General features: G+C 41.2%; 4 protein-coding genes across 12 annotated transcripts; 1 reads left to right on the forward strand and 3 right to left on the reverse strand.

Moving 5' to 3' along the window:
- Positions 1 to 422: 422 nt before the first annotated feature.
- mbpb (myelin basic protein b) lies at positions 423 to 15564 on the reverse strand. Of its 8 annotated transcripts, XM_084026999.1 has the most exons (7): positions 15421 to 15564; positions 6243 to 6347; positions 6067 to 6093; positions 5511 to 5540; positions 4009 to 4092; positions 3856 to 3874; positions 423 to 1826 (listed from the first exon to the last, which is right to left on the reverse strand). In XM_084026999.1, exons 1-6 carry the CDS (start codon positions 15538 to 15540, stop codon positions 3872 to 3874), a joined length of 369 nt encoding a protein of 122 aa, XP_083883125.1. In that variant the 5' UTR covers positions 15541 to 15564; the 3' UTR covers positions 423 to 1826; positions 3856 to 3871. The 8 variants fall into 8 exon arrangements, with proteins under 8 accessions (XP_083883125.1, XP_083883129.1, XP_083883123.1 ...); XM_084027003.1 differs by lacking the exon at positions 5511 to 5540 and having other exon boundaries at positions 4009 to 4083; XM_084026997.1 differs by lacking the exon at positions 3856 to 3874.
- On the reverse strand, positions 15443 to 46962 carry LOC311024548 (myelin basic protein-like). 2 transcript variants are annotated; one of them, XM_084026994.1, is made up of 4 exons: positions 46718 to 46962; positions 37181 to 37251; positions 30644 to 30737; positions 15443 to 15956 (listed from the first exon to the last, which is right to left on the reverse strand). In XM_084026994.1, the coding sequence occupies exons 2-4, from the start codon at positions 37235 to 37237 to the stop codon at positions 15664 to 15666; spliced, it is 444 nt and encodes a 147-aa protein (XP_083883120.1). In that variant the 5' UTR covers positions 37238 to 37251; positions 46718 to 46962; the 3' UTR covers positions 15443 to 15663. The 2 variants fall into 2 exon arrangements, with proteins under 2 accessions (XP_083883120.1, XP_083883119.1); XM_084026993.1 differs by lacking the exon at positions 46718 to 46962 and adding an exon at positions 41386 to 41413.
- Positions 46963 to 54502: 7540 nt separating this feature from the next.
- Positions 54503 to 60252, forward strand: LOC311025147 (galanin receptor type 1-like). Its single transcript, XM_084027895.1, has 3 exons — positions 54503 to 55252; positions 55345 to 55410; positions 59913 to 60252. Exons 1-3 carry the CDS (start codon positions 54587 to 54589, stop codon positions 60231 to 60233), a joined length of 1053 nt encoding a protein of 350 aa, XP_083884021.1. The 5' UTR covers positions 54503 to 54586; the 3' UTR covers positions 60234 to 60252.
- An 11477-nt stretch (positions 60253 to 71729) lies between these two features.
- LOC311024225 (DEP domain-containing protein 1B-like) lies at positions 71730 to 82864 on the reverse strand. The gene is made up of 11 exons (XM_084026537.1): positions 82724 to 82864; positions 81174 to 81439; positions 80919 to 81063; positions 78830 to 78957; positions 78457 to 78587; positions 78324 to 78371; positions 77992 to 78132; positions 77693 to 77859; positions 76944 to 77120; positions 73424 to 73606; positions 71730 to 73311 (listed from the first exon to the last, which is right to left on the reverse strand). The coding sequence occupies exons 1-11, from the start codon at positions 82769 to 82771 to the stop codon at positions 73147 to 73149; spliced, it is 1599 nt and encodes a 532-aa protein (XP_083882663.1). The 5' UTR covers positions 82772 to 82864; the 3' UTR covers positions 71730 to 73146.
- Positions 82865 to 144179: the final 61315 nt, after the last annotated feature.

A 144179-nucleotide genomic window follows, 5' to 3' on the forward strand; every position in this document is an offset into this window, starting at 1 on the left:
TCCTGGCTCACATAAAATCACACTGTCAGTTTGTGGCAACAAATCCAAATGCCAAAACTCTGTCTCATTCATCAATCCCCAAATTGAGTGGGAAAACATGCTTATTTTTTACAAAACATCAGGATTAATAATAGATAATTTCCTTTTTGTGTGTCGCAGCCGGCCATTATCATTTGACATGAAAATTCATATATTCTGTGATTGTACTTGAGCCTGAACGGTGCTCAGCCACTGCAGTCGAGTAGCTCAGAAAGCAGGACATGAATAATGTTTAACAAATGAGTCATGAATTCTTGCTGTCGTACATTTACCAGCTGTGGTGCTGTGACCCAGTAACATCACATCCATCGTCTTGTTCACAAAAAAATAAATAAAAATGAGTCATTTCCCAAAAGAACTCAAGCGCCACACGATGCAGAGAATAGAGTTTATCATTTTTATTTGGTTTTATTCTCAGTTAAGTGGCTTGTCATGTTTTATTACACACACAATAATGAAGAGGATCTTTACATTCACCCACTGGATCATTCAGAACAAAACACAACACTCAAAAAGGCTCGAGCACACAGACAGTGGGAGGGATGAACACCGTAGAACACTTTTTTAACACAAGATGAGGATGTTTTGAACAGCACAAGTGGTAGTGCTGAGCTGCTTTTTTTTTTCAAGAAAACTAAACATTCCCAAGAAACACCTTGTAACATGTCACTACAGAGTTAGTTACGGAGCACCTTTTTTCGAAATTGTGTTTGTGTTTTTTTAAGTTAACCACAAGAAGGCAGCACATTGTTTTTGGTAGTCGGGAGGGAAAGGCACTTAATTTACAGGATGTGTGCCGTGCGTGAGATGGAAACAGCGAAGACAAAGGAGAGATCTAGACTATACTAAAGCAAAGAGGAAAGGTCTGAATCTGGCATCATTAGTGTATTACATTATCTCATGAATGGAAAAGAAATTATATTTTAAAGAAACAAATTATTTATTGGTTTTTCCAGTGACTATTGCAGAAAATGTGATTTAAAAGGTTTAAGAAATTACTTTTTTTTAACCACAAAAACCACAGCCAGCCTTCGGCCCTAATGACAAACATAGATCGACAAACACATTCAAGACAGGACGCTTAACAACAGTGAAGACACAAAAGATTGAATGAAAACACACTGTGACCAAATGGCTCTCAAAATAGTCAAATCTGCTCATGTTAAGGTTCACAGAAAAGGTTCGGGATAATGACAAAGACAGTGCGACGAGACAGAAAACCACTCGTTTTTAAAAACAGAAACCACCTGGCCTTTCACACATTCAGCAAGGGGCAATGACGGTCAAGTCATTCGGACTCGCACCGGCCGTAATCCTTCAACTGCTCCAGGCGTGCCTCGATTTAGCCACCCTTTTGTTAGAGGAATCATTGAAGACGCCCACAGAAACTCAAGCACGAGTATAGAGAGCCATTGCTAGGGGGGTCAGCGGGTCATTCAGGCTGCACATGCGAGCGGCTTTTCAGCAAAAGTTCATGCTAATAATGATGACTGCACAGACTCAGCACAACACATGCAGGGGCGAGGGGGGGGGGCAACAGATTGTGTCGCTCTGCCAGCCAAAAAGGGGTGGGCGGGGTGATAGGGGAGATGAGGGGTTTAGCGTATGTTAGAGTGTTATCAGAGGTGGAGGGGAAGGTGAGTTTAAGGGGTGACAAGATTTTCTCCTTTTCTTCCTCTTCTTTTCCCCCACTTTAGTGCCGTGATCTTAAACATCCGCCCTCACGCTCATGGAAGGGGTTGTAGAGAGGGGCTTCAGCGCTTGCCTGGAGATGCACTCCTGCTTCCCTGTATAACAGACAAGACATGTGATGAATATGTGGAGGTGGCAGTTCGCCCAGGTCTGCTTCCCCCCCAGGTCTGCTTCAGCAACTCTGGCCACTCTTGGTCATGTCACTGTATCTAAAATTGACTCATGTCATAATACTTACCAAAGATTTCACAATTTTGACTTTGAAGGGTTTGTGTTAATTTAGTAGCCCGTATCACACTTTTTTATTAGAAACTTATAATTTGGATTTGACTTAAAAAAAAAATCATTCCTATCCATTGATTGGCTTTAATACGTTACTTAAAATGTACAACATGGTTTTTAAGGAGGAAGTTCTAACTGTATTTGTCCTTCAAGTAAAGTACATACAATGAGTTGGACAGTCGGAGAAGAATGTGTTTGTGACTTTCACAAAGCCTCTCTGAGACTCATTCAGATGGAAAAGTGTGGATTCTGAATGCAGAAAGATTATACAAATGAGACAAATCTTTATGGAAGGCATTCCACATTATAAGATTCTCCATATTTTTTTTTACCCCTCCTCATAAAACGAAGGCTGGGGACTGAGCGCTTCTCCTAAGCTATTTCTAGATCCATTTAAGATGTAATTCATTATCTGTGATAAAAGAGAAAAATTCAGTAGACAGACTAATCTGAAAATGAAAGCAAACATAATGAATAGAAACAAAGCCTGAAACGTTCATTAACATTCAACATGGCTTTAAACACATTTCCATGTGGACTATGAAGCCTGTTTAGGTGTGGGAGAAACGGATAGTGATAGTGTGATGGCACTGAGTCAACACTAATTAGTCACATCAGAAGGATTGGAAACGAGCGTCCCAGAGGTTCCTCATCTCCAGAGCTGTTTACTCTCCTGCAGCTTCGCGACAACAATTTAGCCACTGCAGATGAGGACGCAGCCCTGGGGAAATTTGTATTCCTCTCCAGCATCACCGATTCCTAAGTAATCTAACTAATTAAGCGGAGGTACAGTGAAAGGGGTTGGCTAATTAAAACATGACAGGTAAAAACTGGCAGAGCATGAAAACCTTCACTCCTTTTCATGACATTTGAAAGCAGATCAACAAGAAGAATTAATTGGAAAATCTAAGAAGCAGTCTAAAAGTAAATGCTGATGGATGTGCTCAAGCTATAAAAAGCTGCTACACAGCATCAGATTGAATATATAATAAGCTGTAGTAGCAGCTAGCGTTAGCAGTGCATGTGATGATAGCATGTAGCTAACTACAGGTAGCAGAACTCACGGTTTAATTCAAGGACAAGACTTTCAAGACCTAAACTTGGTTTTCTGAGTTGAAACTCCATATATAATATTTATGAGCAGTCTTTAAAAAGTTAATAAATTATCTGTAGCGCACTTTACACGTAAAAGAAAACCGAAACATTGAGCTGAAAGGTACTAAGATGCTGTAGAGTTGGGTGATAAATCTAATGCCTTGGTCGCTATGAGCAACAACTTTCACATTACACATACTGATTTGAGCCATTGTTATTATGAATGATTGCTTATAGTAGCTTTAAGTAATCAAATTTCTTTTATTATTTGTATTTCTATGCAATCACTTTGCTTTATCACACACTATAAAATTGTATGAAGCAATTACAACGATATCTTTTATTTTGATATTAATAAATTATATACAACTACGTTACTGGCCACTGAATGATTTGTGTGCAGTGAGTCCTCCACATAACACAGCCAGTTGCTCTTGGCAAGGGATTAATGAAATTGAGCAATAATGTGATATTATACTTTGTGCATAAGCAACCACTCCCTCCCTGTAAAGCAGTTACAGTATGTTAGCTGGACCCTTATCAGAGCTGGATCGACCATCTTCAGCAGGATTATATCAGCATGGGTTTGAAGCTTGTAGCATGCATGATGATCAATCTGGTCTCTAAAAGCCTCTGATTATTCCGCTGCTGCTGCTGCACTAGTAATGAGATTAGGATGTCTTCTCAGCATATCACAGTGGAGTGAGTTAAACTCAAGTACCCCTCCATCACGAATCAGTTACTCACTTTGCTGCTGATTTCATCACTGAGACAGAAAGAAGAAACAGGGGCAAGAAAGTGATCAGGAAAACTTTCCCTTTTCGGTGCAATTTAATTGCAGGAAAGAGATGTAGTGTGGAGAACTCGCTGGGAAACAATTCTGATTTTATTTTTTTTTACCATTTTGAAGATCCTAGTGAGGGTGCCTTTGCCGTCCCCTGCACTGGCCTTCTTGGCTTTAGCAGACTGTGACTTCTGGTCGCCCTGTCAGAGGGAGAGAAGAGAGAGAAAAGGAGTCAGTGGGATTCTGTGAGTCCTGGAGATGGGGATAAAGATTGGCTGACCTTTATCCACATTCCCCAGATTCAAATTTTACATCCTCAGGAGAGAAGAGTATATAAAACACAAGACCAACTTCTCTCAGCTGTGCTCCGGAGTGATAGATTAGTCTGCACGACAAAACCCCAAATGTCACTACACTAGGCATCGATTACAGACCAATTTCTCCTGACTTGTACGGAACAATTGTGGAGCATTTCTGGCAATGTTTTCTTGGAAGCGCTTTGTGTGAAATATGGAGGAGTTAGAAAAGCTGCAGTGAAGCAAAGTTTGAAAATGTTTTTTTTTGCGATTGCACGACTATTTCTTTTCATTACCTTTCTGAAAACATGCACCTTTTGACCGTATTGGCTGTGATTAAATCATCTGGAATCTGCAGAGTTCAGTATCGTGATCATGAGCTGACAGCAAATGCTAATCGACTCCTGGAGTTTGTGTTCTGTTTTTTTCTCAATGTCATTTAGTAAACTGATTGATTCACTCCCTCATACTGGATAAAATCAGCCAAAGGTATTTTATTTTGGAAACATTTCAAAACATTGCTGCTTGACTCTTAAACGAAACACCTTTTATGGTTATGAAGCTTCATCGTTCAAGTGGGGTGCTGAAATATGCATGGATCACACTCTATGAACTTATTTTAAGGGTTTTTTCCCTTGGAAAACTATGTATGATTAGTGGTGACGGGGCAGAACCTTATGTTTCCCTTAAAATACCAAAGGTTCCCCAGCATTATTGTCTTCAAATGCCTCCTTGACTTAAATACATATATAATCTAAATTGTTGTGAAATTGGTCTGTGTTTAATTAGGTACCCCAATGTGTGCAAGAGCATTAACAGAAACCCAAATACAGAGACAGAGTTTTTCTTTTGCATATGGCAAAGTGCCATCCTGTGAACCACGGCGTAAATGAAAGACATTCTTTTGTTGAAACTACTTTTTGACAAAAGAAGGCTAAAATAAAATAAAAAAGACTTTCCTTTGTCTGAGCTCACAAATGCATGAGGGCCTTAAATCAGGTGCTGATACCGTCGCCAAATAAGGCAGAAGGCAGCCTTACTGCACAGAGGAATTCTGAAATTAATTTAGGCTAATGAAAAGCAGAATAATGTTATCATGAATATATAAAATATGCACATGATATGCATTATAAATGGGTATTGTGTATGTGGACATGGACTTAATTTGGAAGGAAATGAGGGCGTTATTGCAGATGTATGGAAAGATTACAGCAGCTGAAGTGGTTGATGGAGACTAAATGGAAACAGAGCCACAGGCATCACACTTGAAGGCTGTTGGGGTGACCTTACTTGCCCCCTAGGTTTTTGTTTAAACCACCTACCAGGCCCATCTTGGCTGCTAGTCCTCTCCACTGGACGTGTAGAGAAACAAGAAACAAGGACGAGAGGTAAAAAGGAGAGGGGACGAATAGAAATGTGTGTCTTACGCAGCGCAAAGGCAGGATGGGAAGGAGAGGAGGCAGGTAGGAGGGTCCGTCCGGGGGAAAGTCACAGGGTCACAGGGGGGCAGATGAGGAACAGAGGGAGGGAGGGCAGATATGTGGGGGGGAGGAGTGAGGAGCAAGGCAGATGCTCACATCGGAAAGAGCACATATTTAGTGACATTCAGCAGAAACACAGACATACAGCATGTAGAAAAGTAAAGGTTCTAAATAAATTGTGTTCTAGTGTTCTGTTTAACTTATTGAGTTTGCATGTTTTATGGGCTTTCCTCAAACTTTATCCAAATGTTGTTATATTTGGTAATCGTATCTGTAGTGAAAGGGCTGCAAATTAAATGGCTCACAATTTAATATTTACTCAATTCTACTGTAATTTTGTGTTCAATGTGTGCGTACACATTCCAATTTAAATAGTAGCAACATGAAGCAGACTCACCCTAGACTTGGGAGGGGCAGGGGACACCTGAAGAGGAGTTAATCACAGAAAGTAAGGAGGTTTGACAGAGATTATGAGAGATCAGAGAACGTTAGAGAGAGGCAAACTTGGAGGAAAGCTGGAGAAAACAGGGATAGATTCCTAAATACTGTGACTATAGTATTGTTATTACTCACGATCGTGCGGAAGAAATGGACCACAGCGTTCTCTGCTCCACGCTTACGTGGGGAAGTGGCAGAAGCTTTCTGAGGGCCTGGAGAGAGAGCACCTCGAAAAGATCCCTGGGATGGAAAAGAGAAAAGGAATATTAGACGGCCATCCACAATAAATCTATGCTGATGCACAACATGTCTTGACCTTCAACTCTTCCAGTTTCACAGGGATTCTCTCAAATAAAAAAATAATAATAAATGGAAAATTAAAAAAAAACTTGATTATAAAAAGGTTCAAACAAGTTCAAGTAATCAACTATGAATACAAATACCCACCAAATCACATAATTAATTTTTTTTTTTTTTTTTTTCACAAAAACACTGCACACGGCTGATGGGCTCAAAATCGTAGTGTAATCAGGGTTACTTACCTGAAATATTATTAATAATAATAATAATAATAAGACAATGGATTAAGTGGATAGCAGTGAAGGAATGCAATAAGGTACAGCAAAGTCCTCCTCAGAATCTCTGTACCTTTAATTGTTTTTCAATTGGCCTTTACAGAAGCCAGTTCCTCAGCTCTACAAAGAGGGGAAACATTTTAACACACCGGTAAAAACTAAACTAGCAGGCAGAAGTGTCTGCTGAGATGAAGAAAACCCGAATATGAACCAACCAGCAGCCACACTCTGCAAATGACTCCCACCTCATTAACCCTTGCCCCAACACAAGTCACTAAAAACGCATTCACACTGAACAAATGAGTGGTTGAGCACGTCAGTATTTTCTTGTCCATGGCTTGATCTCCTCAAAGACAATGACCGAATCGATGCAGCCAAGTCCTTCAAAGTCAGACATTACAAAGAGTACCTCAAGGTGAGTCTCTAATAAGGCCGATATCCTCTGACTTCAAGGCCTCATGCTGCACTAAAAGAATCCTCTAATCAGTTACGCAAACAGCACAGACACATACAAGGTGAACAGTATAATTCCTCTAATACCGAACTCCATCACCAGCAGCCACGGGAGAAAAATCTCCCCTCCGCCCACTCAGCATATGCAGCCTTTTCAGATAATGTTAGCTCGTCCATCCCTTTCTCTGACCCCATTAAAGTAACAGGGAAATGTGCATGTGTTTATTTGCGTGTTGGAGCTGTTGATGATTCACATCCATTATCTCAGATCAAAGAACCTTAAGGTAACAGAAAAGGGGAAACTTTCACCGCCACCACCAACATTTACACAATATGACAGACGTGGTGGTAGATTGTACGTCACCGTCTTTTTATAGGTTTTTATGAAAATGGACTAACAAACAATGAGATCAATACAGTGGAGGAAACAGAAAAAAGAAGCATTTCTACCTGTTATATCCATCTAATGTGCATCTAATGTAGGAGTAAATCTAACACCTAAATCCTTTCTGTTGTTGCCCTCGTCATGTGTATCCCAGCTCTGCAGCTTCTCCTTTGCTTCAATGGTGACCCCTCAATCCATTCCTCTTGAATAAGTGTGTGTGTTCGTGCATGTCTTTGTCTGTCATGATATAAATGATGGGAAACGGAGGCAGAAATGAAAGGCAGGGCAGGAAATAGAGCAGCCATTGTTGCTCCTATCACGTCTTTGTTTGCGGGAAAGGACCCGAGGAAAGGAAGAGATGGGAGAGAAAATAGGTGATAAAATAGTGTTTGAATTCTGCTGGTTTGGTCTCAATTTCTGCCAGTCACCCCTTTGATGTGAATTCGTCTCTCCTCTGTCTTTGTTCTTTTTCTCGTCTCATCTGCTTGAAAATACTTTTTCTGTCTTTTTTTCCATTTGAAAAATAAAAAAAGATGCCATATAATAACTTGTGTAACTGCTCTCTGAGGATGCATCATTTCATGCAACCAAATGCAAGTTAGTTTCCATTATTTCTCGGAGAATCTTTAGGAGTGAGTTTTCTCTTACAAAATCAAAAGTTGTTTTGGTAAAGGTTGAGGATATTAAGCCTCCACTTTATGAACTTCCTCTCAAACTTTCTCACTTAAGTAGTTTTGAAAAGGGGAGGGAAGATCATTGATCCCTGTCTGATGTCTAAAGCATATGGGAGAGAGGTTGATTTTCTGTAGTTGGTGCATACTAACTATCCAGTTCCCTTTTATTTATTACCTTACCTTTATTTAAAAATTGTTTTATCTTTATAACAAGAAATATAAATTGCGTAAGAAATAAATGCAACGTTCCTGGCTTTCCTGAAGTAGCTATTGGTTGAATTATAGTTGGTTAAGTTTAGAATAAAGCCTATACAAAAGGACAAGAACATGCAATTAATGGAGTAGTTGGCCATTCTAGGCAATTAGCTTGGTTTTTGATACGATCACTCTCATAAATGTCCATTAAAGATGAAGCTATTGAACCAGGAGAACCAGTCTTTCCGAAGGCAAAACAAGACTAACTGTCTACAGCCATGCTGGCGTCTCTGTTAGGCTGTACTTAAGCACAGCGGTGCTTGGAGCTAAAAAAAAAAAAAAAATCATGCAGGTTCACCAGGAACTCCTTCAGCTCAGACCCCAGCGGACCCTCCAGCAGCGACCAAGACCACCATGGAAAGACCCAAATGTGGCTTCACTGCAGCCTTTAACCTTCAGTGATATGAAGAGCTCCGTGCCCATATGCAGTGGCTCCTCTACCGACCAGGAGCAGAGCATCACCTTGGAGCCAACACAGATTGATGGGCCCACTGGAAGGAAGGAAGGCACAGGAGAACCAGAACCATGACGGTGGTTGGCGGACTGCCAGACCCTGCTGCAGTAAAATGGGAGGTTTTCTTCAAGGATATCAAGGAATCAGGTATCTACTTAGCAGCACGGAAAGAGAAGAACTACTTTTTGGGACTGTATTTTTGCAGCTGCACTCTTTCAGATTCATGAACAGAGGGAGCACGGGGCCAATCAATCGGGTTGACAAATAGCAGTGTGTCTGGCGTACGAGACACACAAACATTGCAGCTACAGCTCGCCGTTTCCCTCCGAAGACTATCAGGTCTAATGCCTCGCAAGACTGAATACTGAATAAAAGGGAGGCTAATTAAGCTATTATCTGTGCTGTCACATAGAACTGATGAAGAAAAAAACAAATTTTCTTATGGGCGGTGTGAACATTAATAGGGGTGTTTTTAGCTGGAAGGAAGGTAGGTCAGTGGTCTGGCAATTGCTTATTACACTTCCATTTTTTAAAAACAAATTAAAGTTTACATAATTTCAATGATTTGTTCTCTTATCAGAGGAAAAAGTATTTGCATCAATGACATGTATTATCAAATCAAATCAAATCAAATCAAACTTTATTTATATGGCACCTTTCATACTTTGCAGTAACACAAAGTGCCCTACAGAAAATAAAAGCAAAACAAAACCAAAAACAAAACAAAATATGAACAACAAAGAAACACTATGAAACCCAAACCTCCCACCCCCACAAATATACACAGAGATACACAGAGACATACACACTCACGCACACACATAGCCAAATGCACCGACATACACACCCACACACACAAACACACACACACCCACACACATACACTATCTGTCACTGAGGAGACATGGCTGGGCACCAAGATCTGAGGTGAGGAAAAAGCTACCTTTGGGGGCCGACGCACACCGAGAGGAATCATGGTCCATGACTGTAGGGGGCGCCACCACAGGGACCACCCCAGCCCAGGCAGACAGGAGGCTCCACACCAAGGTGTAGAGCTGTCCAGCCACCCAGTCCAGGGCCGTCCACGGGACAGCACCCCCAACGGTGGACCAGAGACAGCTCCCGGTGCGGTAGGCCCCCAGGAGGAAACACTGGAAAACCGAGGGGCTAAAACAGTAAAATAAGATAAAAAGGTAGAAGTTAAAAACTGAGGGAATAAAAACAGTAAAATGCATCAAAATGTATAGAATAGACCCAATAAATAAAACAATAAAAATAAATAAATAAATATAATATATAAAACAGTAAAACAGGATAAACTAAAATAAATAATATAAAATAGAATCATAATAAAAAATGTAAGAAGCATAAAAGGAAGTAGAAAGAATGAAACAGGTCAGATAAAAGCCTGATTAAAAAGGTGGGTCTTGAGCCTCTTTTTAAAAACATCAACATTCTCTGCGGCCCTGAGGTTCTCCGGCAGGCTGTTCCACAGTCGGGGGCCATAGAAACTGAACGCCGCCTCCCCGTGTGTTTTAGTTCTGACTTGTGGTATGGTTAAAAGGCCAGCACCGGAGGACCTCAGGGTCCGTGAGGGTTGATAGGGTAAAAGTGTTGCAGATAAATAAGAAGGCCCAAGGCCATTAAGACATTTAAAAACTAGTAAAATAACCTTAAAATCGTATTATCGTATTATCTATTATCTACGTATTATCTACGTGGAGATGTTGTCGGGAGACTTGTCATTTTCTTAGTCAAGGGGAAGGTCCAAAAAATATACAATGATGCTTGAGAGGGTCTTGCTTTCTGAAAACTATTAAATATAATTTGTGAACTGTATTTGCTAAGTAGCACATAACCCTACAAATGAAATGCTGGGGCAACAGCTTATTTGGCTACAGAGACACTTTGTTCATGTGTCACTGATAAAGCATCCGTGCTGTTAATCCTGCAGGCATCTGCAGCATGTGTTTCAAAAGCTAACCTAAACTGCATGTCCATCCAATATCCTGCACAGTGTTTGTTTTTATTGTACGATCATTTCCTCTGTGAGGCTGTACTTGTTTTTTGGTCCATCCATTCCAGAAGGGAATACAAACACATATTTTGGATCTTAAGCAGGAATCTTAATGAGAGTGAATTTCTGAGCAGAGCTCTCCTCACGAACATGCTGCTGTTCGTATTAATGCAAAGTCTTATTCACTTCACGCACGTCTCAGGGGAAAAAAACAACAAACAGCTTACTGGGATCACAAAGCTCTGCCCTTTTAATAGACAAAGTTTGAGTGGAAGATGATTTATTCTCTCTTCTCGCCATTTCATCCTAAGGCTCACACAAACAAGTCATCCATAAGTCGGTACTATCAGAGGGAAGATAAAGAGTAGCACTGCTTTTTCCATTAAACCTTCTCTGAGATTTCCTGTTTTTGCAGCATGTTCATGTGATTGACTGATCTCCTAAACATTGTAAAGGCTGAGACAACCTCAAGATTGAGAGAGTGGCCGGATGTTACTAGTTGTTAAAACAGCAGTGAAAGCTAGGGTAGGAAGTTTATTTATGGCAAATTTACATAACAGCATTTTGTAAGTCATGTTGTACCCTAGGGTAGACAGTTTTCTGGAAAAGGCAAGTGCCTGAATTTATAAAAACAGACCAGCAGAGGCATATGGACACATCATAAGTAACCTCATCCAAGTACTTGTCATTAATTTCCCTCGCCCCCATGAAATTAAAAAGAGACACATTAAGCACATTCATGTGGTCATTGAGTTAATGTTGCAGCTGGAAAATGTTTAATACGTGTTTATATTTCAATATAACTAAGTATAACTAATATTTAATGTATTAATTTAAGATGTCAGATAAATGTAGTGGACTAAAAAGTACAATTTACCTCTGAGATAGTAGTGAATTATAAAGTAGCAGAACATACACATTTTCACTACCTTGACGTTGTACATACATGTACAATAGCGTTACTACTGCATTTAGAGAAACGCCATGAGATAATATAATGTTTAATGGTTAGCTTAGCTAACATTTAATATGAGGAAGGCGGTTTTTAAACAGTCTGTGACGTTATTTACATTGCGTTGTTTTGTAAGACCAGCCGTCGGTTAACGGCTAGTACGTTTACTTGCTAGCGGCTTGGTGAAATTAGCCTCTAAACACAAGACAATGAGATAATAACGTTAGCGTGTCACTTACAAAAATACAAACTCAACGTTACCTCAGGTTGTCATGGAAACATTGGCTCGTACGTGAATGACGTGGCCGACACAAACGACCCTCGCCCACTCTGACGGGACGAGCTAAAGTTAGCTTGTTAGCCTACTAGCATGATGGGTTCCTGACAACTTTAACGGTCAAGAGATTTACTGACGTAAACGGTACCTGTACTGTCGTGTAACTTACTCACGCGCAAACAAAATGACGTCACAACGAAATTAAATACTTTCAAGGCCTCATCATAACATTCAGCAGGCCTACTTTGCAAACACACTTTGCAGACCCTCAGGGGACCCTGCACGGTCTTAAAAATATGTCATATTTCTATACCTGGAGAACCAAAAGACAGGCAAGCATTAAAACAAAACAAGGAGAGTGCTGAGGATGTTGTTAAAGAGTTTTAATCAAGCAATAAAAAAAGAAGAAGTTAAGAACAGGATCAGGTTAGGAACAGGATCAGGTTAGGAACAGGTCACCGGTCACAACAGTTCACAACAGATACAAACAGTTACAAGCATCTACTGTGAAGTTGAAGGCGTTACAAAACAGGGATCAACAGCGATCCGCTGCTGGTTCAAACAAACTCTCCGACTGGGTCAAAGAAAGACACGTGAACCTGAGGTGAGCAGACTGATGTGGAGGGGGGGGGGGGCGCTGCCAAGACCCCCTCTTCATCCAAGACACTGGGGTTAGAGTTAACAGCATCATGTGAGTTTTGGTTTTTGGTTCCGCCGAAGCCTGATTCTTACACAGTAACCACTCCTGCGTTGCATTATATGTCTGTCTGCCATTCGACAAATTAATATGCAAATTAAATATATATTATCTGTTCTTTATGAGTCTACATTTCTGCTTGAATAGCTAATGTTCATGCAAAGTAAATTTCCCCTCCAATTAGCACATCATTATCCCTGTAATTTGAAAAGATCAAACAACCATTATCATTCAAATGCAGATTTCCTGCAGCTGTTTCATCTCCCGGAGACTGCAGTTTTGGGCGTCATCTCGCAATTTATGAAACGTCTTTAACATTTTCTCAAAAACCCCGACGAGGGCTTGGATTAAGAAATTACGTAAAATAAATCAGAACAAGAAAAACACAAAGGATCAGTTTGTAAATGTCTCCACACCCACCACACATTAAAACAGCTCAGCGTTACTCAAATAAGCATGCATATTGAAGATCTAACAGAAAACACTGACACAATCTTTCTCCCAAAATACTGCAGCCTTGAAGTAAAAGTATGCATTAAAAGAAGGTCTGTGGAGAGTCTGTGCACTCAGGCAGGGCGGATCAGAAATGTTGCTAAAAAACATCTGTCTTCAAGAGGAATTCTGCCCGGAAATACAAGCGTTCGCAGCAGAGAGTTAGTGCAGGTTGATCTTTTGCTTGAGGCAACGGAGGTGGGGCGAACCTGTCTGTCATTCACTTGACATGTGAACACTCATCATTTGAAGGCAACCCCTCGGTGAATACATAAATATATATACTCTGTTTTAGTAAATCTGCCATCAAAATAGGGGAGCAATGTACAATTTTATGGCACAAAGAATAAGAAAATCAAACAAACACTGCAGCACATTTGTCATGAGCCTAATGTTAATGAAAGCTTCACAATTTGTTCTGTTTACATTTTCCCTGAATATTTCATGAGTAACATTTAACGCAGAAAGCAAAACAATAACGGATCAGCAGAACAGGCTGACGCAAACGTTTTTGTTTAGCAGTATATATGAAATAATTTACTTACACTGGACACCTTTTTGTAGTTAACATAAGGCATTGGGGGAAATGCATATGTGCATGCTGAGTCTTTGCAATTGCCAAACCTGCTGACTAACGTGCTGCAGGGTTAGAAACGCGGGATAGAAAAAAAAGCTTATAATCAGAGAGGATATTTTTGTCCACAAGGATTTCGTTTGCTGCACCTTTCAAACCACCACCAGCATCGTCAATGCTTTAAGACAGCAGCGGTCAAACTGAGCAGTCTCGTGATGGGACAAACCGAGCAGCAGGACCATTTCCTCCGTACGAGAGGCTTTGGGATTTAGCTTCAGCATGTTGCCGTAGTGTTGTCAAGATAACTAAGCTGTAATGATGTTGCCACCTCCAGAGGGCATCACTGAGCACAGGCACCTAACAGGGACGGAGCCACCCGAGCCACAGTCTGGTTCTTAACGTCTGTGGCCATTGACAGTGCCCAGCAGCCCATCACATAATGAAGTGGATCCCAGTCTGTGTTCAAACTGGTGCCAGGAGTACGAATGGATCTTACCCGACCTCAGCAAACACAGCCACTAAACCGCCATAACATTTGACCAGTAAGGTTTTAAACGACTAATAGTCAAAATGATGGTATCTTGACAACACTAGAGTACAAAGAAATTATAAAGCAATATAGGCTCCAATTCCTCATAATATAACCACTTGCCTACAAGATAAGATACGCACATTCTTAATTTATAGAATGCAGACTAGATATAATATGGCCCTACTCTAATACATATCTTTAAATGTTAATATACATAATATATCTCTTTGATCGTTTTGCAGCATAATGTGACCATTGCTATCTTTGAAAGTGACTTTGTTGACTGCCGTACCGTACAAACAGTAGTGAAGTACCTCCCTGTGGCTTATCAGATGGTTAAAAATTACCCCAGAGGCATGGACATCAAAGAGACTAACTCTGCAGAGTAGCTAATGCCTCTGCAGAATCCGAAATAATGTACCGTGATTACATCCAAACGATGCAGACATGAATTTCCCCGTCTCTTACATCATCTTCACCATTAAGGAAAGTACCTCTGAAACACGTCTATTCTTAACTTCAGTTTGACGCTTTGATAAACAAACTGCACAACGGCAGCGAACAATTCCACCAAATCACATCCACAACAGATATATTAAATTTAACCGAAGAGGAAAATGCTACTAATGTCAACACTCAAACAAAACAAAAACAATATAGTCATGTATCTTTAAATGAATCAAAATCACAGCTCGTTGTAATAATAAAAAAAAAAGAGAGTAAAATAAAACGAATCCCACACAAAGTCGTTCAAATCCAGTGTCTCATAACCTAAAAGCCAGCTAATGTGAATCATAGGACAATGTCTGACTTTGGTTCACCATAAAAACAACAGTAAAACCAACATCTATATGACAAATATGTTGCAAATAAATTCTGTTTAAAAAGTACAAAGTGGTTCTGGGAGTGATTCAGCAGAAAGAACAGATATACAAGACGGGTCGAGTTTTCATATCGACTCGTCCCGCTTCCTCACCTTGCTCTTCCTCTTCTTCTCCCCTCCGAAGAACTTTCCAATCTGATCCAGGAGGCTGGGGTTCTTCTTCCTCCGGCCCAGCCCGAAGGCGGCCTGTGCAGAGCTGCTTGCGGATGCCATGGTCGTAGTAGTTGGTAGTATATTTGTCAATGTGGGGTTCTTGTCTCTCTTGAATTGGAGACCGAAAAACAGAGGAAGGAAAAGAGAAAAACAGAGGGAGGGAGGGAGAAAAAAAAAGCTAGCCTAGTCTAGGTCCTGTTCGGGGCTATCCGACCCGCACTCTGAAGCTCCGCTGTGTTCCTGGATGGTCTGTAGCTCGTCCGATTCGGAGGGTCGCTCTTTGAAGGTGTTGTCCTCTCGGCCCGGGGCATCTCGGGAGAAGAGGCGGGCCAGGTGGGGGCGTGGCGCAGCGTCGGGGTCAGCTGTGCTGGCGTCGGGCCCGGGGTGGCGGGGGCCCTCAGCGCCCGTGGAGTCAGTCACCGCCGGCTTCTCCGAGACGCAGCCATTGTTCTGGTTCGCATCTGCCTCACCCAGGCCTGCGCAGAAACAACAAGGGTTATCTATGGGCTCGGGCCTTCGTGGCACACAACAAACCACGGCAGCACAATGGGCTCTTTTGACCCGGACCGTGCCCTTCCTGCTGCAGCGGAGACCGGCAGAGCTAACGTTTGTCATTTTAACTCGGGTGAACCGTACCTGCAAATAGGAGAAGGGAAGAAATGTGAGATTAAAGACACAAGCAAAGTGTGTTCACTAAGTTTTGTCTCCGAGGTCACCTCCACCACCTTCTGTTCTTTCAGTGTTGTGGCAGGTGTGCTCATGATTCAGTTTGACTGAGGCACAATGCATTAGAGTGCTTGCTCAGGACATTTCTTGACTTATTACAGTAATCGAAATAATACTGCAATGGCTCAAAACATTTTACAAGAGAAGCTTCTTAAAATGACTGAAAAGATCAGCAATCTCCCTGAACAGCACCTTTGCAACAGATGCATCCCTGTGTCCTCTCCCGACACTGTCACGGCTCATTTTGTAAAAAAATAATGTTCCAGTGTATTAGCCCCAGTGATAAGGAATTATAGCCGCTCTCTAATGTCAATTTTGACAGCTATCCATTAAGCCAGCTCCCACAGCGGAGGACATCCAGTGCATTCCCCGTCTCCAAAACAATATAGACACTGTACTGGCAGGAATGGTGTAGCACTACACCAGAGAATCTGCATGCTAATATTGGCTGAAACAGAGGCCTGTTGTCAGGGCTGCATAGTTTTTACAGGGAAACAATGGACCCAGTGTCACTAAAATAACTCCTATAAGTATGGATTTTCAACCCAATGCACGTTGACACTTATCTGATTTGGGGCTCGAGAGCCACGATGCCAGTGTCTCTGGGTGCAGAGCTGCCACGTCCGAGTTAATATTATGATTTACAACAAACTTAGATGGAATTGCTCCTTGAATAAATGCATATGTCGCAGCGACACCAGCACTATAGTCTCTCATTATTTGGTCCATTGAGTTCTGCGACGTGATTTTCCTTTTGGCGGATTTGCAAGTCATGCACTAAACGTGAATACAAATAATGAGTAGATGCAAATGTGGCTTGGTTTGTAGAGAGCGAGGCCAACTTTTGCCTTTTGAGGATGGGAGACCCGAGGAGACAGTATTTGTCACTGCTCCGTATAAAAGGTGACTTTGCCTTTGTCAGAACAATGTCTATCGAAAACGTTCTCAGAAACCAGATTGAGGGACGATGATATGAAAATCTCTTTCCACCAAATGGATACCTGCAGCATTCTTCAAAAGTTTGATATGCATATCCATTCACCATCCATAAGTGGTATTGTGAGCAATGTCAGCAAAGTGAGACAGATCTGTCGATGTAATGAAATGTCTGTTCTGATGTTGTCATCAGTTTCTTCACGAGAGAATGAGAGCTCATTTGTCTTACTTTGTCTTCTTGCTATTCGACTCCAATAGGTAAGGAATGCAACCATCCTTAAAAATCTTATTTTTTAACACCATCTGTCCTAAGATTGTTGGTAAAAAGAATAAAATGTATGTAATAATACCATTCTCCTGTTATCAGTGTAGCCACGTCCATGATCTCTCTAACTAGACGCTTGCTGCAGCCTGATCACACACTGCGGTGCTGTAAAAAGTACTTAGTGAAAGGCGTCTCTCTCAGTGTGTCTCATTTCCTCGTCAGTCCATTCTTGACGGGGTGAAAAAGCCATTTTATGACACTAAAAGTCCTCATTACAAGCTAATAAAATGTTATGGTTCCAGACAGATGACACATCCCATTCAAATAATATATCGAAATACTTTATTTCTAAACCATAACGGTACAATAAAATGTAGCTTATATTAAAGCCACTGGGAGCATCACATTTTTTTTCTAAAACCTTTCAAATCTGAACAAATTAGTGCCGTTTATGTGTTCCTTCCAGGACATTTGCTTCTGTGTTCCTGAGTCAGGGAATCAGTCCAAATAACAACCAATTATTGATGAGGAATTCAACAAACTGTTTCAAAGCTATTAAGCATTATATATTCCTCTTACACAGATGATGGTCCGTGTTCTTATATCTGCAGTAAAAGGTCTGCATGCACTCCTCTGAGTTTTGAAATGTTTGAACAGCGAGTGGATCTACACTAGGGGGCACTAACTCAAATAGATGGGTCAGGTGTCTCGTCAATTCAATACTATTTAAAAGCCTGAATTGAAATTCGTATATATTTCGAAGATTTCTTTTACCAAGCTGCTGGTGTCTGATTTTAATAATAACAATTCAGTAAATTCATGTCGTTGTATTTATTTATTATATTTTGCGACTGATATTGCCTTTCACATGAAATAATAAGCCAAGTCACGTCCACACAGGGATGCATACGGTTTATTAAACAGCAGCATCGGCATGTTGTAGTTTTATCATTTTATCTTTTCATTCATTGGCCTGAAACCGTTTAACCGTGGTTACAACAAAGTAGACGACAAAAAGAAAAACAACCTGACTTATTGCTGCGTTTTCAAATTCCTCCCGGAGTTCGTCAGCTCACAGCATGAGCTGCCAGTCATCTGAGCAAAAGACGGCTGGTGATCTTGGCAGCCAACAGTGAGGCTCATTAGAGAGACGCTTTGCATGTTCAGGGCTTTTTTACGAATGTGGGACATTTCTAGAGGGATTGCCGCAGCTTCGTGAATGTGTTTATGGAGCTCTATCCTCAGCGCTGCCTCATCAAGTCATGGCAATGTTTTCTCACTAATGTATTGTATTATCTCCGCACAGGATATAAATATAATACATCATTCTTCGTCACAAACAGTAAATGTGTTGTATTACTTTTGTTCCCTCTCAGGAGAGCCTCTGTGGCTGTTATTTTAACACAAAAAGTAGAAGAAATAAGAGAGCTGCTGTTTGTCCTTTAGTGGTCCACCCACGAGTCCTCTTAAATTATCATCATCCATCAGCTGTTTCTCCATCTTTTAAGCCCAGCGGCGATACCGTCCGCTACTAGAATACTAATAAAATGCAAATTACAGAGAGAACAACATTGGTGAACGTTAACAGTCCATAATACTGCATCAGCACTGCATATCCATCATGTTCGGCCATAAAAAGGTTATGTGCTGATGTGACTAATCAGCTGAAACCCAGTGGGCGCTTATTAAAGGTGCACTCAGTCCAGGTTTTAGCATCGCAATGAGCAAAGTAAGCATAATATATGTGTGTGGGATTGGTAGGGACTGTTGATCAATGGTGATGACTCGATAATGACTGAGACAGATGCTTATTTGAGTCACCGTCTGACCCACGCTCTTCTTGAGGAAAAACAAAAATCCTCCGCAAAACATTTTTTTAACTGCCTTATAATGATCTGTGGACAAACTAGTGACATTTCTTTTCAATCTCCAAACACAAAGCACACAGTAGTATTATTGTTCTGGGATTTATCGTTACATTGTTGAGTTTCGAGTGATTTTATTGGTTCTCTGCTGAGATTAGATTGCTGACTCATCTGTATAGTGAAGATAAGACAGGCTGATCCGTGTCCATCGCCATCCACCGCACGCTGGATCAGATAGCGACCGATGCTGCTGATATTCTCCAGTTGCCAATGGAAGTCCATTAATAACAAATCGACCCGGGCACTGATCCTTTAATTACTGCTTGTGATTGGCTCGGCTGCTTTAAGTGTCTGCAGACCAAACCTCCGTTATGAATATGCTGTAATTGCCTGTAAAAAAATAAATAGCAAGACGTGAGCAGAATGTGAGAGAAAGCAATGGTAATTGTGTGTGTAGGGTTCCAGTTCAGTCCCTAAAATCGATATTGATTCATGTTTATGTAAAGAGGCAGAAAATTGGACAGTATCCTGGTGTACTACGACACCAATCAATGTAATATGACAGGCCCAGCGTCCCACATAATGAAGCTGGATGATCTTGTTGGTTGTACTTCTCTTTGCCGTATGCATACATAGAGAACATGCCACACTCACATCCTGCCTGTTTCAATGATACAACTGAAAATCCCTGCTCCTGCTATATTAACCTCAGTACCGACTTAAATGATGATAAAGGAGATCTTTTAAAGCCATCTAGATTCAGTGGCTGGGTCACTGACAGCTGGGCGACAGTGTGCTGACTTTTTAAGTGGCCGACCTTCAACTTCTAAATCAGAGTCAAACACACTCTTCTTCCCTTTAGTTTAATAACAACTGCCATTGGTCAGGCAAGCAATCACAGCTTTATAATACCCTCTGCACACCTAATCGTTTTTTTCAATAATTGCAACAGTCTGTGCTGGTCAGCCTGATTAATAACCTTGTGGTGATCGTTTTCCCTGTCATTCGAAGCCATTGGACTCTACATTTCAATGTGGGAGTTTGGAAAGATTGAAGCATATTTAAAAGAGAAGGCGTTTCATACCGTACAGATTTTTTTTCCCAATGTTAGCTAAGATGCTGCTAAACAGATGCGAAGGACAGGGTGGATATAAATAACAACAGCATGTTTCTTTTCCCCCTGTATAGTCCTCCACTACATAAGATCATTCAAAAGGAGCACAACTTGTAAACAACGCTAAGGGCCAATTATCCAGCCGTCTGACTCATAACCCTGCAGAGAGAGGAAAAGGGATCTGCTGAGATAATGCTGTATTCTCTTTGTTGGCCTCCTTCATAAATACTGGATTCAGTCATGCGTTGAAATCCCAAGAGAATAGCTGTCCATCACTGGTTCAGCACAGGGGTCATTAAGCAACCAGGGGAGGCAGGAAGGTCAGAATCTGCTGCACATGCTCTGTCAAACACGCCGCTCTCTACGCCTGCCGTTATCAGCTACCTGGAGATAATGGCCTCACTCAAAATATGTTTTAGGCGCTTCTCATAATGTAGCCAAGATATTATGTGACTTGATTCATTCACTGAGACGTCTCTATGGCATCTAAATCGGCAAGGTGGCCCCATAAATCTTGGGGACAAGTGACGTGAGCTGCCGATTATTGTGCCCAGAACAATGACTATCGCCTCTTGACCTGCATGCTTCAGGGTCAATTAGTTAGGTGAAGACCCCAAAAGTGATGTGATCGGGTCAGTCGAGATATTCGGCGCCCTCAAGAAGGGAAAGATTGGCATCTAGAAGGGAAGAGGTATGCAGGGAGTGGGCCTCAATCTCCCCATTTTTCCTCCTCTTCCTTGGTGTGAAGAGGATGTGTAGCCGAGCCTCTAGGACAACAACAAGGACTGTGGTGGGGCCGAGGCACGGGAAACATTCCTCTGCAAAAACATCCATTGCTATGTGGCCCTGGACCAAACCTCCCACCCTTGGGGCGAGAATCCTTCTGCCGCTGCATTCATGGTGGATCTGAAGCACCCACAGGCCTCGAGAAAAAAGCCCCTCTCTGTCTCCGAAAGCCCTTTCGGCATTCAGGACGTCAGTCCTCCAGAGATTTTTCTGGCCGAGATAAGAGCCACAGCAGAACCACTCGCTTCTTATAACCCAGGCCATGTTCATGACCTTTTTAGTAACTTTAAATCAGTAAAGATGTGATTCAAAGGGGAAAAAGATGAACACCACTGTACCACCGTTATGCTGTGATGATAAAGCTTGAGCTACACATCTTGTTTTGGAGGGGCGAATGCCAAATTAAAGGCAAACACACTATTATTTTCCAAACTGCATATTGAAGCATGATTTTGTTTGCTGAGTGTTGTTTCATCATTAACACAGCAGTGTCGGAGCTTCTGGATCCATCCAAGCAACCAAATCCAATGAAAGCCCCGGCCTGTCATCACCAACACCTCCTCGCATCGATTTGTTTACCGGCAAACATCCGTCTATTTTTTTTCCACCTATTTCTGTATCTCTGAGTTGATTTAACATTGAACAGTTTTCCCTGAGACCGATAGAGGTGTATGTCTGCCATTTCAGTTTGTTGTAAAATCTTTACAATATTTATAACATATAATGATTTTTTTTTCTTTGCTGCTGCTCTTAAAGGTTATACGTGTTCATCAAAGATATTCAATTTAAAATTACATAAAACAGAGAAAAGCAGCCAAATATCACAGTTGATAGGTAGGAACCAATACATGTTTGACATTTTTTGCTTTGAAAAATGACTTAAAAACTAAACGATGACCAAAATTTTTGTTTATAAAATTGCGGTTGCCCGTTTAATCAATAAGTTATTATTTACTTGGACTTCACTGTGACTTCCCGATTAAGCGCAGTAATAATGTTACACTGGGATTTGAGTTTAATTGTATTTTTGTACCTCTTTTGTGAAGGTGTGTGCAGTTTTCATTGGTAGGACAGTGGGACAGCACAGGAGAATAGAGCCCATGGAGACATGAGAGGCCAAAACACATTCATACGTACCTCCACACTCCAACAGGCATGATGTAAGACAGATGGATGCATGAAAACTGGCCCAATCCTGAGAGCTTAGGGTACCAACACAAACTGAAACACTCTGATGTGTGCGTCAGGATACAATATCTCAAAACTTTTCCTCAATCAGATATAAAACTGGATAGGCTCAACTTCACACTTCACAGTATGAATGGTAATGGAGATCCAACTGCTCAGGCAACATCTGGGCTGCATGGTAACAACGTACGTGTACGTGAAGTATGAATGCAATGCATCCCCAGTTGGACTGAAGGCCCACTTGGTCGACTGTGCATATAACGTGAAACCATCTAAGACGAGCTGTTTTAATTTGGACCCAAAGCGAGCAATACCAGCTGTGTTGGGTATGGATGTGGATCTTTCTCCTTCCCCGTCTGTCAGACGGGTCTGATGGATAAAAAACATTCTAGCTATGATGCAAAACCCACTGAAATAAGTTGAGCCACACTCTATTCAGACAATCTGTTTCTGGATAAAACATATGCTGTGTAAATACCGCCACAGACATCACTTGAGTTTGTTTTTTTTTCCCATCCAAGAGGAAAAGGACTTCAGTTCATCTTGTCCGACATATGGGATGCGGTAGCACGCAGGGTGGTACTTTTATAGTCTCTCGGTTACCCATCATGCCCTCCCCTTGGACTCTCGTAGCCACGGACCCAGCTGCTAACACACATACACACTCAGTGATTGTCCTGCCAGATGGTCGAGGCCAGATGACGTGGCCTCCTGAACTCATGGCAACACACTCTTACAACTCTTACAACACAAACCCATGGATGCAGATACGCACTGTGTGTTTTTCATGAAATCTTCACTAAAAACTGCAGGCAGGAGGGAATGAATTTGTCAGATCATGTGATATAAATTGCAGGTTGTAGCGTTTGCATTTCTTTCTCGAGATGAACTCATGATTGATAAAGAGAAAGCCAACCTGAAAGAAAGGGAGCGAGATTAGAGGTAGATCAGAGGCGATTAAACGAGGTGAGCGGGGACAGAAAGGGAGAATCTGAACAATGGTGTCAAACCAAAGAACACTGGTCCAGTGATAGACGCTGCCCTTTAACAATCACAGCTTTTCAGAGGCGACGGAGAGGAGGTGCTTCACGTTGGCAGTGCCAGGGCCCGTACCAGCGAGCGTCAGCCTCGGGGCCACGGAGACAAATAACTGAGCTGCTGCACTTCTATATGACGGAGGCACAGCAGAGGAACACGCTCATGCATAATCTCAGTACTGTGTTGTATGCACAGTCAGCAGTGCTCACACCACATTAGCCAAAACTCATCTGAAAGCTTCTATACCTCCAATGACATTCCATTTCTACTATCTATTAGCAATAGCAATTTAGAAGAAATAAGTTATTGCTGACTATATAAATATGAACTAGATGGTTCATATGAATAAACATTTGAATATTTGAATCATTTGGATGTAGACTCACTCTACCTGTTCATCACCAGACAGAGGACCATTAACGATTGAGAATAGCTGGTGAACATTGTGGACCAGCTGCTAAAGTTATTATTTAATTTGTATGAAGTCATAAGAGACCTGTTAAAATATTTCCCTGTACAGCGTTAAAGATAATCAGCTGATCTATGAGGCTATGAGCTCACAGGCTACGTCTGATGAAGCCAAAATCCATAAAACTAATCTCGACTTAATGAAAAAATATGACATACAATGTATACGGTTAAAATAATCAATGCAGAAAGCAGAGCGGGTTGTGCAGGCCTGTTGATGGGGGGGAAAGCAGACCCAGCTGTATACATCAAACAGGATGCTGCATTTACTCCATCATCCAGCTCTTCATCCTTACAAACTAAACCAGATATGAAATATTCACTAGACTTCACAGGGAAAAACATTCTGTGTTCATTATGGGTTGCTCTGTGTTTCCAGTAGCTTCTCTACAGAGTTAGTAAAGAGCGGACGGAGAGGTCCTCTCCCCGCTCCTCACTCGGCCGGTAGTCGAGGAGAGCACTCTAACCACACCGGGCCGAATCGACGCAACCTGAAGCAGCTCTCAAGCCTTCAAGGGTAGCCAGTAGGTCCCTAAAGCAATAACAAGGGAAGCACATATTGTATGAAATAAGCGATAACCAATATCATTATATTCCCTTGATGAAAGCTCGAGTGTGACCAGCAGAAAGAATGAATCCGAAATGAAAATTGAACTGCAGGGAAGAGACTCGCACAAACGTATGAACTCGAGAACAGAATAGCAAGAAACAGCAAAGCAAAACACGTTTAACGTTTCTGACACCAGAATTAGTGGCTAACGATGCAAACGCAAAAAATAATGTGGAGAGCATTTGGACGAGAGGGGAGAGAACGAGGGTGCTGAAATGTATTTATGAACAAGTATAATTAATCTCAACTTGCATCGGTTTAGATCAGTTATAACCCTTATTTCTAAATATTTACAAAATAAAGCTGTCAAAATATCCTTTATATTACACATACATATTGATTAATACATGTAATTAAATGGAGCATAATTTGTATTCTTCTGTCATCAACGATATCATATGAATATGATCTATACAGTTTAAATGATTTTGCTGTCTTCTCTTGTATATTAACAATCCCAATTGATGAATCCAGTTCATTAGCTGCATTTCTTCCTTCCTTCATTCATTTCGCTGTGAGCAGGAAGCTGCACTAGTGCTTCACAGACAATGTGCGGTTTCTTTGCAAAGACAGCATGATTTGAGGCTAAACAAGATGTCCTCTGGGGAGGCTCTTTCCTTTCTTCCTTGAGAGAAAGGCATACTGGGAGGAAAAAGCGATTGTATGCCTCCCCAGACCAGTCATGTTGCAGTTTACGTCCACATTGATCCAAAATTTAATCACCTCATCATTTTATCCTAGTAGACATTTGTGTGAAATTGTCATAAATGTCTTGAGAATTAGTGAAAGAAATTCCCTGAAGTTCCTGAGATATCGCATTAAAGTTTCCATCTCATTAAAGTCATTCATAGAGACAGCAGCACGACAACAGAATTAATTATGGAAGAGAAAAACCTTGTGTCGTCTTTGTGTGAACTTGACAGCCTTACAGCTTAAATAGCGAGTGTTTCTCCTTGAATGTTCTTTGCTTCTGCCATTTTTAAACTATTATCTACACGTCACATTCCTGACAACCATTTTCTAAAGATTAATAGGAGGAGAAAGTCATGGTGACACAAATTTCACTATCCAGAAGAATGGGGAAAAGTTCATTTTATGTATTTTTTTAAAAGCTGGGAATACGTAGCTCTCTAATCCTACAAGGGTTCGGGTAAAGAATATGAGATACCATGTAGGAAAATGATTATTGTGTTTGTTTTATATCCTATGAACCAGCAGGATGTTCTGCTGTATTCAATCTAAACACTACCTCAGGCTGCTGCCCGCTTGTGCATTGGCAGGAAACAAACATGAACAACTTTATTCCCCGAACCCATCCAAATATGTTCTTATAGAAATGTGCAAAAACAGGCAAAACTCCCCGTATGGCGCTTTAAGCCGTCAAATGGTCAGTATGTCAGGATGGAACCTGCAGACGGACAAGATAGAGGGGGTCTGTTTTGCTGAGCAGGGTCCCTGCTGCAGGCCGGCCCAGGTAATGTGGCCGTAATGGGCTTTTAACAGCCGCACAGCTGAGGGTGGTGTTTGCCCTTTAGTGGAAAACGGCGCAAACAGGAAGTGCTGCATGGAGACATCCCCAGACTCCGGACGGGCCAGGGTGAGTCATGACGCCTGCTGATGACAACTTCACCAAAACAGGCTCCAATAAAGCGCAGCTAACCCGCCCGTCATAAACCACTCACACTGTGCCAATTTGGTGGCAATTCCTTTTATTTTCTTTGGCTCGCGCCCTGATTCGACCTAATGGCGCTAAATTAGTTGAGCCTCGGTGCACAGGTAAGAGGAAGGTTCTTAAATGTATCCTAACAGCGATGTTCCCGAGGTAAGAGTTATGAACTGATAAGAAAATGGGATTTTTTTACACACTATCAGACAGCAGCGCTGACTGAGCAAAGAACCGGTTAAACATTAAGCATCAGAGTGGAATCCATGCCACGATGCTCCGAAGCGGCGTTTGTGATCAATAACTAACAGACAAAATACACACCCTAGTCAAGCTTTGATTTCCATTTACTTCTCTAACAAACCTTAATCAAGACAAACTGCTCTTTAAGTTCAGCCTCTTGGCTTTTGCCAACCGTCTTGCGCCCTGCCTTCATTTACCAGATGAATCAATCAAGCTGATTATTTCTCTGCGTGGCAGGTGCAGCTTAACAGTGTTCACCTTGGAGCAAACTCTTTGGTGTGCCGCTTACCTCCCATTTTTAAAGAGATCGCCACTTGAAACATGCGTCCTAATTTATTTGTGTTCTCAACACAAAGCTGCCAGAAGGCTGTATTGTATTGTATTGTATTGGGCCGTTAAATAACCGAAGACATAAGCAGGTCTGGTTGCTAGTAGAGGAACCTATCTGACGTACGTCTCAGATGATTTCATGTCTGGTAACCATGTCGTCCCACGGAGGCTTACAATAATTGTGTCTTGCGTGGGTGGTTTCTTTGAAGTATCACAAGTGTCAGCGTTGGATCCTCTACGTCTGCTCCATGCTGATCAATGGCAAGTGTGAAACCCAAGGAACATCAATTAGCGGCGGGACAGGGAGCGTATCGAGCAGCTGACAGATCAATCTGACAAAGCCTCTGCTGCAAGGTACAACTTTCCTGTCGATAATCAAGGATCAGTGAGAACTGCAGATAGTCACAGTTTCCCTCTGCATAAGGAGGCGTGATTACATACTCACACAACCTGCCTTGACATGACATCAATGATGACAGGGTTATCTGGCGTGACACATTGTTGCAATAGAGTCCGATGCAAAAGATGATGCACAAGACAGAATAATCAGTAATATTGTACAACAGTGTTCCCATCATACTTCTGTCTGGACTTGCAAAATGTCAGCATTTGTGATGCAATTTAATCCTGAACAATGAGCAATTTGAATGAAAGGACGCCTGGTTTGACTCCAACATTATTAAGATGACTCCTTAATACAAGTTAATGTAGAGTTGATGATGGCTATTAAAAAAAAATCTCATTCTTGTTGTTTTCATTTTGCAGTTATGTAGCCACCTAGTGTTTTGGAATTATATAACTGATTGATTTCAAAGGTCAAATTAAATGAATCATAAAATCAAGCATTATTGAACATTTCTTTCACTCAGTGTTTTAAAAAGACTAAATTACCAAGTCCTCTAAAACGACCCAATGTCCTTTTATATTTCAACTTTAATTTATTCATTAAACAAGATTTGGTTAAACCTTTCAAATTGAGTAAGACGCAACTTTACATCTGACATTCGCTACTCGATTATTTTCAAATATGACATTCAACATAACTTATGATAATGATGACAAACTGCAGCTAAATCATATCTGATGAGAGTAGTCAGCCTATAGACTCGCCCTTCTGTGCTGTGATTGGCAGACTGTATTACCAAAGGATATTGTACAAATGGTAAATAATATTTAGTGTAGCCCTATAGCTCTGTATTATATTAATCATTAATTAATATAATAATAATTCATATTAATTAATGATACAATATTAATGGCTTTCATGTCAATTGTATATTTAAATTGCTAACGTCATACTTTCTCCAGATAGATTGCAATGTTTAGCTTGTGGAAACATGAACAAATTATATATCAATATCATTGTCTGTGATTACGGAGGTAAAATAGTTTATATTTCTCATGATTAAGTCACATAATAAGATCAGCCACCCAAAGATGTTTATCCAGATCAGATTTTCCTGAGCAACTTGATCATGTTCCTCCAAGGAGAACCCAGGGTTCTCCCAGACCAGCGTGTGTGTGTGTGTGCGCGATGTAGCAAGTTATCTAATTAAACTGAAAATATTAAATGAGCTTCTGTCTTGTGTGTACATGAAACATAGTTGTGTGGTGTGAATAAAGATCAGGTATGGGTTTTTCTATTTGATTTTCAGTCTAGATCTTTTGGGTCATTTTTACAATTACAATATAATATATAATAAAATATATAATGAATGTAATTTTTAAGGTAAATATGATCCTCTCTGCCAAAACAGTGATCTGCTGCAACCTACCGTCCCTCCAGGCAGGGAAGATCATGGCCGACCCTTCCCACCCCGAACACAAACCATCTGAAACACCCTCCGGTGAGAGGTTGAGGTCTGTCAAGACGAAAACCTCTCGCCATCTTGCCAACCTCTTCCCGTCTGCAACTGGCCTCATCAACAACAGCCTGGGACCCCCACTGACATGTACTCTACCCCCCCTTCCCCCACACAGTCATATGCCTATGATCATACTGTGAAATTCTTTGCACAACATTTTTGCAATAACTGTGAAAACTGTACATATTATTGTAATACGTATATGGTTGTTTATATGTATATATAGTGTCTTTTTTTCATTGATAGGATGTTTGTATTTATGTTTATGTTCTTGACTGCAGTGCTTTATTGTTTATTCTTTGTATTTATTGTGCACACTGAACATCAAGGTAAATTCTTTGTATGTGAAAACATACTTGGCAATAAACTCCTTTCTGATTCTGATAATAAAATATACAGATTTAAGCTGTTTGTAAATTGGTTATCGTTTCCAGCTGAGCAACTTGTCACGGCTCCTCGACCACAGCATCCCTACAAACATTTGCTGGTGACGGTTATTATTATTGCAATCCAAATCGACAGTTGCTGAATGATTCTTTCATCTCTCTTAGCTCGTGTAGCTTTATCATGTAACCCTAGTAGCGCACTAGAGCATCCGTAGTGTTTCAACTACATGTATCTGCCTGTGCGTGTTCAGTGGTGATTCTGCCCTGTGAAGAAGAAAAGAACTGCAAGAAGGGAATCCTAATGTTTTCAACTTTTTCACCCATAAATTAGTTATTAAAAGAGATTGTATGATGGCAAATATTTGATAACCAAACCTTGAACAAACACTCAAAGAAGCAGTTACAAGCTAAATATCATGTCTTGTGCTGTAGCTACTTCAGTCAGTACTCTCTTGCCTTTCACCTCAGCTCACCCTGAAGACAATCGAGGCTGACACAGAAGGGAGGAAACAGGCTGCTGTTGTCTTCCACTCCCTATCTCATGAACATTCAGAGCCCTTCCTACACAAATGTGGTCAACGTCTTCAGGGTTTTATTCTCTTTAGAATTAACTGAGTTATTATTTTACTGTATGCTATAAAAGTTTTGACACACCACCAAGTCCCAACAGGCAGCTATTAGAAGCTGTAAGACAGTGACATTTGGCTCTGGTTGTTTAGATATGGGGTTTTCCTTCACCCTGGTAGGTTGCATCTTCACTCAGCCCCAGGAGGCCTCACAGACACTGATGCTTTCATTCATTCAATGTGGTAATTTCATTGGAAAAGTGTTGAAACTTAAGTCTTGATTTTTTGCATGTACACATTATTTTTATAGCTTGATCTATTACACACCCCAGCAGGAAATCCCATCTGTTTTGCCTTTAATTAGAATTAAATGAGTGGTTGCATCATTAAAAAAAAAGAAATCTACAATTTTCCAGAGCAGTTGCCAATTTTCTTCTGGCTAATCCGCTTTATCTTAATTAAAAGTATCAAATTACCAATCAAATTAGTGCCAAAAACACTGCCTTCATCTGGCCCATTTCAAACATCCACACATCACCATGACAACCTCTACTGAGAGCCCAACTGTGAGAAAGGAAACTTTGGGATGCCTGGAACACAAACCGCCGAGTGTCATTCATCACTGTAACTGTTAACACACTAATAAATCTCATGCCACAGAGTTAGCAGCCTCTGAGCCAGTGTTGTGAAGAAGAAGTCTTTCATTGTTGCTGGAAAAAAACAGACATTGAGTCAAGACAGCTGAGTTAAAGGAGCCACCGTGTAAATGTGGATTTATGGTATTTTTCTGTGTTCAATGACTCAAGCCTAAAAACTAACATACAATCTATATTTAATTCAATGATTAACATTTTTGTTTATAAAAAAAAAACATCCTCAGTTCATTAGTTCTGATATCTCCAGTAATCATTCATTTGTGTGATTACGTATTTATTATGCATCAATGGTCCTCTGACATTTGCAGTAGGAGACGTTCTAATGATGGTGTTGCAGTTTCTGAGGGTGGGGGGGATAAAAACATGTATTTCACTCTATGTTTCAGTTGGTTTCTAATAGCTTGACTAACACTGGGAGTTGAGGGTTTTAGAATTGAAATTGTGGTTTGACCCCTTACCAAAGACTTCATCTTGTGATTCAGGTTCTGCCTCTATTACTGCTGCTGCTGCTGCTGCTTCTGTCTCCACTGCTTCAGGTTCAGATGACGGCGCCTTCAATAGGAACACAAAAAAAGATTGAAGAGGTGAGGTGCTGAGGTGCCATGGCAATAGAGAGAGACACAGAGAGAGAGAGGGTGAGGGAGGAGAGCAGAACTATGCTCATTCATTTAACATGAAACACATATATATCGAGATTTGCCCATTTTGATGCCATTTCTAAAAATCCATACGCTTCATCAGTTGCACACATAATGAATTTTAGGCAGGATTCATTCTGTAAAGAAATGGGTTCGATTTGTCGTGGTTTTTGCATTCAGCCACCGTACATGTAGACCTAAATATAAACCGACGAACCTTTGTCAGATGATAGCTACTGTTTGTTCTGTGACTAATGGGTGTCTCGTGTCGAGCTGTGAACTTCCACATCAAAAGACTATTTGATACTGATCTTCATACAAATTCTGTTAAATTCAAATGTAATTAAAATGTTTTTCATTGTGATCGCATCTGCTGGAAATGTCATTAGTAGAAAGCCTTTGTTCCATACTTCGGTGGGAGAGTTTGCCGTCTGAAGCATGACAGCTCGAGGAGACCAAGGAGAAGCTCATAGAGAAAAGAGAAAGATTAAGTGACGCCATTTAATCTTTATCTTTAGTCTTATCAGGCTTTCCAGATGTGTCGAGGTATTGATTCGGCTGTAACCCCCGTCTCAGCTCTCATCTGATTCAGGATGTTGGAATCCTTGAAGTCGCAAGTCAAAGACTATGCAAGTGGAATTGCATTAAACACCTGTACCGGCACTTTTTTTACTGGCTAATTCATCTCCTTCTATCCCTCTAAAACAAGTCCGTAAGTCATGTTCGTTTCTTTCTATAGCTATTCGTCACAAGTGAAGAGATCTAAAAGGAGAACTTAAAATCTGCATTTGCTAATCCTCACATTGCTATGAATCCTCTTACAGAAACCTCTTCCTCCCTGAGGAAAATGTACACTCAAGCCTCTACTTCCGAGTGGGTTTGCCAACACGGGGGATCAACACAGGCGTTGGAAAAGTGTGTTCGCACCGCTTGTATTTACATGACCACGCAGAGGAACACTGACACAGGACAAGTGTGGTGAGCAATCCACTTACCCATGCAAATCAGTTAAAAGGTCATCCAAGTCCCACGCTTTAAAAATCTGTATTCTTCCACTCAATTATGTAAACAAATCATTTTAATTTGTTTTCCACATTATGAGATTCTGATAAAAGGGCTCGATACTGGAGGCATAGATTCAAGAGCGGAATAGAGTTCTGTGATGGTTGCTTATTTTTCATTACTATATTTCATGCTATAGAGAAATACCTGAATGTTTCAAGAGTTCAGTTTATGGGGGCTTAAGAAAGAAAGAAGAAAGAAGATGTATTTATAAACACCTACTTACAGCAAAATGTAGGAGCAGTGATGAGATGATTGATCACATGTATGTTCAGAGCAGGAACAGACAACAAGATGCAAAGATTTTCTCTACATCAGCCTTAAGAATGTATATTTTCTAATAGATAATATATAGTGTATATAGATGGGGGTGAAATAATAGGAAATTGGACCTAACTGGAGCAGGAAATGCTTTCTCTAACTGGTAATGTTGGTATTTGTTGGGGTAGAAAACGAATAACTATCAATAGTAAAAATATTAATCCAATTTCCGAGAGTGAATGAGGCATTATCAGCAGAGCGTACTTAAATTGGCTTAAAGTGAGTTATATTTCTAAAATGACACAGGATACGTTAATGAGTAAAAATCTATGATATTTGAATTGTTACATTTTGTAAATCACAATGTTTTCCTCTGAAGTAGAAGTACACAATAAGTAGTAATCAGCTGAGTTTGACATTTTTAATTAATACTTTAAAGTGCTTTGGGGGGCTCCTGTGAGTTATTTTGGGGTATAATGAGCTAAAATAGTAACATAATTAAATTTCGCAGGTCCAGGTTGCCTCCCTTACCCAACACCTCCTGGTGTTTTTGCTCTTCCTGGAAACCAGTGTGTCTGTGTCATCTGTGTTTCTTACCGTATGTGGGTGTGACCTGGGTGTGTGATGCAACTATTTCACGGCTGGTGTACTATTCAGTGTCGAGAAAGCTGCAGGAGCATCACCACAGGCCAAGCGTTCGGCCCGTTCTGAACAGGCATGCTTAGAAAGGGCACTGCACCGGTCCTATCAGGTGTTCAAATCAAACGCAAATATTCAGCTAAAGCCTACATATTGCTTCTGTTCCTTCTTATTCATCAACCCCAATGATATTTTTGTACAAATCGCTCCAAAACAGAAAGTGCTTTTATTGCTTCTTCTGAAATTTGATTTTAAGTTCATAGAAAAGAAGAACACTGAAATACAAAATTCCTAACAGAAAGCAAATATCTTGTAATGAGTGAAAACTCAGTAACACGCAAGAATGAGGAGTATTTTTTATTTTATTTACACATTTTTGTCCAACTTGAATCAGCAAAAACTAACAGTGAGTGAGAGTATGATCAATGAGAAAAGGCCTAACTGTCTCTTTAACTTAAGGATACTGCAACTCTTCCAACAAACAGCCGCTTACTTTTGTGGCTCAAACCGATCAGGCTGTGAGCCTTGCGATGGTAACACCACGGAGCACAGATCAGAACAGACTTGAGGTGAGAAATGTGTTAATTATGATTCGGATGTCGACAGGACTCACGCGGAGGGACAGAAGGGACCGGAACAAGCCTGCTGGGCTGGTCACAGCGTATAGAGCGCTCTAATTGGGTGCAATGGCTGAAGCCTGGAGGTCTGCTAGCTGAGCCTCAAGCTCCCTCATCTGGAGACTTTGGTCTGCAGTTCAGCAATATCAGTAACAGCAGCACAATCAGGCACAAACAAAGACTGACAAAGTAACATGTGTTAGGCACAGTTACACTGTGAATTAATCCCTCAAGCAGCAGGTTTTGAACTGGTGAACCACATATAAAGCAGCGACCAACTACTGAAAATGTCATATCCTTTCAACAGGGTTTAATGCATCGCATTACAACCTGAGCAGCTTGTTACTTTAAATTCCATGGTCTGCGACTGTCTGCCTGTGATTTCCACTTCTGTATTCATTTGGTTTTATCTTTCTGTCCAGCCAAAGGTGTTCTAATAATGTAGTACTTCAAACCCCATTGACGAGTGATCTCGGGGCGTTAGTGGCCCTTCATCCCAACTACAGAAGAACAACACTTCTCCTGGCAAAATGGAAAGAGGATCAAAACCTGAGAGGCTGGTAATGAAATAAAAACATTCACTCTTTGCTGAGGGAGAATAAGGTCAGCACACGTTTGACATTACTTGGCATTTTAAGAGTTTTGGGGGTGGTGTCTCTTTTTTACAGCATCCTAAAAACTGCAAATACAAGTGGAAAAGTGTAAGTAATTGGATTAAACTGTGTATCTGTCTGTAACTATCTTAATAGCAACAGTAGTGTGGAAGTGTTACAACAGGGTCTGATCTCACAGTTTAGATACTTTACAGCTGAAGTGCAGTCCTTCCTTCATCCTCTGAACAGGCTGGCGTCTGTAACACACTGAACCCTGAACTCACTGACACATAGAAGTGACATATCTCACATTCCAGTATTCAACTCGCTCCTTCCGACCGGGGCCAGCAGTTCCCTCGGCCTCTCATTTGTTCATGAAAATCTTGATATTGATTTTGGCACAATGACACAGCTGGAGAGCTCGCTGGTCTTGCTGTTAAATATACTTTGATATTAACTGTTTATCAACTATATACAATATTATTGACTTTGAATCTTGCTAGAATAAAGTGAGCTTTTTTGGCTCAAAGCCTAGCTGAGGGTTCTGCTGAGGGACCTTAGATAATCCTTATCTAAGGTCTGTCCTATTTATTGGAGAAGTGAACAACCTTTCCATTGCATAAGAACCTTATTGGATGGTAATGATTATTCGAGGTTATTCGAGCAAACCCTCGGATTGTGGAAAACTTAAATAAAATGAATGGTTTACATTTTGTTTTCTTTGGCAAGTGAATATGGTATAAGCAGGATAATATTCTTCCATTAATCGGAAATTGATGGACTTTGCGGAGGCAAACTTCGGACGTCGTCCATTAATTCATGATAATGGACACCTCGTCAGGCCTTAATCTAAATTCATCGTTACACCTTGAAACAAATAAATGACTTATGTATTTTGCAACAACAAAAAGGTAATACCTAACAACCTAATATTCATCTGTTAGAGGTTTCCTACATTTCCCAAAATAAACGGTAACACTATCCGAGTATGTTAACTGTTCTTTTTCCAAGTACACTTGCTATCTTTGCTGTAATGGATTTCTGCCTCATTGTTCAGTGGAAAAATGGTAAAAGAAGAAGAAGAAGTGCACTATGACGGAGGCCATGACACCCCATCCTAATGTTTTATATCGATTCCTCTCACTTTAGCTTGGCAGGAAATATCTCAGCATGATATGTAACAGTCTCAGGTTGCCAGAAATAGAAACACTACAAGGTGGTCTGAAACGCATGGTTCCTTACAAATGGATGTTATTTTACACAGTGGTTATTATATTACTAGTTACATGTGTTTTACATTGCACCAATCAGCAAATATATATATATATATATGCATCAGGGCAAACTTTTTGTTTTTACTATGGAAAAAAACAAAAAGACGGCGTTATTCCAAGAGGGATGTAAGGCTCGTTAATATCCGCGGTGTGAACATTCAGAGAGATATTTTGTCGGAGCTGCTATTGAGTTGCGACAAAGTTGGTACATTTCACCCTCCCTGAAATGGCGAGGGACTGGGAGAGGGATCACGACTCAGACAACAGCATCTAAACACAACCTGCTTCACTCGGTCACGCTCTGTTCCTGCTTAACTGTCACTATGACAACCGGCTGTTTTGCCAGACCTCGAAATTGACTTTGATGCCATGATAAGCAAGTCAAAAAACAAATGCGATAGAGAGACGTACAATTATGAAGCTTAATAAACGACGCAGCTTCAGTGCGACACGCTGCCCTGACACCTCTCCCGGCAGCTTCACACTTGACAAATGAATCCACTTCTCCTCTCCAGCTCTTCTCTCTCTCCAGTGTGTTTTGCAGGCTGAGGATACAAATCATGTGAGGCTGAGCCATCAAGCTCCGTTCTGGTTTCGTGCTCCGCTCTTCCCCAGCACGCCGACATGATCACCCATTACGGGCAGCAGCCAGGGAGCCAGACCTCACAGGCGGACTGCAGGTTTTGACGCTGCAGCCCACGGCCACTCATGCCGTTTTTCTTTCTACACCTCAAGTGTCACAGGAAGCAACCTCTTCATATCTGATCGCAGCCATAATGGCCCAAATCCATTAGATCCGCTGTAATTATGAAAAGCTGCGACAAAAAGGACTTAAGCAAAGCTGGAATAATTACATGATGTCATTAAATTATATTCCTGTCCCAGTTTAAGCTCAATCCACCCCCACACCTGGGATACAGGGAACAGTGTCTGGCATCCACACTCACAGAGCATAAAAAAAAAAAAAAAAAAAAACTCTCAATCATATTTGCTCGATTTAATTGCGGCACGGTTAGAGGTAGACATCATCAAGGGCTTCTCTGGAGCACAGCAGAGCACCTTGCTTCCCGGGCTAATTAAAAACTCTTATTGCGAGATGCAATAAGAGTTGAAAAAAAAAAATCACACTTAATTACCACTAGACCTTCAAGCTTGTTTCATACTTTCGGTTTATACTATAGCTCTGATGTAAAGGCTTTATTTTTCTCAACCTTGAAGCGCCATCGCATTGAGCCATCCTGATCCTTTCAAGTGCAATTAGCGCTCCCGCCCACTTCCTGAGCACGGGCGAACACAATCCATCCACCCGACTCACTTAGTGAGTGTATTGTCGGAGACGCAAGGACATGCATTGTTGAAGCTGGTGCAATCTGGACACGCGACACGTTCAATAAATATACTTTGGATAAACGCTGTTTGTAAATTCTACGTATGGACAGTGAACTAGTAATAATGACTCACTCATGATCCACTCAACATTTGAAACCTCATCTCATCTCGCCTCTATGCACAACAAAATTGACGATATAAAGCAAAGAAAAGATGCATTATTCCAAAGATCACTGCTGAGATGAGGATGAAGTCTCGCCTGCGCCGGAGTTCAGAGAGTAAGTTGTAAACACGAACACATAGGCGGCAGTATTTTGAACCCTCGCTCCGGCTTTTCAAAAGACATTCAAGACTCGAGTGGTTAACCGAGTGAAAGCTGAAGGCAATAAATCGGTGTGACTGAACACGGTTCAAAGTCCTGTTGATAAAGGCCAGTGTTCACACTGATAAGATGAGAGTAAATTCTCCAGCACATGCTTCATTCTCAGACCATCATTTTGAAAAGAAAAGCTGACACACACATTTCAAGATATTTTTATGCACAAAACGAGACGTTAAAGCACCTGCGGCGAGGCCTCTTACCTGGTTCTCCATGGGTGGTGGTGACGGTGATTCCCTCTTTCCTAAATGCTGGCCCATGCTGCTGACAGAGACTGTAAGAGAAACAGAGAATGACTTTACGCCAGTCGAAGACTGTAAACAGCATATCATGTGAGGATTATGTTCTCCTCCTTATCTGGAGTCTGTGTGTGAAACTGTAGCGTTGCACACGCTGGTGTGCGTTTGCCAGTTTAGTGGGCTTTGTTTGGGCTGGTGTGAAAGCTGTCGCTGTAACGGCTTGGACCAAACAGCTCGATGGTCAGCCGCCAACTTATGTGTCTATTTACGCTCTCTTTGGTGTTATCAAACTGCACCTCGACTCATCTGCAGGTAGAAAGGGTGAGCTGTGGCACAGGAGGTAGAGCGGGTCGTCTGCTCAGCACAGGGTCGTACAATGTCGACCGTTCAATCTCTAGCTCCTGCTGTCGACACGTTGAAGTGAATAAAACAAATCCCTATGTGACACTCGACATACGATATAAGCAAATTACTGTTTAAACTCCTTTCAGACATAACAGGAAAAACAGCGCTAATGTTCTGACGTGCATGCATGTTACCGTGGTTACCTTTATCTTGCATAAATACAGGCCCCCGATGCACACTGCTTATCATATGATCATTTCCTGAGCTGTTGACAATCCATCAGCAGATGGATTTAATAGTAGTCTAGCTTTTGAGATTGTGCTCAAATGGTTGGTGTGCTTTGCTTTCACACCACGAACCAGACCTCATCAGAGTGTCCTTGGAAAGCCTCCTTTGCTGTAAAGCCTCCGTAATGGGCTGCCTCAGTCCAGTCCACTTTTGGGCAATCAAAAGTGTTTCAATTAACTTCCATGAAGTGACAACACACAGTAAAAAAAGGTAAAGCTGCTAGACGAAAACACGGTCAACTCCCAGACCGTGCTAGCGCCCTGTCAATCACAAGCTAGCAACACCTTAAAGCATTCCCTGCTTTATCGTCTATTTGACTCTAAATGGACCATCATTTACTAAATGAACATCATTCTGTATTGAAGAAAAACATGAAATCAGCAATTGAGACCATAAACTCATATTTACCATGTTGAAGTGATTTTTTCATACATTTCTCTTCAATTAGACTTCTTTTTGCAACCAGAGGAGTCGCCCCCTGCTGGCTATTAGCAAAATGCAAATTTAAGGCACCTCTGCATCGCCTTCACCTTTCTGACCAGGAGGTTGTTTATCACGTAGGTAATTGTGCAAATGTCTGAAAAAGCACCAACGTGTCCTAAAACTGAACTCCACTAAAGGGGAGAAGATGAATGAAGGCTCGGCTCCCTCCGTGAGGGAGAAGTGAGAAAAGAGAGGTCCTTATGTGTCTGAGCTCAAAGCTCACAAACAATATTAAAAACCAACCAAAGACATTCACGCACAAATATAAGCCAGCAATGACAGATTTTAACTGAGGTAAATAAGAGCCATCATATACTTGTAAGTGAGAAAAGGTGGAAACCGTTCATCAAACTGAAGTGCTGAATATTGCATGAATTTAAGTATCAGCCTACAATCACCACTCAAAGCAAAAGAATAAAATGTCCTCTGAAGTAACATTCTCCTTTACTATCAAATAATCTTGGCGTGCATCTTTGGCTTTTAGGAGAGTTTTGCAGCCATAAAAAAAAAAAGCTTTCATCATATTTGGCACCTTTCATTTCCTTTTCTGGCCTTAATTTTATACATGGTAGTGTGTCAACAATCTTAATGCTACACTAAAGTTGGTGTGTGGTTTATGTTCTTTTGATAGTCCACATGTTGGAACGGGCTTCTAACATTGTATATTAGGCATCTATGCAAATGTTGACAAATGAAATTCATTCATTCAGGAATGCCGTATGCGTCAGATTTATTATTCAAATTTCAACTGAAGCACCGAAACTCTCACGTTCCCTTCTCAGAGGTCAATCAGTACAAAGCATTTCAAAATATGTTAATAAGGCCTTTGAACAATCACTATAAAATAAAACCTATAATCGTGACCAACTCATTAGTGCACATTCATGTGTGATTTGACACTTTGTTTCCACAGTGAATAAAGATGACGCATTGAGCTATTACATCCATTGTCCTGTAGACAGGGAGAGCAGAGGAGCATTGTGTAGCATAGCAGACTTTTAGAAGTGCTTCAGCATCTCAGGACTAAGTGGGTTTAAAATTTAATGCGCTTGAAAGATTCAGCAATGCGGCTTAAGGTAAAGAGCTCTGCACCCAAAAGAACAGAATGTGCAACAAAACGCTCACTAAGAGACCACGTTTAGTGGAGCACTCTTCCAACAACAGGTTCATTATAACATGATGCCCGCTCTAAGAGAGGAACAGTCATACTTGAAAATTAGTTTATTAATGAGGGACGTGAACATGTATTTCAGTTCACTAGCTAGTCACTAACTGTGCCTGTTTGCTCAATGGTGCTGGGCAGGGTTTATTAGAGCGACATCCCCATTCCTTATTTGGAAATCCCATTTACTAGGGGAAGTGAATGGTGACAGGATTCCCTGGGCCGCATGACGGTATTTGTGCATGTTGAAACAGCCGTGTTTCATGTTTTTGGTTTTCAGCAGCTGAACCGAAACAGTGGACTAATAGGGCTTGACTCACCCCGATCATGTGGTATACTTATTATCCTCACGAAAACCAGTCAGTCTAGAGGAGTTGAATGGTCGATGCTACCCATTTTACATGTATGTTTACATGCCAACAGCTATTTACTGTTGAAGGCCACAGCCCTTTTCCATTGAAAATGTATTTTGGCTATGTCTTAAGTGCTAACTGTGTGGCTTTAAAGCCGCTTCTTCTGTTACAATGGTTTGACTTAAGGTTTTTGTTGCACCAGCAACTGCTTGAGAAAGGTTTTAAGCAGCTTAAAGAAACTGAAACAACCAGACCTACATGAACCTGTCAGGAATTGAAATCCAGCTAAAACAGAAAAAAAAGATCTTCTTGACTATATACCTCACTTAGCAGGAAGAAACCCCGGTTTATTTCTTAGCTTTCTGGAGCATACTGCAACGACAACACAGATCTGCACACAGCTATTCTCCACTGGACCTCCATGGCACAGACAGCCATGATATCAGTGACACGATACGCCTTACTGAAATAAATTAGCCAAATATAAAGAGGCTTAACAGTGATTTGCTCTATAGAGAAATATTGGCTGAGAAACCTCATAACTTCCTTTTAAATAACCGACTGAGAGATGGGGTTGAATCATATCCGAGGGTTCTGGTGGTTGAGCCATTACAGTGATAGGAAGCACAACCCCAAAAAAATAAGTTGTAGCCCTACAGAAGCGGATATCCACTTTGATGGCAGTGGAGAGACGTTGCAACGATTCTTTGCTGCACAACGTGAGGCCTTGCAGCCAGTTTCATTCTCGAACGTTACACAATCAGAGCTGAGATCCTGCAACGACTTGCAAAGGACTGTTGCATAATCGAGTGCGAGTTGCAGAGAGGAGGGGGAGGGGGAGGCAATTACAATTCGCCAGCAGTACTTTTTTTAAACATGTAATAAAAACACACTTGTTTGTCTACTTTTTCCTGGCACATCGCCCTGTAATTTAGAAAGCGATGAGAAGGTGGTGGAAAATGTTCAGCGAGGGAAAGAATTTAATCACTCCTTCCCAAATGAACTCATAACTTGCTGTTGATTGCCAGGTGGGTCTGCGTGTATCTCTTGAAAATGTTTCTGTTTGCCTTTCAAATATGCCAGGATGGAAAAATCTCTCACGATAAGGTGGCTACACACGAGCCAGCACCTGGTAGAATCCCAGCAAAACCCAGCAGAGTCTGCAGCACATATGAGCAATTATCTTACTGTGCAAGATGTCCAACACATGAGGTCACTTCAAATCCACATCCTTGTAAGCTGCTAATGCATTTCCCTCATTACCTGTTTTACAAACACCTGTTGATATTTTGAGAAAACCTCTATGTTTTATGTTTGCAGCACACACTGGCCCTACTTCCTGCTTTCCGTGACCTTTCAACATTTCAATTTCTCATCTTTGTCGAAAAAGGGTGTGTGTGATAGCAGTGTTGTCCCCCAGACGTATTACTGTGCAGCTAAAGGGAACCTGCTGCATATTCATATCACCCAATAAAAGGGACAATCTTTCTGTTTTTCAGTGAGCATAGAACTGACTGTGAAGATGAAAGAAATATTACCTTGCTGCAACATAAATCTCCCTGCCAGGATCAGATGAAGTGTTTATAATGCTGTTGAAAAAGGGGAGAACGGATTACTCCACAACAACCAGAGCAATACAACTCCTGAGAGCAATCAGGTTTGGAAACAACATCATTCAGCACAATGAGATTTGCCTTTTCAATCCGCAGCATGTACGTTTGTGGTTTTATTTTGGAGAAAAACTAAACAAAGCCAGAACCAACACTGTGCAAATGGTGAACACACCACTGTAACTGCTGTGTCTGAGACAGGAAAACAGGGTCACTACAGTGCTTGTGATGTTATTATGAAGGCCAGTGTCACATGATTTCTGTTAGTCTAAACTGCAGGGTTGTCATGGTTCTTCAAATCCACAATTTGATTTGACTTTCCATTTAAAGGTCACAATTTGATGTAATTTCCGACTCCAGTGCAAGTGCAGCTGCAAACTGCAGCTACGCTACGCTGTGTTTTGTCTTTGAAGATTCTTTTTCCGTCAGAGGGGGGGGGTGGGGGTGTAGAAGGGAGATAATCTAAATTGAAAGATAATTTTGATCATTTTAGGATCAAAATCATGACACCACTACTACTTGCAGCAGTCAACACAGTGGCATACTTATAGTACTCTACTGTAACCACTGCATGCATATTTGATTTGAGAAGAAGCATAATGCTGACAGACCCATATCTCCGTCTACCACTACAGCTGGAAGTGGCTGGGACAAAGTGTGTGTGTGTGTGTGTGTGTGTGTGTGTGTGTGTGTGTGTGTGTGTGTGTGTGTGTGCGTGTGTGTGTGTGTCTGCCGTTGCCTGGTTCCTTTGTTTCCCTTTAAGTTTTCTTTTGTGTAAGCGAGACAGGCAGCAGCTTCTTTTTATCCCTTCGGCTGCAGGGACTGCACCGTGTTGCACACTACTAGGAGTCAATTACGTAATGAGTACGGAGCATGTGTGTGTGTGTGTGTGTGTGTGTGTGTGTGTGTGTGTGTATAGAGTGGACACAAGAGAGAGTGATGGGATGCAAAATAGTGATAGTTACACACAGCCACACATCTAACAGTGAAAGTCCTCTACTCTGGACAAGAGATTTGAGGTCAAGGGTCAACATCGGGGCCCGATGGATGGCGTCTGCTTGTGCAGATAGAGATGAGTGCACGCTGCAGGAAGCCTCACTTCCTCTCTCTCTCTCTCCAGCCTCCACTTGTGTTGTTTTTCTGTGAGGGTGTTAGAACAGGGCTATGTCCTGTCTGAAAAAACATGGTAAAGGAGTAGGAGCGATACTTGGCATGTCAAGAGTTTTTTCCTAGCCTTTCCAAAAACAAAAAAGCTAAAGTGCAAACAATGGATTAAATGGTGTATTTTTCTGCTCTAAAATAGGTTGCTATCATTAGCAATACTTTTAAAGATATGTGCCAAAATACTGCACCAGGGTTTTCATGCTGGAAATTCATTTATCTTTGGTTGAGAAGGTCGTAAGGTAAATATTACAGACACAGCGATCATGTAAGAGAGTTACCCATCAGGAATGTGCAATGAGGTTGGCCAAGGTCATGTTTAATTTCTAAGATGGATGGCCCTGGGATGTTTTCCCAGCGCCTATGTTGGCACGCCCTCTGCATTGATAGACCGGCACCATTCAAATTAATAATGAACATTTCTAATGCCAACTAGCTCTACCCGACGAGGATGTTATCGTTTGGCAGCGTTAACATCAGTATCATGTATGTTTCCATCAAGTTCATATTTCAAAACATTTCATAAGATTCTTGTCAAGTGGAATCAAGAAAACGTTTTCAATCGAGGTTAGCTGACTGGCTACAGCTGATAAATCAGCAACAGCCGTCATTCTCCCCATCTAGAAATGAGAAGGCTGCAATTAATTTCCTCTGTCTGGTTCAAATATTTGTCAGACTTTTGAGGTTTTAAGATCAGATTACAAAAAGTCTGTCAGGCGTAGCAACAGTGACTAGTCAAGGTGGGGCATAGCAAACAGCTGGTGACTTTTGACAGACTAAGAAGGTGTTATGTTGAGAGAAAAAATAACAACGCCAGGGACAAAAACAGAAAGCTGTGGTACTAAACTCATCCCCAGTTTATTTGATATTTAAAGTGACTTTCCATGGATTCACTGGAATGAGATTTGCAATTGTTTGGCAGATCATCCAACCGGGGGAATGTTATGCTGATAATCTCTAAACTGCTGAATAATGCCCTGCATTGACACTCATCACTGCTGTTATCTGGGGATAGTGATATTGGATAATGGTCAGATCCTGGGTCAATATTGTGACAGTGGGCCAATGGATGCGTTCATTTGTTAGATTTAGTTTTGCTAACTTAGTGAAGCAATGTTGAATTCAAGCCTGATGTTGCTTTATGCATAAAATAATATCCCAGTCTCTTCCACACGGCGAGGCATGCAGCTTATTGAACAAACACTGGTACTGGATCGGTGCTCGGTACCGGCCAACATCCAAAGCTCAGGTATCAGTATCGGGGCTGAAAAAGTCGGATCGGTGCAACTCTACTGTTATCACATGATAATGAACATCACCACTCCTCCTAGATACAACTGCCAGCCTGGTTTGAGCTAAACACTGTGAATAAGTGAGGACAGTATGAGGGATGAGGCGGGATGAGGCAGCGTTTCATCAGCTGAGTGACTGTGGGCTCCAGCTGTCCGTCTGCAACACAAGGGCCACTGCTTTCCTACCGCAGCTTCCTTCTTTTTATAACATAAGATAACACACACACGCAGGAGTTTTTTAGTAGGAGAGAAGGGGTGAGTCCACAGACTTAATTCTGCACAACTTCTGTAAAATCTCCAACAAAAGCGCTCTGGGACTTTTATCATAAAAAAAGCACATATGGCTCTAAGGGAATATTAGACATTATCTAGGGGGAAACAATCCTCCCAGGGGAGCAAGGCTGTGTACAGCTATTTCTTTGTTAATTCAAGCATGTATTTGTAACCCTTGGCTATGCATGGACACCTCCTATCACTCCCTCTGGTGTGAAAAGCTCATTTCTCCTCAATGGAGATACACAACAATTGCCACCTGGGGTTTGCCATCTCATAATCCAAGCTACGACCTGGCCACTTGGATCTGGAGGCCAAGATATTCAGCTCTCCCATCTGCCGTTGTGATCCCCGTGAGGAGCCGACACGCCGCGGGCTGAGACACCTCCACAGATGACGGCGTTAGCAGCCTGCATTGACTGGCAGCACCACGCCTTGGGCGAAACGCCGTCACAGAGGAGGTGCTCATAGCAGGTAATGTGACTCAACCTGTCTGCCAAGAACAGGCGCAGACAGCAGGGGAAGTGAGAGGAGAGAGGAAGTTGGCGAGGGCGGAAGTTGACTAACCTCAGCGTATCACCTATATTAAACGTGGATACAGTGCAGTCACGCACGTAATGGAGAACTTCCCTTGGTATGGAACATTCTAACAATACACCCCGATTTTTCACTTGCCTGTCTACAAAAACTACACTCAAGGCCTTCCGGTTTGAGCTTGTCTTGCACAGAAAAGACAAAGGAATGCAGAGTGACACACGTGACGGCTGAGCAAACCTCTTGGCATTTTCATTTCACAGGCAGGGCTGAGGCAAAATCCAATGAAATGCGAAAGAATGCGTTCCTGCTGCCTTTCCGTCTCAGGTAGTTTGCAGGGCAACAGAGGCTCCTCCTCAAACTAGAGGTTCAACTTCCCGCTACGTATAAGCCAATATAAGCCTTTTCTTTCTATTTCCCTGACATGCCACAAAATCCCACCCCGGAGATTCCCTTCAAAGCAGCACCAAAAGTGAAAAAAAAAAAATCAGTACAATCGTGTGTGCCACATGTGACCGTGACAATGCGGTTTTAGCGTCACATGGTGCACCTGATATGAATTGAAAATTCCTGTGTTTCAACTCAAGGTGACCTGTTGTGTTCTGTCTTTATCGGCAGACGAAGGATGAAAAAGCCAAGGCGGTGACTAAAACCACACTTAGCTTGTATCAAATGGAGCCGGAGGTTACCTTGATAGAGCGTTTCCTGGCTAGAGGACATCCACGGCTGCAGGCTTTAATAAATCAGTGCAGCCACTCGTGTGTGAGTACTTTATTTATAGACTCTGCATCGGCGACGGCAAATGAGCACGCAGACCCACGCTCTTGTTTTACATGAAAATAAAAGATGTGTCTTGACGTGGTGCCATATGCTGCTTACATTTTGGCGGTTCTCCTCTTCAGCAGACCGAACGGCGCAGCGGTCACCAGTTGTTCTGTTCAGCGAGGCCAATAGACTGGTTTCTGTCACAGGCCTTCACTGTTTCTATGTAACGTCAAGTAACAAGTGGAGCTTGTTGCTGCCAAGTCCTCGCTTAGGATGCAGCGTGATGTAATATTTAGTTTCCTCGAGGCTTTACAGAGTAGTCTATGTGGTCGGTTGCTAAAAGCAAGTGGTGAAGACTGAGAAACACAATAGTATTCAAACCACTGACAGTGACATGCCGCCCTAAAGTATAGGCGCAGAATCCCATTTAAAAAATCGTAAAATTTAAAGAAGAAACGGTTGTGCGCATAATTCCATGCACTAAGTCACATGATTTGTACTTTAGAAGAATCGTTATAAGCACCTGAAAAAATCGGCATACATGTGATCCCCCTTTTAACACACGCGTTCAATTGAGTTTAAACTAAATAACCGGTTTCCCTGTAGTTCCCATGGCCTGACCCCGTCCAAAACACCGGGGCTTCCGGTAGCAGAGAGAGTGTGGAGCGATTAGAAAACTCTCACTTTTATTGGGAGGAAGGTGCGCTTGGCGTGTGTTATGTGCGCCGAATTGAAGAGAACCATCTAATGATTAACATAAGGCCCCGAATCGCATTCAAAACAGCGTGTTATATTACGACTAAGCAAAGGAGCGTTAAATCGCGTTTACTGTTAACGGGGACTGGTTCACCGAGAGGCGGCGACAGGGGAGGGTGGTGGTTGTAGTATTGGTGGTGGTGGTGGTGGTGGGGCGACACCGTCGAGGCACATGACAAAAACAGTGACACTGTCTGGCGGTGATGCTTATAAAACCAAACCGACCGACTTAGACAAACAAGAACACGACATTCTGAGCGTATTTTAACGGGTTTCTGAAACGGCGCCGTAAATAAATAAGTCGACGTGGATAACATGTTTACACCATCGTTAGAGTCCAGTATCTTGCGGTCGAAAAACAACACACACAAAAAAGGTGGTAGTAACATATTCACCACATGTGTGTAACTATATTTACAGCGACTTTCTCGCCTTATGTTTGTTGTGTTATTTCGACCAGGTCGGCTGTGTGCACATACCCTTCTTCTCCGGTTAGTCTGTGTCAAATGCATCCACAGCTGAGCCTCGTACTGGATGTAGCCAACTGTCAGTCTTCCTCCGACGGTGGTCGTCAACGCGAACGCCTTTTCACGTCTTTATGGTCCGCCGCCGCCGTAAATCAGCGAATGTCACCAAGCGTCTCCGTAACAAACAACAACAAACAACACGAAAAGAAAACGGGGGAGGAAAAGAAAAAACGTGTCTCGTGTGCTTCCTGATTTAGGTACAGTGGGTGATGATGATGTTGTTTGTAAAGGGGTGGGGCGGAATGCAGCTTTTAGTCCGCCAAGAAATGTGGGCTAAAAAGCACGTCGGTGCACGTCTGTGCATGATTAGGAGCTCGTGCCTCGCGGTGGGGAGGGTGGGACGGACGCGGGAAACGGGGATTTTGAAATAAGATCCGCAGAAAATGAGTGAAACGGCTGCAGGGTTTTGCTTGATTCGGTGACAGCGGGCTGAAAACATCGCGTTTCCTGTGTCACTTTGCTTTTTTGATTGGTTGGTAGACTGCGTGAACCATACAGGCAGCCAGCGGGTGGTGCCTTGCTCAAGGGCAAGGATATGATCCACCCTGCTGTCCCCTGTTCATGGATTCCTAAAACGTCCACTGAGGGAATAGCCTACTTATGCACGTTTAGTTACATGACAGTTTGAATTGAAACATTTGCAACGGAGTATTTTTGTTCTAAAGTTCACAAAAAATAAAATAAAAAGCTATACAAGTTTTCAATTCTTTACTTTTCATTTTGTGGTGATTCTGCAGCTGTCAATATTCTCTGCTCAGATATATTACATTTACCTCACCTTTTGAGAAAATTCTAGACAGATCATTTCAAATTAATCAATATGATGATTTTTCTTGTTTCTTGGATTTCATTTATTGTTATAGTCCAATTACTAAAGCGCTACAGTGAGCCGTTTCATCCTTTCTCTCCTACGAGACAAAAGACAGGCAGCCGTTAGTATCAAGAAACATTATACAACGAGACATTTCCAATTAGTCGTAAATAGAGCAATCAATGAGGACTAGAGTCTGTGACCTCATGGCTCTGTGAGGGAACAGCACTGCTCTGCTAATGTTTAGCACGTAAAATGTTTACCGTGTGATTATTGGAGCTCTAGTTTTGCCGCATGACAATTTATAGAACGATGGCAATCCTGATGAAAGATGATCAGATCTGTTGGGGGGTAATACGATGATGCAGCAATGACCAGTGGAATCAAATCGCCTGTGATAATGTATCCGGGAAGACCGGGTCCAACCCATCCTGACTCACTGATATGTTTGTGAGGCTTTGTGGGAGTCGGGCGGTGGGAGGTTAGCTTTGGATGTTGGGAGGGGGGGGGGGGGCTGGCAGAATCGAGGGAGATCAGCCCAAGGCAGGGGAAAATGACTCAACGTCGTCAGTCATATAATAATAACCCATTAGCTTTGAGCCTGACTGATTTTGACAGAGATATACTGCATATAGACAGTAACTCGTTGTCATGGAAATAGCCGGGCCTTAGTTGATGTAATGGGCCTAAAACAGCATGGATTATCCATCCCAGTAACTCAGGGGAAGGGGGACTTGTTTCTCATCTATCTGTGTTGAGGAAAAACGTGTGTACTGCATTGCAAGATATACGCAGTGACATATTCCTTTGCTCAAAACAAGACAGCATGACATCCTGAGTTACGGATACAACGCCACAATAATCACAGGGTTTCCATGGCAGACGAGGACACATGGTGAAATAAAGGGCCTGAAACAGACACATTACTCATGATTTCATGTTTTTATGTATCACTGGGGGTTTTGCTTGATTACATGCTGGAAGTAAATCCAGGTGTCTTGCTCTAATTTGAACTCCCCCGAATGCAATTAGACCGATTGAAAGTCCTCATGCATAGAGCAGCAAGGTGGATTTCCTCTCATCCTCAAATAAAAGGTTAATTTAGATGCTTTAGAGGCTTGAAGTTTCTCAGTTACGTGTAGCCTGTACTGTTTTCTGCTTTGTTTATATGAACAAATGGGTCTATAGATGTTGTAAAGGCCTTATGAGGCCTCTGGTATCTCTGCTGAGCAAAGAAAGATATCTTATATACAAAATGGACACTTCACAATTTAGCATTTAAATGAGAAAGCAAACTGTTACTTTTCATCAGGCAAACATTGCTGCAAATGCCTTCATGAATACATCCGTGATGTTTAGCAATTGCCGTACTCTCGCGTAATATGATTTCTGAAGTAAGAAATAGAGTAAAAGCCATGAAATCACTCCGAAGCACACAAAGGCCTTACACTTATTCTAAATATACACATCCTCCTCTGGTTCTTCTGCATGACATTTGTGGAACGTGAATGCATCGCTAACTGAAGTGAATTTTGCACATGCTAACGTCATAGCTGGGAAAGATTGTCCTACACATGGCCCATGAGGCATTGATGCAAAGACGTAAAGGGATTTCATTACAATAAAGAATAAAGTGCTTCGTAGGTTCTTAGTAACAACTAGCTCATTTAAAAATAGGGCTTTACTTAATCAGGCAACTCCATTAAAACGTTAGAAATGTCTCAGCCCGTAAAGACTTCTGTGTAAATTGGTTGCACACATTTCAATCAAAAACAACTAATCATTTAGCCACTGCAGCATTGAACTGCCAATCCTTATACACAGGTATGATTTATATTTATATATGAATACATGGGGAAATACAGTATGTGTTGTGACAGGAAGCATAAAATCAGCAAAATAACTGAAGCAGCGACCTTGGTGTTCATCCAATATATTCCAGTGCTTTTAATTCAGAGATGAAACATCTGTCATTTTACTGATGCTGACATCAATGCATTCTAAATGCTCGGGGTTCATGTGCTTTTAAAATAAGTACTTCCTCCCAAAAGGCACCTTAGGACGCTGTATGAACAGTTGCACCTTATCTCGCAGTATTTAGCTAATGACCTCCAAGGAACCAGATGGGTATTAAACGTCGCCTGGTTTCAACTCTTTTTGAATTAATCACGTAGAAGAGGGAAAAACAAGCTGAGATAACATCTTACACACAGAGCAAAGCCAGCTGCTGACTTCTGCCAGGCATAGCAATAAACACAGATCATTCACACAAACACTCACAGGGTCGGTAAGGCCGATAGGTGGGATGGTTGGGATATAAAGGATGTGTCGCGGTGCCCAGAGCTAAAAAATGTCACCTCAAAATATAACAGTTTATCTTGTCTGGAGAAAACGTAAGTCTTTTGAAAGGCCGGTATAAAACAGTCGAAGGCTAACACACATTCACACACATTAATTCAAGGTCTGCCTGAATTGGTTCTCTGTTATCTACTGAGGCCATTTACCATTTACCGATTATGCTGACACATGGAGTAAGTAATAAAAACTATGTTATTATGTGAGCTTCCTCGACCACAACTCACACAAGTCTCAACAAACGATAACAGCCTTTTTATTTTTGACATTATCTGACAAAGCAGTACACTCATGCTTAAAATTAACCTGCTTTTTCTGAGAGAGATTGTGCAGAATACAGAGCCAAAAACTATACGGCACCAGTTTACGTGGAACTGACAGTATGGCCTCGTCCCCGATGTGACTATGCATCGTCAAATGTTGGAGCTCTAGATGCAACCACTGTTTGAAACCACAGATATGAACCTGCGTTCCTTTGGAGAATCAAATTGGCTTGTACAGTGCCGGCTTGTCCAAACACACACACACACACACACACACACACACACACACACACACACACACACACACACACACGATTTAGTTGGACACAATATGATATTTGAGGTACGATGGGACAGCGTACTCAGTTTGTTGTATGATGTCTTCTGTGGCTCTGGAGGACACTTTCTAAAGGCACATAACCCACTGTTACAAAACAGCAAATTGTAATTTTTACACATTTTTCTTTTTTTTAAAATACAGAATAATCAATGAGATATATTTAAATGAGTGAGTTTTAGAGGCGCTAGTAGGCAGACACTATTACCGTTGGACTGAGCCAAGCTAACCTATTGCCTCTGCCTCAAGTCTTTACTGCTAAGCTAAGCTAACGGACTGCTGGGTCAAGCTTCATAATTAACGTACACTCCATGCAATAAAGTGTGTATGTGCAGTGAAGCACATCACAGAGAGAAGGAAATGAAAAGTATAATGTGTCTACTCAATACATATATTTAGAGCAGAGCAAAGGTCGCTGTATACATAGAGATATATAGCAATTACACGGACAACTAAACAATATGTAGAGAACACTAGGATGTCCAGAAAGTCAACCATAAAATGTTCTCTCCCATTACTGTAGAATAACCTTCTATCTATTTGCTTTGCATTGGTTGTTGTTGTGTGTCCGACCTTTGAATGACAATTATACTGACCATTTAGAGGTTACATTGTAATCACGACCAAATGGATGGATGGCCATTGTTGTGTGCGTGTTCTCCCCTCCGCCTCATGCCAGTACCGTTCTGCTCGCACTGAGCTGCACCTGTGGGCTCCAAAACTCTGGCCGGAGCATAAAACCACTAAATTATTCCATCGTGACCTGTCCTCATACATGCTCTTCAGCTCCTTTGCCATCTCTGCTGGCAGAGCTCGGTGAACCTGCACATTCTTCATTTCACTGTAATGGGACACAAACCAACAAGCTGAAAGAGGATTACTCATCAATTAAAAATTTAAAAATGCTTGTTAGTATGTACTGCATGTACTCTACTGTCATGGTGGTAGACGTACTTCATTCAAAATCTTACTCAAGTAAAAGTACATTTGCATCCAAATATACCTGAAGAACAACATTCCCCCCCTGATGTAATAAAATAGATATAAAGTAGCATGAAACAAATACCTCAAAATTGTACGCTAGTACTTGAGTGAATGTGGTAGTATCTTTCCACCACTGCCTACTGTCTTGTATCCGTGAATACTGAATCGTGGAATAATAATGAGTCTCCTGCAAACTTACACTTGAGTCTTAAAGTCTGTTTTGTTTCTGGCAGTGAAAGTTATGCTGGGCACGTTTGTCAGTCACAATATGTTGACCCATCCCATAATGACGTGCTAAAAAGCTCAAAGACACTGAACAAGCGCTGTAACAGATTTTAATTGTTTTTTGTGATTTGATTGACATGTAATGATAAAAGGTAGTAGTTAAATGCAATAATTTGCAACATATCGCCCTGCAAAGTAATGATCTAAAGTATTTTTAAATAGTACTCTTAAGCTGCCGCAGGCAGCTCTCAAACCCCACAAGTTCACTGTTCAGCACCAGATGGTTACTTTGTGACCAGGTGGTGAACACAGTGAAGCATGAAGCAACCTGTTTTTCTTTGAGAATGTCAATTTTGTATTCACAACTTGTTTCGGCCACTGCAAAGTGTCCCAAACATTTTCATTTCTGTCCCAACAATTTCTGCAGGCTAAAGAATAAATGTGTCACAATAACATCCTGTTGAAGTTAAAGGTTGTATCAGCGATTCTGGGCCGAAACATAAATGATCACATTCATCTGTTTTTACCTCACGATCCGCTAGCTGCCCGCCCCATAAGCAGGCCGTCAAAAAACTGCGTCTCTCTAGGCAGCCTAGGCTCCGAGATCGCACACAAAAACAAATGGTACTACCAACACCTCAAAAGCAAAATAAACAGTGTTCCAACCAATTACAGACAAGGGGTGGGTGGCACGTTCATGAAAATGCGCGTCCATGATGATTTTCAAAACACGAGAGGGAGGGGCTAGTTGGCTCTGTTCGTTTTTGATCTCGCAACGGAAGTGAGGGCAACCAGAATCTCTGATACAATCTTTAATCATTACATGTCAATCAAATCACAAAAAACAATTAAAATCTGTTACAGCGCTTGTTCAGTGTCTTTGAGCTTATTAGCACGTCATTATGGGATGGGTCAACATATTGTGACTGACAAACGTGCCCAGCATGACTTTCACTGCCAGAAACAAAACAGACTTTAAGACTCAAGTGTAAGTTTGCAGGAGACTCATTATTATTCCACGATTCAGTATTCATGGCTACAAGACAGTAGGCAGTGTTGAAAAGATACTACCACATTCACTCTAGTTTTGAGGTATTTGTTTCATGCTACTTTATATCTATTTTATTACATCGGGGGAAATGTTGTTCTTCAGGTATATTTGTATGCAAATGTACTTTTACTTGAGTAAGATTTTGAATGAAGTACATCTACCACCATGACAGTAGAGTACATGCAGTACATATTAACAAGCATTTTTACATTTTTAATTGATGAGTAATCCTCTTTCAGCTTGTGAGAATTTGCTTTTGTTTTAAGTGTATCCTTTGATTTTAATTGATCCCAAATTGCGTTTTCACAATTTTCTAACAGTTTACAGACTTTTGCCTATAAAGACATCTTTTGTGTTGGTTTGTGTCCCATTACAGTGAAATGAAGAAGGTGCAGGTTCACCGAGCTCTGCCAGCAGAGATGGCAAAGGAGCTGAAGAGCATGTATGAGGACAGGTCACGATGGAATAATTTAGTGGTTTTATGCTCCGGCCAGAGTTTTGGAGCCCACAGGTGCAGCTCAGTGCGAGCAGAACGGTACTGGCATGAGGCGGAGGGGAGAACACGCACACAACAATGGCCATCCATCCATTTGGTCGTGATTACAATGTAACCTCTAAATGGTCAGCATAATTGTTATTCAAAGGTCGGATACACAACAACAACCAATGCAAAGCAAATAGATAGAAGGTTATTCTACAGTAATGGGAGAGAACATTTTATGGTTGACTTTCTGGACATCCTAGTGTTCTCTACATATTGTTTAGTTGTCCGTGTAATTGCTATATATCTCTATGTATACAGCGAACAGTTTGCAGACTTAACGATTAATAGATTCATCTAAAAGAAAAAAAAAATGATTGGCATAGTATAATAGTAGAGTAAAATTAAGTGGAAGTTAGAGACAGCTCTTGATACTGAAGATATACTGTATTATTCTATGCGAACCATGGCCCAGAGGGTTCTCCATCACAGTGAACAGTAAGCCAATAGTTCACATGAAAATATCATCAACAACTCTTCAACTTGAGGGAGCACAAAATGCCCTTTGGTCAAATAAGAACGTTTTTGAATCAGGATGAAACATTTTGTTGTCATCTCTATAATCAAGGCCTTGTTTCATATTAGGTGTCTCATTTGACCTCCCACAACAAAACTGTAGTTATTTCTAGAAACCTTTTTCCCCCTAAGAAGCGATGAAACTCAAACAAGGCAATCAGCCACACTGTCAAACGAGTACACAGCAATCTTTGCAATCCGGGCGAATACGCACAGTAACATTTACTGCGTGTCAAAAGTCTGACTTAGAAAATTGCATCTGGCTCTGGCGACCAAATTGCACTGGTTTCACAAACATATCCAGATAAATATGATTTATAAATATTATTCTCTCCCCCCCCCCCCCCCGCAGCATTTCTCGGGAGGTGGTGGGCTATAATAGGTGCTGACGTGAATGACACAGGCCAGCCCCTTCTATTATGTGAGGGGGAAAATTCAGCGTGCAAAGAAATAGGTCTTCAGAGTGGATCAGCGCAGTCGGCGCACGGACGCATCAGGTGCGCACCAGGACCAAGACGCGCAGCGGCGGCAGAGACGCACGAGCCACAGAGGAGTAGAGCGCTTTGTTTGCGCGCGTCACTTATGTGAATAAACATAGAAGAAAGATAGAAGAAAGCAGCGTCTGGAGGAACACTTGCTTTTAAAGAACTGTCATGCAGCAGCAGCAGCAGCAGCAGCAGCGCACACACCTTCCATAGGTCATTTTCACAAGTTCATCCAAAGGAGGAAAAGTAAATCATGAACGTATCGGTGTCTGTTTGGCTCCCGGAGGAGCCGTGGAACCTCAGCATGGTGGAGGAAGAGGAGCAGAATCTTCTCTTCGGGATCGGCACGGATAATTTCATCACGCTGCTGGTCTTCGGGCTCATCTTTACGCTCGGCGTGGTGGGTAACTCCATGGTGATCACCGTGCTGGCCCGGAGCAAACCGGGGAAGCCGCGGAGCACCACCAACATCTTCATCCTGAACCTGAGCATCGCGGATCTGTCCTACCTGCTCTTCTGCATCCCCTTCCAGTCCACCATCTACATGATGCCGTCGTGGGTCCTGGGAGCCTTCATTTGCAAATTCATCCACTATTTCTTCACCGTGTCCATGCTGGTGAGCATCTTCACTCTGTCCGCCATGTCCGTGGACCGGTACATCGCCATCGTGCACTCCAGAAAGTCCTCCTCGATCCGGGTGGCCAAGCATGCCCTGATCGGAGTGGTGGTGATCTGGATACTGTCTCTGGCCATGGCGTCGCCGGTCATGTACTACCAGAACATTTTCCACCGAGGAGAGAATCACACGTTCTGCTGGGAATATTGGCCAGATCCGAACCGGAGGAAAGTTTATGTGGTTTGCACGTTTGTGTTTGGTTACGTGTTGCCTCTGCTGCTGATCTCCTTCTGTTACGCAAAGGTAAGGACAACTATCCACAGGGGGGGTCACTGAATGCATTTTTTTTTTAACAAGCAAAAATATATATCTTACATCTATTTTCTTGCTTACAGGTTTTAAATCACTTGCACAAAAAACTAAGAAATATGTCCAAAAAGTCAGAGGCATCAAAGAAAAAGGTATGTATTCAACTGTGGAGGGTTGAGAATGGGAGTGTCATTGCCTTATGTTAGCAGACATGCCTGACTGTAATCAGTGAAAAAGCACTGAATAAACACAGGACAACAGATACACAGAACTGTTACCTGAAATGTAACAAAACTGTAGTTTGTCTGTAAAAATAAATCATCATTGATTCACTGAAAATACACATTTTTACTGACCACTGCACAATTCAGTATTACACAATTATCTGTCGACGATGACAATAAATGTAATTATATATATATATATATATTCAAGAAAAGTACAGACAACCTGTACCTTTACTGAAATACCTTCTTTATATCTGGATCCATGCATGGCATGCCACTAAGCTGCAGCCTTTTTTTCTTGTGTCGACATATGGTTTGATTCAAAGTGTCATGTTCCCGGCCTTTAGGAAGCCATATATCACAGCTACGCTGACCTACAGTCCTGCACACATTATTCACTGAGTGGCTGAGCTGTCTTCGCCATGTGCTGAACCATTTCCTCCAATTCAACAGGCAGTCAGGGGAAACTATTTCCATCATCTGTGTTGTTCCCGAGGGTCAAAATGATATGTATTAATGTCAGAATACGGTCAAGAGGTGATTAACCAAACAAAGTGCCATCTAGCCTTCATTATTCCCAGCAGAGATCATTCAGAACAAGTTCTCTTCTCAATGATTGTCTGTCAGTTTGTCAGTTCAGCAGCACCGTCTGACAGCGGCCTTGTGCCGTGAATCCAGGAGTGCAGACTGCTGGTCCGCTGCTGAGTGGGGAGGGATGATGAGAATGTGAACGCGCTTTGATGTGCACCTCCCTGCATACATGCTTTATTACAGCAGGCTTCAACAGGAATTTCACATATTCGGATGATTTATGTGCAGAGTGGGTATGGATTATACACGGAGGGACTGTTGCACTGACAACTTTGTGACAAACAGCAAGCAAACATTGCAATAAAGCTGACTGTAACACATAAAGTAGCTTGATAGGATAGCTACTGTTCAAATATAACGAATGCCAGAACGGACTGTTTTAAACACGTATTAAATCTGAGTGAGGTATCAACAACGTCAATGGAAAGGGGTTCCGCCAGACACGTTGTTAGGCCCAGCAGCCAAGCGTCTTCCAAGTGTCTGCTAACCCAATGGCTGCAATGCATTCTGGTCTGTTTAAGCCGATTTCAAATGAAGCCTCAATTCAAACTATCCTTGATGGATTTCTCATCTTTTCATTGCAGCTGAAAGTGAAAATAGCTTAATATGATTTGTATATGCACATGGTATTATGGATATAGCAGTACAGCAGCAAATCAGTGCATCTCGTCTGGTTTTGCTAATAAGTACTACAAATATTATCAACAGACTGTGAAGAAGCTACAGTTAACTGAAATTAGCATGCTAACTGACTAGCCCCAGCCCATCCTTACTTGTAATAACACTCAGTGACGTCGATTAGGTTTTTGGTACGAAAACGTTTGTATTGCTCTGCCCAGGAGTTGATATTAATGTACTGTAGCTGAACAAAAGCTGGGGGCTCAATAAAGCATCGAAGGAATGGGACAGCTAGTCACAAATAATCAATGATTCTCTTTTTTTTTCAGAAGAGAATAAATAGTTCCTCACTTAGCAACAGGTCATAAGCGTCATAGAATGAAATAGGCCAACATGTGGAGAGACCAAGTCAAATCCCTCCACTTCATTTAAGATTCTCTGGCTTTGTATCGTTGTGCTAAGAATGCTAATGTAACGTTAGCAAAGAGAGAACTGCAGAAACTGCTGCCATTTGCAATCAGTAGACTGAGTGGTTCAAATCAACCAGGACAGACAGTTGACTAATGTGTGTGTGTGTGTGTGTGTGTGTGTGTGTGTGTGTGTGGCCAACTGGTAAAGCCAGCACACAACAATCCGAAATCATACAAAATGAAAACTGCGCAAGCGCAACCAATAGTCGCCATTTTTTTTTTACCACTTGAAACTGAGTTTTATAAATTGAAAACCTCCTGTTTTACCCACCACAAAATACAAAATACAAGGTGAATTGTTGCTTGTTCTTGAAAAAATATTTTTGCTAGTAGCCTTAACAAATACTTTGAACAGCAAAGCTGTAAATCCACAACACGCATACAATTCTGTTTGATGAAGCGGGAGGCTTTTATGCCTTAACTTGAATACAATGGAGTAGACTCATTACCGTTTGAAGCTGAGTAAAGGTGAAAATCAAACAGCCCAACAGAATGAGTGAATGTGATGCTGTGAATTGGCAAGATTCAAACTCCTTAGTGGTTTTTTGTTGTTTACTCCTCTGAATATAAAGGACCACTGCCTCCATTAGGCAGTCGTGCAGGCAGAACAGCAGGGACCGCTATGCAAACGCCTACACCCTGACATGACCCCCAGATGGTCTGGGCCAGACCTTGTCAACTAGAATTGCCCCTGATACCACTTGTTTGAAAGGCGTTATGGAAAAAAGGAATTTCTCGTGTCCTGATATCCAGCGTTAACATCACTTGAGTTACTGAACTGTGCAACACAATAAGGTGGATCATTGTAAAATACATATGTCAAAAATGCATCTCGGCAGCCATTAATCAATTGTTCCATGCGTTGCATTGACCAGCTGGATTTCAACAACGCAGGATGACTAGTAGAGAGCTTGTGGGTGGAGGGGAGGGGAGGAAAGGCAAAGGATTTGATTAGTTCTGTCTTCCCATGGCGACGCTGCTGTTTATATTAGCCTAACTGATGGCTCTCGGGGACTTGAGGTGAAGATATGAATGTGTTGTGGAGGCTATCCAAACATAGCGTGCTTATTAACATGCTGTGGGAACCTCTTACTGGCTTCTGCGTCTCGGTGGATGTGTGTTTGTGCGTGCGCTCGCTTATTCATCATAATGGGACTGATATCTCTGGCCAATATTGACCTTATTATATTTATGTTGACTGTGAGAATTTGGAATTTGAAATGATCACGAGATATGTCATGGGACTGCACAAAAATGCTATCATTATTGCGGAGAGTGGAACATTTCAGGCCACAACTGTCCCCCCAGTTATTTTATTTTGCTTGGAAGATTTGTACAACTTTTTGCCATATTGACTTTCTTCCGTGTTCATTCTACTACATTAATATTCTTAATTGAGAGTTTTTGGCCGCCAAGGGGCTGTGTAACAAGCGCTTAATGCAACACTGATATATCGTCGCCTTATGAAGTCGTTAATGTGAACATGTTAGCAAACAGTTTCCTGTTTACACATCACACAGTGCAGCATTAGCATTTGTTTTGTCTCGTTTCTGGCCACCTGGGGAATTCAAATCTAACAGTCCCTCTCCTTTTAGCTCGGTTTGGCTCTCCATCAACTCCGGAGGGAAATATCTGGCTCTTCAGCCACGTAACCTAACTTTGTCTGTCTGACATTTGGTGACAAGCAGGTAGTGCACAGTGTTTCGGCTGAAAATGGCTGCTGACTGCTGCCATATGGCTGGAAATCAAGCACTTTTTCTGAGACATTTTATAAAATGAGTTTGCTATAATTGTCACATTGAGCTATGACATTTTGAATGAAAGATATCACAGTCTTCGCTTTCAGTACATCCTGTTGGACTACATCTTATGTTTGTGTCTTATATGTTCTCGGACTTTACATTGGCAGGCTTTTTCTACATCCTTTTCTTTGTGTTCCAGATCATCGATAGTACGTACTGTTCAAGTGAATAATTCTGATATGAGAGCAACATAAACATCTGCAGCAATGCAGCTGGATGTGCTGAGTGAATTTGCAATAGGATCATTCAAGGACACACAGGGATGCACAAAGAGATGCAGTTGTGTAACCATTTGCTACACAAGGAAAACAAGATAACAAAACAGTGGTAGTGTAAGGAATGCAAACTCTATGTGCACCATGCAGGGTGAACGGGGTCACTCACAGTAACAATTAAGAACTATTAGGCGAGCTAGAAGATGGGTTTCCACATATTATCAACCTTTCCCAGAGCAGGCAACTGTGTTTGTTATGAAAAAACTCAAACCAGATAAGTGCCCAGAACCTCATGGCAGATGGACATGATTACTCACTGGCTGGTCAACAGAGTGGATCATTTAGTGGCTAAAGAGTCAGATTCTCAGTAGTTTGTAAACAGAGCTAAAAGGATATTTAACTCCAAATGAATGCTAATGTTGTATCTGCAATATGTGGCAATATGATAATCTTGTTAAGAAAAACCCAAAAACAAAATAAACAACAAGGAACGTTGCCCACAATTGACTTAGCACAATGCTAATGCTATCTGCATACACTAGGCTTCATAGTAACATACAGATACGGGTAACGAGTATTTCATATACTAGTGTATACAGATTAGTTTCAGTACTTTACATAAATATTTCTGTAATTATCTGCTGTTAAAGGAGTTTAAACGGAGTGCGTCTTGAACCTGATCATAGCATTAATGATGTCACTGTTCTCTGTCCCCCGTTTGTGGCCCCCAGACTGCTCAGACTGTCCTGGTGGTGGTGGTGGTGTTCTGCCTCTCCTGGCTCCCTCACTACATCGTACACCTGTGGGTGGAGTTCGGGACCTTCCCGCTGAACCAGGCGTCCTTCGTGTTGCGGGTGGCCGCCCACTGCCTGGCGTACAGCAACTCATCGGTCAACCCGGTCATCTACGCCTTCCTGTCCGAGAACTTCAGGAAGGCTTACAAGCAGGTGTTCAAATGCAAGATCGGCACCAGGGACTGCCCTCTCAACGACATCAAGGAGATCCGCAGCAAAGCGGAGACGCCGCCCTCGACCAACTGCACCAACGTCTGAGTCCAAGGTGTGGACGGTGACGTGAAACTTTCCCACTGAAATGCAACGTTAAACTACAGTGACGAAGCCATCAGACGTGAGCGGGTGTGCATGGTGTTTTTCTTGCGGGTTAGTATGTTTGCTTGGATGCTCTGTTCCACATAAGCGCTGTTCATTAAAGCTGGACCAGAGAAGAGAAGATGAAGCCACTGTAGCTGCAGGACATGATTACTTCAATCAGCTGCAGTTTCCTTCCTTCATAATTAAAAACCTGTGGAGTCCAAAACTTAAGTACTCTCAGAATTCAACAGTATTAAATCAATTGGTAGACTTTTTTTTAAGATTACAATTGCATGCTTTTGAGTCACAGCACAATCACCTCATTCAAAACTGTTGTTTGAATTTGTCTTTTCTGTCTGAAGATAGACATTTTACAGTCCTTCTGCTAACTCATCTGTTAGGCTCTGGATAATATCCTTGGGTGAGGAAAAGTACAGACGATGTCCTGCAGAATCATTCCAACAGGAAGTCTCTAACAACAGTGGCCCCTTCTCACTCTTCATTCCACAACGTTGTTAAAAGACACCAAACCATGAGCCATGTTTTCTTTTTTAGGCATTGTGTGCCACTGGTCAGCATGTGTCACTGATTGTTACAATGGAAACCCATTAGACGCCAAAGAAACGTGGCTCTTAAAGTGTTTTTCATATTATTGTGGAAAGACAGCTTTTTGAAGTGCCTCATCGATTATTTGAAGTTTTTTGAGTTTGCAGAACTGCACATTATCAAATTAGAGCAGGTAATATATTTAGCGGAGCACCAGGCGTTCCAGAGAGGTAAATACTGAGCCGACTCATACAGAACGCTGCACAGTGCAAGACCCTGGGTCCTCCAGTGTAATATGAATACGCCTTCGGATCTGGGTTAGCCTGAGACCATGTGAAACCAAACCCGAGGCTGAGCCCTCGTCAAACTACAGCAACTCAGTTTTCTACACATTAATTACAGAGGATGCACCATGTGTGTGTGTGTGTGTCTCTGTGTTTGTGTTTAAAAGGTACGTCAGAGCTGTTCTATGTAACAAAAGTGATGTAAAGAGAACTTGATTACATTTGTAAAACAGTCCCCACTGGACATAAGGGAGAAAAAAAAACTACCATTGTCATTGCAGTATGATTAAAGTGGTTGTAAATATTATGGACACTGAAGCTGATATTCACATATGCCTCACTGTATGTGTCATGCTGTATGACTGAGCCAGGCTGTTGGACATATTCAGCTTGATGCTCGTTTTGCACGCTTGGTGGCCATCTTTCTTACCACAAAAACAATCCAACAGGAGCTCCTGTGGAAATGAAGAACTCTGATATTGTATGCTATATGTGTGTTTGTATGTATGCACCGTGCTAAGCCACACAGCAGCTTTACCTCACTACACAAGATCTTTAACTCGGACGTCTCACACAGTATTTTATGAACTTCTTTGGAGTTTAGATTCTCAGCAACAGTGAGTCACGGAGGAGGAGAGTGAATCTGCTGCAGCGGATGACTGATTAACACCAACTTCACCCAGAGAACGAAACCACTGTAATCAGCAGACTTTCATCCTCCCCGTCAGCGAGGATCTCTCGTATGAAAATCAAGGATTGTTCCGACAGAGCAGAGGAGACAAGCTTGCAGCACTGTCTGTAGAGAAGGCTGATGCTCATTCATGCCCCACACAGGACTGAAGACGTTGTTTCTTAAATGGGACATGCGCATGGAAATGTAATCCAGGTGGAGCCTGGGACGTGGCTATTAGTTGGTGAGTTTATGATGGACACATGATGATACAGATGTGGAACACAAATAGATTGTTGTTTCCTCGAAAATACCCATGGAGCACATGAACAAAAGCATATTTTTCAGCACAATATATAACAGATTACAGCCCATAAACTACAGTGTAATTATTATAGTATATACCAAGTATAGCATAATACTTCCACATGGATGGATTACTTAACAGTCCTAGCAGACACAGACCCAGGGGCCCAAATCCTCATTGGCCGCCCTGGCCTTCAACTAAAAAATGTCAGAGTGACAAAGACTCACGACTCAACCAGGAAGAGAAATGGAAAATGACCACAAAGAAACATAAAATGAATATAAAGAGACATAAACTGACCATAAATCTCCAGAGAGATGAAAACCAGCTACAAAGAGACTCAGATTGACTACAAAGAGTTGGGCATGTTGGTTCTAACATAAAGAAGTTTATTCACGTCAAGGTCAACATGACTTATTCTGGCATAATTATAAAGTACAAACACAAAAAAAATCTGTATATTCATCTCAATGTTAAAACAGATATGTATTACCTTGTATGAAAACACTGTAATTTGTGGGCAAAATAAAGCATGACCTTTCATTTTTCAAATTCAACCTTCTAGATATCATTTCAGTGTTTAGTGCTGAAAAAGCCAAGAGATTTCTTCTTAAGAGGAGTATGTGAAAGCCAACACAGCATGCCCTTGAAGGGAGGACATGCACGAAAAGGTGCTCTTTCTTCAAGGGGGTCTCGAGGGATTTACATTTTTTTTTTTTCAGTTTTTAATTATTCATTCACAGCGTTTCAGTGCTTTATGTGTTTTACTGAGGCGGTCCTGTTGTGTCTTTTCAGCCTCGTTTCCTGTATTAATTCAGACGTGCCGTTTAAATCCAATGATTTGCCAGAGTAGGAGAAAAAAAAAGATGATTTTCTTGTCTGTTTAATCTTTCTGTGCTTGAAAATGCAACATATGAGAAACAAGCCTCTCTGAAACACTCGATATCTGGATGGTATTTTAAAAATATATTTTGATTGTGTCTTTATGCAGTGCTACTTCTATTATACAATTATATTAAAGTGTGTGGCATTTCGTTGAAGCAATCGTTTTATTCCGATACAGGCCTTTCATTAAAAAACAAATGGAAAAATCCATTAAAATCCATCACTAAAAAGGGGTTCTTATGTCTCATCCAGGCCTTCACTGAAAGCAGCTTTTCAGCCTCACTGTTGATTACACACCAATAGAGCACATTTCCTGGCATCAACTCAATCCAACGATCCCTAAGAGGTCTGTGAAAATAGCCCGTCTTCCCATGATGCCTTGTTCTGCAAATATGTAGCAATCAAGGGTCTTTTCAGGGCAACTCAATTGGATTGTGTACAGGAAATAATCTCTGCCAAGGCATATCAGATACAGCTGATGGAGCTGGAAGTGGTCTACTGAAATAAAAATACACACCAGACATTTAGATATTGGCATGAAAATCAGCGTCATATTAAATTAGGGACATGGCGTTTCTAATTCTCTTTAAGGGTATTTATAAAGTATTAATGCACAGTAGCGATACAGTCCAAATTATTTATACGTCAGGATGGGAAGTCAGGTCAGTCAGGCCACTTTGGTCCAGCCTGAAATATCTCAACAGTTTTTGGATGGATTGCTATGAAATGTCGAACAGATATGTTGCATTGTGGGTAATGTCGCAACCAGACAGGAAGCATTAATGTTGATACTTTTGTCTTAACAAAAGAAAAGAAAATGCATCATACAATGCAATACTGGTAGAGTACTATTTTAAGAGCTGCCTCACAAAGCTGCTACAGCTAAAGGCTTATAGCTGATTATAATACAACCACAATAGCTAATAATAATAACGCAATTCTGTGTGTTGAACTACGAATGCTAATAATGTGCTAACTACTTAAGGTGGACCGTACGTACATTGTGAAGCTGGGAATTTGTCTGTTTTTAAAACAATCTCTCCTTCTCTCTCTAGTTCTCAAATTATCAGTTACTTTTCCAAAAAACACTCATGGGCATAAATGGAATCCACCGCACAGCACTTATTTAAAAGGAAATGAAAATACGGTTTGCTTGTTACTCCCATTGGTTTCTTCTTACAACGGAGCTAATGAACACTAAATTAAATGATAACTGGTGTGTTAACTGCATGCTAAAGTATTCAGAGCACATAAAGGCTGAATTGCCTGCTAAGTTACCATATGACCAGTTGCTGGCAAAATAACGTAGGGGCGATTAAAGGGCTATTTATTTCAGAGTCCAGCGCAGTCGTTCCTCCACATAAAACAGTACGACATCATCACTTCCAGCAAACTCCATGGAAAACATCCATCCATCATCATCTGTTTATCCTTATCAGGATTTTAATCGTTCATGATCTAATATTGTCATATAGCACACCCCTAACCAATAGGTTTGGCGCACAAGGGCCTCCCTACATGAGCCTGAACTTGTAGTATTCTTTTTTCCTCCACAATTTCTTTTTGCCATTAAAACTTTGCCTGTTATATCATGCTGGCCGCAGCAGAACAACTATGGCTCTCGTCCATGCAAAAGGGATCTTAATGATTTCGATTTCACACAATAACTGCATAGAAAGATAATAATTCAACCTTTCATGAAAAAATGAATAGACTGATTCTGCTTCCATTAAAAAAAAAAATACAATTGGGAAGAATATCCATTAAATTGCATGTTATTGCTGTTCCCCAGCCATCTATTACATAATGCTTCTTTATTTCTGTCTCATGAAGAAATGACATATTACTGCTTATCATACAATCAGCACAAAAGCTCAGTGCCACTCATGCTGTGCTTTTGTGTGTTCGAGACAAAAAACACTGCACTCAGCAGAAAAATACTCCACGGAAGCATTGATCAACACTTCACCATCACTCTCTCACTCATTCACTCACTCACCCCACGTACAGGCTGCGTATCCTAATTTCCTCCAAATGTGCTGCTTATTGACGTTGATGGAGTAAGAATGAAGTTCAGCTTCATTGAGCAGCGGATCAGAGTGGAGATGACGTATCAAAATAGGGAGCAGGATTGTAAAGGTCATTTAGTGAGGGCGTGATTTGAATTTCATCTCCCTTTCCGGCACCCTTGAGTTTCAGATAATTCTGTGCTAACGGCACCTGGTGTATTCACTCGTCAAAAAAAGTATCAGAAAACCCGTCTCCCTGCTGAGAAGGCGAACATCATGCTGTGAATGTTTATGCACTTGAAATTATGAGTGATGCGTGATCAGAGGAGACGCGGTTCATGCACAGCATGTCAAAATCAGAATCAATTAAGATCTTTGTTTAACTTCATTAGAGTTAAGTGAGTTTCATTCAAGAAGCAGCAGTCAAGTTAATCCAAGATATGTGTTGGCGGCACTAGAAAAAACAGTAACCCTCCTTTCCTTCCTTTTTAATTTTAATTTTAATTTTTGCGTGTGCAATTTTTGCGTGTGCATGTGTGTCCTGCTCCCTTGCTCGCGCCAACATACAGAATATTATGGAGGCTACTCTGTCTCGCGAATATGCACTTGATATGTGAATAATGGGTTTTGCAATGGGGAAAAAGAAAGGAAAAAAAAAAAAAAATATCTGGCTGTTTCCTCCTTTTTTCTTTTTGCTCGTTTTTTTATTTTCTTAAAAGGGGAAAAGCATATACAAAGTTATGGACTATACTGGAGTTGCGCTCAGGCAACGGGCCACACAGTAGCGTTGTCGGACGGTTTTTGGAAGTATTTGTTTTATTTTAATCACCTTTTTATGGATCCCCTTGGCTCCATCGAGCATAGTTCTTGCTATGCCTTAACGTTTGTTTTGTTTTTTTGTGTTCTCCTTTTTTCTTTTTTGTTATTTCTTTAGTTTTTGGTACAGAAGGTTCACAAATAATCAAGTTGGAAAATGGGCTAGGGGGAATGGATATTAGGTTTAGTGAGATAAGGACCTTACAGATACATGTTTATATTTGTCTTCTGAAATAAAATGGCAAGCCAGACATTAAATGGTGTAACAGTTTGTAGCTGGAATGTGGATGGGTTGAATAGTCCGGTGAAGCGCACTAGAATTCTAAGCCACCTAGCAAAACTTAAAACACAGATAGCCCTGCTGCAAGAAACCCATCTAATACAGTCTGAGGCCCTTAAATTAAAGCAAAAATGGGTTGGACAGGTCTTCCATGCAGGTTTCAACAGTAAGAGTAGGGGAGTAACTATTTTAGTTCATAAAAAAACATCTTTTGTCCTTCATGACTCCTTAGTTGATCCTGAAGGTAGATATATTATAATTGAAGGTCTACTGTATAACGATCCTATAGTTTTTGCCAATATATATGGTCCAAACATTCACTCGGTTCCTTTTTTTAATGGCCTCAATACAATTCTCTCACAATATGTTGGCAAACCCATAATAATGGCAGGTGATTTTAATGCGGTTTCCAACCCAACTATAGACAGGAGTAGTAAGCCCTTGCCTTCTGATCGAACAGTCTCAGCTTCCCTCATAAATTTATGTAAGGATGCAGGTTTATTTGATGTTTGGGGGCTGATGAATCCTGATTCAAGGGACTATACTTTTTACTCAAGCCCTCACAAATCTTATTCAAGGATAGATGCATTCTGGGTTACACAAGATGTGCTCTCCAATGTCTGGTCCTCTGAAATCAATAATATGATTTTCAGCGATCACTGCCCTTTGACATTGACATTTGCCTCCTCCTTACACCGTATTAGGTCATCCATGTGGAAACTCAACAATTCTTTGCTTCAAAATGAAAGTTTGGTGGAATTAATTAATAAAGAGACAAAATTCTTTTTTGACATAAATAGTGAATCCGTTAAATCCTTTGCTACCACATGGGAGACATACAAAGCCACCTGTAGGGGCTGGCTTATAAGTTTTGCTTCAAATCAAAAGAAAATAAGAGCTAAAAATATTTTTGGAGTTGGAAGCTGCTCATAAGGCAAACCCAAAAGATAATAAGCTGTATACAGAACTACAAAAGGCTAAATTTGAAGTTAAAAATTTAATGAACAAAAAAACCGAATTTGATTTGTATCGTTTGAAATCAAAATATTTTGAATATGGTGATAAAGCCGGGAAATTGCTGGCGTATCGGCTTCAGAAGGCCAGGGCTTCTCGTCTTATTCCTGCCATTAAATCAGAAAATGGTGAAATATTAAAAACTCCTGTAGATATTAATAAAAGATTTAAGGAATATTATGAATCTCTCTATTCTTCAGAGGTTAAACCCTCTTTAGAAGATCTAGATAGATTTTTTTGGCAGTATAGAATTGCCTGCTTTAACAAATGAAGACAAAGAGGACCTTGAAAGACCAATAACTCAGTCTGAAATAAAAATTGCTATCAACAATATGGCTAGCAGTCGCGCTCCAGGGGAAGATGGCTATAGTATACATTTTTATAAAACCTTTTCCCTATTATTAGTGGATAAATTGGAAAGGGTGTTTAACGAAGCTAAGGGAATAGGTCACTTACCAGGTTCTTCCCAAGTTTCCCTTATTACAGTTCTGCTTAAGCCAAAATAGGACCCTTTGCAATGCGCGGGATACCGCCCTATTTCTCTCCTTAATTCTGAGAGAAAAATTTATGCCAAAATCCTGGCAAGAAGATTAGAGGGAATTATTTCTAAACTTATCCATATAGATCAAATTGGATTTGTAAAATCAAGGCAAATTGCAGACAACATGCGTAAGTTACTTCATATAATGCACTATGCAAACTCATCTGTTACTCCAGCTATTGCGGTATCGTTGGACGCCGAAAAGGCATTCGACCGTATTGAATGGCCTTACCTTTTCAAAACATTGTCTAAATTTGGATTTGGTCCCAATTTTATTAAGTATATCTCTTTGATTTATTCACAACCAAAAGCTAAAATTATTACAAACAGTATAATTTCCAATCAATTTCCGCTTAATCGAGGGACCCCGCAAGGGTGTAATTTAAGCCCTTTGCTTTTTATTTTATTATTGGAACCCTTGGCCATTTCAATTAGAAATAATCAGAATATTAAAGGTGTCCCAGCCCCTGTAACAGAAATAAAACTAAGTCTTTTTGCGGATGACATATTATTGACAGTATCTGACCCATCCACCTCCCTTAAACATATTCTGGAGATGGTGGAAGATTTTGGCTCCATCTCGGGTTATAAGGTGAATTGGGAGAAATCTGAAGCTTTACCTTTAAATCCTTACTGTCTTAAGTCACATATTACTGGTTTGCCATTCAAATGGTCTCCTGAGGGAATGCGTTATCTGGGTTTAATTTTGAAATCGAACCCTCAAGATATCGCCTCATTTAATTTGAAAAACCTTATTAATGACATCAAGGTAGATATTGAAAGGTGGAAAAGCCTCCCATTAACTATCTGGGGCCGAATAGATACTATAAAAATGAATGTCCTACCGAGGATACATTTTCTTATGGCTGCCATCCCACTTCCTCTAGATAAAAATGTTTTCAAAGAAGTTGAAGTTCTTTTCAGAAACTTTATCTGGAATAACAAGTCCCCTCGGGTCAGTATAAAAAACCTGTACGTGGACAGGGGATCAGGGGGCCTTGGCCTCCCAAATGTATACAAATACTATATAGCATTTAATGCTAGATATCCTTTGAAGTGGGGTTACTGCGCTGAATTTAGAGATACTAGCTGGGAAAGCATTGAACAGGAAGTATTGGATATACAAAAAGATAAGCTTTCATTACAAGGGTTGTGGTATGCTCCGATATGCAATAAAATCGACAACCCTCTGATTAACTTTTCTTGCTCTATGGTGAAAAAAATCCAAGAGATGATTAACTTTAAAGTCAATAACTCTCCAAAGATCCCTTTATGGAACAACTATAAATTTACCTTGAATGGCAAACCTCTCAAAAATGAACTTTGGGAAAGTAAGGGTATAAGAACTATTGGTGACTTGATAAATCCCAGGGACAGAAAACTGAAATCGTTTGCTGAACTTTTAAATTCATATCGAATTGACAACAAGGATTACTTATTTTATATGCAAATACGATCTCACTTGGCTTCTTACCTAGGTGAAGTGGTTAGAATACCCACAGTGACAGAGTCTGAAACTTTACTTGAATCTATGGTCAAACAGAAACATAAGATTGCTTCTAAACTTTATAAAATGTTGAACAGCCCAACAGGAAATGAATGGAATATGGTTCAAAGAAATTGGGAAACTGACTTGGGCAGTTCATTAGGAATTGAAGAATGGGGACAGATTTGGAAAGAATTACACAAAGTATCAAAATCAGTTAAGAACAAAATGATAAACTTTAATTTTATGCATAGAACATATTTTACCCCTGTTCGACTTCATAGAATGAACCCCTCTGTTTCTGACCGATGTTGGCACTGTCAACTAGAAAAAGGCACATTTTTTCATATGGTATGGGCCTGCCCAAAAATAAAATCCTTTTGGGAAAGTGTAACACAATCCCTGGGTGGAATGATTGGTCAATATGTTGTTTGTGACCCAGTACTTTGTCTATTGAATTATATGGCCTCTGGATCTTGGCCCAAAGATCACAAACAAATTATAATAACTGGATGTATGACGGCCAAAAGACTCATCGCTACCAATTGGAAAAATGCTGACCATCTGGTAATGGGAAGATGGTTGCAAACTTTCCTCGAGACAATTTCTTTGGAGGGAGCGGCTTCTAATCTTCTGGAAAAGTGTAATGAGGAACAGCTCTTATGGAGAGAGATAATTAATAAGATACGCAGGATACCCTCTTTCAAGAGAACTTAAGTGTCTTAAGGGTGAGTTTGAGCTCATACAGACTGTATACGCCTGGTCCTCAACTGCCTACAATCTGTTTCCCCCCTTCCCTCCTTCTGGACTACTGAGATTTACGACATCTGTACACCACTTTGTTTTTTTTTTTTTCTTCTCCTTTTTCTCTCTTCTAAATTAATCTATGTGATTCAATATCTATACTTTTTTGTGTTAGTTTTATGCTTGTTTAGTCTGATGTTTTTTATTGTGTTGTGTTTTTGTTTGTTTGTTTTTCTTTTTCTCACACTTTTTAATCTATATAAATTGAAAAAAAACAGTAACATATATATATATATATTTCTGTACTTGATAGAGGGATAATATTACACATACAGCAGGAAAAGCTTTCTCCCTGTGTAACATTTCATGTCTAGAGCCAAATCCCAGAATCAAAAACCAATTACCTCAGCTACATGTCCATTCCTAGAACGCATTATAGTAACACCATGGGCTGGAGAGCATGGGCTTACTCACCAACACAAAATACCGAAAAATGTTATGTGACTTGGACAGCCTCGGAGCTGCAGATAACCAATGGGAAACTCAGAGTAATTACCCTATTGGCATTCTCGTCTGCATCTGTGTGTGTAAACTGGAGAACACAACTAAAAACATGCAACAACTGTGTGAGAGAACAACTTGCACACAGCGAGGAGCAGAGCAATTTTTCTTACCAGATACCAGCATGACATGACCGACTATGTTGGTTTCGATTAAACCAAAGCTTGCTGTTGGCCAGAAAACAATCTGAGAAGTCCCCAAGATTTGATATGTGTCTGGATGAATTAGGAAATATATATTGCATCTAATGAAAATAAGATTCACAAAATCTTAATCTGATTGACAAATGTGTGTAAATGGTTCACAGTTTGACAGGTTAACTGTTCGTGAGTCAACTTATGTGATAAATTATGTGCAACCGTTCCTCTTTTGTATTAGCACCAAAGTTTTTCCTTCTTTCTAGGTTTAAAAAAAGGGGGGAAAAATGTGTGTGATGTTGTGGAAAAGGAGACTTCTGGGAAAAAGAATATCAATAAATGGTTGCAGACTGCAGTGATGCTGGATGTCTTGTGTTTGGACACACACACACACACACACACACACACACACACACACACACACACACACACACACACACACACACACTGACACACAAAGCCCTAAAAAAGAAAGAAAAACACTCCCACAGTTCCACCCAGCAGCAGCAACAACACCATAATTTCTCTTGTATACAGTTATATAATCTTAAAGCAACAATAACTTGGCTGCTTTGTATTCAGGTCAGGTTTTGCCTTCATGACTAAGAAGGCTTAAAGGCCCTGATGTTGGAGTTAATTTGCCCTCCTCCATCAGTCACCCTGAATAGAACACCTATCTGCAGGCTAGAAAGCACTGATAATACCTGAAGCATAACATCCAGTGACCTCCCCACACCAACATTCACAGTTTTCCATATTAGCACATCAGCAGCAGCTGATGACGAACTCCAGGGCGTCCTCTAGAGAAAATCTTTGGTCAGAGGGTCACCGAGTGGTCTCCTCAAAGCGTGACGCCTTTCAGATGCTCTCCCCTCGTTTCTCCATTTCCTGTATCCATCTGCATTGCTTTGGACACAAACCAGATTATATTGTAATCCAGTTATGATCTACAGCAGCGAAAATGGATTCCCTCAGGTAGGCAACAAGAGGCGCACGTTCGTGAGTCTGCATTTGAATCCCTCAGAGCTCCATTCAAAATCACTGCTGCTGTGTGCCTTAATAGACTTGAATCCTCAAATTTCAAGCTGTATTGATTCAAATAGAAACAACGATATATTAAATCATCCCTTATATATAACTGCTGATAATCCCCAAGAAACAACAAACAACCACACTGGCCAATGAAACTATTTATAGGGAAATCAAAATCAACATTGATTCACTTTTATCCTGTTGAATTCTTTACCAGCGCAGAGCAGCGATTCAAGTGTAACAGTTATTCCAGCATTATTACATTTCTTTAAGAGCGTTTATGAAAATCCATAAAGGAATATAACGTAACCATTATAAAAATAACAACAATCTCAAATTAAGTGAAAAACAACCTGATTAACATGACAGCAGGTAATAGAAAATTAAAAAAAAAAGTAAAACAATGAAAATGAGAAATATGTACCAATCAATCAAAAGTTCTTATATACAGAATAGAAACAATTAAAAACATGAAATGAGTAGTTTTAAGAGTGCATACAGCAGGACCCGTCAAGTGTTAAGAGGGTTTAGAGAGTAAGGACAATTTATAGCAAGTGAAATGTTTTGCCTTTTTCTGAGATTCGGCAGATCAATATTACATTTTCCTTTTTTTACAGCAAATTTAATCTGCAATTTCCACAAATGCCATGTAGCTTTTCCATTGTTTGTTATTCACTTTTGTTAGTTACAAATGCAGCTGAAGCTCAACTTCAGCTTGTTTTTACTCGTCGGTAATAAATCACATAAACTCCCTTTCTAAGCAAACCCTTGATATGTTCATTTATACGAATTCACTGAGATTAGAAAAATATACATATATTTTAGATTAAGCTTTGAGTTGCCGAGATTCAACATCACAACGACCCCTCCATTCGCTATGAAAGTATTCATGAAAATGAAATGCATTTTAGCAGCGCAAGGGTCAATCTCATGAAATTACATGATCTGTTTGAAGGCAATTTCTACCAAAAAATACATCTGAATATTTCTGTTGAAGTAAAAAAACTACAGTTTTAAGAGCATGATGCACTTTGGTCAACATTTCAAAACCTATAATGTTAACACCTAATAACTTATTAATACATTTGAAATGACTTTCATTCAATTTAATTAGAGGGGGCAATGTCACTCACTGCCATCCCTGCTTATGACAACTTACTAATATACAATATCTTAGTAGAAAAATGTACCAATACACAATTCTGAACAACTATTTTAAGAAACATCAGTGGTTCTTTTAGTGTCAGTGCATTATTGTTTCCAATACTTAATTCAAGTTTACTAGCAACACAGTAAAATGTTTTTTGTTAAAAAAGTGAGTTCAACCATCCATTGGTAGCTATAACTCGTTGCTATTGTGCATTTGTGTGAACTTGCCCTTTAAGTTATTATCTTAGTTTAACGGTGCTACAAAGACTAAGTAATAATCTGTTTTAAACATTAATTGTAGAGTTTAAACGTGTGTTAATCAAAATTGTGGTTAGAGTACCATTACAGCCACGTTGCTCCTCGTCTCATGACGCTGAGGTCGAGGTCGTGTGTACAGCCTGAAGGGAGGCAGATCATGCCCTGAAGCTCCAGCTCCTCTGAAAGGGCTGGAAGGGTTTCTTGAGGTTGAAGAACATGAGATGAGGTTTCAGTCGTGGAGTTTTCTCGGGTACTACAGCAGCTTTGCTTTCCTCAGTGGGGAACCGATTGCGGTAGACGTCTGGGTAGGACCTCTGGAACTGAAAGGGGGAGGATATGCATCATGAATCAAGAGCAGATTTTGCCCATCACATCTTCGGAGAGGCACTTCTCCAAGATCTACACTCACATTTCAAAATAGTACAGCCATACCTGTTTCAGCCTTTTCCTTTTGTCCTTGGCAGGGAGTTCCTGGTCTGCAATCAGGCCTTCGAGTAGCGCCTGCAGGGGGGTCTGGGTTCCAATCACCTTTTCCTCCTCAGAATCCACCCTGCTGATCTGCTTACAAAAAGCTGGAGATGCGCTGAAGTCTGTGTCTGAACCTGCGTATTTGATCTGATGGAAGACAAAGAAAATGTGAGAACACGGTACATATTTAGTGATACACTGGCGAGACGGTAACTACGATATTGGCTCTCTCCTTTTCAATAAATAAAGAAGCACGGGAAAGCACATTTGGAATGTCTTGATGTCCTGCACAATCATCAATAGTTAATGTCATGAGCCCAGAATTCAAATCAGGTTCTGATTTGAAGTGTCTGCAAAAGCTGCATAAAAATCCAGCCATTAACCTTAAGCTACTGCCATACCTGGCTAAAAAGTTTGAAAATACTGCATCTCTGAGACATTATCTCTAGCTATAGCCTCTCAAAAACTGTACTAAAACACAACACAGTGAATAACTAATTATGCCTACATGCTCCCCAATTAACACAACGAAAAGAATAGGATATTAAATGTGTGGTTCCAGATTTAAAATATCATTAGCAGCATTCAGTTAAGATGAAATCATGTTTTCAGTCTGATTCACAGCGTGTGATGAGAGAGATTAATCATCCACTGCTGGACTAAAAGATAAAATCATTTGTAGGCCAAAAAATAATGAACAGACGGTCAATACAGTCTGTGTTTTTACATTTTCCAATGCGCCTGCCAGAAGAAAACACATGCACACATCAATATGAACAAACTGTTCACAGACAAAATTAACTGGGAAGGAACCCTCTCTACATAAAGGAGATAAAAATCGGGTCTGTCTCAGGTCTGATGCTGCAATGCCACACAAATGATTCGCTGTTCACAGATTAGAATGCAGCTATTTTTAATCCTGCACCCAACCGGCAACATTCTCCACTGAAACTCTGTATACCATATGGAATGGATGGAATATAAATCCATTTATACATTCAAAAGAAATGCTACTGCAGTTACTATAGGGCAAGATTGACAAAAAGAAAAAAGAAAAGAAAACATTTCAAGGTTTACCTTGAAGCAGTGGCGACTAAAACTGAATAAAAACCCCATCGACTGCTGCATCATTTCAGATATTGTATATTGTTTCCCATAGCAACAGATAAGAAAAAGAAAAAAAACCTTACCTATAGCACTCTGATCATAGCACTGTTGCTCTTAAGGTACTATTTACTCAGATGAGGACCTAACACTTGTTCTATTTTTAGCTCTTACTTTATCAGCAATGATACGTTGTGGTTTCTTTGTTTCCTTCTTTTGACAAATGTACTTATTGTAAGTCGCTTTGGACAAAAGCTTCTCTCCGGGTTCTCCGGCTTCCTCCCACAGTCCAAAGACATGTAGGATGGGGATAGGTTCATTGGTGACTCTAAATTGCCCGTAGGTGTGAATGTGAGTGTGAATGGTTGTTTGTCTCTACATGTCGGCCCTGTGATAGACTGGTTACCTGTCCAGGGTGGACCCTGCCTTCACCCAATGACAGCTGGGATCGGCTCCAGCCCCCCCGCGACCCTGAATACAGGATAAGCGGTAGACAATGGATGGATGGATGGATGGAGTTCATCATATCTCCAAGCTCAATATCTTGACAAATTGTTTACAAAGGCTCTTGCCCTCTCCTGCCTCCTCAGCTTCTGAATGTTCCCCAAGCCATCAAATGAAAACATTACAGCCTTGAAACAATGTCTCACGGCATTCCTGCGAGGTATTACAAACTAATTCAGCATTTGGCTCTGAATGACTGAAATCTTTTCCCCTCGAGGCTACGGTAGCTGTAGACTCTGTAAGCCGCTGGATATTTTTCCTGCTGCTTTAGAGTTTGTCCAGAGCTGCAGTTTTACTTTTAGTGATTCTTTTGGGTATTGATTTATTTATTTGAGTCGTCTCCAGGTAATTTCTTATTTCTTTTATTGTCACATACGACTTTCAGAATTCAGGTCGATTTTTGATTACTTAGTGTAAAGATCACACACATGTAGCATCTACACAATTATCACAGTAAGCCAAGTAAAAGACTTCTTCATTTGAACTACAACATTCTCAGAGGATAACAGAGTATACATTGTTGTGCGCGGCACCCTTGTGGTTTGTTGTATTTACCTGCTAGTGTCTTTAACTTGTATTCTTTCTAATAGCCGATAGGGGGCGACTTGCAAAAAGAAGTCAGATTGTATTAAATTCCATGAGAAAATGACTCCTCACTTACCTCAGTCAACATTGCAAACATTCTCAATCGCTTGTGTCGTAAATTATGGTCCCATTTAGAGTAAAAAAGACCTTTTCAGCATTTCATGCATAAAATACACTTTTTCTTTATAAGTCTGTCATTACATTTGGGGTCATATGGAGCTGCTAGCCCTGACGTCAAAGCACTTAACGACACAGTAAGTATAAGTATAGTGGTGTAATTCTGCTTGGACAAAAGCGTCTGCTAAATGACCTAAATGTAAATGTAAATAAGAAAAATATACAGAAACAGATTTCAGAGCAGCAGTGATAGTGTTGGTATTAAATGAGCAAAACAGCATTCAATTAATATTATCAATGTTAAAACTAAGTGTATTTAACTGCCATAACTGGAGCTTCTCATGTTGTTTCATACATGAATTTAATTCCATACCATGATGCTCCTGCAATAATGCTACTGACCGGCTGCTCCCAGCTCCATTCCTGTTGCAGCTCTTTAACACAGATCTCAGTTTATTACAGAAGCAGTTGGAGTCATTTTGCCAGATGGGAAACTAAACCAACAACTCGTTGCCTCCAGCTACTGCCACAGTGTGTTTTTCACTCACATTGACATAGAAACATATGGAGAATCCCAATTTCAAATAATGTAATATCCAAACTTACCAGTGATTGGACCACTTTTCCACACTTAGTTCTTGGCAAGATGATGGAACCAATGTGACACACTGTCTTCACAAATGATTAGAGGCGCACCGATCGACCGACCGCTGCTCGGAACCGGCCAGATGTCAGCTGACGGTTTTACACATGGCACAGACGTAACGTCACAGCCACACACACACGCACAATACATCGACTCAAAGTTCGTCAGCATGAGACATAAAACTATTTGGGGTTTACAATTAGCAAATAAAAGCATGTTATTTTAATTGGAACATACTTTCAGTCGGATATGATTTGTCCATTAACCTGGAAGTAGGTCCTGTAACTTTGTGCAGTTTTGGAAAAAATGTTAATTCATATTCAATCTTTTATTATGAAGCGCCAATTAAACTTAAAATTGCCATAAAAGAAACCTCATGAAAATGTTTGTGAATGCGTTCAATCATAGCTCTTAGAAGAAAGAAAATCTGCAAGGTCAGACGGCGCATCCCTGCAATTGATGCACAGATATGGCTTGAAAAACACACACATTCACAAGAGGAGTCGTAAATCCAGAAAGTGTACTGACTTGAACTCTTTTGAGGTGGGACAGGTGTTCGTCGACCTGGCGATGCAGCTTGGAAGGAACTTGGAAGACGGTGATGTGGTGCTCCATCATGAAGGTCACCAGTTTGGTGGCAAGCAGCTCATCCACGTCCATCTCCTCCACAGAGCCCAGAACGCAGTGTGAGAACATCTGCACCATCTGGAAGCAGGCCGCAACAGGAGGATTAAAAACAGACTTCCAGCCACACTATACACTTTACTCATTAAATTACACAAATATTATTATTATCCACAGCAATATCCCCAGTGCAAATATCACCCTTGCAAAGCTTTTAATATCTGGATTTAGTATGGGAGCAGTGTTAAAGACTGGCCTTGTTTTGAGCCTTGGAGGGTTTAAGCATCTAGAAAGGAGTTTTTATAAAGTGTCTTAGTTCCCATGGATGAGAGTGCCCTCTAGATAGTATTTTCTTTTGGTGTTGATTCTGTGGAGATGAGTGCATGTATCAAGCTGTTTGTGGCTGAAATGTTCTCAGTGACCATGAGGAACTAATATTGTACAGGATTAAGTGTCAGGAAGCGTTGTCCAGTTAGTGCATCCACTAATCCTTGGAAACACACTGCTATGTTTTGTTTTGTTTTGTACAGATTCAGACCAATCTGTATTCCAATCCACATTTTTTTTTTAGGAACAGAAGATTGTCCACAATCCTAATCTCACTTGAAATATTAGAAAGGTATATGTAGTAAATAAGTGTTAGGTAAGTGTACCAGTGTGCGGGTTGCAATGGTGTCATTGAGTGGAGGGAGTTGGGGATTCTGGCAGACCCGGGCCATGAGACGCAGCAAAAGCTGGAGGCGTCTTCGGTTGGGCGGCGGCAGTAAGAGACAGCTGACTTGAAGCGCCTCGGTGGCTACATCCTGCTCCTGCAGCAGACCTGCAGAGATATCAGGAGAGTCGTGTCCTGATCCTGACAGCAAACATTGTGGCTGGATACTAAATGAACACTATTGTGTGTCTGCAGCAGTGAACAAATATCAGCAGTGGATCCACATGGCAGAGAACTCACTGAGAATGTTGACAAAGACTTCATAGAGACGGAAAGTGAGCAGGGGTTCCTTGAGTCTCTGAAAGTAATCCACCACTGTTCTCAGAACATCTCTCTCGAAACCTGGATACACCGGCTGTTTGCTGTCATTGCTATTCGGCCCTGAGAAAGAAGACGAGTGCAGTTTTTAGTTTTACACAGCAAAACTATAGAGATAACCCCAGTAAATGTTGAATACATGCCCATCAACATGTCAAATGTTACATAAGATTTTATGGTTTATGTACGCACACTCACAGAACAGTTCAACCCAAAAGATATGGCACCTTAATGAGCCTACAATGTATACTTACAATTGGCGAGGCATTTCATTGCTGATACCACCCAATACGGCATGTCCTCTGGAGACGAGAGAGATCTCGGTGAGTCATAATACAGAAGATGGCACAAAACAATTGTTCTTATTGTGATTCAAGTGCATCATACCGGCTTTGTTCTCCAATACGACTATCCCCGTCTTATTAACTTTGAACACATTGTGAACAATGTGCTTGCTGTTCACGTGCGTGGGGTTTAAAACTCCATCCAGTGACTGCAGGCCCAACACTCGCTGCAAACTGAAACAAAAGAGTTGGCATGAAGTACCAGGATCAGTGCCTTGAATCTTTTAATAACTTAAACATTGGCAACGTTCACCTTACATATAAGCCAATTTTAATTATCTAGAAAATGTAACATGTAATATTTTCTTTGAAGAGGTGTCGTGGAGAAAAGTTTGGTAAATGCTGACCTGGAGCAAAAGATACAGTCAGCATGAACAGTGGAAATGTTTAATAAAGTGAAGTAAAAAGTTACATACTGTGCAACCGTCATTGATTTCCAGACGTCGTCCACTTGCTTTGGAGTTATCTCCTTCCTTCGTATAAGCTTGCATTCATGAACATCACCAATAGCTACACTGTGCCTCTTATTCCACAAATCAGAGGTCTGGTCAAAAAGGAACAAAGACATGAAAGAAAAAGGTTAAGTTACATTGAGTAAAGAGAAGAATTGTGTTATAACAAGCATATAATTGGCATGTAAAATAAAATAAAATCCAATTTTTGCATTAAAATCCTAATGTTGTTGTTGACATTGTGCCCACGATGTGTTGATTTAGACCCAATGGTAATCAGGGCTGCTCTGATTTACATTCAAAGCTTCTATTGAGGTTTTCAAATGCTCCAAATTTCAGATTTTGTGACACAAAAAAACCCCAAACAAACAAAAATAACAATGAAAAAACCTTCTTTAGAGTAAAATGAACATTGAACTACATATGTTTAATCTTCTTTATCAATATAACTCGGCAGTGCTTGCGGCAAACTGGAGAGCAAACCGTATTTGACCACAGTCGAGATTGAAGCAGATGATGTTGTGAAATTTGGATTAAACACATATTTTCCCCAATAAATGTAGACTTTCAGACATATTGGAAATGTTCTACAGTCCTACACAGCCACCTCTGGAATCTAATTCTACAAACAGTGTGATACGATTCAGTACTGAGCCCATTTGTATCGGATACAGACAAGGTTATCTTCACTTCAGCGGTCTCAGCCCTCGTTGTGTGAGTGGAAAGGCTCAGCCCTGCACTCAGGGGAACACGAGATGATATTACACTAGGACAAATCTTAGAAGCGCACCGTCGCACTTTTCAATTGTTAAGATATAAAGGAACTCAAATCTGCACCCGTGTGTGCAGAGGAGAGGGTCGGACACCTGACACTCGTGATCTGCTGCAATCAGAGCAGCATCACAGCTGAATAAATTATCATCATCAGCTGTAGAAATCAATGATTTTCAATGTCTTCTAATACTGTGCATATTTAAAATGTTCATATAGTTTTTGTCTTTAAAAATCGCTATAGTGAACACGACTTTATTGATTAATTCATGGCTTATTCCATAGTGACAGATAGAGTATACTGTATACAGACAAACGGAAAACAACTATCCGATGCCAGTATCAGAGCACACTGGAGACACCAGGTAAAGGTCACACACTCTGCCTCCTCCAGCCACGTTACTCAGCACATCTTCACCTTCACATGTTGACTGTGTGAATTAGCAAAGTGTGCAAATAAAGCCAGTGTGGCACAAACATTACACTCCATATCCTCAGTACAAGTCCTTATCATCACGCTCAAGTTCACCACAACAAAGCTTAAATAACTATGGATATGATTGACCAATACTTCCCTATTCAAATAATATCCCAGGGTGGTGGACCCCACTTACAATCAGCCTGATTGCTGTAAACTTGAACATATTGCAGGGACCCGAGCAATGCTTGATGTAAATGTAAATGCTAGTCAAATCAAATTGTTGACAGGATATTAAGCCTTTGCTTCAATAATATACATTTAATAGATTATTTTTCTTTTGCAGGGATTATATAAATGCAATGAAATGAATCAATAATTATGAGATATGCATTTATAGCATCTTACAGCATATTTCTTTTGCCCTCTGGGATTTCAGGGAATACTGTAATGATCAGCACGTGGATCATACATGCCTTTGTGTGTTTGTTTGTGCGCCTGTGTAAACTCATGCCAAAGTGCCTCGAACGAGGATGAATAAAGCTGTCCAACACAACACAGCTATGAAGAATGAAACAACTACAGCAGCAATATGGACAAAAACTGAGGGAGGGAGTGTTTTGTTTCAGGCTCTTTTACTACACTGCATTACGCTGACATTTGATCTTTACTTTTCAGTAATCTTGAGTGCAGAATTATGTAAATGACAACTCCCAGTAGTCATTGAAACAGGGTAGACACTTAAAATGATTGCATCTTGATTTTTGCTCTCCAGTGAGTTTACATATCCTCACACATGTCAAGCACAGCATGAGTGTAACCAGGCAGTGGAGGAGCTGAAACCCCTCGGTCTCTTTCTCTCACCATGACAGAAGACTTCAGGGGAGGAATGTTTTCCCGCTGAGGCAATTCTTCATAGTCATCCCAGCGGATTAGTCTGGGAAGGTCACTGATGTCTCTCAACAGAGGTCTCGCTGGAAAAGACTTCAAGGGGGACGAGGCGGGGAACCTGGAGAGAACGTCAAAAGCAAGGGGCTTCAAGTGTGAAGATGCAGCAACGATACCAATGGTGAACCAACTGACATCAGTAACAGCACAGGATTCTGAAGGACAAAGTACCTGTACAGGTGGCCATCGTCTTCAAAGTCCTCTGTCCCGTGGCGTCCTTTGATGTCTTCTATGACATGGGCCTTGAGGAACTTCCTGAGAAGCTGCAGAGTCTGGTAGCGAGTCACCTCAGGCCCAAAGTTGTGATTGCGCCCCAGCAGTTCATGTAGATAATCCACCGCCTCGGATCCTGCAAAACTGCAATCATAGTAGCGGAAGTGTGCCCAGTGCCTTCTCAGCGGCATGCCTCCACGGAAGAGTTTGATGGTTTCATTCCACTGCACGACAGGGAAACATGAGACAAAAGCAGCAGAACGTTTGTCACAGACAACAAAATATGTCAGTGTTCCTTTGCAAGCTGGTGTGATACTGATCAGATATGGCGTGCAGATATTTCACAACTAGTGAAGTGTACAACTCTGTTGACAGCAGTTTATACAACGAGTTCCATCCAGATGCATACAACATGGCAAACGTAAAGAAAAAAATACACTGTGCATATTCTTCATTTTACGACTAGATTTATATTAAAAGAACCAAATCTGTGCTTATTTATTGTGATTTATGATAATCTTATTTAAGATTATCCTTTGCTGAAAAGGACGTTCATTAAAAAAAGTGTTGCAACAAAACTACTCGTCTCTTAACAAACTGTAAAGTGATTCCAGTTCCTTTGAGGCATATTTTGATATTCATATGCTTCACAATAATTGAGATTCTAGGTCGGTGAATCACAATTATTTTGACCAGGATGATCTTGACATGAACATCGTCTCATGCATAATAGAGAGAATTTGGGTAGCTCAAGGCCATTACAACTCAGGAGTGCTGCCCACAATTTCTAATGGAGCAAAACCGGCAAACACTTTTACAAAACTTAAGACAAGTAAAAGCCAATAGTCTAGACTCAAGCACACTGGGAGAAGGTGACTGGTCTTTCATTGCAGTCCAGTGAGATGGACATACAGGTAAAACAGCTGACAGAACAGTATGGCAGGTTGTGTATACATTATTAATATTCAATAAAAAAGGAGTTATTAGTGTTGAGGACACATGATGAATTAACACAATATCATTACCTTGAACCTTTGTAAATTAGAGACGTGTGTTAGCAATTACTCTTAATGTTAAGATCTTGGAACAAACCAAAGGATGTAACGTTGCAGGTGTTTCTGTCTAAACCTCGTTCCACTTGAGGGCAGAGTCTAATTTTTTATCTCAAGTTGCTTTTGTTGACTCTTCTCTACTAACACACATGTTTAGAGCCGTTTTACGAGCCTTTCTTATTTCCGAGAGGACGAAACGCTGGAACTCCCTACTCGAGTAACGTTTAGTAACTGTTAGCTAACGTTACGTTTGTCAACTAAGCGTAAATTGAACGTTACACTTACGTCTACGGTGAGTTTTAAAGCACGTTCTCCTCCTCGCCTGCTTAATGTATGGATATAAATGACCAACGTACATGTAATGGAATATTCTTCACGCGAAACAAACTTTACGTATTTAGTTAAGCTAACTCGTAACGTTAACATTTAGGCAAAAACCCATTTGTCCGTGCTCACCAGTTTGGTCGCCCTGTATGGACCCGGTCCGATGACTTTACCGTCCATTGTGATGATGAAAACCCATAAGCTATGCAACCGATAAGCTTTTTAAAAGCTTTAGCTGCAGATGAAAACAAGTGAAGTTAAGCCAAAAGAGACGGAGACGTTGCAGCCAACTTTGAATCTCCTGCGTCAGCGCGTCACATCATTTGAACGACGTGATTCGACAGGGGGCCGGTCACGTGACCACAAGGAATGCAGCATTTCTAAATGGAGCTGTGGGTGCCGATACACATCAACATTCAACATCTACTAATACTGTTACTAAGACAATAATAATAATAATAATAATAATAATAATAATAATAATAATAATAATAATAATAATATTATTATTATTATTATTATTATTATTATTATTATTATATTGTTATATTGTTATTATTATTATAACAATAATAACAACAACAACAACAGTAATACATCTTTGAAAGGCACTTTTGCAACAAAAATTAAACAATTAAAACATTTTATATTTTGAATATACTATTTACCTGACAAATAAATAATAACATACAGAAATTAATTTATAACCTACTATCTTTACAGAAAAAGTGACACATTACATATCCATTTTGCTAGACGGTCAACCCTTCCTAATTTTGAAAATTTGATATGTAAGTTTTGTGGATTCAAACCACAATAACTCTCAATGTATGTTGACCTGGATAGAAATCTAGTTCGGGCAGGCGGCCTAACTACTGCAATGTTTGAAATGCAATAAGACCTTGAAATATTCTCAAAGGACAAGTAAGTGACAGAATGCATTGAACTGCTCTCTGGATAGAGTGTGGATATGACAGATAGACCTTATGGTAATCACACTAGACTAAGCAAACGGAAATAATTGCAGAGATGACCTTCTCCAAATCAGTGTAGGAACGGTGTGGTTAATAATGGTTCGTCTAGGATGATTGGACATCCTCTCTAACCTTTTTTAACCCAAATTTAAACTGGAATAATAATAAAAAAGAAACACCTGGCGCACCATGGTTGTGAGTTTTACAGGTTTGCAGGTTGATATTAGAGCATCAGATATGCCATAAGGTGTCCAATGTTCCCCTATAACACTGGCTGTGATACCTCGAGAACCCCAAAGCTTTTCCATTTGGTGTGTTGATGACTGCAGTGACAAAAGAGGAACACTGCTTTTACCAGTCAACAATAGCGGTTTCCTTTTCTCCCTTTCTGTGGGCTGCAGCAATGGAGAGACAGACGTCCATTCAGTAGGTTCAAGACAGAACTACTCTAACACTCACACCTCAGATTGACTGAAAGAGAGCTGTGTGGCACCTTGAAATTAACTCCAACAGTGATAGCACTCTGTTAAAATTAATGAGAAACACCCAACGGCGATGTCTGACTAAATCATTTAAACCACTGCTATAAATAAAATAGCTTGCATAAAGATGCTGCAGTGAGTCCATAATAATTCAGCCCACATCATTTAATTAAAAAAAGACCTTCTTTATTGACATATATTCTCTATATTCCTGTTCCATATTAAAAGATAAGCCTGTGCGTTGCTTGATCGGATCCCGGTCAATCCATGGCTGAAAGATACATACGCCTCAAATCTCATCTTGACTTTTCCATGAAAGGTCAAGGCGATAACAAGGGGAGGACACGAGCAAAGATATGGAAGGCTTCGCTAACAAGATGGGGGATCAAGGCAGGAATCAATAGAGGAATAGAAGTAATTGTGGGCCTGAGCCACAGAACAGAAGGACTCAGACAATATTTATGACCAGTAAGTCACATATCCTCAGATTATAACTTTTGCGACCCAGGATACGATGCTTATCATAATTCTCTTTCTTATTCTTATTCCTCTTTCTTTGGCAGATTATACTATACAGAATTTTTGATCAGACATTTTGCAAAGTGACCTAAAGTAATTATTTATTGTTATTTCTGTATGAGAAGAAGCAGCGTCGTCAGTCTTGTGTTGATATCAGCCATGCATGTGGACACTGCAGTTTTACTTGAGTGGGCAATAACAGTGCAGGCTGTCATCTCACTTGTATTGATCCAAACGGTCCACACTTCAAGAAACCGTTAACACTACATTAATTTGAAAATCTATTACCTTTTGGAAAAGGAAAAAAAAAAGTATTTTTTCTTCTTTTTTTTCAGAAAAGGATCATACACTGCTCTGTTCTTTGGGGTGCACAGTTCTACCAGGCACATCATTGAATTGGCACGGATAATGCACAAGACAAGAAACGGCCACACCAGGCATGGAAGTAAGAGATTGAACTGAGCAGCTTGGTGTGGTGCAAACAAAAATAAAAGACAACTGATAATAATTAGAAGCATTGACACAATGCTCTGAGGTGATTGGGAGAGGAAGGACAACTTGATGGTGTTATTTGTAGTGATTGTGCAGTATCACCACCCTGATTAACAGAGGTGATGCTGATAGAGGGGACACCTATGTATCCTGTTGTCATGCCTCATTAAAGAGCAGAGGTGAGGAGTAAAGGCCTCTTTTAATCATCTGAACAGTCTCGATACTGGCAGGCCATTTCTGGATCACCGACTTAATGAAAAGTCAAATAGGGTTTCTGCATGATTACAGATCAGGAAGTTACCGAGCACAGCCAAGTGACAGAGGCACTGGTTACTTTTGGACGGAGCCAGGCTAGCTGATTCCTGCTGTTTCTAGTCTTGCTAATATGCTAAGCTAAGTGGCCACTAGCTCAAGCATCATATGCACATTAATGACAGTGTGGTATCCAACTTCTTATCTAACCCTCTGTAAGAAATTGCACAAGCATGTGTCGCGAAATGTCAGCTGGGGTCGGCTTCTTTACACCTTAACAGGTTGGTTACAGATGGATGGATGGATGGATGGATGGCCCAAAATGTCGAACTACTGCTTTAACTTTATGAATAGAAAAATCCTTACAAAAACTTTAGCTGCAAATTCTGATCACTTTTTCCCCTTTTGGATTACACTTTATATATTTTTTTTACTCTCTGATGTGATAAAACTCACAAAAAAAACCCCACTCCAAACACAAAGATACTGCCGACTTTGCAAAAAGAAAGCACCGGTTGCCAGATGCATTTAGCAAGTACACCTACTGTTCCTGAAGCGCTACAGGCATGCTTACTCTCAGACCTGTCACTTTCCAATGCGATGCTCGGTTTGATTGACAGAGGACTTGAAGGAGGCCATAGTGCAAAGAAATCAGGGGAAACACAGCTGTTCCTTTGTGGTAAGGACTTGTCTTGAGTGTTCCGGTGGGGAGAGATGACATGAACCAAGTAGGAGGAGGTGGCGTGCTACGAGAACGGCAAGGGAACTATTTGACATGAACGTGTAATGAAAAATAGCACTCTGTGCAGGTCATGACATTGTTGACCTTATCTTTTAAATTCTACAGATAGATCAGAAACTTCATTTCAAAGGAGCTGCATTTAACATTCCGAACATTAATATATCGGCAATAGCACTTTGGCTTTGGTTCTGTTTTAGGGAGACTCTTTAAATATTCAATGTACATAAAGACAGCCAGTGCGAGAAATTATTATTATATATTATGAAATACAGAATGCACCAGACGAAAACCAGCCATGATCGTATGTTTATATTTATATTTTAGTGACACCGTATCAAATGGTGATGTGAAAACAATGCAACAATGCAATAAAGATGTGTGAATGTTGATTCCACAACTTGCTTCCGGTGCCCCCAAGTAACCAAAAACATCAGCTATTGTAGGTTTAAAAATCAGTACCTTTATATGTAATGTGTTCTCTTTGGTTTCCATTTAGAAATCGGGACTGATTGTGATGTGGAATGAAGTGGGATATCGAATCAAGAGATCTCTAGTGAGAATATTACATTTTTGACCACTAGAAGCACTATGGAGCAATGTTTTAGAGAATAAGAATAAGCATGTGTGCAACGTAATGCACATCTTAACGGCTGTTTCACACTATTTCACTGATTCTACTCATAACTGACTATTCCACTCAGTTTTGATAACACCGGTCACCCTATTATTTGCTTAGATAGTGCAACATGCCCTTCCTGATTTACCACTGATTTACACATATAGTGTATATACAGGTATGTATCTGTGTGTAGATTCATCAGTAGGAAACTGAAGATAAATACCTCTACTTTTCTATAGGAGGACTCCTAGACTTGACACCTTTTCTAATGTGTGAGATGCATTAATTTACTTTTGCAGTCATTTGTCATGTGGTTCTTAGAAAAGCCAGACACACAGAGATTGATCATACCAAGCTTTCAGTTCATTTGTTTTCAATTGCCTTTGGTCTTGTTTGAGTACACGGAGAGAGCTAAAAATGCAATTGAACTGAAATCCTCACATTTACAGAAGACAACATCTGCACAAAGATTAATATGATTGAGATATTTCTCATAATTCCTGTGGACTGTGGTACGACGATCCACACATCTCCACCTTTTTTTTTTTTTTTTTTATCATATCTAGTAAAACAAATGATCTCATTGACCTATTTAGCAGATAGTAAATTACTACAGGATGAGCTCATTTTTCTACCCATTGTGCTCATCGCCACCAGCCCTGTGCAGTATGAGGTCAAAGCAAATACAGCAAAACTACACATCAACGCATGCTGAAAGGTCACTGCTCCACCGGTGCATTCATTTTATTCATGCTCTATAACTAAATATTGAGGATTGTGTACATGCTGCTTGCTCTTATCATTGTCACACTTAATTTTGCTGTCAAACCTGCAATGTAGATAAAAAAAAAAAATCTAATTTAGGATTTCAAGTGAACAAGTAGAGATTCGATTGACAAAGCATCAACTACGTAGGAGTATGAGGTATGTATCTCTCCCCCTGTGGATTAAAAGCATAATTACACCACTATACTTATACTTACTGTGTCGTTAAGTGCTTTGACGTCAGGGCTATAGCAGCTCCATATGACCCCAAATGTAATGACAGACTTATAAAGAAAAAGTGTATTTTATGCATGAGTCAATGCTGAAAGGTCTTTTTTACTCTAAATGGGACCATAATTTACGACACGCAAGCGATTGAGAATGTTTGCAATGTTGACTGAGGTAAGTGAGAAGTAATTTTCTCATGGAATTTAATACAATCTGACTTCCTTTTGCAAGTCGCCCCCTGTCGGCTATTAGAAAGAATACAAGTTAAAGACACTAGCAGGTAAATACAACAAACCACAAGGGTGCCGCACACAACAATGTATGCTCTGTTATCCTCTGAGAATGTTGTAGCTCAAATGAAGATGTCTTTTACTTGGCTTACTGTGATAATTGTGTAGATGCTACATGTGTGTGATCTTTACACTAAGTAATCAAAAATCGACCTGAATTCTGAAAGTCGTATGTGACAATAAAAGAAATAAGAAATTACCTGGAGACGACTCAAATAAATAAATCAATACCCAAAAGAATCACTAAAAGTAAAACTGCAGCTCTGGACAAACTCTAAAGCAGCAGGAAAAATATCCAGCGGCTTACAGAGTCTACAGCTACCGTAGCCTCGAGGGGAAAACATTTCAGTCATTCAGAGCCAAATGCTGAATTCGTTTGTAATACCTCGCAGGAATGCCCTGAGACATTGTTCAAGGCTGTAATGTTTTCATTTGATGGCTTGGGGAACATACAGAAGCTGAGGAGGCAGGAGAGGGCAAGAGCTTTTGTAAACATTTTGACAAGATATTGAGCTTGGAGATATGACGAACTCCATCCATCCATCCATCCATCCATCCATCCATTGTCTACCGCTTATCCTGTATTCAGGGTCGCGGGGGGGCTGGAGCCGATCCCAGCTGTCATTGGGCGAAGGCAGGGTACACCCTGGACAGGATGCCAGTCTATCGCAGGGCCGACATGTAGAGACAAACAACCATTCACGCTCACATTCACACCTACGGGCAATTTAGAGTCACCAATGAACCTATCCCCATCCTGCATGTCTTTGGACTGTGGGAGGAAGCCGGAGAACCCGGAGAGAACCCACGCTTACACGGGGAGAACATGCAAACTCCACACAGTAGGAACCTGAACTCGAACCCGACCCGGGAATCGAACCCAGGACCCTCTTGCTACCCACTACACCACCGTGCAGCCTATGACGAACTTATTCCTCTCATCAAAGACAAATGTTTTCACCTGAAGGAACCATCATGGTCAAACAAATGAGTGAAGGGCTGCCCAACTGTGATTCGTCAATGCTACCAACAATTACATTTTAATACATTGATTTCAGGCATTTGTCAAGCTATAGCACCACTGTTGCAACCGGGATCGCAAATTCTTCATGAAGTTGGAAAAGACTCCGAAAAAACAATCCCACAAATCCACACATGTGGGCTATTATATTGACGGCAATTTTCACAGCAATTTGAAAATGCCACGAGCCTATCAGACGTGTGATGTGCTTCAAAGTGCGTTGAAATCCACAGTTAATTTACTTTCAGGACACTCGACTGCTCAAAAATAGAAGAAAAATAATTTGAAAGGATGAGTGAAGAGGGTGTGTGGGAGCTCTCCCCCCCCTTGATTTGCCTCGGATTCAGGTGATAGCCTGGGCTTTCAACACTTTGACATTAGCTCAGTGCTTATGTCTGCAGAAAGGGTTTGGATTTGTGTGGAAAAGGCAGAGTTGCTGATAACAACGGCTAATCTAATCCGTCAATGATATTAATCTAATTGTCAGCAAGATAGCGGCAGGATGCTGACTTCAGATATTGATGTAGCATATTTTGCAATAACTGGCTTCATCTCAACATTCACTCCTCCATGGTGAGGAGCTATTTGAACACCACAGTGTGGGAGTAACATTAATAACCTCTGAAGTGTGTCTGTGATCAAGTCATACGCAAGAGGCGATCACATCTTGATTCAAACTATTTAATGGATGAAACATGATCTTGATATAATAGACACGCATACGTGTTTAAGTAACTTTTTGCTTTGTTGTGTCCAGTTGCTATGGCTACAGACGTCATTCTACGCTATTGCAAAGTTTGTCCAGTGTCCGTGTCAGTCTGCTCTGCAGGATATGACAGACTGACTCTCTTTAGTAAATCCAGTTATCATTTTCCAACTCTGGCTGTTTGAGCTCACAGCAGGAACTCTAGGGATGTATGGCGTATACCATGAATACATCAACATGCAGAATGTGGGTTGCATTATTCAACCTTTACTGAGATACAACTCGTCTGCATTGATGTCTCACAATACTGCGCAAAGTCAATCCAATGTTTTGGTTTTCAGATTCGTCGTTCCATAGTGTTGGGTGAGAGTGTTCCTCTGTTGGCCTGACCACGAGGAAACCATTTAGGGGGTTTGATGATAATTATTATGCTGCAGCTGTGTTTGGTAAGACAGCAGAGACAGCTTTGGTTGTCCATCTTCAGAAAACACACCAAGAAAAACATTTCGACAGAAATTCCTGAGCGGCTCAAAATGGATCTTAAAAAATAATACCACATTATGTAGTTATTTAAAAAAAATACAATTCTGAGCCGCTGAGATAACTGTGTTGATCCTCGCCTGAAATTGCAGCACATGTTTACACACACACACACACACACACACACACACACACACGCACACGCACACACACGCACACACACACACACACACACACACACACACACACACACACACACACACACACACACACACACACAAAGTGTTATGATACAATCAAATTAATAGAACAGAAATGGAAGAAAATACATGATATAACATAAAATGAAATACACTGATATAAGTAATGGAATGCAATGTAAATTAGAATAGTGTTGATATTTAACTACGTCATATAAAACTATGTCAATACCAGCAATAAATAACGGGGCAAGATGCAGGTCTCTTACTTTTAAACATTAGCTCCAGCATATGTTAAAAAAACAGTTGGTTTGACGGAGCCACAGAAGTCATTTTTGGTAAATTATTAACTATAATAAGACCTTACTGATTGTGATCCTGCAGTTAATTAGAGAGTTTAGAGGGGTGAGTCACAGGATACAGTATCTATTCAAGATGTAAGTATCTCATCATTCAAAAATCTCTAATTAAATAGAACGTCAGGGTGTTAAAGCATTTTCTCTATGAATATTACTTAGAATCAATGAGGTGACCATAGGTCACCATGCGTTTTAATGGTGTTTTGAAGAGACATTTGTGATGAAAAATGTGCCTTTTTATGGAAATACTTTAGCAATAAATGAGACAGTGGGAGGAGAGGGGCAACTGTGAAAACCTACATAACAGGATCTGAGCCACATCAAATTTAAGTGACAATTGGATCAGCAGAATTCAGATTTACAGTTTTTCCTCAATAGCTTTGGCACAATTCTCAAATGATAATGAATATTTTCAAAACAATATGTGTAATCCTCCAAACCACTGGACAGGTTCACAACAGATTTGGATTTCTTTGAAACACATTGCAAATGTTTTAGCACATACTATGCCCTATGTACAATTATCTACAATTTGCACGGTTGAATATATCTTGCTGATCAAAACTGATTATCATGCTGTTGTTCTCTTCAAAATATGTAATTATTCCATTGTGTAAGTCATCACATGCAAACACTGCACTCATTACACAAACACCTTCAAAAGGTTCAAAACCTCCATGATGGCTCATTGAAATTTCTCAACAAATGGTGCAACATTTGCAGCTGTAATTGATGAAGCATACAGAAGATTAGGAAGCATCTTTTTCTTTATTTCTTATTTTTATCCCTCCATGCCTTTTGCTGCTGCTATCAATGTCGTAGTATCTTGTTCTAGAAAATGAGACACAAACGAAATGGGAAAAAAAACTCCACAGATGACCTATAGAGTCACACAAAAGGGCAAGTCTCCCAGTCCCGATCAATACAGCCATAATCTCATCATCTTTAATATCAAACCTGACTGTGACTATCAACTGTCTGCATGTGAAGTCGGCAGAAAAGTCCAGTCCTCATGCAACCATGTGTCCTCTTCTCACACATGTCTGCTCTACTATACCGCCATTTAGCACAATTAGGCCAATCTTAATTGTCTTCTTTCTTGTGGATACTGGTTGTCATGGAGACAGAGCAGCGTTACAGTACCTGATAACATGCTTCAGAGCCAAATTAGGTCTAATCAGGTTGACTGTCTCTTTGTCAGTCTGCGTTCCAATTTCTCGGCCCCTCTGCAGCGTAAAAGCATCAGCCTTTATTCATCATCAGACACAACACTGAGCTAATAGGTAGCGCATATTAGCTCTACAGGTGCTTTTATCTGTTTGGTGAGATGAGATGGCTCGCAGATGAGATTGGGAGCATTTCTAATGCGTCTCATTGGGTCTCGACATGGCAGCGTTTGAGCCGCCGGTGGGCAGCTAATGGCGCCTACAGTGCAAATGACAGCAACAGGGCTGGACCCTGAACTAGGAGGATGCAGGGTTGTGTGGTAATTTGAGGTATAATCCTGGGTAACGGTGGTTATCTTCTTACCGGGGTAGATCACCATGGTAACTTATGATGCACACCTAAAAAACAAAGGTAGCAGAATGTCTTTAGTGTCTAGTTATAGGTAGACACAATACACACATAGACCACAATCGATGGTGAAGTGCTTCCTAAGTGCTCCATTATGTAGTGCACTAACCATGTTTTCCATATGGTGAGAACATCACACCATCATGAGTATGCGTTGGCCCTCTCACTGTGGGAAGCAGGACGATGCTCCAGAGATTTCATACACAGTCTTATGGTGACCTCTGCAGGTTTAACTCTTATTTCTTATTCCGTGGGTAAATGGTGCCATGTGGGGTGTTCTTGTTTAGCAAAGATGTGACAGGCATAACAACGGGCAACATGCACTACTGTTGGATTAAAGGGGTAAATCAGGACGGGCAAGTTCCCATTAAGCACCTCAAGCACATACTTCTAGACTAGCCCCATGACTCTCTATTTGGCTGGGGAGACGAGGAGGAGTGATGTTTCAACAGCCGACAGTGAGCCGTGGAAAAGAGAATTATATAACAGGAAAAGCGGTTAAATGCTTTAAATGGTTTCCTTTATTTTTGTAAAACTCTTTATGCTTGGAGTTCAGTGCCTGTGTGACATATTTTGTCACACAGAGCTGCTAGAATCACTGACCCTTCTATTTATGCTGTAAACGTCATACTCACTGAATGGAGACTTTAATGTGGAAATTAAAGTATCCGCATATAAAAATACCAAAACACCAATACAATTACAGATTGTGCTACCCACTACATCACCAAGCAGCCCTACCTTGTAATCTTACTTGCTAATTTATTCAGGGAGCAACTGTAATGCTCACATTTCCCCACTTGATGGCAGCATTGTATGCTTGCATGAGAGCATAAACTCCAATAAGAATGCCATCAAGACCATACTGGGGAATTTCACCATCGATCCATGATTCTGTGTTTGCGATGATAGTGAAAAGAGACCTTTATTTCCATGAATATTGGCTTTTCCAACATTCATTTATCCATTCAGTAATTCATGTTTTAATGGTTATCTGTCTGTTGTCTGGTTTGATTCTCTGTAAATCTGCTTGTCTGGTCAGTTTTAATGTTTGATCAACTCCTTCCTACATGTTTCAACACATGAACTGTTTCTACTAACTTCTATAGAAAGGTAAAAATAATGTCTTGATGAATTGTGTAATTTCCGTCCACTTTCACCTTGAGAAAGCATTGGGGAAATGAGCACGAAGAAATGTTGTATCTTGAAGCCCCGGTAAAAACACTGCCACAACTTCTTTTTCAGACAATCACACAATAATGCGAACGCCCCCAAAAGAAAGTTCCCCAGACTGTTTTTAGTCCTTGAGGAGTGCTCGTTTAGTTATTTCCTGTCGACTTGTTTTTGAAGAGTGGTCTTTGCTTTCTCCAAGATTAAAATTCAATGAGGAAAAAACCCAATGGAGTGTAATAAGAAAAACAAAAATAGCCCTGCATTACCAGCCAGAAGGTATAGAACGCCATTTGTGTTTCATTATTTATGTGAAGCCATACACTTTTTTCTTTCTTCCCCTTTTTAAAGACATGTCCTTTCACCGTGTTGCTGGAATTATGCACTGCCTGTAGTGGAGTTGCCACGCTTCGCTGCTTACTAAATCGACAACTCCCCCCATAGCCGAGCACTGTTCTCAAGCACATCACGCCAGGGCCCGTTTTGATGACATCATCATCGCTGTCACTCTCATTGTGGAACGGACCCCTCAGGGTAGAAGGGTGTCACGGACTGCTGCACACCCATAACTGCCCGTCCGTTGCCCAGCGTAGAAGTATCCCCTATCAGAAGTCCCCGCAGTGTTGCTTTGCAGCGGCAGATTATACTTGATGACTTCATCTTAATCACATTCACTTTAATTTTCTTTTATCTCCACGGCGCCATGCCATGCTGGCTGCTAAACATTCCACAAGTGGCTGCACACAAGCCTCTCGGAGCATCTGGGTTTAAACACACGTCGACATGTGCACGCAAGTTTGCTTTTGTTCAGTCTGAGGGAAAACTTCCTTCCCCGATGCCACATGGTTAACGCTCCTCTTAAACGACTATAATCTAACAAATAACTACGGCAGGCACCATAAACACAAATGCCAACACTTAATATGAATAATGCATCCATGCAATAAAGTGCATTTGAGACTTTATAGATGTCTTGTAAATTTTTGTTCTTGAAACTGGGTTTGGGCACCATAAGTTGTTTATTGCTTATACATTTCCAAAAGGGAAAAGTTTGCGATTCCATTTCGAACAACTAACAAATCTTAAGCATGTTTAAAAAAAAGCATTAGAGGTACAGACAGATTCAAAACACAAAGATCTATAAAGTTAAAAATAATATGGACCATAGAGAGTTAGTAACTGAACATCATTTTTCCGCCTTCGTAGAGTAACATTTATTTTAAGTTTTCTTTAAATTAATTGTTAGAGGAAATATTCTGCGCCTTTAATCACACCAGTACGACGAATATCATCACTAATATCATGGAATTAACAGAACGTTAATGGTGGTTAAAGTGGAGCTTATGTTAAACATTTTGGGTAAAAAATAATAATTTGTGAAGCAAGTAAACTGTCGGATAAATGTAGAATTATAAAGTAGCATGGAATGAAAACATTGAGTAAATGTACTGATTACATTCAACCACTGCTTTAATTATTATTTAACATTTTTTAACATGGGTCACAGAATAACTTAGTAAATCACATCTGTATGGATGGTCCAAAGTGTAAAGCCAAGTGTATAAAACATGTGGTTTCATAATCATATGAAATAAATGTATTTTAACATGAATGTTCTTTATCTAAGGGGGTTATAAAAACATTTTCCACTGAGGATGAATAAAGTGCCAAACTGAACTTTCATCAGTTGCACCAACGACTCACTTTTTTGCACTTTACCTGAAATGTTAACGAATGAGTCACCAGATGAGAAATGTCTACAGCAGAAAAAACCAAAGCCCTGAATGTACAGCTCTCTTGAAGTGAGCTGGGTCTCTTCACTCGTCTTTTGAACTCTTTTGACCTTGCTGTGACTCCAGACACACACTTGGAGAAACACGTTTTTCTCAGACATGGCAGCGGGCCAAAATAAATAACCTGCCCTCAGAGTGTCGGCAGAACCGCAAGAAATCCAAAACCCCGAGACCCGGCCCGGCGTGCACTCACTCACGGGGCTATCAGCGAATGACTCGCTGAAATTTTAATTGTCCGAATGCATCATGTGGTCTGGAAACAGAATCAAATCAGGACGGATCATCCTCCCTTCTTTGACACCCGTCCAAAAGGAGAGTAGCATTTTTGATTAGGGGTTTCATTTATTTATTTTAAGGTGGCTCTGATTTCAAGGTCGGGTTACACCAACTTGGGGGACAAACAGATGACATTGTATGGATAGGTAATTCAAGAGTCTGCATGCTTCGATCCTCACAGATAAGCGGGAGATAAGAGACAGGTGTCTTGTAGAATAGAGGACATCCATCTAGAAATTCAATCGCCGAAGCTCAGTCAAAAATGGTCTCCGCGAAATAAAGGGATTGATATCAATACCTTCCTTCAATTAAGGAGATCAGAATTTCACACGTGCCGACACGTCTCACAATCAAAGATGGATTTCTTTTTTTTTTATTTTCATCGCTATTTTTTATTCAACTTGATTTATAATGGATGCAATTAGAGACACTGACTTATTAGATGTTTGTGTTAATGCGACTTGCTGGAAGTGAATGTGTGTGAGTGTTTTACTGCCTCCTGTCCTGTCTCACCATCCTATCGCCTGTCACCACACCAGTATTACAGCTGTAAATGTGATTAAAGAAATACTAGAAGTAGACAGCTCTTGTACGCTGTAACTGTGTGTGTGTGTGTGTGTGTGTTGAAAATGAAGATGAGACAATTCACTTTTTTTAACCGCAAAATCTCCCCGTTAAAAACTAAACCAGCGATCAGTTTTGATACTTTAAATTCTGACTTTGCAAATGGAGGGCTGTCTCTCCCCCCCCACCCCCCCTTCTCCATCCCATCTTTCTGAAAAGTAAAAAGCTCGCCGTCATCAAGGCTATCATCGAGTTGCTGAGGGGGCATTTTTAAATACACTGGGAGTCTCTGTGAGTGATGGGACTGCACGATGGTGAGCAAATATTGGAGAAAAAAAAAGGGTGATGAACATCTCTGACATTCAAGGTAAGGACATATGGTCAGGGGAAAAAAAAAATCAATGATATTCTACTCAGCAACCAATGAGGGACAAATGGAGGGAGACTTTCTGCAGAGTCACTAATGTTTTCAGAGCGGATGCAGATTTCTCTTTTTTGAATGTTGACGGCTAAAACACACGGAGGTCAAAGAATAAAGAATAAGCTCCATAATTAAAATGGCGTGCAACATTATGATAATTAAATATGTCTATCAATGTATTATACAACCTTTATGCTGAGCATGAAAAGTGTGGCGGAATTTAATGTGCAAGCCCTTCAGGTTGTTATTAATCGTCCTGGCCATTAATAATTGGACAGTAAATATTCATTACAAGCCTCCATATCGTGACATAAAGGCTATGTCTGGCCAATTAAAAATGCATAAGGAGTAATGGGGCTTTATGAATAACTTAGCAGATGCCTCTCAAATGCTAGAGCATGGGAAAAGCAACAAAGACTTAAACAATATGACAGTTTTCTATAGACAACATGTTCCTATGCTAGTGTAGGAAAAAAAATCTAAATCTGGAGGCTTTAACGAAGCACGGCAGCATGGATTCTTGTAGTTCTACACAAATATTCCATGAAAATAATTATGCACACTGGTGAATTGCATTCTCAATATATATGCAGTGGAAACTGAGACACCACACACTGCATGTGAAAGTTTTTTTTTTTTAAATCAATAATGTAATGTGAATTGTATTTGCTGTATAGCATTTATTTTTCATTTTTCATGCTTTCTGCTAATAATCCAAGCGTACTGTAGTTGCCCAGTAGATGTCAGGTTTGTATAAGAAAAGGTGTTAGTGACGCCTACACTTCCACGGTCACTCTCATCCTTTTTGCACTCACACCACACTGACCATCCCAGCAAATGTAATTTAAACTATGCTGTTCATTCACCAAAGGTCACATAGATATAATAAATGTTGTATACAGCCTTTCTTGTCTATCTGCAACATCTTAATGGATACTGTAGGGAGATAGACACCTGACCAACCGCTGCTCTTTCCAATGAGTTTAGATTCTACAGTTTGTGTTTCAGAAGTGGCTGTAAGATGAGCTACTGTGTTACGTGTAAAACGTATAAAGTTGAACGGACAAGATCATATAGTTGTAGCAATGGTAAACTCGGATAACTTATGGTATATTCGCTCTATGAGCGACAAAGTAAAATAGAGTGACCAGCTGCAGCTGAGTCGCTGTTAAGTAGCAGTGAGAGCAGGCTAGCAGCAAGAATACGTTTTTCTTCCAATTTTTAAATGTAACAGAACAGGAATTGTAGTGAGATGAAAATGGAGGCTGAACAGTTCTGGCCTGTGTTTTGTAGCACGTCAGCTTGTAGCTTTATATCACTGGCCTCCAATGAAAACGACCTGAAGCCTGTTGCTAAACTAGCAACGTCCCCGATGTGAGAAGGCTGTATGTGAATAAAATAGATATTTTTGGTTGTTAATAGATTCATGCAGCTTTTCTAAAGTTGCTTCTCTTGTATTTGAAAAACCTACGTGATTCCAAAGTGGTGCTTAAATCAAGCCTGTGTATTCAGGTTTTAATTTGGGAGCACCAGATTACCATTTATCTGTGGAATATGTCAAACCCTTTTGACAAACATGTTTTTTTGACGGGCATTTGTTTATTTTCAGAACACTCAGCTGTCGTGCACACATGCCTCTTCACATGATTTTGAAAAGGCATTGCTATGGCCACCTTGACTTGAGCGATAAGCCTAATGACTGCGACCAGATCACGGGATAAAAAAAACTTGTGTGTTTTAATCTTTTTTTTAAATTTTTACAATTATAATGAATTCATCTGTAAAGTTTGACAACGTTGCTTTTCTCTCCTACCGCGACCTAAAAAGGATCCGTATGGTAACATGGCAAGTAGGGAATGATGTAGAATAATCTGTCAGAGGAGTCACGCTCATAATGAAGCTAAATTAATTCAGAGCATTAATATAGCAGCAAGAAACACTATGCTATGTAAAGCTACAGTGGAGGAATGGCATCCTGGCTGGAGAATGAAGTCACTTTCCTTCTGTGTGATGTAATCTGAGCTGCTCTGTGTTTTGTTAGACGGTCCGACCATGCATTCATGTTAGTGCACGTGAATATGTGCTCCACTAATCCCTGTTGCTCTTGCTTGGCGGTTACTGCTGATAATACGTTCCCGACCCGCGGTGTCATCAGGGTAACGCCCACACTTCGTTTCCCCCCAGAGATGAACACTGTCAGCACTGTTCAGGCTGTACCGTTAGCTGCTAGCCGTCTTCCATGCTGAGAGCTGTGTGGAGGCAATCCCTCAATCTCAGATATACTATCATTTTTAAATTTGGCATCTTTAAAACATTGAGGTGGTTGCGATTTCCTTAGTCGCCACTTGGGGAAGAAAGCTATAATGAGATACTGTTGTTTGTTTGAATAAAAGCTGAAAAGTGATCTCGGCAACAGAAAAGTGAGGAGTGAGCCCAGTGCAGACTCAAGCAGCCCAGACATGGAGTAAATATTGAGACTGGTGTCGACCCAGTGTGCACGAAGCTTTGTGAGGACTAAGTCGAGGAGTGTGCATCATGTGCTGGCTGAGAATTCACTTGGAACAGGTGGTGCATCTGCTCAGCTCAACGTTTGCGTGGCTGCTGAAAACAAGCATCGACTGATCCAGAGACTTATTATAAGTATTGGTCCATTCTTGGACTGTTCCATTGCAACAATGTCCAATTGAACATAACTTGTCTGGAATTGCTTCCCCCCCCCCTCCCCATTCTTTTCTAGTACTGAGCTTTTTTCTATTTCCAGGTACTACCAGAGCTCAGCGGAGATGTTATAGCTGTGCTGCACACTGCGGACAGTCATAGAGCCCCGGAGCAAACCAGCGGACATATATATCACTTGACTGTGTGTCAGGACGATTACTGGATAAAGATCACAATATGACACTTTTCCTTTTCTGTGCTGGCTCAGTGAACAGAAGGAAAGCTCCTGCAGCTCAGCATGCCCCTGTCCAGGATATTGATCACAGATCTCAGACCTAAGACCTCTCAAGCCTGTGAGGGAAAAATCATTTCGCCTTTTTCATTGTTAGAACATCACACTTTTCTCATTTGGGGAAACACACATCGTAAAAGAATTATCATTTATTTCTAATAATTCTAATTTCTAAAAGAACGGTTCCTCATTTATTTGGTGTCTCGCTCCTTGCAGTACATTTTTATGATGCATCACCAGCTTAACAGCAGTTCTTATCAGGGATTTGCGGTGTATGTATGACAATATCATACCAAATCTTTGTGTAGAACTAAAGCACATTTTCTTAAGGCCTCTTCAGAGTGTTTTGCCTTCATGCAGTTGACTACTGTGAGAAACATTTTTCATCTTGCTCCTTGATTCACGGATTTTATAGAAACAAACACTCACTGTCACTCAAATAAAACACAAATCTACAAAAGTGGAACACTATGCAGCTGAAAAAAAACTCAGATGGACCAGTGAAATTCTTTGTTGGAACTGATGCCATAAAAAAATATTCTGCATAATAATTAGCCATGTGCTTCTGTTTGTTGCACAAGGAATTTGTATTTTCGGAACAATGGGCCTTCGGAAAATGGATAAAGGAATGCTGGACAAATGGGCTTCTTTCAGTCCAGTGGGACATTTTTTGGACTGGTCATGTAGCTCATACACACCTGCTAACGTTATGTTGGTTAGGGAATGGGACAGCTAACATTAGTGTTAGCTTCATCAAGAAATAGTGTCTCAATACTGACTTCTCTACTTTGTCTGTGGCACTCATTCCCAAACCCATTTGTTTAAGATGAAGATGTAAATCTTTAAAAATGGGTCACATGTGTGCAAACATTCCTCATCAATAATTAATAGTTTGTTCTGGTCTTTTGACAGCTGATTAGCTGTGGATTAACAACGGACAAGATCAGTGCCATACAGTAACTATTTAAGTTCAGCTATGTAGTTGCTCTAGCACTAGAGTAAGCTAAATACATTTGTGGAAATTTAGAAAAACACAGAATATCATCAGTCATCAAGCTTCATTTCCTCTGTTGTACACTCTCCTTTGCCTCCTTTACCCTATAGAGGTGTTATATATTTTTTCCTTTTCTTTCAATGTTATTTTTCTTGGCTGTGCTAAAGGGGGGGGAGCAGACACAATGACCCTTAATCTGTTCTATCCTTTTCTAGAAAGGCCAGAAACGAATCAATAGCGCAAACAAAAGCATTTTTATATGCACTTATTAGGTCATAAGCTACAGTATGCCACACTTCATTTCAGCAACAGCTGAGACCTCCAGTGGGGCCGGCCCTCCCCCAGCCACTGTCCCCGCAGGGACATTATGGGAATCGTAAATAATACGTGCTAATGAGATATGAATTGATTACGTGGGGAAAAGCTTGACGTTCTCAATCCATCACCCTAAATGATGTTTAACAATAGATTACCAGCCAATAATTCCTCCAATATGAGATTAAATAAAATAGCAGGGCAGTTCTCAGCAGACTACCGCCGCCTCCCTCTCCTCCCATTTTCCAGCGGGTGGAAATAAATCTGCTCAATTACTGTACCATCAATCCGTTTTTCACCGCTAAGGACATTATTATTTCATTTAGAGGTTGTTCATGCATCATAGATTATTTCATTTTACTCAGTCAATACGGAGAAGTGCAGTATTTTATGTGATCCACTGGGGCTTATGGTGAAGTGGGATTTTAATGGAGTATACACGGCTCAGGAAGGGGAGGCCTGCTGTAAACGGGGAAGACGTGGTTATCACCTGGGCGCAGTTAGAAAAAACCCAGATGTATATATTACATACTCACATATTCTGTTTTTCGGGAGAATATATACATTTGCGCCACGCTATCCTCAGGCACCTGACAGACAATGAGAAAAGGGTTCTCCTTCAAACCTGTGATCAATTGAAACCACATTAGCTGTGCCTATAAGATGATTTGGAACATCACTTCAATCCCAAAGAACAATGAAAATTGGATAACACACATGCTCACTGGGCTCTAACTTAGCTGCAAATCATGTTACGGTTTTCAGTGAAGCCAAAGTTGTGATTGGTTATTTCTCCTTTAACTGCATCAGGTCGTACCTCTGAGGGTTTGCTTGTGATGATCTGTGTTAATGTGTGTTCTTATCGCTTTTCTGTGGCTCAAAGACACTCGGGCCTGGAAACAAACAAAGAGAATGGAGTTGAGCAGAGGACGGGAGTAGTTGGGAGTGGAATTCCAAATAAAAGGTTTTGATTGTTGGTTGTTGTCTTCACTTGGGCTCCAAAATACGGCGTTTCTGCTTAGGTCCAGAGCAACCATTCAGAATACAGAGAGATTTTAAATCTTGCCTTTATCTCAGGAGTGCAATGCTGCTGACTGGTTGGCTGGTCCAGTGATTTTTCCTCTCCTTGGTGACCTGTCTCTTTAACCGCTGCTGTCCCATCATACAACAGACGTCTGAACTGCTGTGTAGCTCTGAAATTGTCTCTTAGAAGTTTGTTGCATTGTGTTGCCTAATGAGATAAATGAAAAACTTTGGTTCTAATTGCATAATCAGTTCAGATGGCAATGGTTCGACTGGTCTACTTTGGTCCAGACTGAATTATCTCAACAACTACAGTATGACATGGATTGGCATTTTTTACAGAGATTCCTGGTCTCCAGAGGCTTAAGCCGGCTGAATTTGATGATTCCCTGACATTTCAAATTATAAATTGCCATGAATGTGGTGCAGACATTCATGGTCCCCTGAAGATGAGATATCTTTGGTTATCCAACAACAATTAGATGAATTGGCTTTACTTTTTGTAAAGACTTTCATGTTCCCCTCAGGATGAATTGGAGTAACTTTGGTGATCCCTTTACTGTTCTTCCAGTGTCATTATAAAATAAAAGTTTTTACCTTGGTTTATCGCCAAATTTGTTCAAAACCTAAGACCTTCCTATTAACCTTAGCTACTTAGCTGTTTTTGGTACTTACTACCAAATGTTAGCATACTTACTCGGATTGGAAACAACATATCGGCTAAATAGCAGATTAGGGTCATCGTGAGCATGATAATGTGCTGATGTTAGCATGTAGCTCATAAGGTGGGAGAGGTAGTGATTGGGTCGAAGGCTACCACACACCAGGAAGCAGATCATCAACAAGAAGACGGGGCAATTCAGTAATTCTGGAGATTTGTGGGTGCATGTTTGTGGAGCCTGAAGCAAGAGATATGCAGCGGACCTAAGTCTTAATAAAATATGGTTTAGAAGAAAGATACTCTGTGTATAATCCATCCATAATGTTCTTTAGAAAATAACCCCCCCTTCCCCACAGAGAGCACACTGCAGTTTATCTCAAGCATCAACCCTTCTCTGATTCTTACATCTTTTATCTAGAAGTCCTACCCATCATGCCTGAGTCCCTTTATACCCCGGCTTTGTAGGATCCCTCCTCATCCCTTTCCATCCTGTCTTCCCAGTGCCCATTCAATCCACTTCTCCCTCTGTCTCTTTGCTCCCCGCGTGGCCTCCTGTGGGTGAGGAGTTGAGTGGGCTTGTCTAGGGGGTGAAGTCGGAGCTGGATTGGGAAGAAATGGCTGTCACAGTGTCTGATTAATGACCCGTCGGTGGCGTGTCCAGCCACATTAGGTCTCCATGTATCTACCAGCGTCCACACGGGGCGAGGGGCTTTGTTCTGGGAGGAAATGGTGTCAGCTGCCCACAGCCGTTTGCTTATAAAAAGAAAAAGATTTACTGTCATCAAAGGGCAGATTAAAGCCCACAATGGCGACATTGATTTTTTCTTTTTTCCTAAACCAAAAAAAATTCACATTTTGGGGGAAAAGCCATTCCAGGACTAGAGAGAGATATGATCAGCTTATTTGGAAAGGATAATATGGAATCTTCTCCCAGAATGAACTTTGAAAGAAGTAAATTGTAAATATTGATTTCTGAAATGAAGTGTCAATCTTGGTCGGGCCAAGATTATTCCTATCATCTGGCCGAACCGCCCAGCGAACGATGAATTCAAAACTGCTGACAAAGTGGAGTGTATAGGATTTCTGTTAGGAGCAGTCGGCGGCGCTTTACCGCTTGGCCGGCCTGAGCCCCCCGCCGGTAATGGCTGTTCAATTTTATCAGATAACGGAGGAGATCTCATCAGAGGCGAAAAATGAAATGAACTGTGACTCTGAATCAGGATCCCTGCTCTTATCCCAGCAAAAATCATCCGTGCGGGGCCCAGGGCTTTCCATTATTTCAGGTCACTTCATTACGGCCCTGCACACAGGACCCAATTGCTACAAACAAAGCAGGCCCTTCCTGTCTCACCCAGGGGTCGAATGTGAGGGGCAGTTTGATAGGCTCTTGACGTGTCCAGGGTTATCCCATTACCACTTAAGAGGGTTGCTGAAAGGCAGCAAATCTCGCCCACTTGTTTGTTATCCTTTCTCACCCTTTTGTATCATGAGAGGTTTTATTGCTCACCTTATTTCTCATGGCGGAACATAAATTCATCTTTTCCTGTAGCGGTTCAAAATGGATTTTCCTTTTGGTCGTATGGATGATGAAGATAAGCTGAGGAGCACAAATTGACCAGTGCATCATGGACTAATAGATTAAAGTTGTACTTTTCGACGACATATCGCACATATCACAGACTAATTTCGCTGTTGCGTGATGTTGAACTTGAGTAGAAGTTTCCTTTCTTCACCCAATCCTTACTCTCAGTCCCCCCATAAAAATAAAAAACAAGACTTGAGGGTTGGAAAATAAGCTCCGCGTGATTATCACCTTCTGGCTGAAGTATGTGTGCATATATACGTGTGCATGTGTGTGTTTTTCTTCCTCGCAATAATGAATGAAATAAGCTGTTATCACCAAGGAATTTGTGGCTTCGTGAGTAATTACAGTTTTTGTTCCAGCCTCCATACGTACGGCATTGATCTCCAAGAGGAGGGTGGTCGATACACATGGGGGCAGGGGCATTTGATAGCTACATGGGAGAAAAATGACGTTGGCCCAAGCGGGGAGATTTGTAATAGAGTGATAAGATGAGCTAAAGGGGAACCAAAGACTGAGGTTCTGTGTGCTCCTTGAAAAGTGTTTCTGGCTGTTGTTTTGCATCACATCTATGGGCCCAGCAAAAAAAGAAAATCAGTCTCCTATTATTCTAAATTAATAATTCAGTGATGTAATAACACATTTAAACATTTCCTTTGTAATCCAGTCATACTTTCAGACATTATCTAGGGTCTCTCTGTCTGTTTTCAGCTTAGGGCAAGCGTTCAACTGACTGAAAGTTATCTGATCCGCTATGAGCTCTAGACCACTGGATCTATACATTGACCCACGCAGGCTCGGGTTACATTGTTCTAGTGCTGGCTGCTTTTTCACATCACTCACAATAACATTGAGCCCCAGTGTCGCTCTGCACTTGCAGATTTCAAAATGCAAGACGTGAAGCTGTTGGAGATCTTTAGTGAGAAGCTGAGATTGAGTCACACCCTGTTTGTATTAAATCAAAGATTTGAGGTTTCTTAAAGAAAATCTTGGAAGGCAGCATGTGAAGCTGGATGGACTTCAGGGAGTTTGGAACAGAGTGATTAACACATTTTGAGAAAATGAACAATGCAAATGTTCCCTTGCCACTTCGGACTAACCACATTGTGACTTGGATCCATGTCGAAAATAAATCGAATCCAGCAGCAAGTTTGTGTGACTTGTGTCCCATTTAAACTTTTATCAAGCAACGGGGTGAATTTAGATTCTACCCAAGTTTATTTCATGTTATTAAGTGTATTGTGTTTCTTATTTAGGTATGAATAAGGGGGTAGGCTGTGACTCTATATTACTTTTTGTTAATTAGTGTTTATCAACTTTTAATGCTGCACGTTGTATTGTACAAAACAAATTAGATAGATAGATAGATAGATAGATAGATAGATAGATAGATAGATAGATAGATAGATAGATAGATAGATAGATAGATAGATAGATAGATTTTCAGAGTTCTTATCAAACCCCAAAGACAAGTAAAGAAGCAACTCTCAGGTGGTATCTTAGGTGTTAATCAGGTGGTGTCCCGCTCAATGCAGGGTTCTTAAATGAGATCAGTTGTTGTACTGTCCATGTGGTCTACAGTTGTCCCACCTAAAGAACAATGTCCAGAGAGATCTCTCCGTTTGAGAGACATGTGCCACGTGGAAGTCCCTTAAGAGGTCAGCTTTCACTTCCTAAAATTGGCCTGAGTTGGATAATCCTCAGGTCTGCTATCTCCTCGGAGGCTCCAGTGTGACCGTGCAGAGGACATTTACAACAAAAAGAAAATGGCCTTCTTCCCTCTCCTATCTCATCCCTTCAGAGTAACACAAAGTTGACATTAATAGAAAATAAAAAGGGGAAAAAGTCTTGAAACAAAGTTGAAGCCTTTGGTTACGTTCCAGAGCACAGGGCAATTTGAGAGCCTGAAATGTGGAATTAGAGAGGATTTGATGCGTTTCAAATTGAAGGGGGGGGGGGGGGGGCACACACCGTCAGTGGCGTTCGCACCTTCAGGCGTTATTTAAGTAATGTCTTGTGGCATGTTTGAGGCATTGCAGGCAAGGGCACAGAAATGAGGGATTTATGCAGACGCCACTGTGGCTTTATCTCCCTCCTTCAGTCTGAGTGCATGCTCCGCCGAGTGAAAAAACAAGCAGACATACAAGCAGATTCAGATCATACAGAGTATGTGTTTGAGCTATCTGGATATTCACTCTAAACATCTAAATCAAGCTGTTCTCAACGGACCTCATCCGCTCCTTATCGAAACACAGGCAGCGCCAAGATAACTTGATTTGCTTAAGGAATGGGGGAGATATTAACAGCCCTCGACTACGGCAGTGGCCCCCTTCTGTTGTTCGTATTAAACCTATCCAGCACTTCATTATACCTTCACTCTCTGGAGAGTCTCCGCGTACAGTCTCTCTTTATCTCCTCTTTTCTCCCCCTGCTTTGCTCCCTCCTTCCCTCTCTTCTCTCTACCTCATGATACCAGCGTCCTGCTAGCAGACAAGAGCATCATCAACATGCGTGGTGTGCCGGTGTCATGCAGATAGCCTCTGTGTTGGTAATGGAGGGAACAGCGATCGATAGCGAGCAGGAGATGGCTGCAGCCGAGGAGGCTCTGTTTGGCTAAAGCCCTAATCCTGATGAGTAATGCTGCTGTCATAATAGCGGGGATAATTTAACGCTGACACTTAAACTCTGTGATGAATGGCCTGTCGCTGACACGGGGGTGCCGAGTCGAGAGCAAAGTTTTTACAATATTAATTTCATTCCAAATCCTGAGTCCGTGTGGCGGAACGGGTGTTAGGAACGTCGGGAATGATCAGCCGGACCAATCGAGGATGAAGAAGTTGTTGTTTTCTTTGGATTTTTGAACATTTCAGACGAAGTCAAGTCAGAAACCAGACGATTGAAATAGAGATCTTCAACGTTTTTCAGGCCAAGGACCCCTCGGCCTACAGTGACACGATGGATGGACCCCCTGTTACATATCGTATAAAATGTTGTTTATTTAACCGGTCAATAATAATTTGTAGTGCAGCTTATAGTGCCAGGTATAAAAGTACTTTGTGATGATGTATGTTTACAATGCTAAGCTGTTAAAACAATAATTGTTGACACATTTTAATTCTATCTTGGCATTTGTACATAATTTCACCTCATAACATTTAATAAATAGGAAGATTTATATTTACTTATTATAGGTTGTATTCATGTTAATGTGTATTTTTGGACATATTTACATTTTTGGAACATCATTTCGGGAACCCCCTGCAGTAACTCTGCGGACCCCCTAGGGGTCACGGACCCCCGTTGAAGATCTCTGATTTAAGGGGAATTTTTTTTTTGCGCACATAGGAAGATGTTGTGTTATATTCAGCTTTTACTGATTAGCAAGTAAAAAAAAGTCTTAAAGTTAGGTAAGTCTACCCTGGGTTTCTCTTCCCGAACACAATATCATCCAGTGGTTGATCTGGGGAGGGATGTCAGTTTAATAGTCATTCCTAAACAGCCTTTTCTATCCTAATCAAGTGTAATTAGCGCAGCCCTACAACAAGTGACAGTGACCTCATCTGTGTACTACAGCTGATCTCTGCATCCTTCAAAGCTGGCTCACACACTCACAAACGCACAAAAACAACCTCAAAAAATAAAATCATAATCTACGGGAGCTTCAATTGACATCTTGAACATGAACCCAGAACCCTGTTTCCACTCTTGCTTGGCTGAGAGTTCTTTCTTCTTCTTTCTTCTTCTTCTTTTTTTTTTTGAAAAAGCTTTTTATTTGGTTTTGTCAAAACAATGAATACGTGTCAGAGGGATTTTTTCTCCTATAATCTTAATTACTGTATCACATAAACAAATTCAAATGACGAAGAAAAGTTTCCGCTGAACACCAACTACACCATTTAAGAGACACTTTGTGAAGTCTTATGACTTCCTTTAGGGAAAATAGTAAAAAATGAGCCAGGCAGCTGGAGATAATGATCGCTGCAGAGTTTTTTCTTTTCTCGTATAAATGCCTTTTTATGCTTTGGGAATGAATATCTCGAGGGAAACTAAACGCCACACACTGACAAAGTACACTATTTGCTTTGCAATAATAATGATTGAGTAACTGATACCGGATTCAGATTTGCCTTGGGAGCGTGGTTATTATAAATAGATGAGAGTTTTTTGCGACGCTCAAAACATTTTTTATGCACTTTTGCTCTATATCTTTACAGTTGATTACGCTCATCATTTTGACAAAATGACAACGTGAGAAGAAAAACATGAAATCATTTTATCGAAATGGCCCTAAAATCCTTAAGTGCTTTGCGTAATTTCCAAGAAGCCAACAAAAATGCCGTGCCACAAGGTGATTTAAGATAGCGATATTACATTCCCTTTCATTTTTAATTTGTCTACAGGGATATTTTGAACCCTGTATAATTTCTGTCAGTCATACTTTAGCCGGGTGACACCCCCTCATCTCTCCCCACAGTAATCCATTTACAGTTGCTTCACGTTGAGATGGTTTTGATACTCAAACTGTTTGCGGGCCACACTGGGACCTTGTGTACAGAAACTTAAATTGATTTGATTCCTAACTCCCTTATCTATAAATGTTTAGGAACAGAGTAGTTTTTTATGATTTATTACTTCAAAGCCATAAAGTCTCTTGTTGACACAGAAGCAAAGGACTCACTTACTTCTTATCCAGCGCAGCCTATCTCTGAGGCCACCGCGGCTCGGCCCAGAGCTGCACTTCCTCGCGTGTCTCAAAAAGGCATTTTGATTTTGTTGACAGAGGTTGTGGGAGGAAATAATGAAAAAAGATAAAAAAGTCCAATTATGATTTTTTTTTTTTCAGGCAAAGAATTGCTTCAGTATGACAGATTCTATGATAAATGACACATTTGGAAGTCAGTCGTTGTTGAAGATGTGATGATTTCCGGAGCGGTAAATAAGCTAACTTGACCTTTTTTCCCCCTCAGATGCTATTGTTTGGTCCCCTGATGCAGTGTCTTTTTTCGATGCAGGAAGTGATATAAAGTGATGGTGCAAAGAAATACATGTTTAGATTTATTTTGTTTATCTGAATATTCTAAATGTTACATTATCTCACGTTCATCGTGCAGGCTGGTCTTTGTGGAGTCGACATTTTCCCATCGCAAGTTGATGCAAAAAACCCCCCCAAAACCCCCGTCTTCTGCTCTGCTCTGCTTTGGATTTGTGTACATTGTTTCTGCTGAGACCTTAAGACCAATGTAGCTGAGATGGAATGGACTAACGCAGCCATTTGACCTTGGGTGGCTTATTTGCTCCAGCGAGATAGCCTAAATATTTACCTGTCATTGTTGATGATACTCCGGGCTTCAATGCCCTTAATGGTTTTGATGGAGAGGCAGAGCTTTGCTGCACTGGGGTGATGGAATTGCAAAATTAAGAGCAGTGAATTGGGCAATATCTTTAGGACACCGCTGGCTTAATTCTGTCTTATAATACAACGGCTTTAATCTGTAGAAGACTGGAGATGGAAGAGGAGCGGGGAATTGCAATGGAAGGTGTCAACTGCTGGAGTTTCACCTTGACAAGGTCTGTGCAGCGGGAGTGTAGAACGGGGAAACTGCAGGTGTGCAGATACCAAACATGACCCATGGATATAATCATAAACATGCAGATTCATATCATATTTTATATACTTACTTTTTACAATGTCTGCAACTATGTGATGGTTAAGATTCGGGAAAGATTGTTTTGTGGTCTATAATTCAGATCATTTCCCTCCCCACGGCTCTCAACATGCTGATGGCTGAGCCGGTGGTTAGCAGCTAACGGTGCAAACACTATGTATTTGCAAACTATGGCAACAGCGCCTGCAGAGCTAACAGAGGATCTGCCACTCTCATCTAAGATTCAAATTGCGTATCTGCACACGAGGGATTCACAGAAAAATGTATCGCATTTAAAATAGCCTCAAAGTTGACTGTTCATTTTGCACGGTCAATGAAAACCAAACATTTCCTGCTGTTTCACATTTAAGGCATACAACAAAAATGAAGTGGGTTTTTTTTCTTGTTGTATCTATAAAAGATTACAACATTCATTTTCATAATTTTTGACAGAAGATCAGCGTGACTGACTGCATGCCTCCAACACCTCATCAAGGTAACCAACTTCACCAACTACTTTTACAGAGTTTCCAGTATGACTGACACAACCTCAGATAAGTCACTGTACATGCTGGAACACCACCCCGACCTCCATGCTGTTGTTTCTCCCCTTGCTGATCAAGGGCACGCTGCTTCCTGCACTGACCGTGCATTAGAAAGTGAAGAATCTTCCAAGAATTGGCTGCCCAATCTGTAGTGAAACCAGCAGGTGCCCAACAGCAGGTAGCCAACGGGGGGAAAGCAATGGTCCTCGGGTCCTACCTATCCTCCTCCTCCACACTCAGCAGGCTCCGAAGTCTCCTGCTTTCAGTCTCATAGCCACGCACCGGAGGGATTGCTGATCCCCATTTCAGATAATGGCCCTCAATCTCTTATCGTTTACAGCTGTCCACCAGTAAACAACAAAACGGAAACAAAACAAAAAAATGATAGAAATAGATGAACGGGTGCGAGGAAAGTTAAAAAGGGGACAAAGTCCTTTAGTCCCTCTGAGGTTTCACTCCCTCGGCGCCATTGTTGGCGTCCTTATGACGATAGCCATCAAAATCATAACTGTTTACACTGCTGTCACCTCCTTATCCTCACACCAGAAGTTTTCAATTTCCAGATTGATTTGTTTCACGGGGCGTTTATCTTTTCAACAAAGGAGGAGGGAGAAAGCTCCGGCTTTTTTTTTTTTTTTTTTCCATTAAACTTTTGATTGCTCCTCAAGCTAAAGCTGCTTCCTCCCAGGAAGGCAGCGAGACAGAAAGGTGAGGACTGAACTGCCCTTCCACAGCTATTACTACATCATGTTATGTGGAATTGGCCACCATGGTCCTCATCCAGATGCACAGCACAACATGGACCATTCAGTGTACCATCTGGCTAATATAATAAGGTAAAGTAATGCATTTTTAACCCTCCCTAATTGGCTAAGTCATTTCATTATTATAAATATTAGGTATCTGTAATGAGGAACACTAATTCCTTTGACTAGACTAAAGATTCCCGCCTTCAAATAAGCATGCTAATCTAATTAGAAAGCTAGCGGAGCCGAACGACTACATTTTCTCATACTTAGCGTTGGAGGGCCGGGGCTTTGTGGAGCAGATGTGCTGTGAAATTAATTTCCTCTGGTGTAACCGGAGACGCTCTCCTCACCGTCTCTGTTATGAAATTTCCATTTCACAGATGATAACCTATTATCACTTTATTCAAGGGAAACATGTTAATGGCCAGGAGGAGGGTTGAATTATTCATATTTGCTCATTTCTATTCCGCAGCGCAGCCTTGCTCTTTTCATGCACTGAGAGAGGGCTAATGTAAACATGACCAGAATCCTTGTAAATTGGCTTGTAGAGGAGGCTGTTAGCATAGTGCCTGGGGACTGATGCTAGACGGGGATAACAGCTGATATCTGTAAAGTACAGGCTGTGCTGTGTGGGTAAGAACACACACACGTGTGTGTGTGTGTGTGTGTGTGTGTGTGTGTGTGTGACAGAGAGCGAGTGAATGAGTGAGTGAGGGTGTGCGCGTGTAGAAATGTGTGTCAACAGTGTAACGGGGACGCTACCAGCTGGTAATGGAAGCTAATTGGACCAGGAAGCAGTTCGCCACACTGTCGCGTGCGTCACATGGGCCGCGTGCGTTCCCTGATCCCGGATATCAACTTCGAGCTTGGACACAAATTCAGTGTTTAGTTACATCCCCCCTCCTTTGATGGAAAGAGCTTAAGAAACACAATATTGTCCGAAAAGGTCACCTTGGTGGTTTTTTTCCCCTTAATTTTGTTAAAGAAAGTTTTGTTGAGGGAGAAAGCAGCATTACAGTTAGGTATCTTATTTATTTTCCTTAGTTGGTGTTTGTTGGCTCAAAGTGTTTCAGTATGGCAGGACAGGAAGGAGCTCATTCACAAATAATGAGGCGTCCTGTCCCAGTGACGTAGCTGCCGTTCATTCACTAAAATAGGGTCCGACCCCAGAGGACATGAGTGTTTTGCATGTATATGTTTGCATGCGTTGTAAAGGCATAATGTGCATTCGTTTGTTGATGTGTATCCGTTTCCTTGAATTCAAAAGTAAAAACACATGGTTAGATTCTCTTTAACGATTAGTTTGTCACTGTAGGAGCTCAGAAACGTTTTCTTTCTTTTGGTTTTTTTAAAGAGGAGCAGTGGTGACTATATTTTCTCAGGCAGACGTTACTGTACAAAAAGAATGCGTCTTTTCCGACATACAATTAGGAGTGCTCTAAATCCAGAGAAGGCAAATTTGCAGTGTTGGGTTACTTTGCTTCTATATGTGGTAGGAAAATGATCTTTAAGCTGCAAAAATACTACACACAACAGTTGATAAATGGGGCAAAATATAAATATAAATACAGTTTTTTTTCTCTCTCTCTCTCCTGTCATCCACACCTACGGCAAGAACATCCCGTTTTAGCTACGGAACATATATTTTGTTGAAAGAAAGAAAAGAACTCCTGTAATTAAGAAGTTTACAACTCAAGTCACTTTGCTGTATGTCAAAGACACAATGACGGTGTCTGTCTCAGCCCAACATTTGGCAAAGCATTTAGTCTGCTTCTCAGCCCAGACTATTTTATGAGCGAAATTAAGGGTAGAAAGAGACATGAGCTGCATGTCTCCCAGAACTTGAATTGAGGTCTGTTCTTACTTTTACAGCCAATAATGAGATTATATTTGAGTTGAAATGTGGCCATCCTCTTTAGCCATGATAGGAATCATTATAGATGTCTCCCATTCGAATACATCTTTCCCGTGGGAGTCCACTTTGGGGACGTTTACGTTGCCTCTGATTTGCATAATGCCTGTGACGTCATAAGTATTGATTATTGAATCTATGATGAATATATTGTGGCCACGAATGCAAACAAATAAGCATATTTTTGTCACTGGGACTCATAATTATTTGATGATTTTTATAACATGAGCAGTCATTAAAATAAAGGTTTGTAGTATTTTCACGACAGCATGATTATTAAATGTAAAATTCAGATATGATTCTTAAAGAAGCTGGAGACAGTTGGGTTCACATAGCAGGATAATATGCATGAGACACAAAATAATGTTCACATATTCAATGATCACTAGGTGGCAGTAGAGTATACTATAATTGCCTATATGCATATTTCTCCGTGCAGGTCCACTCCAACACTTGTCCTTCAGTCACAGAGAGGTCTTTGCTGTGATGTGAGCCTGACGTGTTGATGGCTTTTAACTTCATTGAAAATACTACTTTTCCCACTGAAGAGATTACACACATATACTATATAGAACTGCTGCATTACCAAATAAGGAAATGCTTTTCACTTCATTGGTTTAGAAATATTTTAACTAATTTCAATGTTTTATAAATGCGTCCTTAAATATATTGTTTGCTTGTCAACATATACACATAAAGCCATATTTGTCTCTTTCAGTGAAAAAACATATTTCCAAAGTGGATGATTTTCTTTCTTTTCTGTTTTTTTTTTTTTAAAGACTGAAGAATTAAGCTTCCAAACAGCTGTTTTGGAGATACATGGTTATCACACGACGAATACTGTGGATTACTGTTTACTCTTTCATAGGAACAAAAGTGGAACAGTGATGCATTCTGGTTGACTTTGACAGCAACAAGCTGCGCTTATTTGTCCCAATTAATTTTAAACTGACAAAAAAAGAAGAAGAGGAATAAAGTAAGAAATCAGAATTCTGCATTGGATTAGAATAAATTAAATGGAAATATAAGGGGGGGCAAAAAAACTTGTCTAATAAAGTGACTCTGACCGCAATCCTTTTTGAGGACCTCTCTATTATACTGCTGCTTAACACAATCCATAGCAATCCAAATCCTTATCAATATCAATTTACTCATATCAATAAAGATCAGGCTCCCTTTGGATCAGTTCTCACTGGCATCTGTCTGACATTGCAGGCCCCTCATCACACCCAGACAACTCCCCCTCCTCATCTCACACACACACACACACACACACACACACACACACACACACACACACACACACACACACACACACACACACACACACACACACACACACACAGCAGCCCTTGACATTGGCGTCAATAAGGCTGACCGTCTTTGTGAGAGTATCGACAGTTATCAAAAAATGCCCTTGATGTAATTTCATGCCTGTCGACACTCACGGGCCATATGCTAAGGATTATGGGATGCCTGCGTGCCGCATAAGTGTAAGGCACTGCAGAGCTAGGGGCCCCCGGGCCCTGGTCACTTTATAGGAGCCTTTAACGGCCCTCACCGCCAATGTTAGACTCACAATGGCCAAGTACAGCAGAGTGTCCACTGGGGGCTACCGTCAACGTCAGCTACGGAGCAGCCAGGGAGTCCCGCCCCTCCCGCGTGTGACACTAACTTATCACATTAAAGCATCTGCAGTGTCACAGCATATGTCGAGTCTCCGCACTCGAGGCTTTAATGTCATAAGACTCTCATTTACATTTTCAGAGGTATTCACCAAAGCACAGTGAAACAGAGGGCAGCGAGTGCTCTGGTGAGGGCATTTTATGTCTGTTTGGTTCCTTTTTTTTTTTTCAAAGTGTCATTGAGGACGGAGATGATGCAACTCAAAGCTAACGATACAAGAATCGGTGGAGATTTCTGCTGCCATCCACAGTTTGAGAGCTTTAGCACTAATACTGTAATACAAGCATAACCTTGTGATGTGATGCTTTTAACACTTTTTGGACATCTTTGCTTTTCATCATCACTAGGGCTGAAGTACAATTTATAAGTCATGAAACCAAGATATACAAAAAAAAAGATATGAAATATTTTTTTTATGTAATTTCATTCAGTATTAAAATAATACATATTTGAATCCTATTCAATATCATCTACATTAATCTTTTATCCAGGTTCAGGTGACGACCATGAACTGCAACGTCCCTCAATCCTTCTCCTGATATCCCATCATCTCAAAAACAAGACTATTTTTCTCAGCTTTTGAAAAACAAGCGATGTTGAGCAACTCATTTCTGCCCTGATTTCTACTGTCAACTTGTATATGAACACATTCAGTTTCAAGGTCTGTACAAGTGTGCACTTCACTTCCCATGAATCCATAATTCCTAATCCTTTTTGGCACGTGGGATGATTTATTTTCTCTTTTATAGCGGATACAATATGACACGCTGCATTGAGGACCCTTAAAGTACCCACAGGCTGTATTGGCTCTAAAAGACGTGATGCCTCAGGCAACATTGTATGTGTTTTACAACACAAACTAAACACTTTTGCAGTGATTTTTGTATGTTTGCATCCTTTTGTTACCTTGAATTTAATCAACACCCCCCTTCTCTCCTTTCCCCCCTTTCCTGCACCGCTTTGTTTTTCTGCTGCCGATGGTTGCTGATGCGCCTTAGCTGTTTTGTAAGCATGTGCACATCCTGATCTCTCATAATATTAGTTAAAATCAATGTGCTGCTTTTTTAATTATTGCTCATGGTACAAAGCTGGGAAGGCTCATTTAAGGGGGGATCGATATGGGAGAGCGATTGGTAGACGGTGGAGCTGTACATCAGGCGGCTTGATGTGAAAATCATTGGGGCCTGTGCAGGCTGTGGCTTGCGCTGATCATCCTGGTTAGCCCCCCAGCTGGCTGCAGGGCCTGGGTAATGGGTGAACCCTCCGTGAACCAGCATCCTTAGCCTCCACAACACCCCTCGGAGAAGCACGCAGTCGCACACCGCCCGGGCCCCGACGCGGGCCGGGAATAACACATCATAAACTCTATTACAAATAGAATCAAAAAAAGTAAGGCAGGAAATTCAAGTGCATTTCTCATTCTCCCCTCTTCATCTCACCCATTGATTATCTGTGCCTGGGATTATTCTCTTTTTATTTGGCCCTGTTCCCTCGCATGTGCTACTCCCTCTCCCATCCCTAGATACACCAGTACATTGTTCCTCCATGTGCACTTCTATTATCTCTGCTATCTGTCCCCTGACCGCGACCGGGCCTGACTGCAGGCTCGCGCTGCTCTGCTCCGTGGGCTTTAAAGAGGTTAATAACTTGGGCCTGCGGACATTATTTAGGGGTGGCCAGAGGAAACGTAACGCTCCCCTGTTTCTGTTGCTTCAGATCCACCTTTGACCCCGGGAATCGTCCCTCCCTCCCCAGCCCACACAACAAACACATCCTCATATCCACCACATCCCACACACTCTCGCTTCCTTCACACTTGTTCTCCTCCTTCCTCAGTTTCTAGCGAAGGCCAATTCAGATCTCCTTCATCATGCAGTTTGGCCCCTCTGGCGCTAAACTGATACAAATGACGTTAATCTGGGAAAGTGTGAACGGCAGCGTTTCACAACCTCTTACTGTTATTTGTCACCATTTCTGTCTCCAAAATGGCTCCATTTTACACAGAGATAAAAAAAACAAAGTTAAAAGCCCAAATAATTGTTTTCATCATTAGATCACTTCGCATTTATCATGCAGTTTGTATATCAGCGTCTAGTGGATGATTTATACGTGCTCTTCTGCAGCCAATGGGATACCGCTATGAGGGTATCAATCCCTATAAGCACTGATCCAATGTACAATCAGCATCTGGGAAGGCTGGGTTGCACATTCAATGTTCCCAAACGGACAAAAAGGGGGGAAAAATAATCCTCATTTCCTACCTCTGGCCATATGAAATAACATTACTAAACAGCAGTTTGAAGTACAACTATTTAAATTGTCCATGGTATAATAGAAATGGAAGATGTATGACTATGATTTCTGTTCTAATGTGCACTTTCTTTTCTTCCTGTGCTAAAAAAATTGATATTCACGCACGAGGCATTGTTAAAAAAACACATTAGTAAGGCTTAAAACGCATTCTGACAGTAGCTAAAGGCACTTCTGCAACCACTTAAATCAAATGCCTGTGTTTTGACAAGCTACCAGTACATAATATGTCCAATTAGAATTTAATACTGGTTAGACACAGTGACCCTTCCCTCTAGATCACATTCTGAAACGCTAATGTAATGGTTGTTTCTCATTCGGCCGGTCTTTTCCCAGATGATCGTTATATATCATCTGCATCATTCACATGCTTACATACACACTCACGCACTCATTCACTCACACTGAAAGGGAAACGGTTATTCGCAGCATCAATCATTCCTCCATAACAGCAGTTCATTTACTAATTAAAATCTTAAAAAAAAAAAAGGACAACTAGATCGACTAAGCGCTAAATTCTTAATCACAAGTTTTGACCAGCGACTGACAACACGATCTACGGTGAGATATCAATCAGGCCCAATGCAAAAAGCTTTTATGAACCAGCCTTTTTTGTTTTTATCTGATCACCAAGGTCATTTATTTTGCCTTTATTTCCCCCTCTTAGCAGTGTTTTCAATCATTCAGATTGTCTCGTGTAGCTGACTCTCTGCATCTCTTCCTCCCGTGAAAACGAAGCACATCGGATAAATAAAAAAACTTTCATATCAGAGCGGATATCAATATATTACATGCGTGCTTAATTCTCCCTGCTTGTCAACGTTGATGCCTGTCCATTTCAAAGGGGTCCGTGTGCTTTATTCTAATGAAAGAGGCGGAGGGCACAACACCCTTTCATTTGGCTGAAAATGCTCATGTTCAGCCAGATTTAAGATGAAATGATGCCTTTGGTTATGGACTGTGATTAATGTCAAGGACATCGGAGTTCATCTAAATATAGATGATCTGCATGCGCCTTCAGCGATGCCGAGTCTGCACCATGCAGGGATCACACATGGATAAATATCACCCCAGTGCCAATAATAACATGGAAGAAGTAACACTAACTTTGAAGAGTCTGACTTGATGGGGACTGATTAACACTGCCTTACGAAGGCAGGGAGCAGTAACTACACAAACAGTGAGGTGGAGAAAAAAAGGTCTGAAGTTTGAAGGCTCATACACTCTCAATCTGTATACAGGAACATAAAGTTATGAAACCTTCATACTGTGCCTTTTTAGACTGATTATTAATTATCCTTGCAGACTTTATATTTACCCCTAAAGAAGATATACTGACTGCACCCTGCACTTCTATTCTGGGGCACCTATATCTCAGTAGGTAGACCAGGTAGTCCTTTGACCACAAGGCTGGCAGATTGATCTGCTCTCTACTGGCTGCATGTCAAAAGTCTCACTGAGCGAGACCCCGAATTGCGAGATGCTCCCCGGGAACTTTACAGCAGCGCCTGATGCCCAGGACGGTAACTGCAGAGGTCAGATTGCATGCCTGTATATTGAAATAAAGTTTAAGTTAAGTTTACCCATTTGAAGGGCAGGGGGAAGTCGTTAAACCTAACAAGCTAGTTTAATTAATGTATTCAAATAAATGCATTTTAAGTGTAACTTCCACTAAAGTCAGAGACTGCTGGGACCACGTTTGCTGCTCCTCGGCTAAGCTCGGCTAGTTACATATAAGCAGGCTTATGTGATGTTTTTTCTCCCTCATGATTAGATTTAACCACCGAATTTATGTGGTATTAAAAAAAATAATGTTGGAGCATCAAAATTGCCTTTGAATCAAAGGAAACAGTGGGACATGCCTTTTCTTTCTCCTCGTGGTTTAAACAACGATTATATGTTTTGTGTGTAAACAATCTGAAAAGTAACTTTGTGTAGCTGCTTTATACATTGAAGACGGAGAAAGTAGGACCAAAAAGTACAATTTATATAATATTTTTTAAAGCAGAAAATGCTATTGTATGTATTTAAATGAAATAAATGTAAAGAAATATGTTCTAAACCTTAAACTACTTCGATATTTAAAGATTCCTGCCTTTGTCAGCTGAATTCTAACAAAACAATGTGATTTATAGCATACACATAAGACTAAACGTCTTGACATGTGGTGAAAGCTGAAAAATACAAGCGTAGCCCCCCCCCGATTATATTTTCCATGATTTATCAAAGCAAACATTACTACATCATCCTATAACTGCCCTTCCCCGCTGCAGAACACACAGTGAAACCCATGGATCCACAGCTGCTTTCATCGAGATTGAGTCAAGTTTCTCTTTGAAGGGAGAATGTAAATGTGTCATTTACACCTGTCTTGTCTTTTATCATGATAAAGCAGTTCATACTCCGGGAAAAGGGGAAAAGAGAAACGCAGGCAGTAGCTTCATTCATCGCCTGTCCTGTTTCATTCACACGCCTGTGATTCTCTATCATGCTCCTCTCAGCAGCCGTCAAGAGGCCGGGCTCGCATTGAAACAAATCTCTCATATTCTGCTTTTTGATTTCATTCCTTCTCCCTGTCGTCTCTCCTATTAGCTTATTCATTCTTCACATGTGGCTGCCAGCCTGTTAAGGTCATATTAAACCAAAGCAATCCACTTTAAATGGTTATCTACGACGCGCATTAAAAAGCTCTTTGCTGCCCTTTAAATATTGTGATTGGGTTATAGGGGGGGTCGCTGTTTCGGAGCGCTGATCGCTCTCCCAGGAGCCCGCTTCAGAATATAAATTGAGTAATATTATAAAGGCGGGCACTCCAGAAGGACTGGGTAATGAATAGGATTCATGATCTGAGGAGGAACAGGAGGTCATGCAATGAAGTGAAATACTCTAATAACTCCAATCCAAACCCACTCAGATGATGATACATTAACTGAGAGACCCTTGTATTCCTGTGTTTTTTCTCGTGCGTTGGACTATATGAGCGTTACATCCATTCCAAAGTACTTGCTAGGCAAAAAAGAAGACTGATCTGGGTGCTAATGGATATTTGAAGTTCTCATTTAGACTTTATGTCAAGGCCAACTACAATGGTGTTTGAGGGTCGGATCAAATCTCTGCAAATCTCCTAATCTTCTGGGATGAAATTAATAAAAAAAAAAAAGATTTGTATTGTATTACTCGTGCAATTTCATGATCTACTGCAAAACGTCTCAAGAAATGTACCGAGCAGATCAGACAACAGATTACTCCCCCCCCGAAGGCCTAAATACAAGATATTACGATTTTAATCCCCCGTGCGATTATGATGATGATTTTTTTTCTGCAAGGAATTAAATGCATCATCTTACATAGCAAGCTGTGTTTATTTGAGGTGGCCCAATAGATAGTTTTGCATGTGATCCCTTCAGATCAAGACAAATCTGGTAGATGCTATCACTGGCCCCAGCCTCTCTGTATCTGACCTATCTCGCTTATACCTGAGGATGACTGATTACATGTTATTTAACCGTCCCCAACTGAGATTAACATCGAAGCCTCGCTCCCAAGTCATAACCTATCAAAAGGAATGATTGCGGCAGCACTCAGTGGCGTCTCAGAGTGTGATTTCCTCACAATGTCAATATTTGGATTCTCCAAAGGTGACAAAAGCAAGTCGTGATATTGTGTTTTTTTTTGCGATTCGATCGAAGAGCTGCAGGGCGCCCCGCAGACAGACATTTACTGTTATATCATGCTTTTAATAGAAGCCAGTGGGCTTTCTCTCTGTCGGCGGATCTTGATGGAGTGTATAGGAGTACTGGAATGAGTTGGGCTTCTCGCAATCAAGCGCAGGGAAAACGGTTAATTCCACTTGTGATGACACCGGCTCGGCAAGCACAACAGTTTTCAAGTGCTGACACTGACCAGTAATGACTGAACGAAGGGATGGAGAATAGAGAAGGTGTGTGTGTAAGTGTGTGTGTGTGTGTGTGGGGGGGGACTAGAGACACTAGTAAAGAAGAGAGAGAGAGAGAGAGAAGGAGTAAGAGAGACACAGCTGCTTCTGCACAATCGCTTTCCAGCATCTACAGTCCCGGGCCAAAATGCCATTAATACAAGTGTCAGAGGAGTGAGTGGAATCAAGGCACGGCGCGATGGCTTTGAGTGGCTTGAGAAGAAAATGCCCAGGATCCTTTGGGGAACGGGGCCCTGTCCGAGGACGGCGGTCCATTCTTCTGCCCCCTTTTGTGGCGCTGCCTCTCTCTGTCCGTCCTCTCCCTTTTTATTCCGTGCGAAGATTAAATTGCACATGATCTCTAATGTCTCCGGCCCTCCGCTTGTCGTAGGTCGACGACCTCGGCGCGGCTCGGATAATAGATACATCCCCTGTTTGTCTTGTGGTGAAACGCTCGTCCGCCACAGTCCAGTAACCCGCCATTGTCACACAGTCTGAAGCAATTAAGTAAAATGGTGGATAAAGCCTCGGCGCAGCCCTTTCAATATTTATTACATCCTCTTTGTGAAAAGAGCTATTTAGTCGCTGTATCTAAAATGATCGCTAATGCAATTACAACTGCATTTAGAATACACATTAAGGGTAATCTTCGCCCCTTAGAGAGGACCCCGATGCTCCAACCAGAGGAGATAACAGATGGAAGTTACCAAGGATGTTGCGCATCACACAGACTGTATCCGCCATATTTGAGGGGACAAATGCATAAATTGGTTTGGATCAGCATATCTTGGTGATTATTATTCACAATTTAGCCAAAGATCATCATTAAGGTGTGTGTGCGCCACACATTGTTTTGCTGATCTTTGAGTTTTTGTACGTGGCCCTCTCTCTTTTTCCCGTCAGCCCAGACGAGCTGGCTGAAACTCTCCTGCCCCCTTTTTCATTCCGCATTTCAAACAAAATGTGAAAGACAAAACACAGTGTTGATATATGTTGCGGGTCAGCTGTCAGGAAGTCCGGCTTGTGTGATGAGATAGTAAAGAGTTTGAAAAGGGTTTCAACCTAAGCCGCATGAAAGTGCAGCTCAAAATAGGAGCGGTGATTCAAACAGGAAAGTGCTCTTGTCAACATCAAGCCTTTGGTCACGACAGATGTAGTTAACTATGGGCCCACAAAAGACTTAATTAAAACCCATACAGTAGATGTGTGCTGCGTTTGTGGAAAAAATTTACGTTTTTACGGGATGAACTTTTCCCGAAAAGCCGGACAACGAGTAAGCCGTGGAAAACGGAAAAGAGTGTGTGGCCTTCGGGAAAGCTTCCTTCACAAAAACACGAACACACCAACAGGATGGCTGGAGGGTGAAATCACAGACAGGAGGAAGTTGGGCATACTCAGTTTTTGTGATTTTTAAATGCAAATGAAGTCTTTTGGAACGTTTTGAGATTAAACGAGGCAACATCTTGTTTTGATAAACAAGTTGTATTGCATCATAACATATATTATATTGCTGGTTTATAATTATTGATGCATTGATGGGTTCCCTTTAAATTACCCCCTGGGGACCAAAACATATTGATAATATAGTCATTTATTATATTGTTCATCTGCCAAGATAAGTGCAGTGGAATTATATGTACAATAATTCCTTCTGAGATGTATTATTGTTTGGATCTTGTGATCCCGGTATCTGCACTAATCTTTTTTGGAAAGTCACCATGCAGCTCCTGGGTTTTATTTCCCTCCGTAAAGGTTTTACTTCAACGACGTCACAGCTGTGTGTCACCGCTTTGGGTAGTTGTTTAGAAATCCGTGGCACAACATCAGTATTTACTATACAGCTATAACTTATCAAAACTTTACGTTAAGTCTAATTTTTTGGACATGATTAAGTAGCACAATGGGCAGTTACATCACAGTGACCAGTCTCAGCACTCCCAGTTACTTTAAGAATAAAGGGGGTCAGTTTGATCTCTGTGTTTGGCAGACCGGTCCGCTACATGTTAGCGTGGCGCTCATCAGTCTACTTGAGACTGTGACTTTGAGCCAACCAGCACACTAAGCCAGCGTTTCTCAGAGGCAAGGTTACATCGCGGCGCATATTCCATCATTCGGCACTGAAACATCGACTCCTGAATGTCTGTGGCCCGGACCGAGTCTCTGAAACCGACTTCCCTCTGCGAGGACCAGTCTGCTGACAGCTTGGAGCCAGTCCCTCTGTCCCCTCTCCCGCTGCACTCTCTCCCTCCCTGTCTGTCTCTCTCTTCCCCCTCGCTCTTAATTGACTTCCCCGTTTGATAACACATGCCTGTCTGATTGGAGCCGGGCTGTCTCGGTGATGCTCAGAGGAACGTGCCTCTTCAATAGCAGATCAATTAGTCTATTAAGATAACCAGGGACACAGGTCCTCCACCCTGGCTCCTATTTGAAAAGGGTCCAATGTTGCAGGGCACTGTTAAATCCACTTTGTCATATAAGCTGCATCTGCATATAGAGTTGCGTATAAAAAAACAGTAGAGTAATCAGTCTTAAATAAACATTTTCATGCACTGTACAGCCGTAAAGGAGGAGCTGTCAAGATACAATTAATATGATGATACCAGGCTTAAGGATCCTGGTTCACCTTTTTAGTTGACGTATACTGTATATCTGTAATCGTGCATATAAACGCTTCATGATACAGACAGATGGCAGGTCTCTTATTATTTTGCGTTTCATCTTGAGCCCACGCCAGGTGGCTGGAATATTCATTTTGATTATTCCGCAGATTATTCCAAGCAATCTTGAAGCATCACCCGGCAAGATTTAATACACGTCAAAATACTTTTTTATCACCCTATCACAGAGGGGGGGGGGGGGGGGGGGGTTAGGAGTGTCCCAGACGAGTCACTCAATTTGCACAAGTTTGCACGTTTCATGCTTCTTGCATACAGAGGTGCTTTTTGCAGCACATTATTTGGAGTTGAAGAGTCAACAAACTGTTGCTGTGCAAAGTGTGTGTGTGTGTGTGTGTGTGTGGGGGGGGGGGGGGGGGGGGGGTGCTGGGTGAAGGACACCTGAGAGAGGAAGAGTGAGTTTTCCTCTTTCCCCCCGTGTTACAAGCAGGTGGTTCATGCAATAACTAGGCCGAAACAACAGGTCAACTGACACCATTACATCAGGTCCACAGATCTGGTCCCCCCCCCCCCCCACCACTACCCCCCCCCCCCCCACCTCTGCACATTGAGGTGTATCTTTGCAATTGTGTCCTTCCATAAGCAACTTTTATGGAGGCTCGCGGAAGCCTCCTAGCCCAGGGGTCAGGGGCCAATGTGCTGATGGATTATGGGGTTTGGCCGTGGCTGGTGCTGCTGACAGGCTTTATTGGTTGGGAGGATGAGCTTGTAACCCTTTATATAATTATTGTATTAAGGCCAGTGTGTCCCTGCCTCGCTGGCACTTGTTCCTGAATCAATGTGGAGATAATCTCAGAAATGAATAGTTAGTATCGATCAGCTCCCTCAGTGATGGCTTATCAGCCTCTTGGACAGGTCGCTGTAGATTATTGCGCCATTGTCATTTATGGCCTCTGTCATAGAATTTTTTTTATTTTTTTTTATTTTGAAGCAGGCCTGGCTCAAACAAAGACGATTCAATTTGCAATGGATTTCGTTCTGTGTTTTTGCCCACCTCTTCTCCACTCTGCGGTACACAATAAGCAATAAATCACAATCGTTTGTGTTTTTATCTCCTTCTTGCTTCTGTTGTTCGTCTGACACCCCGGCATTGGGCCGGTCTCTGAGGACTTGGGGGAGGAAAGGAAGAAGAGGAGGGCGGGCGTCAGCACTTGAACTCTGGCTGAGGGATTGTGTGAGCTTTGGTTCAGACAAACCAATGACCTTCAGGCCTGGTGTTTGTAGTGGAGGGAACTTAGTGTAGTGTTTTTTTTTTTTTGTTATTTGGTGCTCCTTGTGTGACCTTAATACGCAGGAGCGGAGACATGGAGACATGGAGACATCGCTTTATGGGCTCATTCAAGTCATTGTGAAATCTTTTACTTTGAAAATCCAAATGCAATCCACAGAGTAGACTAGAAGACGTGGCTGAAATAGTGTAGAGAGCATGCAAACTAGTGTACCACAGCTCCGCCGTAGGTATGTTTGTGTGTTTATTCATCCAGTAGCCTCTTTGTTTGATCAAGGCGAGCCCCCCGGTGTCATGTTTATACTTTCCCCTCTTGCCTTCTAAACTGTGAATGACAAGATGTATCCATCAGAGGGCTGGAGCTCGATTTCAATAGCAGCTCAGGGGGAATCATTCAGAGAAATGTAATTTACTCACTATTGGTCAGTTTGACCCCCGACCTCAATCACTTGACACGGTTGCCATAGAAACCATTGAAAAAGAACAAGGAGAGAGTCAGATAGCATCATTTCAGCTGCTCATCCAAAACGACACAGTCGAACAGAGAAAAAAAAGAGCCTGCGTGGCAGAAAAAGGTAAAGGAAATGTGCAAAGCAGCAGAAAGAGAAGCGAGTAATCCAGAAGAGACGGGATTTAAAACACATCCAAGATGCAGGGGTTTGCCAGACTGAGCGGGTCTTGATCATTACATAATTATATCAACACGGCTATTTGTCATAACTGTCACACACAGTCATTTTTCCACGCTGTTGACAGATTAATTACACCCAATTATTTCAGAAGTGTTCTCATACTAATTAGTCATACAGTTACACAGCGCTACTAGCTCAGGGATCAAAGAAAACAAATGACTATCATACATCATTTCAATTAACCAGCGTGATGGATTAATTAACGCTCATCGTCGTTGTCATTTTAATGCCCTGGGTGGTCGGATATGATGAGGGATGATCAGCGGAGGATTTTCACTTCAGTAATGGGGGTGAATCCAAGAGCACCCGCGTGTTTTGTAAACAGTCGCCGTGGAAAATATGAAGCGCATAAAAAATTATTTCCCTCTGCGGTCGTCTTTTTTAACCTTCTCCCTTCTTTTTAACGACTGATAGAAGCTTTAACTCCCAAATCACCAATGTGCTGTTATCTTTGCCCATAAGCAACACAGACCCCGAGAAATATACAACTCATTTGCAACAGTAAATATGTTTTCAATGAAAAGCTTAAACTTCTTATGGGGGAAAAAACGGTGTAACAGTACCTCTGGAGTGCGTTTTCTCTCGGATAATATCTAATACAGCATGTCATCTACCTGTCCGAGGCATGACCAATATTCTCATCAGCGTCTTTTCAACCAAAAGAGCAGAAACAGAATGAGTTTGTCCATGACAGGTTAGGTCAGTGCTGAGCAAGTCTTTGAGGGAGACCCTCCATCAGTCTCTGCAACTTTACATTCATTACCGGAGGACACAACGTAGGCTTTTTACTCTGTCAATGAGCCTGCTGGATGGATTTTTCTGAGCTCAGGTTTTTTTTTTTTTTTTTACTAAAACCAGCTGAAAGAAATAAACCGCCAGATGCTGCACATTTTTGCCCAACACGTTTATATTTTCGGTCCGCAGCTTTAAATCTCTCGTGCTTGGCCGGGAGGTCACACCTCTCCTTCAGCTTCCTCTCACGCCTTGTTGACCCACAGCCATTAGACAATATATGTACATTGTTGACCTCGCTAATGAAAGTTTGACATTGATTTCTAAATAGGCCATCATTGTGTTTTACTGTAGAGCCTGATGTGGCGGCTCTCATCCAGGGTTTGAGGCTGCAGGCAACAGTTTCCCCACCGCCTAATCCAACTCAATATGGCAGACACACTCACTCTTCATTTAAACAAACAAAAGCAGCACATAATGATCAGCCCTGCCATTATGGCCGATTGATCTGATCTGGTCCAGGGCGCTGTGGATTTATTTTCTTTTATGCCCATATAGATGTGTGTCACAGCCTCAATATGCATCACAAGCGTGTGTGTGTGTCAGTCCCTATCCAAACAAATGGAGGCAGTTTGGGCCAGAGAGCCTGGAGCACTACTCGTCCTTTAATTGCCATTTACATACTGGCAGAATCATTAATTTCTAATTCCCCTATTATTTGTCACCCCCTCACCAACCCCCCACCCCTCCCCTCTGTCTGACGCTTGTGTCAATGTCAGGGCCCGTCAGTGTCATCAGACTACAGGAAGTCTCACAGACAGCTCTCCAGCTCCTGGTGGTTGTCCCTTTTTTTAATTATAATGGCTTAGTATTATTGGTTTTCGCTCTGCAACGTGAATGTCTATTTAAACAACAGACAAGAGAAGAGAAGAAGACTGAACCTTTAAAGGCGTCCAAGCACATGGAATAGCATTCTTCTTCTACAAAATACATTTAAATATTCACCCTTTTAGGACCTGCATGGCCTCCATTTCATCTGATCATGATCAGCAATTTCATTTTGGGCAAGGATAATGCAGAAAATGACTCTATGAGCAGGAGTTATGCCTGCATCAGACAAATTCTGCACCACGAGACAGGGGGAAAGTCATGTAGCACAGAAAACCAGAAGAGACAATATCAGGTAGCATCTGACAAGCACGTCATATTGGACGATTCAACAACACAAAGTACCCAGATATCTAAAGCATGACACTTCCAGTCTGCACACTTTCAATCTGATCAGTATTCGGGTACTCTGGTACCTGCGTTGGCACACAGAGTTGCAGATATGGACAAAAAGAGAAAGAGACCATTGGTTGCAAGAGATAAATCAGGTTAGTGGCAAATCGACAGCGTTCAGCTGGCAAATCATGAAATGAAAAACATACACATTGCTGTACAAAAGACACTGAAGGTCAACCTCCGCAGTAAATGGCCATTCATTGCCATAAAAGGAGAGGACAGTGGAGCATGAATATGTACCAGAAAATGTACCAGGAACCCAGAGTGTAACATCCATTTCATGTCCAGTGGTTTTAATTGCATTCTGCCAATCAGGAAAACATGCATAAACACCATCATCTTTTAGATTATGGCTAAGTTGGGACCATTGAAATGAATCCCATCACTTAACTTCCAGTCAAAATGGATTATTGGACTTTATGATGCAGCCAGTGAGCTATCAATAGTACTGGTTAGGGCTGTTGGGGTTTCTACTCTCTTTTGTTTGGTTTTAAATGAGCGGCATCAAAGTCAATGACCACAGAAGCCATTAACAATGGATGCATTGGATGAGACCATGATGCAAACATACACACTTTGAGCACAAAAAGCAGAGGATGCAACACAAGCTGATCGGACTGGGCATTGTCTGAATATTTTGGATACTGATTGCAGTACATATACCCTGAATTTGATACTGATACCACAACAATACTTGTTTATATACCTTGAATGAATGAAACCCTAGCCTAATTAACTGACCAACTGTGTTTTTATACATTACTACAGCTTAGTTCTCTGCTATATGTACAGTTGTTCATTATGTAAACAAACATATGTCTGTCATTATGAATTACAAGAGGTAGTAGTTAATTTCAAAACCAATGAACCAAAAGAAACCCAATTAAACACCAACCCACCAAATTCTGTTCTCAAATGCAACATATTAAGGTTTCTTATTTTTTTTATTCATTTTTCAATTGCCATTCAACTAAATGAAGAACTGTGCATATGGGAAAGGCGTTTTACCCAAAGCATCACTGTCACGCTGGATCTCTGCAGGGATTGTGACCTTCTTGTGTGGATTTTACTAAGCCATGTAAGTGCTTTGCATGTAGACATTCTCTATTGGACCTGTCGTTGGCATCAGAAGCCCAGTACTTGCAATTACTTGCTGATCATTGCCACTAGCCAGATAATAATTAGAGGCTGACAAAATTCAGGTCCAGGTTGGAGAGCTATTGATTTCCCCATGTTCCCTCTTTGGAAGGATCAAGAAAATAAGACATGAAATTTACTGTCTTCATAAAAGTTTTAGTAAATCAGGCCATTTGGAGGGGCTATCGACAGCTTTTTCATTACCATACATAGTGTTCTCTAAAGCGTTTTTGATTATTAGCAATAAGAGAGCAGCTTTCTCCTTTTGTGTCTTTCATGCACCAATAAATAATGGCTCCTTTGGAATATTTGGAGGTAATTTTAATCACCCAGTCGCACATATAACCTCAGCGAGGTTATAACAGGATTACCTTCCAATTTAACGTTGACAAAGACTGCCTTAAGCTTTCAGCTGAGAAATGCACATATGAAGGCGTGCAGAGAGGTGTGGACAGAAAAACGATGCAAAGACACATCGCTGAGGGCAAGAGAACATGTGATCATCTGTGTCAACTTTTCCTCTGACATTTCTTTTTAACATGATCTCTGTTGCGAGTATCAAGCGTGGCTGCAAACCTTCTCCACAGAAATGATCCGTGGTAATACGAAGGCATTGAATGAGAGAATTAGAATTGACAGAGACATGAAGAGCTGGCTAACGCTGAACACTGGCGTTTCTGTACGCATGCAGACAAAGTCAAAAGCGGTTGGATTTGAGTTGCTGTGTGCGAGGAAGACATGCAGGCTGAAGCCCAGGGGGTCATTTCCCTTCCGCGATGGACAGACTATTAACTTTTTGATTGGCAGCAGGGCTGACGCTGCCTGCTCATCATTGAGCGCTGTCGATTCCTCAGCATCTGGAAGCAGCGCATACATTCAAAGGCCCGAGTATGAAGAGTGCATCTCAGCATCCTTCCAGAAAAGGGCTGCATCACATGGCCGTAAAAAGAAAAACAGCAGCATTTCACTGACGCTGATTTCCTCGCTGGCAGAAAGTCCCAGAAATAAATGACTTGGAACGGTCTGCAGTAGAGAAGACGCTGAGTGCTGACAGCCTCTCTCAAAGTAGGTTTGCTGTATTCTTCTTGCTTTATTTCTCGGCTGTCGACAGGATGTGAAACAAATTCACATCCAGCTGGACAATTTCTTTCGCAACACGGCGACACCTGGCCTACAGTGGAATATTTAAGTGATCAGAACTTTCCGAACTTCAGCCCCTCACTTTAATTACTTGTTAGTCTTTTTATAGGGGAAGAAAATATGGCTGTCAGGGTTTATGGGAGGGCAGAAAAAAAAGGGCTGACCTGTTTTATCTGCCCTTGCACACACATCAGTGTAATGATGACAAAACGGGATGTTAACTAATGATTAGTAGAAATGGTTGCAGTTAATTAGTTGGTCCTTCGTTTATCGTTCCATTTGCACATTTTGGGGAGCAATCGTTATTAATTAGGGCCATCATGCCGAAAGGGGTGAGGTGGAACCCTACAGCCAAGTTAATCAGGCTGCAATGAAAGCTCCATTATCCTGCTCCGTCCCGTTGGCCTGTGATCTATTAGCATTATCTAAAAGCAGCAACGAGATCAGCGACAAGGCTGAAGAAAAAAAAAAAAATCAAAGGGACATAAACCGGGTGGCTTTGATCGGCCCAGTTCTTGGGTCACTGGTTATATGGGAGGATCTCACATGATATTGTGTGGCTTGTTTCTGTCATTGCATAAATCCAAGCTGTTGGTATTGAGTGCACTGGAAGTGGTGTTCAGTGTGTCTGACTGTGAATTTGTCCGCGCCGGCAGTGGAGCCGTCTTGCTGCAGCTCGGTCTGAATGGCCGAGGTCGCAGTTTGGAGGTGAAGCTGAGGGTTAAACAGCCACTTTGGTTAAGGAAGGACTTATTAGTCCGTGATCGGTTGTCAGCAGAACGGCAGCAGAACATGAAACGAGTTGCAAGAACGTACAGGACAGCATATAAAGGATAACCTTCTTCTCAAGGAGTTTAATCTAGTAATTCACAGGATGAGTGGAAGCTACTCCTGAGGAAGTATACGCCTCTTGGTTCAGAAGGAGCTTCATTACGATTGCAATAACCATAACCATGAGTACACGAGTGAGTTAGTTGACTGCAACTTAAGTTTGCTTATGAATATCAAAACAAACGCAACATTTACACAGACCCCTAAGTATGCTCAAGTTGGTACCGATCAAGTTGACCGGCACAATCTTACCACAAGGCAGATGGTTCATCTGGCTGTTCTGGTGTCAATGAAGATCCAGGTTCCTGGAAATCAAGCCGGGAGGCTCGCCATCTATTGGAGTCATTGGATCTTCTTCACTGGATCTCCTCACTCAAGACCAGGATCCTGTTCCAGAAAGCAGGTTTAGTGAAAACTCACTTAACACTGAGAAGTGGGGCAAATCTGGGTTTGCAGTTCCAGAAAGAGAGGTAACTTAACGTCTGGGTCAGTGGCCATGTGGTAACCGACCTTACTGGCTCGCTAACAGGTTTTCATCAAAGACCCAGAGTTTCTTTCTCTCAAAAATAATAGACAGGTGATAATAAAACCATTTAATGCCGTTGAGCCAAGATCCAAACAGAACATTATATATATATATTATTTTTTAACTGCGACAGCTTTGCAAATGCAAATCACCAAACACATATTACTGGATCACATTTTGAGCTTACAATCATGTCTATGTACCTGATCTACCTAAATGTAATGTAGACTACAGCCTAATACACAGTCAGATTCCACCACTTTGCCATCCTTTGAGGAAATATAACAAATGTAAGAAAATGAACAACACTGAGTTTATTGATGCTTGTCTCTGGCACTTTTTAAAATGCCATATACAGCAGACATCCACTAATATCTCATCCACTGGATTGAAATTGAGGTTCTGCCATTATTTACCTGTTGGCATGGTGAATCATGGTATCAGAGCTGCATTGATCATTCCATCCGCGCTGGTAAACTGCCCTGCAAGACGTCATATTAATTATCAACTGCACTGCAAAACTTCCGGTTTATTTTACAAACGACAGTACTTCCGGTTTATTTAGTAACTGCACAGTAAACCTTCTGGTTAATCTAAATGTGGGGATTTGACCAAGTAGTTTTCATATGAAAAGACCAAAACTAACAACAAACTAATCATGAGCATACAAAGGCCAATCTGATGCAGAATATCAAAAGTGACTTTTTCACAACTGCAGTTTATTATTCAACATTTCATTAATTTCTCAATTCAAAATTGAATTTTCAACACAAATATCATCATGTACACATACATTATCCTGTAAAGATTTGGTTCTTCGGTGAGAAAGACATGGGCCAGTATTTATTTTTTATTTTCGAACAATGGGACACATAGCTACATAAAAGCACTCATTATGCATTTCAAGTATTCATTATTTTTGAGTCAAAATTGCTGCAAAATCACTAAATTTGAAAGCGCTATGGAATTATGTTTGGTATACTTTTAGAATAAAAATTATACTGTTGACTTTAAGCTTGGTGGGTCATTTTTGACCAATGTCTTGCAACAAGAAAGATTCACTCATATGGCTTACATAAATAAAAACTAAATAATCAATTATTTCTTAAATGACATATATTATGTATTTTTAAAGATATAACAAAGAAAAATGCAGCTGATTATATTGAAAATGGGTCATTTATGCAAGCTGCCTTAGAATGTTTTGTATGTCAGTGTGCATTAGAAGGTTAAAAGACACATTAACTCTCTTTTTCATTGCGTTGCTAAACCTGCAGGTTTGCAGGAATATGAGTAAATGTAAATGTGCCCAACACCATGAGCTGATTATGCCTGAGACTTAGTACCATGAAATACTGAGCACATTCATCACAAATAACCAGGGACTGGGCACCAAAGTGTAAAGGAGGAAATCAATGCATTTTCCCAGCTTATTTCATGCAAATGAGCTCTGAAGGAAACTGATATGGTTGAGGCTAGGTTACAGAAAGAAAGGGAGAAAGGCCAGTGTCCCAAGGAAATCAATAGCATAAACTTTGAAAATGATTTAGATGGAGCAGATATGAACATTGAAATACACAAATAATCTTAAAGGAAATCAATCATATAATTTAAAGAGTAAACGGCCTGAACCGGGGTGATCTCCCTCATGGCTTAAACAAATGGAGGATTTTTAATTTCATCATTGATATTATGCCAGACTTGGAGATTTTGCAGATGGTTGCAGCCAGGAGGAGGGGAGAAAAATCAATTGAGTCTAGTACTGTGGTCTTAAGAGATGTTAGATATTTACAGCATGGCGGTATGGAGCCTTGTATAAATTTACATTTTAAGAGATAAAAGACCTCTGTATTTTATCTTGTTATTGATAATAGAAACTGTCGACTTTTATCCTGTCCCATCTCAGGTAAGCCTGGCTGTCGGCCCGAATGTGTTTGTGTATGTGACCGAGACAGGGGGATGAGGGTGTGCTCGTGTGCATGGGAGGGAGAGAATGCCAGAGACAGAGCAGTGGTCTGAGGCAATTTCAAGCCTTTATTTTCTTGATACACAAAAGGCAGGCTTTGTGTGCGGTTGTTTTTTTCCCCCCATCCTGCTTCCCCGTCAAGGCAATCGAGGTGGCATAATTGCATCAGAGGTCCAGAAATATAGGGTTGCAATTTAGAAGGAGGATGAGAAGAAGAGGAGAATGAGAAGAGAGAGAGTTTGTGTGGCGGCGTGTGAGGTGTGTGTGTGTGTAGGGTAGGAAAGGTATCTCAGACAGGTTCATTTACGGCTGGAACAGGGACAGAGAGGTTAAGACATTGTGACAAGAGACAAAGTAAATGTATATGTAAATGCGAGAGGTTGTTATCACTCCTAAAACGCTGTGCAGCTTTTTCCACGCTTTGGAGACCTAAATTATATTTAGGCCACATAAAATCCAATAGTCCAACAGTGACCCGCCGCTATGTAAATGGTTCAGGTAATTCTTTAAAACATTGCACTGGTGGCCAAACGGTGGGAGCAAATAACAACAAAGTGTTTACATCATTTGAATGATTTAGGACTACTTGCAGCGATCACTTTAATAGACTCCAGTGTGCTGGCACAGACTTCCAGGTTACAGCTTTCCCTGCTCTCTCTCACTGCATTTCTCCACAGACTTAACAAGGAGCACTTGGGAAAGGACAAACCTTAAATGTGCCATTTGGAGTCCTTCCTTTCTGATGTCCACCTTTCTAATCGAGATGTCCACGCGGATAATTTGATTATGTGATTTGCTAATGTACACCTCAAGTCCTGTGATAAATATCTATAATAAAGCATGTGATATGTTTGAATATTTTGTGAGCATTAAAAACAGAACTTCCTTCGTCGTAAATCAGTATTTTACAAAATGAAGATACTGCGTCAATTGTACGACATTAAAGCTGTTCAAATCATTTTTTAATAATGGCAATGGCTTGATGGGAAAGAGGTATTACAAGTAAAATCTCTAAAAAGTCACCATGCAATACCTGGTGAGCACCAAACGGCAGTGAAGCGAAGTTAGCGGCTACCTGGTGCACATAGCGACGTGTTTAATAGAACCGAATACAACCTCAGAAGATGGTGGAGAACCAAACCAGAGCTAAAAATGGACAATATAATTACATTAACGACATAGCCTGTAAGTAAGCAAATGCTTGCTAACGAATTGCCTTAACAACTTAAAAGGTATGTCAGTGTTCAGAGCTTGTTTTCACTGACCCCAGGTGGCCAAATGCAGAGTTAAAAAGTTGCATTATTTCTTTAATGGCCTTATTTAGTCACTGTACCTAGCTCTTTACAATCCTTATTTTTGGTGCTGTACATTTTAACTAAAGCTTGAATTTAACTGTGAAATGAGACAGTGATCTCTGCTATGTTAGAGTTTTCAATACAAGGACTGTTCATTTCTGAGAAACAGTTGTTTCTGTGTGTTTCCCTATTATCTTACCCAAATCAGTCAGAAGCAGCAGCAGCATCTAAGAGGCAGACTCATTTGCTTTGCCACCAGCACATCTTTTCCTTTTTTTTCGACCCCGATTGCCTGCTGTTAAAAGAGGTGTATCCAGTCACCCCTTGTCCACTTTAATTTTTAATTACCATCTTCCGCTCACCTTTGTTATAATCATGACATGCTCGCGTTAAGCCGTGTATAGCAGGCAGGCAGGCGGGGGAGAGGGGAGTGGAGGAGGAGGAGGAGGAGGAGAGCCACGCTTGTTCTCCCCAACAGAGTGGCTGGATTCACTTCTCTAATTATGCAGGCAGACATGCTCTGGGGTGAACTCTGGTACCAACATGCTGCCTCTGACATGGGATCAGGGCCCCAGGGCCGCTGAGGCCTGCTGGGGAGTCGAGGAGGGGGGGATTTCAGAGAGACAACTCAGGATGAAGAAGTAAATTTGCACAAGAATGAATAAGGATGGACAACTGAAATAGTGGAAATTAGCTCCTGTGGTAATTTTTTCATCCACCGACTTGACATGAGGATAGTCTAATGGCAGAAGAAGTCAAGTTGAGAAAAAGGGGTTTAGTTTTAAGGCTGACTAGCGAACTGCATCACATATAATGTGACAATAATGCCTTTATTGTATGCCTTTTATGGATAGATTTCAGCCCTTTGCCGTAGTACCTTTACCTAGATATGGTCCCTCCTCCCTGTGGTCCCTATGGAGTAGTAAGCGTGTGAATTAACACATCTTGCTTAACATGTATTATTGATGATATGAATTGATTCTGTATTCCACAAACCCCTCTATTGCTATGTAGGTGAGCGAGCGTTTGCATATATGCACAGTGAAGTTATGTCGAGAGAGAGAGAGAGAGAGAGAGAGAGGGAGAGAGCAGCGAGCTGCTGTTGGGGCCGGCCCGTTTGATGGAGTCAGTAATTGATGGGTCAGCGTGTTTCAGAGCGGGCCACTAAAGCTTCGTTAATTGTCATAAGAAGTTCAAATTGATTGGGGCCGCTGCATTTGACCGTACAGTGAAATTGATTAATGTTTTGTTCTGAAATGAATGCGTGTAATTGATGGTGTTTGTGTGGCACTTTATTTATTGAATTCATTAATGCAAGCCTCGGGACAAGAGTGATGTCAGTGGCCAGGGGCGTGCCAGTGAGAGAGAGAGAGAGAGAGAGAGAGAGAAAGAGAGAGAAAGAGAGAGAAAGAGAGAGAGTCAGGTTACGAAACAGCGATCTGTGCCAGCAGGTAAAAGCTACAGTGGCATCAAACTGTGCCACACACTGCGTAGTACAGTATTCTGTAAATACAGCAGCTGTGCAAATGGAAAGGATAGATGAGAGTTTTGCACTGATCTCATGTGCATTCACCCATATGGCTGCACCAGAGGGTACGAACTGTGTAGTACTAAGATTCAGGCCACCCATCGAAAAGAATAAAAAACAAACAAACAAATTCTCTCATAGATGGCCTGGACTAGTAAACAGGCCATGGGGCCCTTGGAGTCTGTATGAAGTCATCAACACTGTTTGTTTAAAAGCGTGAAAGCTCATTCAAAGTAGGGATGTTTTTTTTCACGTTCATTTTCTCGAACAATTTCATATTTATTTGTATGATTATTTCTGTTCGATACAATACAGCTCTTCATAGCAAACTACAGTGAGCCTTAAATGATTAAAATCATGTAAGGCATGTGAAATATGTCTGAGGGCACTGCTTCGGGAGAACATACCCCACATGACAGATTTTCGTTGATGATTTCCTGAAACTTGTTATAGTGTCCCGTACTATTTGTGTAACACCTGTGCAGTTTCAGTGTGGATGGAAGCGTACACTAAAGTTCAGATGCAGTATGTCTTTGTTTCATAAGTATTTACAGTAAACACGACACAGCATTTACATACCATGATCCTGTAGATAGCTTTTTGATTTATTTAAGTTCTGTGTAACAGTAAAATCAATAATCACCTGGGGGGAGCAAAGACAAAAGACTTCCATTAATTTCTGCCTTTTTTCTCTCTATATATACTGTATATAGCATATCAGATTGAAGCCACCATCTGCTCCACCTCATTTTAATATGAATGAAAGTGTATGGTGACAGATGAGAGTAGCCATCATAACAGCTCGGTCCTACAGTGAGTTACGATATCAGGGGGTGAGGTGGGAGCACCTCCAAGCGTGTCTCTGTGTCTCCTGGATATATATAGGAGGCTACGTATCGACTACAGTGATTAAGATGAAGTGCTTTAATATGCTAAACACTTGGGGCACATAACAGGAGATGCACGCAGCATCTCCTTGTACTCTGTGTTATTCCTGCAGTGTGGTGTTTTCCTCTACAATGCAAGCGGTGGGGTTCACCTTGCACGCCATTGCCGTGGATTAGGTGTGTACGAGATGACACGGAGATTAGGTTGGTTGGAGTAGATGGTGCAATAACTATGTTCCTTCACTGAAAGAAGAGAAATAACAGCAATGAAGGCTTTTCTTGATGGAAAAGCTGTCTTCGCCGACTAGCGTTTGATTAACAGATGGTTCATCCAATCACCTGCCAAGTATTTTTTTTTTAAAGTGCCTGCACCTTTCCCAAACAGTTTCCAATGAAGTTGCCGTGCAACAAACCAGCAGGTCAGGCTCTGTGTTAAAGAAGGGCCACGTTGAACACGACAGCGAGAGAGAAGTTACAAGCAACACCAACTTATTTCTAATCATGTTAAGGAGAAGAAGAAAACAAGAAAATTTGCCCTTCAAATGTTCAACGTGGAGCCTCTTAATCAGGACACAATTGTATTTACAGACCTTGTATTGTACTGCTGGACCAAAGTGAAGCAAAAAAGAAAATCCAAATAGAGAGAAAGAGGGAGAAGGGAGGGAGAGGATGAATGAGAACACACACACAAATACTCAAAAACAAAAACAGCACAAAAGAGCTTACGCCATTAACAAGATTACATCCGAAACCATAAAGGGATGTAGTAACAGCATAAACATAAGCTTGTGGACATGGCTGTGGCAGGATAATAGCCGGAGGGAGAGCAACGGTTTAACCTTTATAAAACTGAGACCATGAGCTGGCTGCCTTTAAAATCTCTGATTGTATTGCTGATGCTTTGAATTGTTCCAACCTCTTTTTTTTTTGTAATATAATTAGAAGTAGTTTTTTATATACTAGCGCATGATTTACAGAGACCACCTTGCATTCAATTCAATCTAGATACACAGACTCAGCATATGACTTTTATGTATATGTTTTATTGGAAAATATGTCGGTTTTTTATTTAATGTGGCGAGCCAATCCAGTTGCTCGTAAAGCAGCGCTGGTCCTCGGTGCCACACAAATAACCATGTAAAGCGCTGTACGATTACAGAGGGGATCAAAGGGAGATGGAGAGAGAAAAAAAAGAAGCAGACAGTAGCTCAGTGACAAAGTGTAACACAATTAAAACAATAAAGTCTCACAAATGAACATGTCACCGTGGACCCTTATCAATTAGGGCATCAAAGCGGTGGGCCCCCCTCTGAGGTGCTTCCAGCTATTCTCCCCGCCGCGCAACACTGTAATAACTCCCCCCTCGCCCCGTCAACCGGGGAACCTATTTGTATGCGTCTGTGTTTCCTCCTCGCACAGTGGCATGGTCGGACGCTCTATTAATCTTTCTATATGAACAGTTACTGGCGCTGATGAAATTGGGCCCAATGAGGCGAGCCTCCAGTGGCCGGGATAGGCCCCATTCATCTTGATTTGATTCCGGCGCTGACACTGGAGCACTCTGATGACAGAGGTTAAGTCAGTGAGTGGCCGTTTGCCTTCTTGTTTGCTCTTTCAACTCACCACCTTTAACCAGCCGCCGCCGGTAGAAATGAGAGGTGGGAGAGAGGCAGGAGGTGTCTCTTGTCAACGTTATGGGGGCACAAACCGGAACATCCGATAACTCCCACATGGCTGATCCCCCCCCCCCCCCCCCCCCCTGTCACCAGCCGGCACATCTCAAACAAATATATACAGCAGCGGCACTTCTCCTTGATAGCGTGTGACTTCAACAGATCAGAGATAGATGGGGGAATAGAATCAGCTGCCTGACAAGCGGCACCTTCTCTCATCCAGCAATTTCACAGTGTCATTTTGGGATTATTTCATTACTTGCCATGATCCATGACTGAAACTCATTTTGGCCCTGAGTGCTCACAGAAAATGTGAGACATGCGGTTCTGAAGTGAAGTGAGAGATGGTAGCACTGAGAGAGAAAAAAAAAAAATCTTACTATTGAGCCATTTGAATAATTAAACCTCAACTCTTTAAAGTATTCACTGGGAAAAACTTTCAGCCCTCACTGGATACTGTGTGAGAGTGAGCTGTGTTTTTCTTGGACAGAAATGTTTTTTGTGGTGTGGCTGTTTATTTGTGAACTGCAATACATGTTTATGTAATTAGCATTTTGCAGCGGCGGCCAGATAGTGACACCAAATTGTCTGTTTCCATGGTTCATCGGCCGCCGAGACAGTCCATCGAGCCGGGGCTATGATGTCAGCGAGGAACAGGTCCAAAGGCCTGTGGCGGCTCGTAGAAATTTGCCGGCACCTCTCGGCCTTTTGTGAGATGCACTCTCAGGTTACAGAAGGATTGCAGGCAGAGGAAGTATCGCCACATTAGCTCCATTAGATTAATTAAGAATGTTTAATTTCTAAAATGGAGACATGACTCACAGCTTGCCATTTCCGTCCTATCTTTAAATATATTTAAAAAAAAAAAGAGGGAAGTCTACTTAATGGATTGGCATGCACAGACGCAACATGATACCGAGCTCATTTTCTAGTGCATCCTATTGGCACTTTATGAAAACTAGCTGCTCACGCAGAGCAGCATGAATGATGAGGTGGCTCTTTGAAATAGGAGCCTCCAGCGAGAGTGCACACACATTCGCAGACACACAAAGGATTACACGTAATCTGGAATATCACAAGTGTTTTCGACACACACTGTACCTATATTTCTATTCATCCTTTATTCGAGCATAACCACAATGTTGTCGTGGATGTGCTCAGCTGCATGTTAAGAGGCTTTGTTTATGCTGCTAAACGTGTCCTCTACAAAAGCCACAATGTTAATTGTTCCTCGTCTGTCATACTGCTTTTCATGTTTTGAATGGGAGTGATTCACACCGAGAGATTACCACCATAGGCTGCACTGTTAGCTTGCCAAAGGCCTGAGACAATATGCGTATACATCCACCACTGGTATTTTTACCACCCAGTTGGCTGCACTGTAAACCGCTTAGACGTGGAGAGCTTTACTGCCTTCATAGCCACGCTCCCCTAAATCAGCGAGGGGGACTGGGGGGACCCTCAGTGGCAAATACACATTCACACACATGTACACACATCAGTTCATGAAAGCTTTTTATTCTGCTGTTCAAAACATCTCGGCCAATTAGGCTGAGAAAAAAACCCATGCTGAAAATCCATTACGTTTTCCGTAACAAGTAAAACACAACTGTTTTAGTGTAATAAGCACAAAAAAGATATCGCAAATATATATTTATTAGGGCTGTTGAAATGAACGCGTTAATGCATTTTGGTTAATTTCTTTGAGTTAATGCACTCATTTTTTTTAACGCATTAGCGCAAAAAAAAGAAGAAGAAGATGGAACTATCAATGAACGACCTAACGTTAGCGAGTGTCCGGTGGAGAGAGCGTGACGGTTAGTATGAAGTCAGCAGCTCCAGCGCTTACAGAGAGCAGCTGTAGTGCTGTTGTAGCAGTTAGCCCCACATTAGCAACAGAGAGCGACAGCATTACAGTGAATGTAGAGGTTAGCCCCGACATTAGCAACAGAGAGCGACAGCATTACAGTGAATGTAGCAGTTAGCCCCGACATTAGCAACAGAGAGCGACAGCATTACAGTGAATGTAGCAGTTAGCCCCGACATTAGCAACAGAGAGCAACAGCATTACAGTGAATGTAACAGTTAGCCCCGGCATTAGCCACTGGGTCAGGGATAATGTTTTAAACTCTGGCTCTGTCACACTTAAGGTGGGCTGACCTTTTATGCTGGGCTGATCTTTAAGGTGGACCAGCACTATTCTCCTTTCAGTAACAAGCTGCTCCGATTAACTCATACAGTTAACCCGTAAAAAGTGCATCATGCCCTCTGGAAATTATCCTACAGAACTTTCCTTTTAAGATAGTAAAACTCTCACACCACTTCAAACTACAAACTGCAGACTGATAAATCAGAGGTAGCTGCGGTCTGAGAAGCATGTGAAGACAATCCCTCATTTGCATGACTCACCCCAGTGGCGCGTGTTAAATGGGGACTGGGGAGGTACAGCATGGGAAGTGGTTTAAGATTATGACGACAATGAGCAGGACTATATTTTTTTGTCGACTTGATGCATCTGCGTAACCTGACCCACCAGATGGTTTGTTATACAGAAACATCTGAGAAGGCGTCATTGGAAACTCTTTGGAAATGGGCAGGCACTTTACAAAAAAAAAAAAAATACTTGCCAGATGATTGGATGGACCATTTGTCAATGAAACTCTTGCTAGGCCAATCAGGAGAAGAGTGAAAATATCTTTTCCATTGAGAAAGTCCGTTCTTTGCTCTAAATGCAGAAATACTCTTTAGTATGGATATAACAGATGCTGCTCCAGCATACGATAATGTTTTTAGATTGTGGACATGGTTAAAATGACCAATGCTATAGCAATGTTATAACAGTCATTATCTAAATGAAAGGTCATGGGTCCACTTACTCTTTGTAACTGAAACCTGGCCTAGGAGGTGAATTGTGTCCCATTCAACTTGACTTCAGTCTCATGAAGTTGGGTAAGGTCCATCTGCATCGTTACAGGTTCCAGGTCTATGTATCAATATGTCTAATACTCATCATATATGCATGTTCATTCAGTTTCGGATCTGGTGGACAATTTTAGACTCTGCCGACCTCTAATTTGCACAACTAGAGTTCGCTGTTCAGGAAAATGTAAAAGGGTCGTTTAAGTTCTGAGGCCAATGCCAATGATGGGAATATTCCTTAAACCCAACACATAATAATTAAAAGGTAAGTCTTTTGAATTGGAGGAAACCAGATCACCTGGAGGAAATCCAGAAAGTCCGTGATGATTAATAAAACGTCTAACCCGAGCAGATTCTCTCTGAGCCTTGACCAAAAGACGATGAACTGAACAGAAATTGTGAACTATTTGTGTATTGTAGCTTATCTCAACTCAAATGTTAGCGACCCTTTTCATGTATCACACATGTATGTTTGTTGTGCTGCAGTATTAGGCTCACATTATTGCTCTCTATAAGACATCTGCATTTCCGAGTACAAGATTTTATGAGATGGCTTCGGTGGGGGCGCTGGTAGTGACACATTGCGTCTGTAAGGCAATTATTTCTCTGTTCATGTGTGTGTGTGTTGTGATGTGACATCAGGGCCTGGACAGGCTTTGGTAAGGAAGTGTGTGTTGTGAAGGGGGGGAACCTGGCCCTCTGAGGTTTGGCTGTTCTGACTGCACTGGGCCAGATGGGGATAATGGAATGTCATTCTGTCAGCTCCTCGGCTGATTAGGGAGTGTTTGTTATTTATTGATTGTCTTTCATGGCGAATTATCTATGCACAGGTCAGTGCCAGCGTTTTATTCCTGGAGCTCTGATGGCCTGGCTATTCCCATCCTCGCACAAAATCAATGAGTACAAATAAAATGGAATTTTAAAAACGGGGGAGGAAATTAGCAAACATCTCGGCGCGGCCGCTGTCATGCATATGTTAGCGGTGATCGCACGCAGGCTGACATGAGCCCCGCATTGCCACGAAAGTGCACTCTCACCAAGTATTCAATTTTAAACAGCAGTCATGTCTCATCCTCTTCCAGTCTTGTCTGCACCTCCTCGCCCCTAATCACCATGCGAGGGCCGGCTACCTGCACGCGCCCAGCGCGATCATATTTATCATCCGTTTAACGGTGGCAGCATCCTGTCTGGCTGTACTGGGTAATAATGGCATCTCACTTGCTTACTGACACATTTTTTTTTTGTTTGTTGCATCTGATTTGGTGAGATTGAACATGTTCTTATTTCATATGGAAAACTAGATTAAGCTATGGTATCAGCTGGGTGGTATTAGAAACAGTGATGTTCTCAGCATGCTACCTTGTACACGTTGATGCCAAGCAGATATAATAGTGGTGGGAATCGTCAGTCACCTCACAATTAGATTCAATTACGATTCAGAGGGTCACGATTCGATTATTAAATGATCGAGCATCATGATCCATTTTGGATTTAAATATAATTTTAATGGAGGAAGGAATTTTTCCTTCAAATCTTTCAAATTCCCATTTGATTGATACAGATGATGTGCTACGTTACTTTTTTACAAAGTGGAAAGATTGCCCAAAGGAAAAGTAAAAAATAATAAATACAAAATAAATAAATAAATATTAGTTTATGGACTTTACTGCATCAATGCAGAATCGTTCATAGAAGCGATTATTTCTCCCACCTCTAATATTTACTAAGTGGGACTCCCTGATATCCTCGCCCTCTCTCTAACCGAGTCATGATTGTCACCCCCATGAAGATTTGTTTCTGCAACAGTGAGTCATAATGTTTTTGGGAGACACTGATAATTGAAGAAACAGCAGTTTTAGAGAGAAGCAGACAGACAGGGGTCAACGACAGGCAAAAAAGAAAAGGTAAAGATGTAAGCTAAAGCCTGGTTTGAGACAGAAGACAACAATAAAATGTTGCAATTATTTAAGAGAAAAAGCAGAATGTGTAGAATGTATGTAGAAATGTAACTTTTTAGTCCAACATTGGTATCCATACAAGAAAATTGATTTAATAGGTCCACACTCTACATGCATACAACCCTAATGTTGATATACATTCTATAATTTGGATTTGTGGATTGGACCAATAACTCATGTTGTGACCTCATGTTGTTGCACTGCAGCTTCAATCCACTGTCCTCAGTCTTCATTTATTTAGTGCATTCCTCATCGACTGACTGCAGCGACTATTTATGGTGCTGGAGAGTCAACAACTATCACGCCTGCCTCTCCTTCCACGCAGCCATTCTCTTCCTCTGTCTGCCTCTCCGTGTTTGTCGGGGATGTTTGTGTGCTTGAGATGGATGCAGCCCTCTTTATTAGATAACATCAGTCTTTTGTCTGATGACTAGAATTGCACAGTGGTGGCTGTCTGCGCTGCTGCACTGGATTTTCGCTTCAACCCCATCGAGGCTGATCTCTCAGAGGCGTTTTTTTTTGTTTAACCTGGCGGCCATGTGATGGGGCCCGCTTGGCCTCGTCATCCCGAGCATAAAAGGCGTCTGTGTCGGGCCTTCTTCTCAGACCAAGCGGCTGTCCGAGCGGCATTGACTTTCTGTCAGCGCCTGCCCGCTTATTGTTTGTGAGTTTGATTAAAAAAGGGAACAAGAAGAAGAAGACGAAGAAGAAGCAGGACGAAAAATGCAATTACTCAAGTTGGAGGAAACCGAATGCAGACCTCATAGAGATAATCACAGACTAATGTGACATTCCTCCATCACCACAGCAACCAGAGAAAAGCCTCTGAGCAGCAGAAAAGTAGTATGAGGAAGAAAAAAAGAAAAAAGAAAAAGAAAAGAAA

This window comes from Eutrigla gurnardus (assembly GCF_963514095.1).
Source record: "Eutrigla gurnardus genome assembly, chromosome: 14".
NCBI lineage: Eukaryota > Metazoa > Chordata > Actinopteri > Perciformes > Triglidae > Eutrigla > Eutrigla gurnardus.

Excerpts from the sequence above, each read along its gene's own strand:
- LOC311024225 (XM_084026537.1), bottom strand. The coding sequence starts at position 82,771 with ATGGACGGTAAAGTCATCGGACCGGGTCCATACAGGGCGACCAAACTG. Across the intron at positions 81,440-82,723 it reads CATACAGGGCGACCAAACTG|TGGAATGAAACCATCAAACT; the intron begins GTGAGCACGGAC and ends CCTGTCGTGCAG. Across the intron at positions 77,860-77,991 it reads AGTCTTTGTCAACATTCTCA|GTCTGCTGCAGGAGCAGGAT; the intron begins GTGAGTTCTCTG and ends ATATCTCTGCAG.
- LOC311024548 (XM_084026993.1), bottom strand. Across the intron at positions 30,738-37,180 it reads CACCACCCATGGAGAACCAG|GCGCCGTCATCTGAACCTGA; the intron begins GTAAGAGGCCTC and ends TTCCTATTGAAG. Across the intron at positions 15,957-30,643 it reads ATCACAAGATGAAGTCTTTG|GCCTGGGTGAGGCAGATGCG; the intron begins GTAAGGGGTCAA and ends GTTTCTGCGCAG.
- mbpb (XM_084026997.1), bottom strand. The coding sequence starts at position 15,540 with ATGGCATCCGCAAGCAGCTCTGCACAGGCCGCCTTCGGGCTGGGCCGG. Across the intron at positions 5,541-6,066 it reads CTGCCCCTCCCAAGTCTAGG|TGGAGAGGACTAGCAGCCAA; the intron begins GTGAGTCTGCTT and ends CTACACGTCCAG. Across the intron at positions 1,827-4,008 it reads TCACTAGGATCTTCAAAATG|GGAAGCAGGAGTGCATCTCC; the intron begins GTAAAAAAAAAT and ends TCTGTTATACAG.
- LOC311025147 (XM_084027895.1), top strand. The coding sequence starts at position 54,587 with ATGAACGTATCGGTGTCTGTTTGGCTCCCGGAGGAGCCGTGGAACCTC. Across the intron at positions 55,253-55,344 it reads TCTCCTTCTGTTACGCAAAG|GTTTTAAATCACTTGCACAA; the intron begins GTAAGGACAACT and ends TCTTGCTTACAG. Across the intron at positions 55,411-59,912 it reads CAGAGGCATCAAAGAAAAAG|ACTGCTCAGACTGTCCTGGT; the intron begins GTATGTATTCAA and ends TGTGGCCCCCAG.